The 144,179-nt window shown below is 43.5% G+C and overlaps 7 protein-coding genes and 1 pseudogene across 11 annotated transcripts in view; 3 read left to right on the forward strand and 5 right to left on the reverse strand.

The window, feature by feature from the left end:
• piezo1 (piezo type mechanosensitive ion channel component 1 (Er blood group)) overlaps positions 1-11,598 on the reverse strand; it is a 57,760-nt gene extending 46,162 nt beyond the window's left edge. Inside the window, exon 1 of the mRNA XM_084470526.1 lies at positions 10,997-11,598. Coding sequence (XP_084326652.1) covers positions 10,997-11,060 — 64 coding nt within the window. The 5' untranslated portion in view covers positions 11,061-11,598. The remainder of the gene's footprint in view (positions 1-10,996) is intronic.
• Positions 11,599-17,119: 5,521 nt separating this feature from the next.
• cdt1 (chromatin licensing and DNA replication factor 1) lies at positions 17,120-23,054 on the forward strand (the record flags this gene model as incomplete). Its single annotated transcript, XM_084470680.1, has 10 exons — positions 17,120-17,584; positions 17,732-17,863; positions 17,967-18,358; positions 18,485-18,676; positions 18,763-18,908; positions 19,382-19,482; positions 19,740-19,928; positions 20,157-20,336; positions 20,723-20,924; positions 22,208-23,054. The coding sequence occupies 10 exons, from the start codon at positions 17,120-17,122 to the stop codon at positions 22,369-22,371; spliced, it is 2,163 nt and encodes a 720-aa protein (XP_084326806.1). The 3' UTR covers positions 22,372-23,054.
• Positions 23,055-25,195: 2,141 nt separating this feature from the next.
• Positions 25,196-31,456, reverse strand: aprt (adenine phosphoribosyltransferase). Its single transcript, XM_084470592.1, has 6 exons — positions 31,318-31,456; positions 31,057-31,160; positions 27,439-27,572; positions 27,116-27,194; positions 26,797-26,946; positions 25,196-26,380 (listed from the first exon to the last, which is right to left on the reverse strand). The coding sequence occupies exons 1-5, from the start codon at positions 31,407-31,409 to the stop codon at positions 26,807-26,809; spliced, it is 549 nt and encodes a 182-aa protein (XP_084326718.1). The 5' UTR covers positions 31,410-31,456; the 3' UTR covers positions 25,196-26,380; positions 26,797-26,806.
• A 7,348-nt stretch (positions 31,457-38,804) lies between these two features.
• On the reverse strand, positions 38,805-53,764 carry cdh31 (cadherin 31). Of its 2 annotated transcripts, XM_084470668.1 has the most exons (19): positions 53,682-53,764; positions 51,220-51,534; positions 50,565-50,676; positions 46,374-46,456; positions 46,059-46,295; positions 45,820-45,945; positions 45,519-45,674; positions 45,285-45,435; positions 44,607-44,773; positions 44,362-44,496; positions 43,487-43,672; positions 43,112-43,356; positions 42,817-42,959; positions 42,622-42,713; positions 42,324-42,456; positions 41,885-42,103; positions 40,758-40,888; positions 40,465-40,611; positions 38,805-39,536 (listed from the first exon to the last, which is right to left on the reverse strand). In XM_084470668.1, exons 2-19 carry the CDS (start codon positions 51,265-51,267, stop codon positions 39,324-39,326), a joined length of 2,724 nt encoding a protein of 907 aa, XP_084326794.1. In that variant the 5' UTR covers positions 51,268-51,534; positions 53,682-53,764; the 3' UTR covers positions 38,805-39,323. The 2 variants fall into 2 exon arrangements, with proteins under 2 accessions (XP_084326794.1, XP_084326793.1); XM_084470667.1 differs by lacking the exon at positions 53,682-53,764 and having other exon boundaries at positions 51,220-51,714.
• A 9,367-nt stretch (positions 53,765-63,131) lies between these two features.
• On the forward strand, positions 63,132-67,216 carry LOC311350611 (annotated as a pseudogene). The gene is made up of 3 exons: positions 63,132-64,096; positions 66,894-66,938; positions 67,190-67,216. The product of its transcript is annotated as an uncharacterized misc_RNA (transcript).
• A 7,028-nt stretch (positions 67,217-74,244) lies between these two features.
• Positions 74,245-98,395, reverse strand: LOC311350612 (cadherin-1-like). Its single transcript, XM_084470681.1, has 13 exons — positions 98,159-98,395; positions 97,536-97,647; positions 86,034-86,116; positions 85,725-85,955; positions 83,400-83,525; positions 83,098-83,253; positions 82,864-83,014; positions 82,203-82,369; positions 81,977-82,092; positions 79,156-79,259; positions 75,131-75,264; positions 74,796-74,874; positions 74,245-74,624 (listed from the first exon to the last, which is right to left on the reverse strand). Exons 1-13 carry the CDS (start codon positions 98,204-98,206, stop codon positions 74,485-74,487), a joined length of 1,647 nt encoding a protein of 548 aa, XP_084326807.1. The 5' UTR covers positions 98,207-98,395; the 3' UTR covers positions 74,245-74,484.
• A 10,002-nt stretch (positions 98,396-108,397) lies between these two features.
• LOC311350023 (galectin-related protein B-like) lies at positions 108,398-114,003 on the reverse strand. Its single transcript, XM_084470058.1, has 5 exons — positions 113,972-114,003; positions 113,453-113,518; positions 113,275-113,363; positions 111,214-111,406; positions 108,398-110,197 (listed from the first exon to the last, which is right to left on the reverse strand). The coding sequence occupies exons 1-5, from the start codon at positions 113,981-113,983 to the stop codon at positions 110,054-110,056; spliced, it is 504 nt and encodes a 167-aa protein (XP_084326184.1). The 5' UTR covers positions 113,984-114,003; the 3' UTR covers positions 108,398-110,053.
• A 2,052-nt stretch (positions 114,004-116,055) lies between these two features.
• Positions 116,056-144,179, forward strand: part of abch1 (ATP-binding cassette, sub-family H, member 1) — a 30,879-nt gene continuing 2,755 nt past the window's right edge. The window contains exons 1-20 of one of the 3 annotated variants that reach the window (XR_014636646.1): positions 116,056-116,213; positions 118,408-118,553; positions 118,688-118,847; positions 119,505-119,659; positions 122,551-122,658; positions 123,650-123,743; positions 126,388-126,462; positions 126,869-127,052; positions 129,241-129,337; positions 130,838-131,006; positions 132,323-132,423; positions 133,111-133,181; positions 133,960-134,009; positions 135,161-135,217; positions 135,462-135,532; positions 136,276-136,364; positions 140,137-140,240; positions 140,955-141,114; positions 141,883-141,987; positions 143,198-143,370. Coding sequence is in view for 2 of the 3 variants with exons in the window: in XM_084470040.1 (XP_084326166.1) it covers positions 116,145-116,213; positions 118,408-118,553; positions 118,688-118,847; positions 119,505-119,659; positions 122,551-122,658; positions 123,650-123,743; positions 126,388-126,462; positions 126,869-127,052; positions 129,241-129,337; positions 130,838-131,006; positions 132,323-132,423; positions 133,111-133,181; positions 133,960-134,009; positions 135,161-135,217; positions 135,462-135,532; positions 136,276-136,364; positions 140,137-140,240; positions 140,955-141,114; positions 141,883-141,987; positions 143,198-143,304 (2,172 nt within the window). In the remaining variant the exon portion in view is untranslated. Of the gene's footprint in view, positions 116,214-116,602; positions 116,738-118,407; positions 118,554-118,687; positions 118,848-119,504; positions 119,660-122,550; positions 122,659-123,649; positions 123,744-126,387; positions 126,463-126,868; positions 127,053-129,240; positions 129,338-130,837; positions 131,007-132,322; positions 132,424-133,110; positions 133,182-133,959; positions 134,010-135,160; positions 135,218-135,461; positions 135,533-136,275; positions 136,365-140,136; positions 140,241-140,954; positions 141,115-141,882; positions 141,988-143,197 lie in introns of those variants that run through there. The other 2 variants (XM_084470040.1, XM_084470041.1) reach the window with 2 other exon arrangements.

Here is a 144,179-nt window from a genome sequence, read left to right on the forward strand (position 1 = left end):
GAACTACCCACAGTGCGCCGTCATACGCTGCATTCTGGGATCTGAGTTCAATAGAAATTGTATCTAGAAGGCTGAGCATGAGGGCAAATTAAGTACAATAAATGCATTTCAGAAAATGTAGTTATCAGGGAGAATTATACCTTTTAAAGGGGCTGTCTGTAAGATATAAAGTGATGGACAACAGAATTATGTGGGTAACTTAATGAGCTATCAAGGTGTGCTGGTTATGAATTACCATACCTTCAAATCGCCAATCCAGGTGACAATGCCTATTGACTGGGTTGGGAAAGTACAGACCACACAAAACATTGAGGGGGAGAGAGTCTTCCAATGACTGAGTTATTAGCTGTCTTTGAGATTTTAAGCTTTTAGATCCAGTTGTCCAGCACTTAATGAGCAATTTTAGAGTGTAATATTTGGAAAAGGCAAAGCCATCTGCCAGCTATTAGTGAGCATGCGCTGTGAGAATCCGTTTTCCAAGTTAATTGTCCCTGCCTGTGTATGAGCCAATTGGATTTGTATTTCTATCTATCTCTCAATACATAATCAGGTATCGGAAATCTCTCATTTACTTCCACTTAAACACAATTTTAAATTAGAGATAATGAAAGTCAGCTAGTTGTCATTTATGCTAATAAATCTGATCTACAACTTCATAAGCCACTCCACTCCAAATTGGATGATGAATAAATGAATAACCACAATTGAGACAGAGCTCAAAATACTTGAGGTCAGAGCTGTCTGCAGAGTCTGTGACATTGCTTTAACATTTAATTACTGATCATAGTGACACCAACTATACAATGATTTGTTATTCCCTTGGTTTATTACGATAGCAAATACATAAAAAAAAATAATGTTCAATTGCCTGACTGAAACAATCTCTCGTTACTGGCCACAAATCATTTTCTAAATCTGGTGAGCGTTCTGGGGGGCATTACACATCGAGATCCTGGGTTGAATGAGGTAATGGACAAAGCTTCACCCATTCCTACAAAGCTCTTTACTTCTAGCTATAATAACCTATAGATCTGCTTGAACAGTTACCAAATGGTCTCAGGCCCAACATCTATCGTCATACTATTAGTGTCCGAGGAGCATAGTCCTCTCTCGGATGAAAACATCAAAATCAACACACAAATAATTTTGTGTCACCCAAACCAAAAATGTGGTCACACCCCTTTCCCCCACTTTGTCACAGTATTGGCACGTCCTCTGTCCCACTCCATCCATCTCTGCATTTGTATATATCTCTGATTTATTTGAAAAGATTAACTTACTTGCAATAACTTGTAATATGGCTTTTTCCTTTTTTACTGCCAGGGCCTTTTCTTTCCTCACTACCAACACTGCTCTCCTCCTCCTATGGTATAAACCTTGACCACTAATAACAACAGGCTGGTAAACAGGTATTATCCCTGATCATCATTTCCTTTTCGGGCTCTCAGTCATCAGAATAGTGTGCGTGTGTATTCTGTATGCATGCTCTTGTCTTGAATAGCACTAGTGCTGCTGTGCAATTTCATTGACACTTTGCATAGTGTAAAAATCTCCTTTTAAGCCCTGTGTTTTAAATTAACTTAATTGGGTCGTATTTCCAATTAGAGCCACTCTATAACTTCCAGCTGTGCTCAATCCTCTCACCCTACCACCTCAAATCGAATCTTCTGACTATATTATATCCTTATATATATCTTTATATATATATAAGGATATATATATATATATATATATATATATATATATATATATCCTTTCCACTCCACAAGGCTGTCCCACTCGGCGCTCCATGGCTCGTCTGGTGTGTTAGCTGCTTCATAGAGACGCTCTGCCCTAACCAAGCCAAACCAAAATCATGATTAACGCGCTCCCATAATTATATATATATATATATATATATATATATATATATATATATATATATAATTATGGGAGCGCGTTAATCATGATTTTCACACAGTGAAGCAGTTGTGTTTACGCAATGTATCTCTCATGTTGACTGCTCAGTGAATGACTGGAATTAGCAGCTGACACAAGACCTGGGACCACAAAAACTGAAACTAACCACGTCCCTTAAACCCAGTCTCACACCAGATTGTAGTAAAACTGTGCACGGACATATTTGGTAGTGATACATCCTATAACCTATTCGTCAAAGCAAAACACCAAGCTCATTAATTTAACGAGCCAGGGTTATTTTAAATAATTCATTAAGTTATCATGTGTGAGAGGTCATTCCTCCTCCTGAGTGTGTATTGACCATTTCTGGTGATTGAAATCCTCGTTGCAAGCTTCCTATTTATGTCTAGTGTACTGGCTGGAACAAGTATGTAGCAGACCACCAGGAAGCCGCTAAGGCAGCTCATAGGACCTGGGTTATAGCTGGTAGACCCAGACAGGGGCCAGACTTAGAGCACAAGAAACTCACTAATGCTAGATATAAATATGCAGTGCGCTTTATTGGGAAGCATGAGCAAGCCGTAAGAGCTCATTCTATGGCTGAAAACTTGCTTGGTAACAATGTCACTGAGTTTTGGAAAGAGGTAAAAGCTACAAATAGGGCCAAAACAGTACTGCCATGCCACATTGAAGGTGTATCCGGTACAGACAATATAGCAGAGCGGTGGAGGCAGCACTATGCAGCTGTTTAATTGTATCAAAAGTGAGCCCTATTGTGTGGGCAAGTTAAATGAGGAAGTGATTCATTTTACTCCCAACGAGGTTTATCATGCTATAGAGCAACTAGCTGATAACAAAGCTAGTGGCAAGGATAACATCACTGCCGAGCATCTTCAGTTAGCCAGCCCCAGAGTAGCAGCACTGCTGTCCATCTGCCTCACAGGGCTGATGACACATGGTATACTGCCAGACACCAGGCTGACAGTCACATTAGTGCCAGTCATTAAGGACAAGGCAGGTAAAATAGGGAGTTTGGACAACTATAGACCCATCGCCTTAGCCAGCATTCTTTCAAAGGTGCTAGAAAAGATGCTACTAGATAGACTGAGTGAGTTCATTTACACCACAGAAAATCAATTTGGCTTTAAGTCTAAGCACAGTACAGATCTATGTATCTATGCCTTGAAAGAAACGGTTGAATCCTACAGAAGGCAGGGCTCTACAATGTTTCTAGGGTTTATTGATGCATCCAAGGCATTTGACAGAGTAAATCACCATAAGCTTTTTACTAAACTCATGCTTAGGGGTGTGCCTGGATGCATCATACGAATCCTGGTTTACTGGTGTGCCAACCAAGGTATGCAGGTGAAATGGGGAAACAGCCTATCCTCACCCTTCAGTGTAGGCAATGGGGTACGGCAGGGGGGGCGTCTGCCTCCGGCCCTGTTCAACCTATACATGGACAACCTGTCAAAGCAGTTGGGGAAGTGTAAGACAGGTTGTCTGATAGGGGACACTCTGTTAAACCATCTGATGTACGCAGACGATTTGGCTATTATGTCCCCCAGCACTGTTGGGTTCCAGCAGCTGTTGGATATATGCTCAGAGTACGGGGTTGAGTTTGACGTACAGTACAATGCAAAAAAGAGTGTTGTATTGATATGTAGGACCAAGGAAGATCAGAAGCTGCACTTTCCAATGTTTTACCTGTCAGGGCAATCCCTCTGTGTATCTAACTGTACGAAATATCTTGGGCACATCATCACTGACAAGATGGAAGATGATGCTGACATGTACAGGCAGAGACGAATGTTGTATGTCCAAGCAAACATGTTAGTCAGGAAATTCCACTACTGTTCTGATGATGTGAAAGTAAACTTGTTTTGTTCTTACTGCACCCCTATGTTTGCAGCCCCATTATGGATCAGCTACAAAAAGGAGACCCTGCGCAAACTTCAGGTAGCATACAATGACTGTCTGAGGATACTACTGAAAAAGCCCAGGAGTAGCAGTGCTAGTAAGCTCTTTTGTGACTCAGGGCTAAGCACTTTACAGGCTCTCTTGAGGAACCTGATTAAGTTTATGTCTCGACTTGATGAGTCACAAAACTGTATTATAATGATCACAATCACAAGCCCCAGGTGCAGCTCGGTCAGATATCATATCTGTGGAAACATTGGTATGGGTGCCTTTTAAGACTCATGAATAAGTATGTTTGTATGTGTTTATGTATCTGTTGTTGTCTATTGGGTCTAGAGCCTGTAATAAAGTTTATATATACCCCTACTGTCCACAAGCACCCCCCCCCCCTCTCCCCATATGGATATGGAGAATTGTTGCCATGTCCCAGTGGTGGTGGTGTCATATATATGAAAGAGGGCATTCAAATATACTACAATGATCAATTAGCAGGCCGAAGCCCTAAAGGAAGTGATGCAATAGGTAACTTCTGAGTCAAGGACAAGTATAGATACTTGTCCTAGTATACTATAGACCTGGGGTCTCTTTTTTATCAATGGGGGTCTCAAAGGACTCATACGATTATCAACTTGGGGGCTCCAGCCCTACAAGAAATTACTCAGCAAGTGCTCCATCTGATCTCGTTGCACCTCACCGCCTCGCTTGCAAGATTTTGGCCTGAAGTTCTTCCCAGACCTACACCCTAGCCATCCAACATGCATATCTGAGAATCAGGCCTCTCTTTAATAATGACCAAAAGTTATGAGAGAAATGCACATTAACTTTTTGTTATCTCATAAGGGGCGTGGTGCTGGCTCCTTTTGACCTTTTGACTCCAGACTTCAAAACTTGTCCACAGGCCAGCTGTGTCTACACACCTTAAGGCACACATTTACACCTCTATCCCACCAAAAATGGGGACTAGAAACTAACCGTCTTATGCACATTTTCCTTACTGTTGGAGGTAAATAAATTGCCGACCCAAAGTGAGTTGACAGCTGTCTACTGAAAACATCTTTCTCCCGCCAGAGCAGCCCCTCCGCCACCCATCCGTATACAGCATTCCCGCAATGAAAGAATAAATATCGTAAACACGTCGAGAGAAAAAAACATTTATTTTGACAGATGTGCCCGAAGTTACTACTTTACAACCTCGTTGATGACCCACATTTAGAAAAACATGTACTTTTAATTCAACCTTGGGTGAAATAGAAGCGTAGTGTTTGTGTGCTTCCACCTTTAAATGAATGCATGCCATGCATGGCTAGCCATGATATTAGCAGTTAAACTGATCAAATTTTTACATTTTTACATAGCAGTAGGAAAATTGGCTAAAGAGGAACTGGTCTTTTTTTTAAAAGCAGCTTTCACAATCACTAGTTCTGAATAATTCTGCTGCCATGAGACCGGATGCACTTTCTCAGCATATCACCATGGGGATTCCCACACTGACATGGACCATCCCTACAACACTCCACTTCTCCCCCTAGTTTCACCATGTAAACCCTTCTTTAAATATTTGATGTTTTAAAGCAGCTGAGTAGTTCTTAAATTGTATCTTCTTCAAGTTACCTTTGTTACTTGAGTTTTTAAAGGTGGATCATCAAAACTGTTGATGGTCCACCGTTGCAACGAGGACTTTGCAACACTTCATCAGGATTGTGCAGGATATGCTGTTTGCTTACAATCTATACTTTTATCTTGCTACCAGTAAAACTATTTGTATAACTGCTAGACCGAAACAAACATGGCCACCGACATCATCATTTTCAGAGTACTTCTGTTTCAAGCTATCCATACATTTTCAGGTAAGCAAAGTGAGCATCTCCGGATGAGCTGTGTGTAGAAGACCAAGCTACGATGATTCACACATTTTCGTATTTTGCAAGTCATTGCTTTAGTTACAGGTTAGAACCATTTCCTATGGGGTTGGGTGGGACTCTCGCGACACAATGGACAAACCAATATTCTTCAAAAACAACTCAAGGAGACCAGAAAGTGCTGCATCTCTTTCTTCAGTGAGCAAAGTGAAGAGAGGGAGGACAGTAGAGTAGGCTTTTCCTCCTGTGTTTTCTCATATTTGTTATTGTTTTTTTTATTACAGGTGAATCATTTCAAAAGTTCATTCAGGCTCTCCACAGATCAAAGTAAAAAAAACCTCTGTCATTCTTGGCCACTGTCAGTGAAGCAGTTCAAGTTGGCGTTAACTTGCGTGATTGGAAACCACTTCACCAATCAGATGACAGCATCTTTCCTTGCTATCACCCTGTGGGAGATATCAGCAATCAGATGTAATACCATCTCTGTTTTCTGCCTATTTGTTGGTTCCTTATGTTTAAGTCCTTGTTTCTGTTAGTTGTTTCCATGTATCTGCTCTGACCCAAGTAATGGGTCTGTTGCCAGCTGAATGTTGTATTCCCTCTGCAATTGTTTTCAAATCCTACTACTACTGACATCTACATCTAAGACTGTATTTACCCATTCATATATACTGTATACACATAATATATGCTGCAGCAGTTAGTGTAATCAGGCTTCTCTGAGCAGTAGCAGCTTAGCTAAACAATAGATAAAGGTTATCAGCCTTTCAACCATTACCAAACAAGATCAAACACACCCCTGCAAACCCCTGAGACACACACACACACACACAGACAGACATGTGTGATTCATTGCAGGTATACCGTTTTTGCCCATTGCTTGAACACTATAGACACATGCTTAGACCAAAGTAACACAAAAGTTGTTGTTACTATACCTTAAACACATGTAACCATACCTTAAACAAAAGCGCTGCTTTGCACTTTATTTGCTATTCTGCAACACACTTGCTCCTTTCTGTAACACACTTGCTCCTTTCTGTAACACACTTGCTCCTGCACACTACACACTATTTCATACATAAGACACAAAAATTCAATCTCAGCGTACCATTGGGAAAACACATCTATTCAAAATACAAAACACATTGGGTAATTGAAAATACTTAGATACACAACTGAAAACACTTACTTACAAAACTGAACAACAATCAGCCAGCTACAAAAAGGCCAAAGGGCAATTGTGCACGTCCCGGGGCAGCGCGGGGAAAATATCTCAGTAAGCCTTCGAGGGTAACTGCACCATCATGCAAAAATAGGTCCCTACAAAACCCAACATATCATCACATTTCTAGATGCACTTCATGATGCAGCTGAACAGGACAGATCAGAGCAGCCCAGGTTTGTTGTTGTCTGGGATAATCTTAGTGGTGTTGTTCTGGTCGAGGAACTGGTTCACCAACCATAATCAATTTGAAGTTGTATACTTGCCCCCTTACTCGCCATTTCTAAACCCTATAGAATATTTTTTTCGGCTTGGAGCTGGCGCGTATATGACCGCCAACCACATGCCCACACGCCTCTTCTGCAGGCAATGGAACAGGCCTGCGGAGACGTTGAGGTAAGGTCTATCCATGGATGGATTCGGCACACAAGGCGAGGATCCATTAGCCCTCCCACATACAATTGCCGTGTTTTGCTTACACTGAATTTACTGCACTGTAAAGTACAGTTCTGCAATGTACAGTATTGAATATTTGATTTTTTGGTTGTTGTGAAAACGTGCCTTCTGTGGAACTGAATAAAAACAGTGAACATGAAAGACTGCAGTGTTTTATATAAAGTAGACTAGTGTGTTGCTGTGATCTGAAAGTGTATTCATATGATGCAAGTGTGTATAATTTTGTCATCAGAGTGAGATTTTGACAAAGGATTGTTATGTTTCGATAGTAGAGTTTCAACTTGACATAGATGTGAATGGTATATTTCCCAGTGTTGTGTCTTATTTGCTTGTGTGTTGAGTTTTGACACAATGAGCCAAGTTTTGCAAAACGTGTTCAAGCAACGGGCAAAAACTGTAAAAGGATCTGCCCTTACTTCAAAGTATACATGAATATTCTATACACTTGGGTCGCTTTTTGAATTGTGTTTTATTCATCTGGATATATAAAACACATTTACGCAAGATAAATATCTATATTCAACAAACGTTTTAGAATTTAGAATGTATCTCGATAAAAGAAGCAATGTGTTCAAGCCGAGACCCCCCAACGTGTTCAGGCCGGGTGACTCATCGCTAAGCTCTCTGAAGAGTCAGAGTCCCAGAGGGATTAAGTCCTCATGTGTCATCAAAAGGGACAGAGAATGGGCTGAGAAGTAGACTGTGGTGTACGAGTTTTCTTTGCCTAAGATAATGCTGCAAATCATGTTTAATAATCATATGGCTTGTCGGTCAGAACACATCATGAGATTTATGGACTGCATCTTATATAGCGCATTTTGTAACCAGAGGTCACACAAAACGCTTTACAATATTAAATTACTTTACAATCACCCATTCATACGCACACCGACGGCGGCGTCAGCCATGCAAAGCGACAGCCAGCCAGTCGGGAGCAGTTAGGGTGAAGCGTCTCGCTCAGGGAAACCTCGACACTCTAGGAGGAGCCGGGGATCAAACCAGCAACCTTATGGTTACCAGCCAACCCGCTCTACCACCAGAGCTAATGCCGCCCACATTTGTATTATGTTTGTTGATACTCTGCCATTTTGAGATAGTAGCAGTATTATCATGAATAAATGTAAATACACCGTAACCTAGGCTAATTAAAATGTTGTTTTGCCATGTTTCAAACCCAACCATTTCTCCCCATAAATAATTTCACAAGTGATTGCAAAACAATTACCAAAAACCATTACTACCAAATACATTCATTCTCCAATGCTTCGGAATAGAGGCGAGCAATGTGAAGTGAAGTCACAATGTTCAAACCCTATTGCAAGGGCTAGGAATGGTTTGGTGTGGCAATGTTTCAAAACATTAGCATTTTACATATTTCCAAGGCCATAGAAATAAGCCGCTATTTAGATTGTGTGCACATTCTTTATCACTTAAAACAGCACAGTGCAGCAGATTGCAGCTGTTCACTTCTTTAGTCTGCTCTTACTAGATAGGTCTACTCTGTGGGTTCTACAATATGCTTGTAGAACCCACCGATTTACGGGCATTGCACAATGGACATACTACACGTCTTGCCCACTGTCTACTTAAATACAGAGAGACGTATGTTAAATTTACTTTGTACAATATGAGCCTATACTGTCTGCCACTGACACAGACACACACAGCAAACCACTTTATCTAAATATTAAATAGAGTAAAGTAGAGCGGGTTTGAATGCCTCCAAATTATTATCATATCATTGGAAAAGTAAAGCTGTAGCCAGTTAAGGTAAAGCAGTTAGAATCTTGGCAACCAACGTTGTTATTTTGGGATTACAGTGGAGCTATGGAAAAAAGTCAAACCGTGACTCTTTATTGTTCTGTAAAAACTATTCCGGACTAGTACAAATGAAATATTAACAAAGAGATCATACTATGTAATAGTTGTAAGACTTGACATTACCATAACCATTGTTGCTTTTGGACAAAGTCATGGTGACGACAACTGGTCCAACAACAATAACCCCAGAAATGTTCCATGTGTGTGTGTGTGTGTGTGTGTCATAGCAACTGGTGAATCTGTATTGACATGCTTTCCTGTTTTTGTCTAACCCCCCCACACGCACGTGTGTGTGTGTGTGTGTGTGTGTGTGTGTGTGTGTGTGTGTGTGTGTGTGTGTGTGTGTGTGTGTGTGTGTGTGTGCGCGCACACACACTATCACATACACACACACACACACACACACACACACAGCTGGAACAAATACATCTAGCTGTAAGCAGTTAAAAAAGGGTGTTGTTGACCTAATCAGTGGGTGGCACTGGAGATAATTCATGGCTAGTTGGATAGCCTACCGCCTCTCTTGTAAATCCTTGGTGTTCTGAGGGTTAAGACTTTTTAAACTAGGTTCAGGTTGAACTTTTTATGCCTGAGACCTGGAGGCCCAGTTAAAACAACCCCCTGGGCACATGACACCACGATGTTTGAAACATGTGACACTGGCAAAAGAAGAGGAGGAAAACGAAACCACATTCAACATAAGACCATATATCCAGCCAGCCTAGTTCCACATACTGCCATGACATAAACCCATACAGCAAATTGTAATTGTTTTGTTCTTTGTCATGGACTTTCCCTTAAATTAGGGCTTGTCGGAAATGTAGATGAACCCATAACGGTACATTTGTTTAACTATTAATGGCATGGTCTGCTCTCTTGAATTGGACTAGGCAGCAGATGCTGAAGAGAACATGACCAAAATGAATTGACAGTGTGGTCATATTTTGAATTGACAGTGTGGTCATATTTTGAATTGACAGTGTGGTCATATTTTGTGTTTGATCTCCGGTGTTCTGATCAGCTGAGATCAACCAGATTTCTCACAGAAATCGTTCACTAAAACCAGGGAGATGTCATCCATCCGGATCACTTCTCACATAAAGTAAAGAAATGTCTCACTGGCTTAGCAACATACCAGGATACCTCTCTCTCTCTCTCTCTCTCTCTCTCTCTCTCTCTCTCTCTCTCTCTCTTTCTTTCTCTCTCTCTCTCACTCTCTCTCTCTCTCTCTCTCTCTCTCTCTCTCTCTCTCTGTGTCTCTGTGTTTCTCTCTCTCTTCCTCTCTCTCTCTCTCTCTCTCTCTCTCTCTCTCTCTCTCTCTCTCTTCTCTCTGTGTCTCTGTGTTTCTCTCTCTCTTCCTCTCTCTCTCTCTCTCTCTCTCTCTCTCTCTCTCTCTCTCTCTCTCTCTCTCTCTCTGTCTCTCTCTCTCTCTCACACACACACATCACATATTTCGAGTATGAATAAGGCTGATTGCAATACATCTACTGAGACATGATAGAACAAAACCAAGAGGCAGAACACTGATGTATGACGCGCGCGCGCGCGTGTGTGTGTGTGTGTGTGTGTGTGTGTGTGTGTGTGTGTGTGTGTGTGTGTGTGTGTGTGTGTGTGTGTGTGTGTGTGTGTGTGAACACAGGCGTTTCTCATGACTGTGCCTGTACCTGTACGTGGGTTTGACACTTAAAGTGAACTAATTACCAGCTATTTGAATATTGAACGTTCTTGCCTGGTCTGAGTGTAACAATGTAGCTACATGATAAAACCAGGTCCATGTTTACAGTTCTACCTTGAATATGTGTGTCCACAGTCTTACCTGTCAGAAGCACTGCAGGTAGGATCATACAGTAGAAGAAGCCTATGACCAGCTGGAGCTCCATGTCGAGGAGCCACCGTGCTTCGGCACAGAGCCGTCACGAAGCCTCCAGAGGCGGACCAACAACTCGGTACACACTGCGGGCCAATCCTTCAATAATCCGTACAGTAATATGTAGTGTACTACATGTTTAAAAATTAAAAAACGATCGTCGGTTCAACTAGTTGATAAACAGTCCGGCTGAACGCAACACATTTACTCCACGGTGCGGTCATCGTAGATCGGAACTGCGTAAAAAGTTTGTGTAAAAAGTTTTAAGTGTTCAATTCACTTCTTTCTCTGGTGTAACTTGAGCTTGAACCATTCTTTGAAATAAAATTTAGCAGCTCAATTGATTTGTTTTAGATTGTAAACCAAGTTCGTTCGTGGGTCCGCCCCAGCCTGAGCCTGTGTGTGTGTTTGTGAGTGAGTGAGTGTGAAGTGTGTGTGTGTGTGTGTGTGTGTGTGTGTGTGTGTGTGTGTGTGTGTGTGTGTGTGTGTGTGTGTGTGTGTGTGTGTGTGTGTGTGTGTGTGTGTGTGTGTGTTCTCCTCAAGGCGTTCCTCCTCGGTGATGTTCCACAGTGGAAACTATGATTCAACAAGTCCTCTGTGTGTGCTGCTGCTGTGGACCTTCTCTCTGTGACACCCCGCTCTGCTGCTCCACTCTCTCTACTGACGCCACCTCCCTGCTGCTGCACAAACACTACAGAAACACTACAGAAACACTGTTTTTGTAGCAGACCCATGCCATTGTATGAACAGGGATTTTCTTCACATATTGACTCAAAGCATAGTAGGCAGCAAGTGTAAAACAGAATCCTAACATCTTAAAGTAGCGTGTGTGTGTTTGGATCTTAACGGTGTCAGGAGTGAGCTACATGTTGTAGGCGTGTGCCTGCTGGGTTCACCGGTGGGGTCGGAACCTGTCATGTTACTACACTGCTACACTCAGAACAGACAAGAGCGTTCAATGTTCAAATAGTTGTTAATTAGTACAATCACTTTTAAGCGTCAAATCCTAGTAGATACGGTCCATTTTTGTGAAGCGCTTGCGCACACACACACACACACACACACACACACACACACACACACACACACACACACACACACACACACACACACACACACACACACACACACTTAATTGAGTAAATGTAGCCTACTATTTAATATATGGAACCTGGACCTACTGAATGTAGGCTATAACATTTATTTCCGTATGTACTCGGCTGGAATAGGATGGCGGAAAGGTTTTGAAACACAGGCACACAAACACATGGTAAACAATATCTCAAAAACGTGGATTTTGGATTAATTTGCTTATATATCCTATATTATAAAGGGGTTTCCCCATGCGGGGCTCCGTGTAGCTGCTATAGAGTTATCCTGGGACTCTAGCCCACGTGGGAGTGGTCCATGGATAAGTAGGAGTGGTTCAGGATGTGGGCGTGGTCCATGGATAAGTAGGAGTGGTTCAGGATGTGGGCGTGGCCCATGGCTAAGTAGGAGTGGTTCAGGATGTGGGCGTGGTCCATGGCTAAGTAGGCGTGGTTAAGGACGTGGGCGTGGTTAATAAGTTATGAATCAGAAGGGCCTTGGAAACTTCAAGGCGATAGGATCGAGGTGCTTATGCATCTTTAATCCTATCACTCTCCTAACTCTTACAAAAGGTAAGAAGAGTAAGAAGCCTAATCAAGAAGTAATTTGTTCTGAAAGTGCTAATTTTTCCTGAAAGTGCTCAGAATGGATTAGAGTGGATCAGAATACCGCAAAATCCATGCTTTTATTTAGGTTTTCGCGAATGGTGAAATAAATAGATGTCTCTGTAACTGAATCAAACTAACTGAAAACTATTTTTCTGATTAAAACAAAAGAAAAAGAGGGTTGCCTATTGCAATCAATTTGCACATTCTTGTAACAGTCAGTAGGCTGCAATGGCATGCAGCAATGGCATTCCTACAGTACATGTAGTGTGTCCAGATCGGCCATGAGAAGGTTTTTTTTCTTTCTCTGTGTGTAAAGGCCAAGGGTAGTATTCTATAGAGCACAACAGTGACTGCCCCCTTTTTTAACAGTTCTCGTTCCGGAAGTAACCCATTCATTTTCACCGTTCACTTTTCGTAAAATCTTTATATAGGCCTAAAGAGTTTTAAGACTGGAACCAAGGCAATCCTTCGTCAAGATAGTCGTGACCATAAAACGTTTGATTCGGGTCAAAAAATAATAACAGAAGAAAAGGCAATGGTACAAGACTGTGTACATTATTTTTATGAATGAGTGAAGGAACGACTCATCCCATCCCATAAACCATTGCGAACCTTTTCACAATGGGTCCAACCCAATAGTTTTATTGTGTGTGTGTGTGTGTGTGTGTGTGTGTGTGTGTGTGTGTGTGTGTGTGTGTGTGTGTGTGTGTGTGTGTGTGTATTTGTGTGTGTGTATGTAGGCTATAGTGTTTAATATAGTGTATAGTTGTCATCGACATGGTACGTTCCTTTGTTCCTGACTGCAATCACTGCGTAATAACGTTACTCTTTTTTAATAATGTGAATTCAGTCTTGTATTCCAGTTATCTATTCATTCAACATTGTGTATTCCTAGCTTTTATACTACCAAACGAACTAAAAAGCACTGCTAGTGCTATATCATATATTTACATTTTTCATTTTTTATCATATATATTATATATATTTTTTTTTTATCATATTATATATATATATTATATATATATGTTGTATTTTTCAACATACAACAACTCTCTTACTTTCCATTAATTTCCAAGGGAAATTTCATAGAATTTCACATTTATATTTTTATGGTATAATTATATAACTAGCTCAAATTAAAAGTCAGAATGGTTGAAGGGTTAGCCAACTTTTTAGTACTGTTGTAGTGCTGCTCCAGCTTCTACATTCAGAATCGTAACAATTTTAAAACATTCCCATAGCAGAAGTTACGAATTGAACATTATTCCATCAAGACCAAGGCATAGCCTCTCCAGGGGCTCTGAATCCACCAACAACAGTAATGTGCAGCAAATAAGATGTTTGATGTATTACCATTGAACGCTACTTGTGGGCAGTCTATTCTGTTTATGATCTCCAGTGTAAAAGCGTTCCACTGACAACAATGAAATCCTAATCATCTCCAGTTTCAAAAGGTTAGGCACGAATTAATGTGCATTTATCAATCCACCTTGAGAGAATGAGTAAATACAAGATATACTCCATTTACTCTATGGTAGGTGGTATGGGTGACACATGGGTAATAGAGCTAATATCTAGAAGACTGAGTGGTAACATCACTATAATAAATGACCTGCTTATTTAAGGAAACATGACTAGAATAACACAACCCTAGTCTAGTGTGGCTAGTGGTGGCTAGTGGTGTAATTGCACGTAAGCATGTTTTTTATTTCTTAACCTATGATCCAGAATAAATACTTCATCTATACCATAATATCCATGTGCATGTTCACTAAGCATAGCAAAGTAGCAATGTAATTGTAAGGTAGAATGGATATAAGGCAGTAATAATAGTTACTGCCTATTAATATACAATTAACATAATAAAGATAATGGCGCCCTTATATATCGACATGGCCTAACCATAAGTACAATCTGAATTCAGGCATGTATGAGTGCTATGACTGGTCTGACTTGTTTACTGGATCTGCACACTTATATGTAAGTAAATCCAGACTTATGCAATAAAGACCTATTCTATCACATTGTATTGGAATGACAGAGAAGGTACAAATGGTTGATGCAAGTGAGAAGGATCAATCTGACCACAACAAAAGATGATTATAACAAATCACCTGAGGTAATCACATGAGGATCTTTTAATCTGTTAATTATCCCCAGAGTCAACACGAAACATGGGGAAGCAGGATTTAGTTACTATGCATCAAATAGCTGGAATAAACTCCCTGAGGATTTTAGACTTGCCCCAACTCTGACAGCTTTTAAAACAAGACTGAAGACTTTTATGTTTGCTTTAGCTTTCTGCTAAATCTTAAATCTACAATGCTTCTATTTTTTATTTTATTAGTAACTTTCCCTTTATTTTCTCACTTTCTAAAATGCATTTTTTTAACTCTGCCTTTCTAAAATGTTTTTTTTTTAAACTTTGCCTTTATTTTCTATCTGTTTTACTTTTTACATATCTATTATTGTATGGCAATGTTTATATGTGAAGCCTTGTGTATGAAAAGTGCTATATAAATAAAGTTGCCTTGCCTTGCCTAAAGCCATGTGTTAACTGGGTCACCTCCATGCCATCCAACATGTTGTCATATGTACACTCACAAGTCAGTCCCTCAAAGGTTAGTCAGGGCATCTACTTTCAATGTTTTAAAAAGATATATTGTGTTACAAATTATTAAGGGGTATAGAAATACAACTTCAGCAGAATTATTTTTTATGTCACTTACAACCCACAATGCATTTTCACAATATAATAATCCCAATTGTCTTAACCAAAACTTTTAAGCATTTCACTCACTTGCTGACTTACTGGCCATAGAATTTCTAACAAATCACACAAAAATCACAAAAAGGTGTTAAATCTTGCCGATATACAATACTTGTATTTATATATTTGTACAATACAAACCAACCTCCTAGGTTTTTTTTATCTTTCACTCATCAGATCCCCTATCTATAGGTGATGATGGCCCTGCCAGGCAGTTTCCCCAATCAATCATGTCATGTCATGTCAGGGTTCCTTCACTAAATAACATACAGATCTTGCATGTTTGAATTAATCTGCATATTCTGCAGTGAATATCTTAACTTGTTTATTATTCATTATGTTAAATACATTATGTTTAATACAGTTCATACTATTTTATATCAACATTTTTACATAAAATGTAAACCATAGAACCTCACCTCTATTTGCATTCTGTTTCGTAGCCACTTGTTCATCAAGCTGCCTGCTCAGCTTATGTCAACAATCTGCCCGACCACAGCTCAGAGGCCACCAAACACTTTTAAGTGATCTGTCCTAATTCCTCCAGTCACACGAGAGTCTGGAAACCGAGGCTGGCTTAAACATTAAAATTAGACTAATAGATCAAGAACATTATTGTGATAGAAACCGCATACTCTTTTCAGTACTTATTGATGTCGTCATTGTCATCACCTTTTTATGCTTTGTTATAGGTAATCGAAACTAACAGATAAGTTGATTCATATGTTAACAAAAAGGTTGATATGATTTGTGAATAATATAGATAGGGCTACTGATTTCACACACACACACACACACACACACACACACACACACACACACACACACACACACACACACACACACACACACACACACACAAAGACCAAACATTTTGGTTTGTCTCCAATGTCTCCTAAGGGATTTCCACCACCCATACTATCCATATGAGTGTTTGAGACATTATTCCCCTGACTCCCACGGTTAATCTCCTGTATTTCTTTCCACTAGTTCAGTTATGCAGTATTTGAAAACCTTCTTATACAGTATTTGAAAATGTTGTATGATTTCCCACAGGCCTTGAAATCAATCAAGCAATATTTTTTATATTTATTTTTGAATTACCCTATGTTTGTAAGATGTTATTAAGGTATCGATCCTTTACTAAAATAACTTTTCCTAAAAATAATTAATGAGATCAAATAAATAATTTCATTATGAATTGGTCACCTACAAGTGAAGGGATGCATTTTTATACATTTTTATATATTTTATATTTTTTTTCTTAAACTTTGCTGCCAAATTCCCAAAACGGGCCTGCGTACATTTACTATGTTAAAGGGATTACTAATAAATAAACACAAATGTATACTAGGGTTAAAGGGATTACTAATAAATAAACAAACTGAAGCCGTACTTTTGTTGTAGTCTTCTACGTCACTCGTCTCTAGCCAATCAGGGACAGAGTTATACAACTTTTTCGCGGGAAATCTATCTCCATTTCCGGTGCTGCTGTTTCGCTGCGATCTATATAAACAACGCTGCGGACAACAACGACTCTAGCGAACGTCTACCGCCGGGATTTTTTTTTTATTATCACAATCACATTAACTGGACTTCGGTATCATGGCGCAGCCTCGCGTTACGGAGTTCTTCCCGCAGAAGAAGAAGAGCAGCGCCCAAGAAGCGACGCGCCGCAAGGGACCGAGAACCGGCAGCGTGTCGGGGGACAATGGCCTGTCCGGGAAAGGGTTTCTGCCGTCCACGGGCTGCTCGACGCCGCTTTCTTCGAGTTGTTCAAAGTCCATACACCGGGACTTTGTCAGGAATATCGCGGCTGCCACAGAGGTGGTTGGAGAAGAGACCGATCGCTGGTCCGATCCCAATGGCCAGAGGAAGGCCCCTCCGAGTCCCGTCACCCCCAAGCGGGGCTCGGCGGACGCGGACCTGGGCTCCGTCACGTCGGCTGCACGGGACCACAGCACCGCGAAGAAGAGGCGACAGCTGGACGCGAGCAAAGGCGCACAAGAAGACCGCAAGACGGAGAGGAAAACAGCCAGAAAAAGATTGGTACTCCCAAAAAATGAAGAGGTACGGGCTTCTGGAACATTTACTGCTTTAATTACGTTCTCACATTGATATTCTTATGTTACAGTACGTATACAATAGTAATTAAACCTTTTTATGATGCCATTTTTTTGCATTGATTGGACACTCTGATATATCCGTTCTCTGTAGGCTACAGAAAAATGCCGTGCAGACTACCCGGCTCCAGCGGCAGCGCTGGTTCGTGGATCCGAAGGAGTGGAGCTGAATGTCCCCGCAGCGAGGATCTCCACCAGACAACATGCAGGCCTTCTCGACAGAAAGGTAAGCTTTGGGCCAAATCCCTTTCAAAGTGATTTAAGTTGAATATGTGTCATAAACAACCAAAAAAGCCGGCATGTTACATACTTCCTTTTTGCTATCACAGGCCATGTCCAAAGAAGATCTGGTGGCTCTCAAATCACGCCTGGAGACTATCAGGCCACGGCCTGACAATCGGCCCAGCATCTCCTCCATGAAGACGACCCCAGCAGAGGGCGAAGAGACGTCTTCTAAAACGGCACCAGTTTGCGTTGACATTGCTGCTTTGAAGAAGAGGGTGGCTCGAGCCAAAGAACTATCCGCTAAGTCAACGAATACTGGTGCTGTTTTAGAAGAGGCGTCCTCTAAAACAGCACCAGTTTGCATTGACATTGCTGCTTTGAAGAAGAGGGTGGCTCGAGCCAAAGAACTATCCGCAAAGTCAACGAATACTTCCAAAAATACAACGCAGGAAAAGGAGGGGATGACGGACACTGAGAACACGGAAGCACAGGATAGGTCAGTGAAGGGTAATGTTAGGTTGATCGTTGGATGGAATGTCATGGTAGATTGGATGGAAATGAAAAAAAACAACACATCAGTGTTGGACATTTGTGTGTTTATGCTTTTTGCCTGTTTCTACAGCGATATGCCAGCCTACCAGCGCTACCACACACTGGCCCAGGACGAGGCCCCTGGTCTCACACTACCGTACCAGTACAAGCTCCTGGCTGAGATGTTTAGAAGTGCAGACACCATTGTTGGAATGCTCTACAACCGCAGTGAGACGGTGACTTTCGCCAAGGTCCAGCAAGGGGTTCGGGATATGATGCATAAGTAAGTGTTCTTTGGTGTGACCCCTCGTGGTGGTGTTGTTGTTGGTATATCTGATTATGGACCTTTCCTCTTTCTCCGCTCTACAGGCGTTTTGAGCAGAGTCACCTGGGACAGATGAAAACTGTTTTTCCTGGCGCCTATGAGTTCAGGCAGGAAAGAAACATCCCAACTTTCAATTCCAATATCAAGAAGGGAAGCTATCAGCTGACCCTGGTGCCGGTCATGAATACAGGTGAGAAGGAGACCGATGGGCCCTTATACATTCTAATCCTCTCCATTGAACATTTGCTGCAATGGGACTCAAGCAAACAATGTTATAATGGGCTTTGTTTGACCATAGTTATATTTTATGGAAGTGTTGGAAGTCATTCAATACAATGGTTTGCAAACATCCTTGTGAGTAGTAACGGCTGGGGATGCACTTTGCACTGCTGCATTCTTTTTGGATACTCGGCGCATTCTTTGTTCTACATTGATAGCGTGACATCATTAAAGCTGAGAAACATTAGTGTACATGTTCATAGTTCCCAGATGTCTTCAGGGTACACTGATGTGTCAAGCCCACACCATTGGCCTTCATTTATAAGGATGCATACTAATGCCTTTTACCAATCCTTGTATAACTCAGTTTTTAGTTTCTGTGGATGTGAACTAGCCACAGAGCGTCGCAGTGCAAAGTGTCTTCATTGTGGCGTCTTCTCTCAGGCCAGAAAGAGGCCCGACCGCTTCTCACCGCGTCTCGTCTCCTGGAGAGAAGACGCATCTTCCACCAGAATCTGGTCGGCCATGTCAGACAGCATCACACGGTACGTACTACACCTAGATTTTCCCCGTAGCTAAAATAATACACATTTTGGCAATGTTGGTTGTTTTGTTGAATGTTTCAGCACTTAAGATGCAACGTTTTCAGCTTTGATGGCGACAAAGTCTTCACAATATGAACAAATGTACTCGGTCGTTACAGGTCGCGTCAATATATTGTTTGTGAAATGGGCTGTATCTGTTTAACCCATTCATGAGATTCAAACTCTTGGCTGATTTATCTCTGCTGTAATATGTTCAGACCTTCCTGTCTTCACTGGTTCCGGCCCTATTGGTCCCAGAAGACAAACTCACCCGCTGGCACCCTGGCTTCCAAGTGGACACGGTGCCCGCCATCGTGCCAGACGAGCTCCCCGCTCCCCCTCATGTGGAGAAACTCACCTCTGCTCAGGAGGTTCTGGACCGGGCGCGCTCACTACTGACCCCCAAGGTACACCACTGCTATGTTAGACGTCATGTGGCAGTTCTGCAGTGAGACCTGTTGCTTAATGGTCCGTTGCTCCCCACTGTATCTGCGTTCAGTTAAGGATTTAGTGCCGTACAAAAATATTCAGGATTACATTTGTCCTATTTGTGTATTCTAGGTAATGTCTAGCAAGGCTTGTGGACTGCTATGAGATGTGGCCTGCCACTATAATATGTAATAATTGGATTCCAGATGGCGAGCGCGTTGACCTGTGCGGCCTTAAAGACGGCCGCAGCAGCCTCCACTGTCGGTGATGAGCCGCAGCCCGTCTCCTCACAGACCACGGGGACCAACGACCCTGCAGTTCCCGCTCCGACTGCTCCAGCGACCTCCAGGGACCTCAAAGGAGTGTCCCGGGCCCTTCTAGATCGGGTAGGTGCCATGTAGCAGGACCACAGTTGGTTTCACATCCCTATTATCATGTTGACGCCTGGTTCTGGGTTCAGGTCGGTGAAGGACTTCTGCATTTACATTCAGAGCATTTAGCAGACGCTTTTATCCAAAGCGACTTACAAGAAGTACATTTGGTGAAACAATGTATCGCTGTCGGTACAGTCATTTTGACTTCTGCACCAAAAGCAGAAGTTTGCGTCACACCCACCGGTAACCAAACTAAACAAGAGTGTATTCGATGTTGACACATTTTGACGTACGGTAGCTCACCTTCAAAACACTAAAAAAAAATAGTGGAAAGGTTTTTAAAGTCTTTCCACTTGAGTCTGTCTGCTTTCTTTTAAAAGAGGTGTCTTGTGTTTCAGATCCGTGCGAAGGAGGCCCAGAAGCTGGAGGCGGCCATGACGAGGAACCCGGCCCAGGAGACGCGGCTCCTCATGATGACGCGGCTCGCGGAGCTGGCCCGCATCCTGAGGACGGTGTTCGTCGCCGAGAGGAAGCCGGCCCTGATCATGGAGATGGCCTGTAACCGCATGGTGGCCAGCTACAGGTCGGCCCTCTCTGCAGGTGTGTACACGTGGGGTTTTATAGGACACCTGGGAGATGCAGTTCAAGTAAACAAAACTACTGGGATTTATGTATTGTATTTTCAATGGTATTTCAGGTGATCGTTATTTTAGATGTAGATTCTGCTTTGTGGTATGAATTAGCTCACAGCTGGGTGTTGCTGTGCTTTGGCAGTCGACACCACAAGTAGCGGTTGGTTAAATGTTTAATTTTGACTGTTTTTATGTTGTGAAACCATGACGCTCTGCACTAATGATAGAGATATTAATTGAAGAATTAGACTATGCATTTAATGTGACTAATCAACCAAAGCTGTGGTCAAGGCCACCTTTGTCGAGGCGAAGGCCTGTCGAGTCAGAGTCCAAAGAGGCTAGGGTCCAGGCAGCGGCGTAGCCAGAAATGTCCACATGGGCGGGCACAGGAAAAAACAGGCGGGCAAAGCCAATTTGATTGAACATAAGATAGGCCTAGATTAGATGCACCATACAAACACTAATCAAAGGCATGTTATATTTATGACATAAAGGTGGAATTTATTAAAGGCATTTGATCACAGCTGACAAATTACGCTGAAACATTTTAAACTTGCGCAAAACTGCATGAACCCATGCATGACAGAGAGAGAGATTGATGGTTGATGTATTCTGGATGCCTCCCCATGGTTTTAAGGGGAAGTTAATGGATCACAGCACTGTCCTCGGCAATGATTGTTTTACTCAAATACCACTAGCGACGCTGATTTTAGCATGCTTTTTCCTACTTGTGCGTTAGACTTAGGCATGGGCAATAAAACAATAAATTATCGTATTGTGATATACTTTTGATCAATATCAATATAAAACATGTTCTATATATCGATAAGAGACTGGACCACCGAATCTAGCAGCTGGGTTTGTTACACAAACACGGTTCAATACTTATTTACAATATTTGAGTGTTTTTCATTGTTGTATCGACATTGGAGTATTTATCAATGAAGACAGTGGAAGGTCTTAAGTGTTAGGAAGAGTTTAAATCCAGCATGGTAATTCCTAGTCTTTTTAGGTCATTAAAATTATCAATAGATATCGATCGATATGATCAAGTTTTATCGTGATGTCTTTCAGCCATATGCCCAGGCCTAGTTAGACTCATCCTTCACCCAAACCGGATATAGTATTTAGTATAAAATAACTGCTCTTATGTAAAATGTGTTCAGGGGGGAAAAAACATTTACAGTATTTGGGAAATGTGTCATTTAGCTTGGTCTTTTTGTTGCTCACACTTTTGTGGCCCTCTTCTAGGTGAGATGGAGAAACACCTCAAGCTGTTGGCAGAGTTGGTCCCTGATTGGCTGACAATCCATCCAGTCAGGAACGACTTCTACCTGAAGCTCTGCAAGAATATGGACCTCAACATCATTCAGGACAAACTAGCCCTTAGGCTTAAAGAGGAACAGAGGCTCTGAAGAAATGTTTGTTTGTGTGTGTACTTCAATATGCATCTTTTGGTCTTGAAGTTTTAATCAGTCATTAATGGTGTTTTCAAAAATGATTGGTAAGCAGGCTGAAAAAAAATGTTTAGTGACTAAGTGGTTTTAAGATGACAATCTCCATTTGTAACCTGGACCGTTTTACTCCCCTACCTCTCAATTTACCTGGAATCTGCATAGGAAATGAATAATCCATTTTCAGAGGTTGTATCCTTGACATCCAATGGTAGCTGTTGTCCAACAATAAAAGCACACCTCAACTGAACAACATGGTTGATGGTGGATTTTGAGGGGACAGTGTGTGTGAATAGGTGCGGCTTTCTGAGCTTTAACAAGTTTTAAGGTCTCATTGTTAGGGTAGCTTCTCTCGATGACATTTTCAAAATCCCTTTCTGTGTGGCCCTTGTATTATCCTTTTTTGCGGGGGCTAGCATTTTTTAGCATCAATAAATGCTACTGTGTTATCATGTCAGACTTTAATGTCATGAATGTACATATGTATATCAGAAAAAAATTGATTAGTTATTGGATGCTTATTCATGGATGACAAAGAATACATTAGCACATCACTCCTTTTGTTACTAAGTTATGGGTTGTTCAAGTAAGCTCTGCACTCCCATTTGAAGCTGTTTAGTTTGTAATTAACAGATCTATTGCATCCCTGATTCTCCTCATTTTAATGTGAATTAAATGTATTGATACCAGGATACTGTGAGCTTTTTTATTGTCAAATATTTGTTTATTTCAAATACGTTTATGATACATATACTTGTTATAAGACTCAAATGTTAAACAAATGTCATAACTAATCTAGTACCAGGTTTTTGGGAGGGATGAATGGCACTTTAGAACAACTATAAACTTTAAAAAAGGGGTAGTAAATTGTGGATTCTTAAGTAAGCATGGTTCATTTATGAATATGCATTAGTAAGCTATTCATAATCAGTTAAAAGGATTGAGATAGTTTTTTTAAGATTTATTTAAGTATCATTGGTTTATAAACGATTTGCAAAGCTTTAAAAGTGCTTTATAAACACAAAAAATGCTGCAGTCCGGAATGGGTCCGGAAGTTGGCATTATTCAGTCTTTGAATGAGCTTATCTAAAGTAGGACTATATGCCTTACTAAGCTTTTATAAAAGACATGTAGCGGCTGGATTGATCAATTCAGGTAGTAAGAAAGCATAAGTTGAGGGTTTTGTGCAGTTCCTTAATAAATTACATTTAAAGACTGTAAATGCCTTAAGTACTTTTTACTGCAGGTTATGCAGTTATAATTAATAAACTATCCAATAAACCATTTTCTTACTATCCCATCAATTGAGCATTACTTTCAGAATAATGTTTCTAAAGTTGCTAGAAGTAAAGATGAAACCCAGAGCATATTACCTTGAAGTCTGAAAAAAGGTTAAGAAAATGTAAATATAGCTTTTTAAAAGTAAACATACAAACTGCAGATGGATGCAACAGAGAAGTGCCTGCCTCAACCATATGATTGTTTCAGGCCTAGTAGGCCAAATCACCTTGTGTGATCAACTGTGAATCAGTGAGGTTTTTTTCAGTATGGGTTTTGGAGTTTTGCATGCTTGAGTTTATCAATCAATTATGTATTAAAAAACGACTTCAATTCAATTGAAAGTATCAAGCAGTTTTGTATGGGGTCAGAACAGTCTCATTAATAATGAATGCACAGAGAAGGATTCACAAATGTATTTTGTGGTTTATACATAAATTACTCTCTTCTCACAAATACATTTCAATTCACACACAAATGGATATCGGCATGTATAAATGTAAAATAAATCCATAAACAAAAATAGGTTTCCCAAACACATTTCTGATCCACACACAAATGTGTCTTGTTTTAAATAAATGTAATATAAATCCATAAATATATTAATTAATTTTTTTTTTGCAATTTTCATCAAAAATGTATTTGAATGTTGTTACATTTATATGCAAATATAAATTTATATACAAACTGACACGGCTGGATTCACAAATGCATTTTTTTCACCAAGGAACTCTCTGTAGCCAATCAGATGCCTCCTTCGTTTTCAGCCAATCACATGACTGCAATCCCACGAGGGGTACCTCGTAACGCGTACCTCGGTTACGCGTAGATTCGTACGCGTACATTCATGATGCGTTATTCATGCACGCACGCCTAGACATTTTTCACTTACACTTGAATCGGGATTGCCATTACCAGACGCCATGTTGAGGCTGAACTCTTACCAGTGAAGTCCGATAACTTTTTTTTATTTTACCGAAAAGCAACGCAAAATGCGCAGAGAAAATGCTGTGCTCTGGCCATGGTGAGGTACCCCTCGTTGGACTGCAGTCATGCGATTGGCTGAAAACGAGGCATCTGATTGGCTACAGAAAGTTCCCTGTTGAAAAAAATGCATTTGTGAATCCAGCCACGTCAGGGGAGTCTCAAAAATCCACATATAAATACAGACCAGTTCACACACAAATGCAAACAAGAATGAAAAGCGTCTTGTAAATTCAAGTTTAACAGTTTGTATATAAATGTAACAACATTCAAATACATTTTTGATGAAAATTGCAAATATTTTTTAAATTCATATATTTATGGATTTATATTACATTTGTTTAAAACAAGACACATTTGTGTGGATCAGAAATGTGTTTGTGAAACTTATTTTTGTTTATGGATTTATTTTACATTTATACATGCCGATATCCATTTGTGTGTGCATTGAAATATATTTGTGAGAAGAGAGTAATTTATGTATAAATCACAAAATACATTTGTGAATCCTTCTCTGTGCATTCATTATTAATGACTGTTCTGACCCCATAGTTTTGTACTTCATTATATATGTTTGTTAAATTACAGAATCACAATGGTGTCATAAGAAATTGTATCATTGAGGTTTATTGTCACTTTATTAAAGAGTTTGTGTGGCCGACTTGCTTAAATACATATTAAAGAAGGTATATTGATGTAATGCCACGGCCAGTGCATGTAGGCAACCCTGCTGCAGGCCTAACAATACTTACTGGGGAGGAGTGTTATGGATTGCCTCAGCTGAGAGAACTTTCCTGAGATCAATCAGAAGGATCCACAAAAGCTATAGGAACAGCTGAGGGAGTTTGTGTGCAAAAACTGAAGGCTACCGGCCCAAGCACTCATATTTCTCATATCATCCATCCGAGAAGTGACCATATGGCCTCCAGGAAAAGTGGAACTTCCCCTTTGTATCAACTTCCAAAGGAAGACGTACTAGCTCAAGTTATTGTGTTCAACTGTTTTGGTTAGTCAACTCAGATATTGTGTTTACATGCAGGTGTGGTCAAGCTGTTTTCCCCAAATCCAAAAAGAGTGAATGTAATGCACAGCCAATGAACACAGGCCCTTATTTTACTTTGTAAAACATTTGCATTAAACATCATAAAATGTAAATATTTGAAATGATTATTAACACACTTGACATATGTACAAGGACGGTTACAAAGAAGTTATTTCTTTAAAGTGTCCATTTGAATTCAGTGTTTTACAGATGATGAGGATAGGGTTTGTCTTTGAGGACCCAGCGACGTTTGTTGAGGAGTTTAAAGATGATGCTTTTATCCCAGTATGAGGGACCCTCAATGAAGGTTGTGGTTGCTCCCTCCATGTCTTCTGCTTCAGGCAAGGTGGCGGTCTGATGTCAACACACTGTCGGAACAGGAAATTCCTTGCAAGATTCTTGCGTACCGCAAGATTAGAAAACGTTTCTTTTTCATTTCTTAATTATTTGGGTCCTGTGACATAACAAAACCTCACTGTTCTGATTTGAATGTAGACAAAATGACTCTTCTTCTGTACTACGCGTCAAAGGTCCATGGTCAGCTCTTTACATGTTGTTGATGTACATGCTGCAGGGTGTAGCGATTCCCACAGTTCGGCTCTAGGTCTGGATGGTGTTCCTCCATGCATGTCGGGGAGACTGGAACCTGGCTATTTTGCTTACAACCTAATAAGGAAAATAAGTGATTTAGAACGAATACGGTTTTGAAATATAATAAATAACTTATTCAGCAACATGTATGCATTGGGCAACACACACACACACACACACACACACACTAAACTATCATTAGAAGGTTCAATATAAACAACACTGTACAAGATCAATACAGTTGCATGCAGACTCTTGAATCCAAGGCTCTATTATTTATTTTTATATTTGCGTACTTATACAAAGATTAAATTTCGTAATTCGTAGGACTTGAATGCACCCTTGCCAAAACCCATGGCTGACGTCATACTGTATGTGGATGGAAGAAAATGTAGCCAGAAAAATATACAGATAAATATTGTTCCTGAAAATCTTGATTATTTATTACATCTGATCACATTATGCTGACAGCAAAAAATACTTTCTCTTACTTAGAGAGGGTCAATACTCAATAAGCGGGAAAACGGTGTGTGGCTTCAGTTTGTCCGCACCGCTCAGGTCCTTGAGCGAGACCACAACCAAGCATCCAAGGACCTCGGCACGTAGCTTCTTCATCAGTTCACACGCAGCAAACAGGGTCCCTTGTAAAACAGAACACAAACGGCATACAACCTAAATATTTAGCAGTTCTGTTTCATATTTGGTGCATGTTCATTTAGCCATGTGGTAGCGATGGATTGTTAAACTCAACTTTTAAAAGAAAGAAATAAACAAACAACGTCAACATTTCATAAACACATCATCTCTCACCTCCAGTGGCCAAAAGATCATCAATAAGAATAATTTTCTGTCCAGGGGATACAGAATCTTCCTGAACTTCAGCCTCAGCCTATGTTGGGAACAAAACATTATATTACCAATAAAGTCACTCACATAGAGGGAGGGGGAACATATTGTACCAAATTGTTATTGTCTTGTCATTTAAATCAAGTATCCTTATGTATGTGTAGTACATAAATAGTAGGCTAAACACCACCATAATACTTACATAATGACTACATATATACCATCAACGTGAATAATGTGTTTGGTTGAATAATCATTAAGCTGAGAATATGGCAGTCCCATCTTACCGTGCCATACTCCAACGTGTACGCCACAGACACAGTAGGTCCTGGCAGCTTGCCTTTCTTCCTGATCATCACAAAGCCCACTCCTAACCTCTGAGCCAAAAGAGGACCGAAGAGGAACCCACGAGCATCAATACCTGTTGTACAAAGACCAGAAGGTTGGGCCAGTTAGAGAATTTCCATTTCCATTTCTATAGCCCTTAATCACCGGTACAGTTGCTAAGGGCTTGAAAGGCAATATATTTATGACAGCCATCAGACCCAAGCCCCCAAGAGGGCAAGAAAAAACAAATTAGCAAGGAAGAGATCTGGAAGAGGAACGGAGAGTGGGGGATCCCTAGACTGGGTAGCCCCGCCCGTTCTGCCGGCGATTTGAGTTGGCCCTGCAGAAGGGTCTGGAGAAGAGCAATACATTTCTTTCTAGTTTTGATGTTTTTGCGGGAACCAAACACCAAGCTGGCTTTTCCCCCTGGCGCGCTATTGGCTGGTTTAACAAAATGATGACAGGGAAGCGACGGCAAGCAGCCAATTGCGTACAGAGTCAATTTAACTCCGCCCGCTGATCACGCCTCTTGTGCTGAAGAAAATAACAGCAGCTTCCCCGGACCAACGTGCAATCTACGATTGAGCTTGGTCTGGCAATAGCCAGGCTAGGGGATCCCTCCTTCCAGGGATGTTCAAAACATTACAATTGGACATTTATTTTGGTTTTTCTTTTGTCCCTCCCCCCCCCCACCCCTCCAAGGTTAACACACATATGATCAGATAAGCATGCATACATACAATTCATTCTACAGTTATACTTTGAAATATTCGGCAACCCTCAGGTGCCGCCTATTTTAGTTCCATTCATGTCTGCATATACAAAGAAGATGACAAATACAAAAAATAGAAAAATAAATTCTTATTCTTATTCTTATTATTAATAATAATAATAATAATAATAATAATAATAATAATAAGTTGCCCTCGCACACTTTGTGCTTGGCACCTAAAAAGCTGCAAGCAGCATTTTACGGTGCCAAGCCTAAAGCAAACCAATAAACCATCAAGACCCTGACGCAGACCATGGAGACCCTGACGCAGACCATGGAGACCCTGACGCAGACCATGGAGACCCTGACGCAGACCATGGAGACCCTGACGCAGACCATGGAGACCCTGACGCAGACCATGGAGACCCTGACGCAGACCATGGAGACCCTGACGCAGACCATGGCTGATAGACCATTAAAACCCTGACGCAGACCATGGCTGATAGACCATTAAAACCCTGACACAGACCATGGCTGATAGACCATTAAAACCCTGACGCAGACCATGAAGACCCTGACGTAGACCATGGCTGATAGACCATTAAAACCCTGACGCAGACCATGAAGACCCTGACGTAGACCATGGCTGATAGACCATTAAAACCCTGATGCAGACCATGAAGACCCTGACAGACCATGAAGACCCTGACGCAGACCATAAAGAGTTGACAACGCTGGAATAGCCTCAGCTTGGATCTGGTGATGGGCGAACAAACTTTCATGACCGTACGTCAAAAAACCTGGGATCCTTAGGGAATTGAGTGTTTTTAACAAAGTTCAAAATAGTCGCAAATCTATCCAAATAAAGTCATAGGTTCTTGAGGCATATTTGTTCAGCATGAGGATATGCATATGTGAACAAAGTTTCATGACTGTAAGTCAAAGCAGTTACGAGATATGCTTGTTCAAAGTTTGCATTTTTGGACTGTTGCTATAGCGCAGTGAACCCCAATTAGCAGCCCGCGGGCCAGATCCGGCCCACAGGAGCCAAATGTCCGGCCCGCGCTGACCCAGTGGCATTCACATGTAAAAAAAAAAAAAAAAAAAAATTTTTTTTTTTTGTTTACAGACTGATGTTATTTGCTACACATTTTTAAAAAGTTTAAAACTAATGTCACATATTGTGGTATCACATTTTAAAGCTAACTAACTACAATCTTCCTGTGTCTCTTAGAGAGGGAGGGACATATAGAGAGGGGAAGAGAGTGGATGTGAACACACACTGATCTGGATGGATGGCACCAGGCCCAATGCCCTGTTGAAGACACACTGTGCTGATGCTATTTAAGTTTTTATGTTTGGGGCTGCTGCACTGTGTGCGTGTTTGTTTGCTGGACTTTTTGTTTGCTGATGTTCCAGCGGCATTTAAATAAATTAATGGTAGGTTTTGGACAAATTTTGTTTCAAGAGAGCATTATTGTGTGACTCCTAACACAGGGTATTTTCAACTACTACTAATAATTATAGTAATGATAATTAAAGCAAAATGTGCACATAAAAATGGCAAATTAAAAAAATGAAACGATATCTCAGCCCTTGGCGTGGCATGCTTGACCAAATTTGGCCCTCTGGCAAAACTAATTGGGGAACCCTGATATATACTAACTACTATTATAGAAAGAGCAATGAAGAACTGCATACAATGGCCAAGTGGAACGTTAAATGCGAAACATTCAGAATTCAGTCACATCACTCACCGTTTTTGAATGATGATTCCACTATGTGAAATGATTTGTCATTATGTGGAGAAATGGTTGTGTTTCAAACTGTTTTAATGATGTGATGTAGCAGATAAAGGTAGGCACTCTGGAAGCTACGGTGTAGATGTTACAGCGCTGCAGTTCTGAGTCATCTTAAGAAAAGGTCAGAGGTGTGTCAAAAGAAGGATGCATTAAGTGGAAAACACATTTAAAAAAACTCATGATATGTAAACTGAATGTATTTTATATCATAGTGTTTCTAAAGTGAACAATGACCCGTGAGAGCTTAAAGGTCCCATGACATGCCACCAGGTGTGAATGTCATAAGAGACAGATTTTCAAACGGCTAACCACACTCACACCTTGTGGCATGTCAGCTTTAATAACCCTATTGCACTAAATATTGATTTAATCGTTAGTAATGAGGTACAAGTAGTAGTACTAGTTTTGTGGGATTTTCTGGTTTCGGACAATTTGTAGATATTTAAACATCCACCGGGTCGAATTTACCCGGGAACCTTTTTATTGTACATGACAAACGAACATAACAGGGGGGTTATGGTGCCTTCTATTTGTCCACCCGACTCGATCTGCGAGTCGGATTTCCGAGTTACGAACCGGAAGTTGCAAATAGAACACCCCCGAGGTCGGAAAAACGACTCGTCAACTCGTCTGTACTCAGAGGACCCCGAGTTCAGTAACAAAGATGGCTACTCCGAGCATCACATGTAGTAAACATTGTGGTTTTCTACTATTTTAAGCACTTGTGTTTTTGTTGTAACCAAATGAAGAAGTCGTACACATAGCACTGTATACTGTTACCTATAGGCATGTCGTTACAGTCTTATTATGTGTTAAATACCGCCTATTTTGTAGCTTGTGCCGCTGAAATTGGCTAGAGACGCTCCATGTTGCTATGACAACAATGCCGATTCTTGAGCAGAAAGCAGAGCTCCGACTCGTCTTGTTGTGTGCCAAATAGAACGAAAAACACGGGGTCACTCGTTTTACGAGACGGATGTGACGTCACACCCGAGCTGCAAGTCGCGATTACGACAAATAGAAGGCACCATTAAGGGAGGTGTGGCGACAGGACGGCTACTTACCAACGATCAGATCGACCACCGGGTGGCACTCTACGACGTGTTGTTCAAACAGATCGACCACTGCTGTCAGGGCTGCTGGACTTTTCATTATAGGGCAAATATCTCTGCAAATGAAACACATCATGTTTCAAACACACGATGTTAGGCTCACACATAACGTAAGCCTACATTGATTAATCAGTGGTGGTCTACCTTACGTTATATAACACTTATTATTTATTTAATCGTTATTACACTAGATGGCAACTCAAATGTACGCACCTGAAGAGAATCCCTTCACTTGGGAAGTCAGGGAACGGTCGGATACATCTGCTGATTAGATCCAACTTAGATTCCTCTTTGCTTTCTGCCATTATCACACTGAGTCACGTCCAGATCTGAGCAGAACGCGTGTCGTGACGCGTGTCGTGACGCATGCATCCGGTCTCCATCCGGTCTTGATCGATTGTTTTCTAGTGTGCGACTGCGCGAGTTTGGCTCCTGAAGTGAAAATCACCTTCATATTCTGCACAGAGGTTTTGATTAAGATAATGTCGTAACCATCCAAGGTTCACTTACCACGAGCTGTTATATTGTGGTGGTATATGCCCATGTAGAAGCAATAGGTTAATGCAAAGTTTTGAGAAAAAACTGTTATATTCGCGATGCCATTGAGAAATACTACACTTCCCACAATCCTAAAGTGTAACACGACGTCTTTGATTGATGGAGCTCGCTGTTACCATGGAAACGTTTACTGCCGGCGTGAAAGTCAAGTCATCGATGACTGCTTCACTGACCTCTACGTTGACCTCTTCTTCTTCGTTTACCACAGAGCGTCCGTGATTTACCTGATTTAACATGATGTGTTTTTTTTTTTTTTAGATATGAGGACAAGAATGTTCGCAGGGGTGAAAACCAGGTCAGGAACGATGCACAGTAGGCTACCATGTCGACGACAACACTTCGATACACTATAATATAGTGTATCAAAGTGTTGTCGATACACTATATGAAAGAAACACAACATGAAACACTGCATACACAAGCTACAATTTATTACAAACCTATTATTAACAACAAAAACACTATTATAATGACAAAGACTCAAAGATTCAAGAATCAGGTTGGAAGCCGTCGGGAAATGTATCATTCACAATGGTTATGGGATGAGTAGTTCCTTCACTTGTTCACATAATTAACATAATTATGATACATAATAATACATAAAACATAATTATGATAAAGCTGTGCATGGTATTGCACAAGAGTGAGGGGAGAAAACATGGAATTCTGACATATCCCTTACAGAGGAATCAGCCAAGGACACAACGTTTATCACAACCGTCGGGCAGTTCCTCATAGGCAAACATTTCTGCATAGAGATCGTCCATAAACCCCTTAGCAGCCTACTTGGAGCCCAAGCACTGGGTCTTCTGCTACTGAGAATCCAGTGCTTCAGGATGAGGTGGATGCACTACACAGACTCCATCGTGCATGTGCCATGAGAATCAATCTGGAGTCACACTCACCTGTGAAAACGTGCATGTCCACAGGATGGACATGCAGGATCAAGTGCTGATGGTGAGCACCAACAGTTACGTGAACTATGTCATAGAATCAGAACCAGAGTTACTTTTATTACATCTTATTGTACAGGATCTCCCATCTACGGGAGTAGAAAGCCTACCTGTCAGTCCCACATACATTGAAAACCGGAAGGAGAAGCCCAAAGCCCAAAACAGTGTCAGCTTAAGTGGCATGACGCTGTGCACAGAAGGATGGCCAGTGAAACAGCCTGTGCGGAAAGAATACTGGCCAGAGCAACTACACTCACTGTGAAAGATGGCTTACTGCTGAAAGACATGTGGCTTGTAATACCTTCAGTGATGAGCTAGCCATACAACACAAAGGACACCCAGGTGTGGTGAGGTGGAGATAACGTGCGTCATCAGTCCTTGTGGTGGCCTGGACTCAGCCAGCAAGTGAAAGATCGAGGGCTCAACTGCACGACATGTACAGTAGGTGTAGCCGGCCTTATCTTGACTCGGCTAATTCTGAGTTGTGTTAGTCTAGGGTGACCAGACGTCCCGGTTTTGCCTTGACAGTCCGGATTTGGAGTTGCGTGTCCCGAGTCCCGACAAAAGCCTGTCGGGACGCTAAAATGTCCCGGTTTCCACTGTCCACTATGAAATGTCCCCTGTTGTCAGCGATTACATAGCTAACGTGGTCTTATCATAGCCCGATCATTAACTAAAAACCCCATAGAAAGATTAAAGCATCCAGCATATGATCTCAACAATGTGTGATGGCATACGCAACAGGGATGGTCGCACAGTGGAATGCTGTGCGATTTACTTTCTGCACAGTGGAATGCAAACGCATATCAGAAGCAGGGAGACTTCGTACAAAAATATATGTATAATTTCACAGTTTGCCACAAAATACTTGGACTGACGAGAGGAACCGCATGACCGTTCCCACCTTAAAGGCGTTGCTTGTTACACGGGCCAATTTTGAAGACACCTGTCCACAATTCCACAGCAGCAGGCTGTCAGCAAACAAAATCATGTAGGCTAATTTGAAGAGCGTTTGTCTCTGTGTTGGTCATGTTTTCAGAGCTCTATGAGGTTGTCTCACACACACACACACAACTATGCTTTGTTTAAAAACTTTCTGAAGCTTCAGGCTAATTCATAAAAATATAGTCACACAAAACAAAGTATTTTCATATTTTCTCTTAAATGTGTAAATAGGCCTACCAAAAACATACATGTTTTTGGTAGGCCTATTAGGCTTTGTGAGCAGTAGTCCAATAGGACAGTGATCATGATTTGCCTCAGTATCAGAATAACATCCATAGGACGATTTGTCACGACTCAGGACAGGAATCAAGTGCAGATCGGAATAACTCTTGCAGTGATTTTATTCAAAGAACAGTCCAGTGGCCAAAACAGAGTCCAGGTACAGGCAGGGTTCGTAGACGGGCAGGCAGACAGTTACAGGCAGATGATCCAAAAGACGACAGGCCAAAGACAAGGGTGCTTTCAGACATATAGTTTGATTGCTTTGGTCCGCACCAGGCCAAAAAATGATACAATGTAGCAAACAGACGTTGGTTCGGTTCGGTTTCACATATGCATATATGGGGGGCTGATTCTCGCCTATTACATTGTATGTGTCGGTAACTTTCAGCAAACTATCCAGTTTGAAAATGAGTCTCGGCTGCGACTCGAAAACAACGTCATGATGCATTGGAGAGTCACCGACGGCGCATTGCTCGCCACTTCAAACAGAAGAGACGTGCCTGCAGCTGACAGCAGACAGATAACCTTTCTCCCTTAGCTGCTTGCTGAATAGCGCATAAACGTCGCTGTTTTTATGGGTCGTGGCAAGTTGTTCCTGTATGTGCTGATCCGACCAAATATTTCTGAGGCATTTTACCTCCTCACTAGTCCACGTTTCTCCGCGGTTTGGTTTTTTCATCTCAAGCCGCCGATGAATAAACAAATGGGTAAGCGTGAGATCAAATGGGTAAGCGTGAGAACAGGAAATAAAAAATGAATAATTTGACCCATAATTCCGTGCTCCCAACACCCACAATGCATCGTTTTTTTTCAGTTGCTTTCACACCAGAGGAACCGCACCACATTTAGGGAGATGGAGCGGATCAAGACCACCTCTTCGGGGAGGTCTCGGACGGCTGATTTGGTGCGCACCAAAGTGCACCGGTTGCATTCACACCAACGCAAACGTACCGAACCAAGGGACCAAACTCATTTAGTGCGCACTAAATTCTGTATGTGTGAAAGCGCCCTAGTCAAAAACAGGCAGGGTTCAGAACCGGGAAAAAACTTTAAACTATTAAATCTCTTAACAAAGAGCAAGCTATTTGCAGTCAGGTAAAGTACACCCTGTGACGATCTGACAAAGTTAACTGAAAAAGGCAGGGTTTAAATACTCAAACTAATCCGAAATAAGAAACAGGTGAACAGAGAAAATGGCGGGAAAAGAATAAAAGCAGGAAGTAGCCCAAAAAAGGACATGGGCCTGACCCCAGGCACATGACTAAAACCACATGGCTAAAACAAACAAAGTCCAGGGGCCTCATTTATAAAACTCTGCGTAAAACCCACCCTAAAACATTGCGTATGCCCAAACCTCAGAATGTGCGTACGCACAAAAATATTCCGATTTATAAAACCGTGCGGCGCACACCTGTACGCACTCTTCTCATTATAAATACCAACTTGATGATTAAAAAAATATCACAGAGCATAGAGCAGGATTGTTAACGTTTACAATGTCTCATGACAATTTACATTCTGGTGCTCATATGTGATCCGCGCAAAAGACGGGCCGACGACCAATCTACATGACAACTGTTGCGTGTGCACCATGCAGAAGTTAATAGAAATGATGATAAACAAAATATCACAGAGCATAGAGCAGGATTGTGAACGTTTACAATGTCTCATGTCAATTTACAATCTGCAAAATGTGTCTGTGTTGGCCGACTTACTTTTTTTAGTTAGGATATTGATGCTGCGCTATTTGCAACAGAATTTGTTTAATATATAAAACCATTTAATTTAACACACACGCACTAAAACAGATATTTTCGTTTAAAAAAAATATTGGTGGCTCTCCATCGTGATGTCGGTCAGCCATCACGCATCGGTACAACCCTAATCATAGCACAACGGTTATGGAAATTAGAACGACAGTAGGCCTACATTGAATTAAATTGCAATGAAGTTACAAACAATCCACAACATTGAAGAGAATAGGCTCCGAAACAGATGAAATAAATAAAAACGAGGTAATATTACACCAGCCCGCCATTACATTTTTCATCTCGCGCACCCCCTGGTGGCAGCTCGCGTACCACACTTTGGGAATCCCTGGCTTAGACTCCCCTTTGGTATAAAATGCTCGCCTGAAATCTACCAGCGCATCATGTACCAGATGCTCGAGGGCATTGCAAGAGCTGTAAGCGTGATGGACGACATCCTTATAGCTGCCCCCACGGTACAGAAACATGATGCGATTCTGCGCAGAGTGGTCGAGAATGCTACAAGCTACAACCTGAAGCTTAACTTCAACAAATGGCACATACGCCAGCCTACTGTGCCGTATGTGGGACACCTGATAACAGCTGATGGTCTGAAGCCTGACCCAGCAAAAGTGGAAGCTGTTCAGGGCATTTCGCCACCGTTGGATAAAGAAGGTATCCACCGCTTCTTGGGCTTCATTACTTACCTGTCGAAGTTCATCCCTAACCTCAGTGAAGTGGATGCGCCGCTGCGCCAGCTCATAAAGAGAGATGTAGAGTTTTCATGGCAGCCAGCTCAGCAACAGGCGTTCGACAAACTAAAAGAGCTGTGCACACATCCCCCAGTGCTAAAGTATTTTGATTTTGATTGATGATCGCTTTCTCCTCAAGGTCACTCACTGACGCAGAAAAAGAGACACTCTCCGTTGTCCATGCCTGCACCAAGTTCCACAATTACATATTTGGAACACATGTCACAGTGTACAACGATCACAAACCTCTCGAAGACATACAAGAAATCCCTGTTGTCTACACCCAATGCGGCTTCAGAGAATGTGTCTTCACTTGCAGTGGTATGATCTCACTGTTGAGTATAGAAGAGGCAAAGACATGGAGCTCCCGGACACACTGTCCAGAGCACAGCTATCCGAGAACACACCAGAGATGGATGGCTTAGAGTGCATCTCCATGCTGAACTTACCTGATATAGTCAGAAGTATACAGAACTACAAGTACGCACAAAAGAAAAGCTCAGCTGTCTCCAACAGGTTATTCAGTATGGCTAGCCAGAGCACAGACGTGAGGTGCCCGTTCAGATTCAGCCATATTGGGACTCAAGAAGCCAGCTCGCGTTGTCCGATGGACTCTTCTTCAAAGGACTGCGAATAGTAGTGCTCCCCACCATGCATGAGCACATGCTGAGGCTCATACACCAATCACACCTGGGGATAGTGAAAAGCAAACAGTGGACTCGTGAGGCCCTCTACTGGCCAGGTATGAGTGCACAAATTGAAGAAGTAGAAACACGGCACACTCAAAATGGTGAAGCGGAGCGTGCCGTGCAAACTGTGACGAGGCTCTGGCACAAGGCACCAGACAAACATCTTGCACTACTGGATTACAGGACTACTGCCCTTGAGTCAGTAGGCCTTTCACCAGCTGAACTGCTCATGGGAGGGAGGCCACACAACAAGCTGCCTACGGCACGTGAGCTCCTTGCACCAACGGCCAACGGCCCATGACCCACTGAGAGTCAAGCGTCTGCTAGATCAGATGAATTTCGTTCCGCCTAGCTCCACTCATCCATCTGCGATCGCTCCCGTTGGGAGGTATTTGGGGACTACCAGAAAATGGTAAAGCCAATCAGGACCACCGGGCGGGATTTTTATAGATGTGACGTTGCGGAGAAGCGACTGTTTTGATTCAGACAACAATGGTGGCTCGCATCGAGGAAGCAAGCGTCAACATTGATGCTGCTATTTCATCCGTGTTGTCCAATCTAGCGACAATTTTTTCTTTAAAAGAACACCAGAGAATGGCTCTGAAGGCTTTTGTTGGTTCCCTGCGTCGCTCTCATCAGCGTTACGGGTTGGTTTTGATGTGAGTGGTTAGCGTAGTGGTTAGAGTAGTAGCATAGTCAATAAAGATGACGGACAAGTGGTTTATCCAATCATATGCAAGGATTTTTGATAAGGCCCAGCCTTCTAAAGCACCTCTTCAATGGAGCGATCCCAGATGGATGAGTGGAGCTAGGCGGAACGAAATTAATCTGGCAAGAGTCAGGTTAAGATCTCTAGGCTCTGTAATTTACATCACACGGTTTTTCATATCACTGCTATGCCGACGACACTCAGCTATTCCTCTTTCCCCTCCTCTGACAAAGCCCTGATTGCAATTTTTGGAAGGCGCACGTCAGGCCCTTGCGGTGGACGCAAGGAGGGTCCGCAAGGACGTAAGGGGTCCGTAACCCACTTGCGTTGCGTTAACGTCGGACCATAAAGAGCCCTTTACATTGCGTATCTGACATCCGACGGAGAACTGCAAATGCTCGAGGGGTCTCCGTAGTTACAGAGTCGGATTACGGATACGTAGTATGATTTGGGCTTTACACTTACAGGAATTGGATAGGAACAGACCTTTCAACACAGGCAGAATAAAATAAAAAACCTCCATGTAGCAGCGGTTTAAATGGTTGAATTTCTTTTAAAAGCAGTTGGAGACACTTGGGACAGCTGAGCTGCATCATCATGAGTTCTCATCACAGCCAGCAGACTTTGTAGCAAATCACGTTTGTTGTGCCCTTAAAATTGACATGTTGGATGATGGTAATCGCTAAAATATGTTAGGATACCCTGATTATCAGTCACCATCACGATTCAGCCGCCAAGCTTCTCATCAAGCAGCTGCAGCAAACGTGGGTACAATAGAGATCAAGATAACATCTAAAGATTTTGAAGGAAGTGACTGGTGAGCAGCACGAATGCCTATTGGAACCCAGCCTCTGTGTGCAACCATCACTACAGGAGTCAATTTCTGACACTGCATTAACTTATTAAATATCCTTCAACAATTCCACACTCCTTACTCAAAAATGCTCAAACTGCCCAAAGCTCTCTATAACATGATTGTACATAGCAAGAATACAAACACATCCATCCTTAACCTATACTCGAGTACACACAGAAGGATTTACGCAAAGACATTCTCTGAATAGCATAATATTTTTTATTTTGGCTCGATTGCACCATCAGATGCAAACCTTGCAAGTAAATTGATGCAAAACATTCCCAATAATGTCCCCTTTACTTTAGTCATCCCATCTACCTAGTTGAAAAACATCCTAGGGAAACGAGGAATATATAAAACTCAAAATTCTATTTGCAATTAAAAAAAAGCTTTAAAAAAACAGTTCTTACAGAACATCATTAATGTCATTATTTAAAAAAGGAATAAAGTACAAGCTTCGATATAAAATGTTAAAGCCAACTTAACAGAAAAAAACATTTATCAACTTACAAATAGAAATCAGTGCCAGCAAATAAGAATTGAAAAGAAAAACACAGGATAGATCAACAGTGTATCAAAAGGTGCAGAATTATCTAGTTCATAGCTCAGATAAAATTATGTGCACCATTCTTTGTGATGGGTTCCCCTTCCATATACTTAAACAATCTGATTTTTTTTTTGTGTTTGCTTTGTCCAACAAGACCAGCCAAGCATGCCGTTGAGGAATTTACAGCATATCATCCTCTCCTCCTCCGTACATGTCTGCTAGCTTCTTAAAGCGAGGACCCCATTCTCCGAGGCAGTCATAGTCCTGGTCCCCACTGCTGGAGGAGTTGAGGGACGACAGGGAGCCGGCATCAGAGCCTTTACCCTCGTCATCGAAGACAAGGAGGGAGTCGTAGGGGGGCGCCAGCGGGTCGTTGTCTGCTGTCGTCAGGTTCTGAAGAGGGCATACAATACAGTCAATACAGGCCATTGCATCATTACATTCAAACAGAGAGATCACCATTTGCTTGGTAAATAGTACAGTAGCATAGAGTGGAGTGAAACCTTTTTTCCCCATTCACCATGAGCGAGCGCCACATGTGTGTGTGTGAATACACATAAAGACTAGATGTTTCGGGTTCTCTGACGTCTCTTGTATTTCCACGAGACTCGTAGTGGGGGTTATCTCGGCCATGTTTGAGAAGGCAGCGGGCAACAATCCCTTTCTCCTCCATTTCGCGGTTTAGTCTGTACTTCAGATTGACGTGGAAGAACCAGAGACGTCGGAGAACCCGACTCAGTCGTTTGAGATTCATTATATCATCCGGAGGCGCACACAGCTTTTGGCCGTGATAATATATATTATATAGATCAGCGGTTCTCAAACTATGGTATGCGTACCACTGGTGGTACGTGATGCGCTATTAAGTGGTACGCAAAAGAGTTTCCAAATCATTCATTACTACATACATACATACTACATACATGTTTCCCATACATAGACCAATGTGTGGCGCAGCGCCACAGATTCAACAACGAGCGCCACAAATTGATTCCGCTTTTTTTTTTAAATTTATTTTAAAGTGATTTTGAAGTATAAATATCTCACGCTCTCACGCACACGCAACAAATGTCACGCCAAAAAAAGAAAAATACCCGCGCTGCTCAGGGCCACAGTGCCACCCTCCACCTTGACCCTCCTCTAAAAACCGGCACGTTTGTGGAAAGTTCATTGTGGGACTGGCTCGTAGTGGCTCTAACTCTGCACCAAGGCTGAATTTCTTGAACATCTTCAAATACTGTATTAGGGGCCCACTAACACCTATATAAAAGCATCCATAAAGTAGCTTGCCGTGGGAACTTTAATATCACGATTAACTCACATCATCAATAAATTTGCCAATGTCGTCAGGATTGGAAGGCCGAGGTCGATACTGGGTTACAGGAAGGAAGCATGGCATGACATCATTCCGGAAGACCTCAGGGCGGTTGTCCAGACCACGATGGAGCACACTCAGATCATAATAATCCTGAAAGAAAAAAATAGAAGTCAAACCACAGAAGGTAGACTTAATAAATGCAACAGAAGTAAAAAAAACAGCCATCCTAAACAAGTTATTACATCATCACATTGAAACAAATTCCTTGATCAATTGAGCCAATATCGGGACGGTACCTGGTCGTCCTCTCCGCCCCCTTCTTCATCATAGTAGTAAATGTTGTCCCGGATGTCCTCATTTGGTAGTAAAGGCTCCTTTTGCTCTCCACCTCTGCGTCTGATGAACATCAGCAGCAGCAATACCAGCACTGCAGAGATAAAACATGTTATTAGATCAGATGGGCGAGTTGATGAATTTACCTTTCAATCATTAATAGCATCCCAGTGCCATCATCCTTAACCAGCAAAGGATTTGTCTTGACATATAGTCAAACAGTAACTATATATAACTGTAGCCCTGTCCACAGTATTACATCATTGTAACAATTCAGATCAACATTTAACAAATCTTGGTGCCAGAGCTGAAAAGGTAATAGCCATGAGAAACAGCAAGTTATATTGTGGTACAAAAGACACGAGTGCCTTCCTGTTGATTTGGTTAATACTTATGACTACAATGTCGCATTCTTTAAAGGTCCCATGACATGCCACCAGGTGTGGTGTGATTAGCCGATACAAGCCATTTGAAAATCTGTCTGTTATGATATCACAGATGGGCGTGTCCACCTAGATGTGTGCTGGATAGACCAGCCTACCCAGTGGACTGTAGCAAACATTGCTCATCTATCCGTCAGACATCTAGGTGGACACGCCCACCTGTGATGTCATAACGGACAGATTTTCAAAACGGCTTGTAATGGCTAATCACACCACACCTGGTGGCATGTCATGGGACCTTTAAAAAGGCAGCAAAGCAAAGAAACAAGACAATCCCACCACATGCAGGCCCTTCCTCACACTTGAAGCTTCCAGAAAGTTACTGTTTTAAGAAAAGGTGAGGGCCGTCCTCATAGTGATTCAGTTTACCAAACAGAAGTACCCCGATGTCTTAATGTTTGTTAATATGATTGGAGTCCAAATAGACAAAAAAGTTGCATGGCATAATAGGAAAAGCGTATTTAGCTTTTGGCCGATTTAAGGGGATGTCGGCAGAAGCTAAAATAAGTGCATACTTCATATATCAAAGCTTCAAATGTTGTCTTCTTCGCACAAAATAACTCAAAAGAAGAGTTAAAGAAAAGCCAATTGAAATCAGGAGTGAAGGTACGTTCTGTGACAATGTATTATTTTATAAACAAACTTACATAGCAGCAGCAGAACAGCTCCCAATATTCCTAGGATGACCGGCAGACCAATGCCTGCCGCTCCAATTCTTTTGCAGGCCACTTCACTTCCTGTACATTCGCAAACTGTGGCCATGACGATGCTGTCTTGCTCCTGACCATGGTTGTCTGCCACTCTCAGGACTACACTGTAGTCTCCCATGGGAAGGGGCATGATTAATGTCAGGATTATCCCAATTTCTAGATTAAAGAAAGAGGGAAGGATGAGAAAAATAAGTCTAGACACCATCATCTTAATGATTTTTAGCTGTGGGGATCTTTGGGTGTGTCCCAAAAATATAATTGATTATGTTCAAATGTCAATTTATTTCAATAAGAGCTACTTCACATATCCATTCATCATGGTAGGTTAACAGATTATTCTACTATTTATGTCCCTGTAAGAAGTAGAAGTACAAACTTGTGTCAGTCATTCTAGCAGTCCAGTTATTCTTGGACATGCCCTGTAGTGAGACAGTGTAGGGTGCCGCAAAGTCTGGCCCATCTGCGTCCGTCACAGAGAGCAGCTGAGGGGCAGATTCCTTATGGCAAACCTGCAGAAAGAGAAAACATGTGCTTAATAAAACACACACACACACACACACACACACACACACACACACACACACACACACACACACACACACACACACACACACACACACACACACACACACACACACACACACACACACACACACACACACACACACACACACCTTAATGTTGCGTTCATTGATTGAAGGCTTGTTGTCATTAACATCTTCTAGTTCAAGTTCCAGGGTTCCTGTACCAGTGGCTGGGGAGGCATCTTAAAAAAAAAAAAAAAAAAAAAGGGAGATCAATAAAACCCTAAAATTGTACTTTGCTTCAATATTTCATAAACATAATAAATCTTCAATGTTCCTACATACCATCGTCATATGCCATTATCAGAGCAGTGTATTTGTTGTCTTTAACGTATTGGCTCTCTCGGTCCATGTCATTCTTCACTTTAATCAAACCCGTGTCCGGGTTCACACTGAGCCACCGTGCTGGGTCTTTCATAATTTTGTACCTGGATATAGAGAGTGAAAAGTGACATGCAAATGCTTCATGATTTTATATCTGGATATACAGTGATTAAATATTTAGTTTCAATAAAAAAAAAATAGTGGTAGTTTCAGAGATGGAAGGTAATCGTTAACTAAACTAACGATTTGAACTTACGAGACTTTCTGGTTGCGTGCAGTGTCGGGGTCGGTTGCGGTGTACTGCACAATGTCACTTCCAACTGCCAGGTCTTCCTTCTTCTTCACAACCTTAATGGTTGGACTAAACACAGGAGCCTCATTCACATCATCTACAGTAACCACCACCGTGGCAGTGGCTGTCGGAAGGCGACCGACAAAGGGAATATCATTTTCGACGGCCACAAGCAGGGTGTAGGTATTGGTCATCTCATAGTCCAGACCCTTAAGAGAGGACTCAATTAGTTGATTAAAATGTAGAGATTTAAATCAAATATTGGTACATTTTAACGTATTTTAGTAGTATGGTGTACAGACCCTTTTTCTTAAGCCACTATTCAAGATTCAACCCTACCTTCACAGTTGTAATGATTCCTTCTTGCTTGCCAGGTCCAGTTTCCACAGCGAATTGTCCATTGCTATCCCCAGCAACAATTTTAAACTTTGCATTCCAGGCTGGAGATTGAGCGTAGTCCCCATCCGTTACAGCCATCTTCACAACCAGTGCTCCCACTTTGTTTTCTGGGACACTGGCCTTATACTGTGCATTTTTGACCAGAAAGAACAATAAAAGGAAAATAAAATGAAACCATGTAAACCATTACATAATGATACAATTCAATGTTGCCCAATATGTGGATTGGAACTCAATGGATAGCCTTTTGCTTGAATTGTCCAGTTTGCATAATCATCTCAGGGGTTCATTCGGGTTTGGGTCTGTCATTTTGGACCCATGAAGATCTGTACTGGGGATTTGTGTGGACTGCTAAAACCTGAGCAGGGATCAACTATTAACCACACTTTAACGCCATTGTTACAGCGTTTAGGTTTTCAGTTAACCACTATAGATGGACCAATCGTTCCACTGCAACACTCCCTCATTTCTGAACATTCAGGGCGTTTTCTCTGATCCCCCTCCACTAAACTTTTTGTGGGGAAAACCCTGAATACTAGACAATCACATTACAAAGTCAATAAGCCTATTAGCCATGTGCTGTAGTTGGAGGGCACTGGGCAATGAAATTTACCATAGCCCTTAGAATCTGACCAAATTGTTTTCTCAAGCAAGACTTAAGCCTCAAAGCAGTTAAGCCTTGAGCAAGTCTCACAAGAGGGGAGTTGAAGTCAAGTCTCCAAGTGGTTTGATACTGACATGTCATAAGCCGAAAATCAATGAAAGAAATGGGTTTGGTTCTATGGAGAATGAAAGGTCTTCACACGTGTACTTGCCTGAGACGTGACAAAGACTGGGGCGTTGTCGTTACTATCAGTGACTGTGAGGATAACCTTCACTCTTTCACTCAAACCGTATTCTTGTCCTTCCATGTCTTGAGCTTCCACTTCCAGAGTGTACTCCGAGTATATCTGCAGATGAAATGATGAAATTAACAGATTCCATTTTCAATTAAACAAGTGTATATAGAAACCTTTCTGCTTAAAACAACTGGCGTGGATAAATGAATACAAATCTGTACCTCTCTGTCAAGCCCTTGGCTGTTGACTCTGATGTCTCCACTAACAGGGTTTATGGCAAACATATCCGGAAATGGAAACTTTGGCTCCTGGTTCGAAATTTTAAAGCGGATACCAGCAGAACCTTGTTCATCCAAATCTGTGGCTTTGATTGTAATCACTACAAAACCTGCAAGGGAAAGACGGGGGAAAGCAGAAAGAATGGATTTACAAAAATATGAAGCTTTCTAGTTGTAGCCTGTGGTCACATCTAGAAAACAATGTTGATGTAGAGTAGGGTTGCAACGATAAGTCGATTCGATAAGTCGGGGTAAAATTCCCTTACCCCCAGACAATTGATAAATGATTTTAACAATTGATTTATTAGGTGCCAAGCACAAAGTGCAAGGCAACCTATTGAAATTGTTAGTTTTATTATTATTATTATACCGACGCGTTTGACTTACACAGCCTACACCGTTGCAGCCCTTATGTAGAGATGGGCAAAAAATATATAAGCTTTCCATCATAAGCTGCAGTGTCGATTTAAAATTCAAGTGCCTTCAATACTTTCTGTTCCATGTTTATTCAAATAGAGTCGTTGCATTTTGAAAGCAGTTAATTAAGTCATCGCCCGGTTAATCTCAAATTGCAAGTCAACACGTTTAATAGAAACCCTGATTTCCTCTGTGTGGCAGTACCTTTTTCTGAATCCTCTGCAACTTGTCCGACAAAGGGGTCTTCGGTGAAAATTGGTCTGTTGTCATTAACATCCAAGACATTTACAATGATGGTCATGGGTGCCTCAGCCGCATCCTTTTCTCTGCCCAACACATTGGCATGAGCGTCGAACTGCATAGATAAAAAAATATTATTTTACATGCAAGGGTTGTGCATATTGACATTTTGAATTTGGCCAGCAGGTTTCCACCTACCGTGTACATCGCCTGCTTCTCCCTGTCTAGGGGCTCAGTCACAAAAACCTCGCCGGTGAATTTGTTGATATTGAAGGGGCCCACGACAGGCAAATCAGATCCTACAGCCGTTATCTTGTACTCCATTTTTGACTCTTTATCTTGATCAGAACGGATCTAAAGGAAGATAATACATAAAAAACATTGTTCCTTTGGCAAGACTGAATAGTAATGAAGTACCTTTTGCTGGGGATTTCGATAATGTTAAGTTAAGAATCTTCACCATGTAGTTAAAGTTAAAAATAACCCAACATCATCTTACCTGAGCCACTTCAGCTGGGAAGGGCCCTCTTCCGTTCTCCTGAATGTTAATAGGAGGGATAACCCAAGCCCTCTTCTGTCTCTTAGAACTCTTACGAAAGCGTAAAACTGGCAGGTCTGGAATAACCTAAAGGAGTTCAAGGATTAATGTTGACGCTGAAATAGGAGGGATGGAATTGCAAAAATAATGATATACATCTCAGAAAAAAACTTTTGATATGACTGGGATCACCAATATACCTCTGTCTTATTGGAAGGGTCCACATTTGCACTCTTTTGCAGATCATTTCCTGGATTCTGATGTGCCTGAATTTTCATGGGGGTATTTCCATGGTTATGATTGCCGTTAGCAGGGTGATGACGGCCATTTCCATGGAGTTGCACCCTGATTATTGTACTCAATTTGTGCCCCTTGGAATTCAGCGAAGAGATGAGGAAGGCCCTTCGTCTTCCATGCAAGGTAGTTTCTCTTGTCACCTTCACAAAATACCACAATTAGACACATTACAGCCAAAACTAGGACAGAGAAGCTGTATTTATACATCTCACACTTACCATTAATGTTCCATCCGGCGCCACGTGGAAATGGCTGTCGCTGCTGCCGAATTGGAATCTTTTGCGGCAGTCATCAAAACCAACTGAAATGTCAGCACAATAGAAGTTAACTTTCATACACTGCATAAGAATAAACCCCGAGTCAACACACAAGAAATAGGAGTAATGAGGACAAATTAGCGCTGGACCACCCACTGGTCTCTTTTTAGTGCTACTCTCCACCACCAATGGGCATGTAAGGCATATTCTTTAGATTAGATGTGATAGGTAGGCCAAAAGTGAACTTCTAGTAATAGTTTGCGCTGCTCAAGTGAACAGCTATCTAATTGGCCGACGCAGTGAGAGACAAGGGATGCTGAATGTGAAGCTGCTCCACCTGCAACAGGCATCACTGTACCGTCAGACAGACACATCCGCTCCTCTCACTTCCTTCCCCCTTGCATCGGTTATTTGTTTACAAGAGACAACACACACACGCACGAAAAGTCCAGTGCGTGCGCTATGTGAAAAGCAACTTCAACGCAATGACAAAGAATCTAATTACGAGAAACGTAAATTCAAGATGGGTGAGTGTTGAGTGTTTGTGGCATATTTTATTAATAATTAATGTTTCTTAGCGTTCTAGCCAAAAATTGCATACGAATTGAGTACGAGTCCGCCAAACAGTTTGAAAACGTTCCAGTTCGAACACAGGAAGTGTTCCAGAATCCCTTGTGAGCCTGCGTCCAGCACTAAGTGAATGGGAGGCCAGGGCTGCACTTGATGCAGGACAAGAAAATATAAAGTTTTCTTTATGTAGCACCACTTCTGGCCTGTATCCGAATACAGATAATATTTGAAGTTAAAGTGAATAACATTTCTGGCTACTCTCCCCATGTCTTGTAGGCTGAAGTCACCAGACCAATAGTCTGAACCGCTGGGTACATTCATAAATCAACAGGCACAGACCAGAGGGCTTCTGGACGCAATTGGATGGACCTACAACCAATCAGAGCAAGGGAAATGTGTGACACATCAGTGGCAGCCATCTTGGTAGTTTATGAGAATGCCTCAACAGTGCTCCTCTGTACAGTCGTGGTATCACACCAGACCCATAGTACTAACCCATGAACCCATTAACGGTTTTAATTGGGATGCAGGATGCAGGAAATCTGTCTGAACGGTGGCCAAGGCACATCCCAGAAACAATAAAACATGAGCTGGCAGATCCGGCTGGTTCCCAGGCTACATGTCTGGGCTAGCCCCACACTAACATCTGCAATAATATATTAAAAGAAACAATGCAGGAAATGGATTCCTTTGTAGTTTTGAGGCCTAAGCGTATGTTCTTACTTTTGCGGAAGCTTCTGACCAGTCCCACTTATGTCCTATTGACCGGGTGGGCAGCCAGCGCAGCAAACAGGTACAACATGTTTGTTGAAAGGGAGATGTTATCGTGTGCATTTTTATAAATTACGACCACTGCATAATTTTCAGAGAACGAAAGTTGTTCCGGAGTTATGCATTGACTCCAACCACGATACAGCATTTTATAGTTGAGATATTAGTAGCAACGATATATGAGCTGCATTTGGTGTGGCATTGGTCCATAACATATGGAAGAACTTTTTAATCCTTAGCAATTAACAGGAAGACGACATTCAAATTATTCAAGACGAAACCTCATTAGTCAGTGAAATATTCAATATGTTTCTCAAAGTACTTACACAACATCCTATAAATTAGATAGTCATTAAATCATTTTTAGTTATCGAACAGGTTAACATCCTCAAAAACTAAAATGGTCTCCAAGACTGATGTATTAAAGAATGTAAACCCACTTATAACCGCATCCAAAAACTGCCACCTGCCGCTGCTACACTATGATTAAACAATGAAACTACATTATAATTTATCCCTATAAATAGGATTTTTGGTGAAAGGACAGAGCATAAGCTAATCTTTACCAGGCTATATTAGGTGTAGAGTTTTTCCAAGGGTGAGAATGTTATCGGAAAATACTGCACATCTTAAAATAGTCATAAATACATAGTCATTTAATTCCTCCACACCAGCTTTTACACTGTGATGAGATGCTTGGCCAGGACAAAGCCTGAATGACTGATTCAACTAATACACATGGTTATATCTTTATATTTAGGAAATTCTTTATTTTCTCTAAATGCTCTTTATGAACAAACCAGAAAACCTAATATCCTTATATTTTAATGTACCAGCAAATTACCATTATATACAAAATCAACCAAAAATGTACTTCTACATTGAAGGAATAATATATATATTTTTTAGCTTCCTTCAGTACCCTCTGTACCTTATCAAAGCAAATACCATTTTAATTAGTTCTGGATCTCACTGTCACTTAGCTGTTGACTAAGAAAGAAGAAACCTGGAATTAACAAAATGTTCTGTTGTTGAATATGCTGTTGTCCCAGACGAACCGGCAAGCTTCGTTCGCTCTGGCCTCACTCACTTTTTGACCGATTTCCGACAGACCGTGGCTGAGACGGGACAATCACAACCGTTCATCCGATAGGCGGCAGGTTTAACTTTATGCCGGTAAAGAGGAGGGTCGGTAAACCGCCAAGACGGCTGCTGTTGATGACGCACGTCCCGTCGCTCTGACGGTCGTAGGTCTATCGTGACCAGAGGCATTTTTGTGTGTGCCCAATTTAATGAATTAGTCTGGTGCTGTCAGGCTACGTCCTACTACGGCTACTGAAAATGTGCACATGATCATCATAAGGGGCAGAGCATTTCAATGAGCTGGAAAAAAAATAAAATAAGGAGTGAAGCAAATGTTTTTTTTGGTTACCTAACTAGAGGAGAACCATTGGTTTTACAGTTTTGATTTAATCCTGTACTGAAATCAGACTAAAATTGGATTTTTGAAAAATGTAGCCTTGCCATTATAGCCATTGAAGCCTCCTTTCTGTTGGTCAGTATTCAGTTAAAGGCTTTGACTAGATGACCAACAGTGGTTTGTTTGGGAGGTCTTTGGCGTCTGTTTCTGTGTGAGAGGAGTGACAGGTCCAACAGGTTTCTACAGATCTTCATAATGGGTCAACAACTTAAGTGAAAAAGTTAACAATTTGTTTTGCTTTCTAGTTCCTCCCTAGAGATAATTTAACAGCAAAGACTCAATTGGCTTATTATACTACTTGGCCTCAAAATAAACCACAAATGTGTCAAGCAACACAGGAATTCACATTCAAACTATTTTTCAAATTAGGGTGGTTTTCAGGGTTTGTACTAGACTTAAAGAAAATAACACTTGCAGAGTGTACAAAGAAGCTGATGACAAAATGTACACATAAGAAACAGCAGATGCAAATCAATAATATTGCAAGCAACCATTAGTTATTCATGTTTCTGGAGGAACATCAATACTAATACATAATGAATTTAAAATGCCATTAGTGACCATGCATTATACCATTCGAGTGTTTGAGGAAACCGGTGCGGTGGTGGCGACCCGAGTGGGTTCCAGTTACATTAAGATAAACATGTAACGGATGCACTGCGATGTTGACGTGCTTTAAGGAAACACCCATGTGCTACTTATGACTTTGAAGTCCTGCCCTGGTCTACTGTTACTTGATTTTAATTATAACGTTACGCTAATTTATTATCTTTTGCATTGTATTTGAGAATTCACCAAATATTGAGTGTAATTGTGTTCACAATAAGAGTTTAAAGCATGAGTATACTGGTCTATATAATATATAGGTATATTTTGGTATCTGATCGAAAGAAAATCAGGAGGTATTGCCCATCCCTAGTATGAGAGCATCAAACCAAGCCTGGAGGTTGGTGGGTGTTGACAACAAGTCACTTCCAGGTCATTAAAAATACACGATTCCCCAATAATCAACTTAATGTTTGTACAAACAATTTGCACTTTGTAATTTGTCATAACGTACAATTTGTATACTGTACAAAATAAATACTGTGACAAAGGCAACTTCAATACTTACTCACTCTCATCGTAACATTTAAATTCTCAGAGTTGTTGAGCAATAAAACTGGCAATACACTACTCCCCTGTCTGTAGCCAAGTGCACTGAACGGACACCACATTTAGTTGTATGGAATTATTTCCATCTAAATTGACCTGGGCCTATATATTAAGTAGGCCGAGGCCCAGCTATGTTTACCCTCAAGAATCATGACGGCATATAGAAAACCAGTTACCTTTTCCAAGGACATGTCCGCTATGAAGATGTCTTCTGTCTACTTGGAAAAGGTTTGAATCCTTCTTGAACCCAGGCACACATTTTTGCTGTTCATGAATTCCTGCCCAAGCCTGTAGGAGAAAAGGGGCAGAAAGGTGGAGAAAGGCACACACGTCCAGAGGAATAAGTTATAGTGGAACATTACTTTGATGGTTTGAGGAGAGACCATTGAAGCCCAGGATGGCCCAGGAGGCTCACAGTATTTCAACATGTATGCAATGTAGGCTCATAGGCCTGTACTGACGTGTTAAGGTTCAGTTAAGGTTCAATGTTTTCACATATTCCCCTGAAATGTCGAGTAAGCTGTCTTACAAAACTAGTTATACTAGCAAACATGACTAATTAAACTAGTATACTAGAATACACGACTACATTCGTTTGTAACGCAGATTCGCACAAAAAAAAACTAAACAAAAAGGTCTGAGCAGAGAGCAAGTAGGAATAGGATACAAGTAACATTTAATATAGGCCGAGGCTATATTATTTTAATGTTTATGAATTTAAAACTTAACAACTGGACAGCGTCAAATGTAAAAGTAGCCTACGAAGTAGGGCGTAGGCCGCACAGAGGAATGGCGTCGTGGAGCTCACACAAAAGTCAAAGGAAATCTCACCTGGGCGAAGACGAGAAGTCCAACTCCCAGCCACAAAACCAGACCCATTGGTCTCAAAATATCCTGTGTTCCGAATTCTACTGAACTCAATGCAACTAAAGCGATCTGTCGAGGAGGGTGCTCTTAGTTAGTTTAGCTTCCTTGTGTTCGTAGCAGACAAAAGTAGTTTCGGCGACCGAGGCAGCAGGAGAAGTTGTTGGGCAGGTATGTTCGGGACGTGACGTCACGTCCACAGGTGCGCTGATGACGCCCCTTCTCGTCCACACTCCAAATATGGGCAGCAGCAGGCTGACCGTCACACGAAACCAGAGCAGGCTGCAGTGCGAACGCGGAAAGAAATACAAGTCTTTTTGCAAAACCCTAGCGGGTATTTCGAATCCAGTGTGCATGTGCTATCTGGTCAACTAGAATAGAGTCGGTGTCTATGGTTAATAATAAGTCCACTATAAGCACACTGCCTCGACGTTGGCTGGGTTGTGCAACTTCCCCATCGAGAGCTCCTTTCTGGAAGTGCGTGAATCAATAGTCTCTCGGTCTCACCCACACACGCACACGCACACGCGCGCGCGCGCACACACACACACACACACACACACACACACACACACACACACACACACACACACACACACACACACACACACACACACACACACACACACACACACACACAATCCGTTGTGAGTCTGTTTGCTGTTAAATTTTAACTTGTAACTCGCTGTTAACTGGTGGCTTTACGGATAGGCTACATTTTTATATTTAGCACAATCCCAAAGGTAACTCAAAGACGTGTTAACTTCTGGTAAACATGGAAGGACGGTTTCTCTTTTGGTTATTCATTTTGATCTCATCAAAATGAATAAATCTCTTCTGCGTTACTCATTGATCACATGTCACACCAGTCGAGTCATATCCTGCATTATCACTGCCTGGTTCATCGTCAATAAAACAACCACCTTTCGTCTCGCATAGTCCTACCCCGTTTTTAAAGAAGCTTTAAACATATAGTGAAATAGGTAGGCCTATATAGTAAAAATATTAAAATTACTACTACTTTTAATATTTTTATTAGGCTATGCTAGACTGGTTAAATTAAGGTGTTAGGAATTGTTGTATTAAGACCATCGTGGATAGAAAAGAGACTCGGTGCATTACCATTAAGCGTTTACAGAAAAGAACTAAATTGTACTTATGAAATGAGCTATGACCAGTGTTAGGGTAGTTACTCAAAAAAGGTAATTAGTTACTTATTACTAGTACTAGAAGTACACTTCTTTTGTTACTTCTGTGAATTGTAATTTGATTACTTTACTAGTTACTGCATTTGAAAAGTAAACTAACCTAACTTCACTACTTATTACTTTACTTTCCCGTTTCTTAATTTACTGTGTAGATACATGGACAAACATAATAGCCCTATCAGCACTTAGTGTTTATTGTATAAATGTATACAAAATGGCATCTAAAACCATATGAAAGAACAATATCCCTGTCTGCACAAAGAAATATGCCTCACTGTAAAATCCACAAAACAAAACACAGGCTTTTGGAAACATCAGAACAAAACCAGCTTGTTATTAGATTCATGGCAAACAAAAAAGTAAGTGGTCAAAGAAAAATACAAAAATATAGGTCACTTTATCCCATACAATTAAAAACAGAAATGCACTTAAGCCGCGGTGACACATGCTGTTACTTTATGTGATGGTCCAAATGCTGAACCTGATCTATTTCGCAAGCTATGAAATCGTAAGTGTGTCTTCCTCTCTCCCTCTTGCAGGCAGGAACAGCCTTCTAAAACTAATGCTGTCTATCCAGTGCACCGTCATTCCTAAGTAACTTTTGTTGTTGGCGAACAAAATGTCCGCGGTGATGGACACATGATCCAGGGACTCGAAAGTTATTTTGATCTTCGATTCCATGTCTGAATAACACTTGTCCAGCCAGGTAATGGGAAAATGTTTTCCTGTTGGATGTTGGCTTGCGCGTCGCATGTAGGCCTATTTTATCTAGTATTTTTCTAAATCTGGGTTGCGACAGTTGAAAGACACCTGTCGCCTGGGCATAGAGGGCATTTCACTCGAATAGTTTTGTCTGTTCGAGTTATCAACTGAAAGTAGTGAGAATATTGCCACTGGCCGAAACCCCCTGTCCCCGTCTCCGTCTCTATCTCAATTTCCCTCTCTCCTTCGCACCAGCAGCTATACGTCACTCAAATCGATCGCAACGTACCGAGGCAAACAGCACACACACACACACACAGGCAGCACACACACACACAGGCAGCACACACACACACACACACACACACACACACACACACACACACACAGGCAGCACACACACAAGCAGGACGCATTCAGGCACCACTTAAACAGATTAGAAGTTTACACACAGGCAAACACGGCTTGGGTAACGTAGGAACGCGCGGTCCTTTTAGTCTAGTAAAGTAGAATAGTTACCGATATTTATTATCGTTGCTGTAATCGTTACTTTGAAACTCGTTACCCCCAACACTGGCTATGACATTGGCGACCGATTTCAGATAGTAATATGACATAAATAGCCTACTATCAAAAAACATGCAATAATCTTGGACAATGTCAATGAATGACAATGAAACAATTGTCCCGACTTACTACCTAAAATCGCAGAGAGCATAAATAAGCTAAATATTGTTCAAATGAACGAAGTAATCTCTGTGCTCTTACAAAACAAATCGTATATATATATATATATATATATATATATATGTGTGTGTGTGTGTGTGTGTGTGTGTTTCAACTTGTCTTTCCGCAGTTTCCGCCCTGTGCAGAGAAACAAGTCGAATCCAAACTGGTTTGGGGGCCTCGCTGTGGATCTGTGTCGAGGGGGCTTCCCCTGAGAAACATCAGACGACCCGACACAATCGACCTCATTATGACGTCACAGCACTGGCTGGAGACCAAACAGGGCAACCGTTATCTTTAATACGTCATCTTGCTGTGTTGCCCGGCGCTAAATTGAAGTAGCCTACGGTCGGTGGTCGGTGTGTCTAAGGTTGGTCATGTTGTCCATGTAATATAAATAGAGGAACTAGGAGGAACAAGTGATTAATGGTGTGACTCTCTTTGAGAATGTGCCTAGAGAGGTATAGCATGCCTTTGACCAGATACAATCCCACAGATCATATCAAGAGGATGCAGTGACGTTAATGCTTAGCAAGCGTTCAGATATACGAGATGTAGGTTACTCTATCCTGCCGTTGGCTGTTTATATGAAGCCATTTGCCGTCTTAACAATTACCATATAGCTCTGTAGAAGTGGAAGGATTGTTCAACTACGTTAGTCCTACAGCAAAGTCTCAAACCATCCAGTTTGATTTGGTGAGCGAAGTCCAGCGGCGTGACTTTGACAGCATAGTTGTTCTTCTTAGACGGTCCCGAACCAGGGTGTCATACGATGTCCTTTGTGTAAGTGTTTATTTTATGATTTGTAAGATGAGTCAGATTCTGAGAGCAGCTCTTGTGTCATTACAATTGCATTGCATGTCTTAAAAATGAAGACGCATGTAATTGTAATTTTTAAGTAAAGATTCTGGGGAGAAAAAAGAAGTATAGAAAATAAAGTACAAGCTTTTATGTGATTGTGTTTAAAAAATCAGACACCTTCTTCAATACCATACAGGGCAGTTGCTAGGAATTCTGGGCCCCCTGAAAGAATATCGGTGTGGGCCCCTCTCCCCCATTCATTGCCACCTTAAATGTTCTTGTTTTTCAGTGTTCTTGACGGTGCCTGGTGTAATACACCCAATTTGTTTCCTTTTTTACATTTAACAACTTAACAAGTCAGAGTATTATTATGTAAATTATGTATTATTAATTGTCTTATTCTCATTTCCCTGATTTGCACACGTTATTACACCTCTGATTGCAAATACATTTTCAATTAACCACTCAACAAATAGGTGTGGGTATTTTATTGTATTTAACAATCAAGCACTGATATGCAAAAAACAAAGTGTCCTGGCTCAAGATAGTCCACAGGTAAATATGTAGCATTTAACTTAAATGTGCAAGTGAAACAAAGAGCACATGGAATATGTTGAAAAAAAAATCTATTTTTGTTTGAAAAAAATAAAAATTAAAAAAAGAAAAAGAAAAACCAACCTCCCCCCCCCCCCCCCCCCCCTCCTCGTCCCACTGATGTTTAAGAAACCTAGAATCGCGCCTGGTGCACACATAGGGCCCTAGGGGTGCTTGAGCCCCTGCCCTTTTTGCCTCGTATTAAAAAGTGCCCTCTGAGTGTTCTTCAACAATCGCGCCCGCAAAAGTGCTCGTCCGCGATCGAACGCCCCCCCCCCCCCTCAACAATCGCACCCGCAATAGCGCTCGTCCGCGATCCAACCCCCCGTCAACAATATCGCTCGTCCGCGATCCAACACCCCCCCCCCCCGCGTCAACAATTCGGCACCTGCCCCTCAAAACTCCTGTGCACGTCCCTGGGAAGAACGAACCGCGGTGTGGACCAAACCATTTTTTAAGAAGAGGCCAAGGGGATTATTGAAATTATTAAAATTAGAATATTGTATGATTTGTGGCTTTGTTTTAATTCAGATTCATTCATATCAATATATATTAGTTCAGTGTATGCATAATCATTTTGTCATAGAGGCTACTGGGGGCTGTGTGTGGGCCCTAGCGGGCTGTGGGCCCTTATAATTGTCATAACCTTTCCCCCCTATACGACGGCGCTGATACCATATCTAAAAACAGAACTCTGGAATGATGGTGTTGAGTTGAGTTGGAGCCAAAACCTAACCTCTGCGCCCTAACCACATTAAGCCTGAAAAATAAACACTTCATAACTAGTAGGATAGAATATGGAAACCAAAAATTGTTTCAGTTTCTGTTTCAGTGTTACATTTCTGTTTCAGTGTTGTAGCAGGCTGGTGGGTATGGGGTTTCCAGGTTGAATAGACTACCACACAAAACAGAGCAGTTCACAGTCAATGATGATTTATTCAGGGGGTATTTACATCCACCAGCCTCGTTAAGGGAGGAAGTCCATAAGGCATCCGTAAGGCTTGGGGGTGGAGCCAGCGGGCTTCACTATACCTCCCTTCAGTTACCATTCCCCTCACCCCTCCCTGCCGTCTGCCACACACCCTCCCCCTCAGCTCCAACCGGGACGAGGGGCAGTCCGGCTCCCTAGAGCCTCCCTCCTGGAGAGGGCATCGTCGTTGACCTGTTGACAACAGAGGAAACAAAGGGCTGTAGGGATAAGAACCTGCGGGTGACCCGTGTGTTACCGTCTTCATTCTGCCATATCCAAACCAGTGGTGCATGATCTGTTAAAAAGGTGAAGTGCCGTCCAACTAAGTAGCACTTCAGGGTTTCCAGGGTTTCTCCCACTTGATGGCGAGACATTCCTTCTCCACAGTGGAATATTTTCCGGCTAATATATATGACCGGGTGTTCCTGAACTCCTTGTAGTTGCGACAAGACGGCCCCCGCCCCTGTTTCCGACGCATCTGTCTGCACCACCATTGGTTTGGCAAAGTCTGGGGTTACCAGCACGGATCCAGAACACTGTGCTCCCTTTAGGTCCTGGAAGGCTCAGGTCACTCACAGACGGTCCCTGGTCAGATCAGTCAAGGCGCTAAGGAATATACCTCCGGTAGTAGTTTGTTAGCCCCACATAGCTTTTTCTTGGTGAGGGGACGTGGCCAGTCCTGTATTGCCTCAATCGCCTCTCACACATCCCCTCCCGATGGTGTAGCCCAGGTACTCTGGCTGAGTCAATACTTCTTTGGGTCCCCACGATGGGCTTCCCATCTACCACGGTCCCCTGCTGGAGAGCACTAGACAGGTGAGATCCTCTAGTTGGGAGTAACTAGTAACTAGTTTAGTTAGTTGCCCGAATTGGCCCAATAGTGAAGCAGGCTCTGGCGCCGCCTCACGGCCCATCGGGAATAGGTCGCCCATACTCGCCTCGTCTGCCTCCTGTCTGTTGACCCCTGTGGATCAACCTTGTGTAAGCCACACATCCGGGCCTCCCTCCTATCGGCCCTCATCCCTTGGTTCCCTCGGTTTCCACAGTCTCCAGCCATACTGGCCCACAGTTTGGGACGACTCCCACTGGTCACGCGTATTGCCCCTTTGTGGTCTGTAGATTAAGGAGGATAGTGAGGTAGTTATTGGTATCAAAATGTATGCATGTTCTTGCCACAGTGTCCGTCAAGTTCGGGGACTGGGCGAAGTCAGGTCGGATCAGGGTCCCCATACTCCCGGAGTACAAAAAAGCTGTCGTGTCTCTTCCGTTGGCCCTTACCGTGGTGACCGGGGAAGGACCACTCTCCTCAGCCCAGCCGTCAGCAACCTGCAGGGACGCCAGTTGTTACCTCACTGGCTGAGGCTAACTGAAGGAAATGGGGCGCACTATTGACGTCGGCAGTCAAAGGATTGGCAAACATGGCAAAGCCTGAGTGCTGTGTTCTAAAGTCAGAGAAGCACAGATCAAATTAATTTATTGACCAGTTTACTTTGGTAGCGAACCGAGCACAATAGAAAGCACCGGGAACTGAGGCTGAGATGCTCTAACAGAGAGGAAAGTGGGCAAGATTGTCCTGTTCCAGTACGGACTTCCGTAGGTGCAGTTGACGCTGGAAAGCGGTGATCATCTATCATCGTCTGACATCTACGTGATGACTTGTTTGCGTCCCTGCAGCTTCTGATTAAATTTGGCGAGAAGCTAAATCACACAGCCAGTTTGGATCCGACAGTTCAGGAAAGGGTTTTCCTTTACTTTGCATGAAAAGAGCAATTTCTTCCCTAAGTTCAGAAACTTGTTTGAGGACCGGGGTCCTACTCAGCCACCTTACTTTGTATGATACGGTGATATAGGCCACAAACCTGAATGAAGTTGACTGTTTTGATGACCGTGGTCATTATATCATCCAGTTCCAGTCAGAACCTTTTCACACAGAGCTGGAAAAAAACACTTAAGGTGTGTTCCAGATGCCTCGGACACCAGCCTTCCAAGTTTCACATGTGATGAAATTTCCTGTCTCATAGCACTTATAGCTTTCCCGTTCATCTTTGTGATGGTGTCATGTCATTGGCTAGTCATTGTTATTGTTAGCTACATTAGCCTCTTTAGCAAACCAGCTCGAAAACGAACAACACAACTTTACATGTATTGCACGCACAGCAAGACTGTGCAATGCATACTTTGGTGACCGGAATAAAGTAGCAATGTAATCAAGTGTGTAAGAGCATTTAAAATCAACATTAAAATTACCAACGTGGTACAAATACAAAGAAAATAAATCTCTTCACGGGCACAGCCATTTTTGTTGAGAGTGTCATCACTGAGCTCGGTATACTCTCAGAATTCCGAGAGGGCACGACCAAAAGGGGGCGTGCCTCAGAGAAATGCCGCAAGAAAGCTGGGAGATTTCCCCACTTTGACCTCGGAAGGCTGGTGTCCGAGGCATCTGGAACACACCATTATGTTGATGTTGAAATGAACTGCCCCCAGTCTTTCTTAAACGTGAAGTCAGCATTTTATTTTATTATGGTGTATATTGTGTGCTTACTAACCAGCAATAAATTAATTAATTAATTTCGATTCAAATAATATGTTTCTGGAATTGGTGTCTATTATTATAAATTGTATTTTCTTCTCTTCTTTGTGTTGAGTCGGTAAACTTCATCGGTGGCCTGTTTTTTTTTAAATATTGCCGCCGTAAAGGATTATGGGATACCAATATCTCCTTTCCTTTCGTAAAGGTTGGTCAGGAGTAACCTACGCTAAAGGAAGGGTAAAGGATGCATCCGGGTACTTCCGGGTCATCTCCTTAGGAAAAGAAATTTCCTATGCAAAAAAGACCACCAGATCCACCGGCTGGATCCTTCACAGCCCAACGTATCCCAGGATTCATTACAGCCGTTTCTCAATACCAAGTACGCGGACTACGTTCTCGCGGACTTGGAAGTGCGTACTTGGCAAGTCCGGACTTTCAAGTACAGACTTCCGAGTACGCACCTGCACACTGGAACAGCAGCGGACTCGATGATGCATTCTGGGATATTTAATGCCGCTTTTCCACCGCCAGTACCAACTCGACTCGACTCGACTCGCCTCGACTCAACTCGGTTTGGTTGCGTTTCCATCTAAAAAAGTACCTCTTCAATGTGGGCGGGTCGTAGAAAAGAACCTCTCCACCATGGGCGGGTCATCATTAGGTTTTAATCACGGGATACGCGATTCCCGGGAAATCTGAATCTGATCAAGACTATTTCCTGATTCCCGGGAAAGGTTATGATGGGAAATAAAATAAAATAAAAAGCGCAATGACTGCGCGTCTATTGTTGTCATACGGTAACGTTGATAGAGGCGAAACTCGAGCCCTAGGAAAGGAACGACACTGAAACGAAACAGCGAAACGCTGATCCTCCGGAGCCGGTCCGTGGACTCCAGCCACGCCGGACACACACATCCACGCCCGACACACATAACGACGCGCAGCCTAACTCTAGCCCCGGGAAAGGAGCGACACACACGGCGAAACGCTGATCAGTGTCCCCCTCGGGAGCGGGTTCGTGGACTCCAACCACGCCGGACACAACTTAACTTTGAGTGATTATTCCCATTTACAGCCGCTGGCCAATCAGTTACCAGCAGCCTGTTTACGTCACACAAAAGTACCTACTCCTCTCGCTTGGAACCTCGACGGAGGTAGTACTAAAAAAAGTACCCGGTACTAGGTACCAGGTACTTTTTTTGCCAATGGAAACGCAAAAAAGGCGTGGCGAGTCGAGTCGAGTCGAGCTGGTACTGGCGGTGGAAAAGTGGCATATCAGTCCCAAGTCCACACGAGTCACCTCCGATGCGTCCTCGGTAGAACGGCCTCATCGAGAACGCATCGAGAACACACACGGGTTTTACGTCAGTACTCGAGTTCTCGCGTACTTGTAATTGGAACAGTGCTTGGGCTACCACTGATGATGTTTACCGAGAACGCAAGTACACGAGTACACACGAGAACGCGAATTTAGAAACGGCTTACGTGTTGGATTTTTTTTCAGAAATGGCGCGGAGAGAGTGGAAGCGGCAGCTGCAGCGAATACATATTTAATGACAAAACTATGTAAAACTTTTTTTATATATTAAAGTAAGTTTGGGACAATTTTAAATATGTAACTTTATTGTCAAAGTTCAATGACATTAACGCTAGCCATATAACGTTAAACTAATAAACGTTAAGCCAACGTCCTCTCTTCCTCTTCACCCGCCGGCTCCGGCGGTGAATCTTCTCCCACTCCTCCAATAAAAGATGAAACATAAAAAATAGAATGATGATTTCTGGCTCCATATTTCTCCTCCTCTGTCCGGTTTGAACCGCAGCTGTCAGGGTTGCTAGGCGACAGGGGCAGCGTGTGGTCACGCAAGGTAAAGGGCGTAAGGGTCACGCAACCTGGAAATGCTCCGTAGGTTAGACCGTCTCATTTAACAGCGCTTGTTCGGCCTTCGGTGTGGCCTTCGCGGTCTACGAAGGCCACACCTTTGTAGACCGCGTCCTTCGACGGATGCAGCCCCTGAATTGAGACACAGCCAATGTCTTTGTGTTTGTGTTGTGTAGTCATCAGTTGTTCTGTTCAGTGTTATTTTATGTAAATGATGATGTTCTTTCAATCAAAACGTACATCTTCAAGTGACCCCAGGATGATTTTTATTCTTCCTCTTTGGGAGGGACTATGAAGTGTTTTTGTGGGGCATTTTGTACATTGTAGCTTACCATATAGCCAATCGATTTTTCTTTACCCACACATGAAATTTCTCTCAATCTTCTCATCTGGAAGTGGGTAAGACGAACAAAAGCCGATTTCCGCAAATGTCACAGTTTTCCTTTAATGTATTATCAAAACCACCCAATCGAATACATTCAATCATTTATATAAATTATCCATTTTACATGTGTCTCAATGCTGGATATTCTTTTCTCTGGTACTTTCCAGAGAAAGCAGAAGTTGATGAGTCAGAAGCAGAAGTCACCAGTTCTTCACCAAGGAAAGGACCTCTGCTTTTTTGACTATAAGACACACCCCATAGGCTCCCAACCTCTTGTAGTTATTACAGTTCCTCTTTACATTTATGATTTAATAAAATTATTAGTATTTTTCAAATATAAGCATTTCCTATCCTCTCATTATGCTATTGTGAACAGGCTGGCTAGGGACTGACTATAAGTCAGGTGCATGACATCGCCACCTTGAAAATGACACACGTAATGAAGTATGTAATATATCTAACAAATAAGGACCAGAGGGGAACTCTGCCAGGTGAGCTTGCAAAGAGGAATGGAGACATGGTCACACGGTTCAAAATCAAATGTATTGGTATTAAATGCTGCATTTACTGTAAATTTGAAATAGTGGGTTGAGTTCATGGGTTCATAAAAAGTCATTAGTTCATTTGGTGGGTCGATAAACTGGAAGTCAACCTGAGGCCTTCAGTGACTGTGCCTGAGGGTGAGACACACACACACACACACACACACACACACACGTACACACGTACTACAACAATAACAATGAATGGAAGGGGGTTGAGAAGCCAAGCTGAAGCCCCACAACTAGTACCGACTTCATGGACTCACTTGCTCTTTGGTGTAAACACTTGGGCCCCGTCCACACGGGCGAAAACGATCAGTTTTCCTTTGATGCATTTCAAAACGTGAGTTTCAAAACGCAGCAAGCTGTAGAAACGCTGTAGTACATATTCAAGGCCACTGTGTGGCACTGGTTCTCCACAAAAAAGAGTGGAGCGCGTCAAGCCTGCGCACATCAAGCCCATGCGCGCTGTGTATAAACATACAGTCGAGGAGGAGAAAGCAGTTGTTAAACCTTTTAGATTGACCAGAAATACTTTTTAATGGACAGTTAGTAATTCAATTTACCAAGGGGCTGTATTTAAAGTTACAAAAAGAATACAAATCAAATAAAAATAAATTCAACGCAACTCTAACATCGCCCAGCTGGTGGCGGGGGGCGATGACTTCATTGTTTGTGTTTCAGGCATTCACACGAATACGAAACTAACAGGAAAATGCATAGGTCCGTTTTTATCTTATCCACCCTGGGACCTGGTTTCAGAAAAGTGTGTTTTCGGGCACAGAAAACACCGGATCCGTCTGGACGGTCGGCCCAAACGCACAAGACTTATGCGTTTTCAAAAGATCGGCTCCATGTGGATGGGGCATCAGGATACCATACCGCTGTTACTGTGGTCATACTCATTCCTTGTCCTTTCCAGTCCAGCTGCCATCTTTTCTTACCCTGGAAATCCAGAGTTCTCGCTAGAGCACAATTTGAATTTGCTCAGCAAGTCACTCTGGGAACAAGCAATATAATCCCTCCCCGATGCTCCTCTCCCAGCACATTAACCAATCACATCGGTGTATCTGATATAGGCGGGCTAAAAGTGTTGCTGTTTTACCGATCGGATACAGCAAGTCTTATCTATTGGTTAGCTCCGCTGGTCTGGATACGTCACTGTGGAGGGGGGCGGCGTCTGGCCTGTAGGGGGAGTATGGAGCACCAGGTCTGCTGGGGCGATTGGGTCTGATTGCCGACAGGTGTCCGCAATCAGACCCAATCAGGAAGTGTGTATTTATGTGTCTGCTCTGCCTTTCAGTAGGGAGAGCCGAGAGCGACAGACGCTCAGACTGGACAGATCGACGGGCCGAACGGCAGAGAGCCTGGCCACCGTAGTTGCGGACCGGATTGTTCATTTCATTTTGTCTTATGTTTCATTTGTTGTTCGCTTGGTGCGAAATAAAGCGAACCGGCTGAGAGAACGCCAAACCTGTCTCCGCCCACTCCTTGAACCTTGCTACAGTGGAGCCCAATGTGGGGCGGAGTGCGACGATGGAACAGTCACCATTGGCAGCGCTACTCGGGCATCTCGCGCAGATGTCCGAACGGCAGGCGCAGGCGCAACAGGCACAGAACGACGTGCTCCTGGAGCTGGGCCACTCGTTGACCGCCGATCGGGCGGTCCTCCAGGAGCTCCTCGCCTCCGGCGACCGCGGTCGGGAACCCAGAGCGGCGGGGGCGGTGGGCCACATACACGTTCCCAAGATGGGGGAGACGGACGACGCGGAGGCCTTCCTGGAGACGTTCCGGGGGGTGGCCGAGGTCTCCGGGTGGCCACGCCAGGAGTGGGCTCACCGCCTCCTGCCGCTCCTGACGGGCGAGGCCCAGCTCGCGGCCCACAGTCTGCCGGCAGGGGCCCAGCGGGACTACGAGGCGGTCGCCAAGGCCATCCGGGACCGGCTAGGCCTGAACCCGGAGGAACATCGCCGCCGGTTCCGGGCCCTCACCTTTTCGGAAGGCGATCGTCCCTTCACCTACGCCCAGCAGCTGCGGGACCAGGCGAGGAGGTGGCTGGCCCCGGAGAGGAACAGCCCCGAGGAAATCGTGGAGCAGGTGGCCCTCGAGAGGTTCGTCGAGGGGCTCCCAGCCAGAACATCCACCTGGGTCCGGTACCACCGGCCCGAGAGCCTCTCGGCGGCCGTCAAGATCGCGGAGGGCCACCTGATTCCCCCCTCGATGGACAGACGACCACCAGCACCAACCCCGAGCCCGCGGACCGGTGCGGCGGCCCTGCGGGGGTACAAACCCACCCCGCTACCAAGAGCGAGGTGGGGGGGGGGCCCACTCCAGAGCAGGCACATGAATCACCTTCCCCCCCCATCCCGCAGGCGGGCCCTCAGACGGCAAGGGAGGGGTGTTGGCGGTGCGGACAGCCGGGACAGGAGGTGGGCCAGGTTGTCCGCGTCACCGGTGCCCCGATCCCTCCCTACGGTCCCGGCGAGGCGTACCGTATCCCGGTGAGGATACAACGGGGTACGTACCAGGCGCTGTTGGATTCCGGTTGTATGCAGACCATGATCCATCAGCGCCTGGTGCGGTCCGAGGCATTGGTCGAGGCGTCGAGCGTTTCGGTGAGGTGCATACACGGGGATGTTCACACGTATCCCTTGGTCCCTATCGAAATTCGTTATGGGGGGAAAACGCATAGGGTCAAGGCGGCGGTTAGTCCGAGCCTCACGTACCCCCTGATTCTAGGGATAGATTGGGCTGGGTTTCCAGGGGCAGTTAGCGAGAGTGCGGGGGTACGGACACGACAGATAGGGACATGTAAGTCATGTGCTGTGTTCTGCGCCGATGCGAGGGTGTCCGACGCTGCTCAGGGATCGGGGGAGGAGGCGGGAGGTTCTCAGCCCGAGGGCCGAGCGTCGACATTCCCACCGGTGGACGATTTCCCCCTTGAGCAGTCTCGTGACGCTACTCTACGCTCCGCCTTCGACCAAGTGATTTCCATTGATGGTCTTCGGGTACAGCCAGACGCAGTGCTGACTTACCCACACTTTGTGGTGATTAGGGACAGGCTTTATCGGGTGAGTCGTGACACCCAGAGTGAGGAGGTTGTTACCCAATTGCTGGTACCCAGGAGCCGCCGGGAAATGATTTTCCAGGCGGCGCATTACAACCCAATGGCGGGCCATTTGGGGTACGACAAAACACTAAACCGGATAATGGCTCGGTTCTATTGGCCGGGAATTCGGGCGGAAGTGCGCCGCTGGTGCGCCTCCTGCCCCGAGTGCCAGTTGGTGAATCCCCCGGCCATCCCCAGGGCTCCCTTGCGGCCCCTTCCCCTGGTGGAGGTCCCATTCGATCGCGTGGGCATGGACATTATCGGGCCATTAGAACGTTCCGCACAAGGGTATCGATTTGTGTTAGTCCTGATCGACTACGCAACCCGATACCCGGAAGCAATTCCGTTGCGCAATATCTCCGTGAGGAGTGTTGCGCAGGCGTTGTTTCACGTCATATCGCGGGTGGGAATCCCAAAGGAGATTCTCACTGACCAGGGCACCAATTTCATGTCACGCACGATCAAGGAACTTTACGGGTTGTTGAAGGTCAAGGCCATCCGCACGAGCGTCTATCACCCAGCCACAGACGGCTTGTGTGAGAGGTTTAACCGGACGTTAAAGTCCATGATCCGGAAGTTTGTACAGGAGGATGCTCGAAATTGGCATCAATGGCTAGACCCTCTGTTGTTTGCGGTGCGGGAAGTGCCTCAGGCTTCCACAGGGTTTTCCCCGTTTGAGTTGCTCTATGGGCGCAGGCCCAGGGGCGTCCTGGACCTCATTAAAGAAAACTGGGAGGAGGGGTCCAGCGACAGCAAAAACGAAATTCAGTACGTCATGGACTTGCGTGCAAAGCTCCACTCACTCGGGGTAATGTCACGTGAGCATTTGCGCCAAGCCCAGGAGAATCAGAAACGCCTGTACGACAGAGGGACTAGATTACGCGATCTCACACCGGGGGACAAGGTCCTTGTTCTGTTGCCCACCTCTAGCACCAAATTACTCGCGAAGTGGCAAGGTCCCTTTGTGGTCACACGGCGAGTCGGGGACGTGGATTACGAGGTAGTGCGGTCGGACAGGGGCGACGCCCGACAGATCTACCACATCAACCTCCTGAAAAGGTGGAATGATGTGGTCCCGGTCGCGTTCGCCACGACGCTACCGGAGGGAGAGGAGCTTGGACCGGAAGTCCCTGCCCCGGGGCCCATCCCTCCGGTCGGTCGAGGAGAGGATCTGTCGGAGAGTCAGGCGGCGGACGTGGTCTCTCTACAGCTCCAGTTCGCCGACGTCTTTTCGCCCCTGCCCGGTCGCACCCCGTTAATAACTCACGACATCGAGACGCAACCGGGGTTAACGGTGCACACACCCCTACAGGCTGCCCGTACACAAGCAAGACGTGATACGGCGTGAATTGGCAGCAATGCTAGAGTTGGGCGTCGTCGAGGAGTCCCACAGCGACTGGTGCAGCCCCGTCGTGCTTGTGGGGAAGCCGGACGGGTCTGTCCGGTTCTGTGTGGATTACCGTAGGGTGAACGCGGTGTCTAAGTTCGATGCCTACCCGATGCCTCGGATCGACGAGCTTGTGGACCGGCTTGGCATGGCCACCTACTACACTCTGGACTGCACGAAGGGCTACTGGCAAATTCCGTTGTCTCCAGCAGCCCGAGAGAAAACGGCGTTCTCCACTCCGCTCGGTCTGTACCAATTCAAGGTACTTCCGTTCGGGTTGTTCGGGGCCCCAGCCACGTTCCAGCGGCTGATGGACCGGGTGTTGCGACCTCATGCTGCATATGCTGCTGCCTACCTCGACGACATAGTCATCTATGGAGACGACTGGGGGCAGCATATGCAGCGGGTGGCGGCCGTCCTTCAGTTGCTGAGACGGGCGGGGCTCACGGCCAACCCGAAGAAGTGCGTGATCGGGCGGAGGGAGATCCAGTATCTGGGGTTCCACCTGGGGCGGGGGAAGGTCTGGCCGCAGGTCGGTAAGACCGCGGCGGTCGCTGCCGCCCCCCGCCCCAGGACCAAGAAGGAGGTGAGGCGGTTCCTGGGGCTGGCGGGGTATTATCGGCAGTTTGTCCCAAACTTCTCCGACCTGGCCAGCCCCTTGACCGACCTCACCCGGAAGATGGCCCCAGATACGGTCCAGTGGTCGGAGCCATGTCAGGTGTCGTTTGAGGCTATTAAAACAGCCCTCTGCGGGGAAGCTGTCCTGTGTGCTCCTAATTTTGCTCTCCCTTTCTCCGTGCAGGCAGACGCGTCGGATAGGGGGTTGGGCGCGGTCCTGACCCAGCAGGTGGGGGGGGGGCGACCGACCGGTGCTGTACCTGAGCCGCAAACTATCGGACCGGGAGGGTCGGTACAGCACCGTCGAGAAGGAGTGTCTCGCCATCCGATGGGCGGTCGGCGCCCTCCGCTACTACCTGCTGGGTCGCCAGTTTACCCTCTACTCTGACCACGCCCCCCTCCAGTGGCTCCACCGGATGAAGGATGCCAACGCGAGGATCACCTCGCGTTGCAGCCCTTTCATTTCCGGGTGGCCCACAGGCCGGGGGCGCAGATGGTCGTGGCTGATTTCCTCTCCCGTTCCGGGGGGGGGGAGTAGGCTACGGCCGGATGGGTCCCCGGCCTGTGTCGGGCGGTGGGGGTATGTGGAGGGGGGCGGCGTCTGGCCTGTAGGGGGAGTATGGAGCACCAGGTCTGCTGGGGCGATTGGGTCTGATTGCCGACAGGTGTCCGCAATCAGACCCAATCAGGAAGTGTGTATTTATGTGTCTGCTCTGCCTTTCAGTAGGGAGAGCCGAGAGCGACAGACACTCAGACTGGACAGATCGACGGGCCGAACGGCAGAGAGCCTGGCCACCGTAGTTGCGGACCGGATTGTTCATTTCATTTTGTCTTATGTTTCATTTGTTGTTCGCTTGGTGCGAAATAAAGCGAACCGGCTGAGAGAACGCCAAACCTGTCTCCGCCCACTCCTTGAACCTTGCTACAGTCACCCCTTGTATTCTTCTGATTGGTCGTAGTGTTATCCAATTGCGTGCAGTGATATTTTCAAATGCATGCTTGGGGCCGCCCCTCGAGTTGGGCCATTTTCATGACTCGTTGCCAGACCCTACAGCTTTCTAGATGTGGGTCTGGATTTCCAGGCTAATCTTTTCTAGGCCCAACCCTCAGATCAAAGTCTGCTTTATCCAATAAGACATTCTGATGTTATGTTGATATGAGCAATATTCAGGTCGATTATGAGAATATCATGTCTGTATCCGGCCAAGGACACCAAAATGTGTCCGGAGTCTAATTAGATCTATGCCGATACAGTCCCATTTCAAAGCTGGATGTAACGATATGACACTACAAGCTCTGGTGGTTAAACACTTGAGTGTTCACTGGAAGGGCCTGTCCCCTTTCCAACTCAGGCCTAAACACGCACAGCTCTTTGCCACACTAGATTGTATCTGGAAGAGGGTGATGCAAAATAATTTGGCTACACAAAAGAAAGGGTTTGTTGTTGCGGTTCTATGTGATGGTTTATTGATGTTGACTGCTAGCTGCCAGGACTCAGATAAATCGATTCAGTCAGCATACCTGTAGAATCGTGGGAAAATAAACCAGTGCAAATATGAAGCCAGACCCTATTTAATCTATTTCTTTTTGCATTACCAAAGGCACTACAAAACTGAGTTGAAATGCTCCTTTAAAAATAATACATTTTTAATGTGTTTGTGCAGACATAACAAAGCTTTCCAGCCTATAGCCAGAGAGTAACATTCAATAAAATGCAGAACACAGCAATGTGCTGTTCCTGTAGGCCAAACCACAAAGGGTACACTTCTCATGAACCACTATTTTTGCATTGTATGTAGGATTCTTTTATAGTCATGATTATAATACATTTAGCATACTTATTTGTCAGCTTGACTGGAAGAATATGCTGCCAGATTCACATTTGAATAGCTGTATTTGTATCAGGCTATAAATGGGCCAATGCTTTTAGCTGCCTTTTACACACTAAAAGGCAGCTACTAATGGTCGCCTGAAAGCTTTACGTTCACTAAGTGCCCACAAAGACAAGCCTACTTAGATGCACATTGAGCATCCTAACATTGGCAGCTCTTTTGAAAATAGTAATATTTACTTATTTATCAACTTTGGCATGTGGACCATTTGTATTAACGTGTATATATCTATAACATGTACCATATATACAACATTATATATTATATATAATTGTTATAGATCAGCTTCATATGCATGCTTCTTCTAGTCATTACAATACAAATTGCATAACTGACTGATCACAGGTATATATGCTTAATGTAAAGGCACTGTAAGTGAAGTCGTCATTCTGGCTACCTTCCTGCCCATTTTGGATCACTCCCCTCCCTCTGTCATGTCCTGCATGATAGGAGACATGACTCATCTCCTGTCTCTTTCCTGGCAGCTTTGTTTTCTTCCTTAAGTCTTTTTTTTTTTTTTGATTGCAGTGTTTGGTTGTGAAAGCGGTTCCTGGGAGCACAGGGATCAGTAGCCTCGCCGGTTCCACCAATTTCAGTCAACCCTGAAATCCTGCTGCAATGCCTCTGAATGTGCAGAGAGGCAGTGGCGTAACATCATGGTTGACGGCCCCGGTGCAAATATTTTTGCACCGTTGATGGGGGGTGATGCCGTGGTGGAGTTGCGATCGGATGGGATTGTTGACGGGGGGGGGGGGGGGGGCGATCAGATTTTTATAAAGACAATATTGATATGTGGAAGAAATATAAGGACGGCATTTTGGGGGCCCCAAAAGGCTTCCTCCATGGGCCCCTAACGGCGTCTGGGTCCCGGACAGCTGCTGTCGATATTTGCACTGCAGAGAGGCCTGCCTCCTTGAGGAGTATTCTCTCCTGATTGTATACAGAAGGAACGGGATACCAGAAACTCTGTTTTCAGTTAACCGCAGAGCGAGTGAGTGACAGGGAGACCTATCTTACTGCTCAAACTCATATATCAGGGATGGATGTTGGAAAATATACACTTATTTTAACAAATAAATATCCTTTAAGTGAAGACTTAAGTGGAAAACCAAGCAGATCTGTTTACAATTTTTGAAAAATGATTGCCGTATTTCAGATTTTGAGGTAGTGTTTATAATAAAACTTTATTTTTGTACTTTATTTAATCTATAGTTATGCTTCATCCTTAGCAAGTGCAACTATATGGGGTCAGAACAGTCTCATTAATAATGAATGCACAGAGAAGGATTCACAAATGTATTTTGTGATTTATATATAAATTACTCTCTTCTCACAAATACATTTCAATTCACACACAAATGGATATCGGCATGTATAAATGTAAAATAAATCCATAAACAAAAATAAGTTTCCCAAACACATTTCTGATCCACACACAAATGTGTCTTGTTTTAAATAAATGTAATATAAATCTATAAATATATGAATTATTTTTTTTTTTGCAATTTTCATCAAAAATGTATTTGAAATGTTGTTACATTTATATGCAAATATAAATTATATGCAAATATAAATATAAATACATACAAACTGTTAAACTTGAATTTACAAGACGCTTTTCATTTGTGAACTTGTTTGCATTTGTGTGTGAACTGCATTTTTTTCACCAAGGAACTCTCTGTAGCCAATCAGATGCCTCCTTGCCTGCCAATCACATGACTGCAATCCCACGAGGGGTACCTCGTAACGCGTACCTCGGTTACGCGTAGATTCGTACGCGTACATTCATGATGCGTTATTCATGCACGCAGCACGCCTAGACATTTTTCACTTACACTTGAATCGGGATTGCCATTACCAGACGCCATGTTGAGGCTGAACTCTTACCAGTGAAGTCCGATAACTTTTTTTTATTTTACCGAAAAGCAACGCAAAATGCGCAGAGAAAATGCTGTGCTCTGGCCATGGTGAGGTACCCCTCGTTGGACTGCAGTCATGCGATTGGCTGAAAACGAGGCATCTGATTGGCTTGTGAATCCAGCCACGTCAGGGGAGTCTCAAAAATCCACATATAAATACAGACCAGTTCACACACAAATGCAAACAAGTTCACAAATGAAAAGCGTCTTGTAAATTCAAGTTTAACAGTTTGTATATAAATGTAACAACATTCAAATACATTTTTGATGAAAATTGCAAATATTTTTTTAATTCATATATTTATGGATTTATATTACATTTGTTTAAAACAAGACACATTTGTGTGTGGATCAGAAATGTGTTTGTGAAACTTATTTTTGTTTATGGATTTATTTTACATTTATACATGCCGATATCCATTTGTGTGTGCATTGAAATATATTTGTGAGAAGAGAGTAATTTATGTATAAATCACAAAATACATTTGTGAATCCTTCTCTGTGCATTCATTATTAATGAGACTGTTCTGACCCCATAGTTTTGTACTTCATTATATATGTTTGTTAAATTACAGAATGACAATGGTGTCATAAGAAATTGGATCATTGAGGTTTATTGTCACTTTATTAAAGAGTTTGTGTGGCCGACTTGCTTAAATACATATTAAAGAAGGTATATTGATGTAATGCCACGGCCAGAGCTCGCGATCTCGTCGATTATTGTAGTACGAGAACCCTGTCTACTGGGCAGAGACTTCCTTAGAAAAGGGCAAGCACGTTTGGAGCTGCTGAAAGGAACCATAGTGCTTAAGGACGGCCAAGTCACTTACCCTCATATCAAGGAACAACATAAACCACAGAGAGACACTGGGACCCAGTCGGCATGTTTCTAGAGTGTCCAGTGAAGGAAGTCTGGATTCAGAAGCCCAAGCTCTTACAGCCATTCATATTTTCTTGAAAAACAGAGAGACCTTAAGCCAGAGCAGTATCGAAAACACCTATACACAAAGACAGTATTAAAAAAAGGTAACACAAAGTTGGCATGGGTCGTAACCATTGGGATAAGCCCCCCTGTCCGGATAGCACAGGCCAGCTGGCTGCAGCACAGGAAGGACATGCAAGAATGATGTGGCTCAGATTCCTCTGAGCCAGTAAGTCCTTCCGTCAAGTTATTTTTCATGTGTCCAAAAGTTTGTAAAATAAAGAGCAAGTGATGAGTTTGATCTCTTACCAAAGGCAGCCTTCAGAACATGTAATGAGAATATGTTGTGTGCATGTAGGCAACCCTGCTGCAGGCCTAACAATACTTACTGGGGAGGAGTGTTATGGATTGCCTCAGCTGAGAGAACTTTCCTGAGATCAATCAGAAGGATCCACAAAAGCTATAGGAACAGCTGAGGGAGTTTGTGTGCAAAAACTGAAGGCTACCGGCCCAAGCACTCATATTTCTCATATCATCCATCCCATAGTTGAGAAGTGACCATATGGCCTCCAGGAAAAGTGGAACTTCCCCTTTGTATCAACTTCCAAAGGAAGACGTACTAGCTCAAGTTATTGTGTTCAACTGTTTTGGTTAGTCAACTCAGATATTGTGTTTACATGCAGGTGTGGTCAAGCTGTTTTCCCCAAATCCAAAAAGAGTGAATGTAATGCACAGCCAATGAACACAGGCCCCTTATTTTACTTTGTAAAACATTTGCATTAAACATCATAAAATGTCAATATTTGAAATGATTATTAACATACTTGACATATGTACAAGGACGGTTACACAGAAGTTATTTCTTTAAAGTGTCCATTTGAATTCAGTGTTTTACAGATGATGAGGATAGGGTTTGTCTTTGAGGACCCAGCGACGTTTGTTGAGGAGTTTAAAGATGATGCTTTTATCCCAGTATGAGGGACCCTCAATGAAGGTTGTGGTTGCTCCCTCCATGTCTTCTGCTTCAGGCAAGGTGGCGGTCTAATGCCAACACACTGTCGGAACAGGAAATTCCTTGCAAGATTCTTGCGTACCGCAAGATTAGAAAACGTATCTTTTTCATTTCTTAATTATTTGGGTCCTGTGACATAACAAAACCTCACTGTTCTGATTTGAATGTAGACAAAATGACTCTTCTTCTGTACTACGCGTCAAAGGTCCATGGTCAGCTCTTTACATGTTGTTGATGTACATGCTGCAGGGTGTAGCGATTCCCACAGTTCGGCTCTAGGTCTGGATGGTGTTCCTCCATGCATGTCGGGGAGACTGGAACCTGGCTATTTTGCTTACAACCTAATAAGGAAAATAAGTGATTTAGAACGAATACGGTTTTGCAATATAACAAATAACTTATTCAGCAACATGTATGCATTGGGCAAGTGTTGATCTAGGAAGCAAAACACACACACACACACTGTGGTGACTCGCTATCGCTGGAACGTGGTTCAGGTTTCAAGCAATGCACAACTGGGCAGGGTTTAGGCCGTACACGGCATTTATTGCAATGAATCGCAAGTACAACACAATGCAGCACTTCTAGGGTCTCCGTGAGCCTCTAGTCCCTCTGGCCTCCTGATGTCTGTTCCTGGGCCCCCTTTTAAGATGGGCCCCAGGTACTTGTCTCTCCCTCACCAGGTGTCTCCAATCGCGCTGATTGGAGCGAGAGACGCTCTGCTCTCTGCTGCCGACCAGTGGGTGGCGGCGGTATACGCCGTCCACCACTACACCTTGGACCCGCCTGGGCCGAGGTGTAAGTGGCGGGATGCCACACTCCTCCCCCGCTTGTTCAAGCCTCTGGTCGATCTGGAATCCCCCCAGGCAGGCCTCCCGGCGAGACAGGGCGTCGGCGTTGGCGTGTTCCCTCCCCGGTCGGTGGTCCACCTTAAAACGGTAGTCCTGGAGGGCCAGGAACCAGCGAGTCACCCGGGCGTTGGTGTCCTTGGCGCCGGCCATCCATTTTAGGGGGGCGTGGTCGGTGACGAGGGTAAACTCCCTCCCTAGGAGATAGTACCTTAGCTTGTCGATACTCCACTTGATGGCCAAGGCCTCCTTCTCTACCGTTGAGTAGTTTCACTCGTTCGGTAGCAGCTTTCTGCTGATGTACATGATGGGGTGTTCCTCTCCGGCCCGGACCTGGGACAGGACTCCCCCCAGCCCCACCTCCGAGGCGTCCGTGTGCACTATGAGCGGGAGTGTAAAGTCAGGGATCCCTGATCTGTCAATATCTCTTTTGCTATCCCAACCCGGCTAAAGAGGAGCATCAGTTCCCGGGCGACCGCCTTTGCGGTGGCTGCACGTAGGGGTAGAGCCTCGGGATATCTGGTGGCGTAATCCACCAGAACCAGGATGTATCGGTGTCCCCGGCTGGTCTTGGGGAGGGGGCCCGCAATGTCCATGGCTAGTCGGTCGAAGGGAACTTCTATGATTGGCATCGGGATAAGAGGGTTCCTGACTGTGGCCCTAGGTGCTACTCTTTGGCACTCTGGACACCCCTGACAGTGACGCTCTACATCCCGTTTTATCCCCGGCCAATAACACCTTGGACCCGCCTGGGCCGAGGTGTAAGTGGCGGGATGCCACAACACACACACACACACACACACACACACACACACACACACACACACACACACACACACACACACACACACACACACACACACACACACTAAACTATCATTAGAAGGTTCAATATAAACAACACTGTACAAGATCAATACAGTTGCATGCAGACTCTTGAATCCAAGGCTCTATTATTTATTTTTCTATTTGCGTACTTATACAAAGATTAAATTTCGTAATTCGTAGGACTTGAATGCACCCTTGCCAAAACCCATGGCTGATGTCATACTGTATGTGGATGGAAGAAAATGTAGCCAGAAAAATATACAGATAAATATTGTTCCTGAAAATCTTGATTATTTATTACATCTGATCACATTATGCTGACAGCAAAAAATACTTTCTCTTACTTAGAGAGGGTCAATACTCAATAAGCGGGAAAACGGTGTGTGGCTTCAGTTTGTCTGCACCGCTCAGGTCCTTAAGCGAGACCACAACCAAGCATCCAAGGACCTCGGCACGTAGCTTCTTCATCAGTTCACATGCAGCAAACAGGGTCCCTTGTAAAACAGAACACAAACGGCATACAACCTAAATATTTAAAGCAGTTCTGTTTCATATTTGGTGCATGTTCATTTAGCCATGTGGTAGCGATGGATTGTTAAACTCAACTTTTAAAAGAAAGAAATAAACAAACAACGTCAACATTTCATAAACACATCATCTCTCACCTCCAGTGGCCAAAAGATCATCAATAAGAATCATTTTCTGTCCAGGGGATACAGAATCTTCCTGAACTTCAGCCTCAGCCTATGTTGGGAACAAAACATTATATTACCAATAAAGTCACTCACATAGAGGGAGGGGGAACATATTGTACCAAATTGTTATTGTCTTGTCATTTAAATCAAGTATCCTTATGTATGTGTAGTACATAAATAGTAGGCTAAAAACCATAGTGTTCACCAACATAATACTTACATAATGACTACATATATACCATCAACGTGAATAATGTGTTTGGTTGAATAATCATTAAGCTGAGAATATGGCAGTCCCATCTTACCGTGCCATACTCCAACGTGTACGCCACAGACACAGTAGGTCCTGGCAGCTTGCCTTTCTTCCTGATCATCACAAAGCCCACTCCTAACCTCTGAGCCAAAAGAGGACCGAAGAGGAACCCACGAGCATCAATACCTGTTGTACAAAGACCGGAAGGTTGGGCCAGTTAGAGAATTTACATTTCAATTTCTATAGCCCTTAATCACCGGTACAGTTGCTAAGGGCTTGAAAGGCAATATATTTATGACAGCCATCAGACCCAAGCCCCCAAGAGGGCAAGAAAAAACAAATTAGCAAGGAAGAGATCTGGAGGAGGAACGCAGAGTGGGGGATCCCTAGACTGGGTAGCCCCGCCCGTTCTGCCGGCGATTTGAGTTCGCCCTGCAGAAGGGTCTGGAGAAGAGCAATACATTTCTTTCTAGTTTCGATATGTTTTTGCGGGAGCCAAACACCAAGCTGGCTTTTCCCCCTGGTGCGCTATTGGCTGGTTTAACACAATGATGACAGGGAAGCGACGGCAAGCAGCCAATTGCGTACAGAGTTAATTTAACTCCGCCCGCTGATCACGCCTCTTGTGCTGAAGAAAATAACAGAAGCTTCCCCGGACCAACGTGCAATCTACGATTGAGCTTGGTCTGGCAATAGCCAGGCTAGGGGATCCCTCCTTCCAGGGATGTTCAAAACATTACAATCAGACATTTATTTTGGTTTTTCTTTTGTCCCTTCCCCCCCCCCCCCCCACCCCTCCAAGGTTAACACACATATGATCAGATAAGCATGCATACATACAATTCATTCTACAGTTATACTTTGAAATATTCGGCAACCCTCAGGTGCCCCCTATTTTAGTTCCATTCATGTCTGCATATACAAAGAAGATGACAAATACAAAAAATAGAAAAATAAATTATTATTATTATTATTATTATTAATAATAATAATAATAATAAGTTGCCTTCGCACACTTTGTGCTTGGCACCTAAAAAGCTGCAAGCAGCATTTTACGGTGCCAAGCCTAAAGCAAACCAATAAACCATCAAGACCCTGACAGGCCATTAAAACCCTGACGCAGACCATGGAGACCCTGACGCAGACCATGGAGACCCTGACAGACCATGAAGACCCTGACGCAGACCATGGCTGATAGACCATTAAAACCCTGATGCAGACCATGGCTGATAGACCATTAAAACCCTGACGCAGACCATGGAGACCCTGACGTAGACCATGGCTGATAGACCATTAAAACCCTGACACAGACCATGGAGACCCTGACGCAGACCATGGCTGATAGACCATTAAAACCCTGACACAGACCATGGCTGATAGACCATGGAGACCCTGACGCAGACCATGGCTGATAGACCATTAAAACCCTGACGCAGACCATGGCTGATAGACCATTAAAACCCTGACGCAGACCATGGAGACCCTGACGCAGACCATGGCTGATAGACCATTAAGACCCTGACCCAGACCATGGCTGATAGACCATTAAAACCCTGATGCAGACCATGGAGACCCTGACAGACCATGAAGACCCTGACGCAGACCATAAAGAGTTGACAACGCTGGAATAGCCTCAGCTTGGATCTGGTGATGGGCGAACAAACTTTCATGACCGTACGTCAAAAAACCTAGGATCCTTAGGGAATTGAGTGTTTTTAACAAAGAACATATTTGTTCAGCATGAGGATATGCATATGTGAACAAAGTTTCATGACTGTAAGTCAAAGCGGTTACGAGATATGCTTGTTCAAAGTTTGCATTCTTGGACTGTTGCTATAGCGCCACCTTTGGGCCAATCAGTGTAATATTTGCTCTCTGTTAATCTTGAGTCAGCCTCTACAGCTGTAGTAAGTTTCATAAAAAGCGTGCGAGTTTAGGTGTAAGTCAAACGTGGCAGAATAATAATAATAATAAAAAAACGATTACAATAGTACCTTGTACTTTGTGTTTGGCACCTAATAATAATAATAATAATAATAATAATAATAATTTAATAAAAAAAGAAAATACTAATATAATAGAAATATAATAGAAAAAATATATAATAAAAAAATTAAAAAATAAAGGGAGCATGATTGAACATTCTAGATTGTTAATACGTGAATATCTATTCATCCATCATATATTATAAATACATACATGCATCATATAGCGTTTAATCCATTTTGCATTTAAATATTTGTTGCTTAAAATATTTGTTAATTTTTTGGGTGTCTCAGTTAAATAAAAGCTACCTACTTCGGAACCCATCTGTCCGAGCAGGCGAGGCAGAGCCTGTCGAAGAAAATAATATAGTAATAATCTAGGCCCTTATTAGTTACGCATTTAGCTGACACCTCTTTCAGGAGCAACCTGCATTGCAGTGCGCGCAAATACCCCTCAGTATACGAACCCCCAACTTAGACATTGTTAGTGCCCTGTTCCAACCCCTGAACCTCAGGTGACTCCACAAAAAGATAAAGTCTCTACCTAGTTAATGAAGGGGGATCATGTTATGTAGAATTTTTTTCGAGACCCACGCACTGAATATCAGTTTTTTTCTAATTTTAGAGAAGACATCACCTCCCTGATCCATTGTATAAATGAAGGGGGATTACTTGACTTCCAGTTACAGAGAATGAGACCGGAGAGAAGCAAATGCAATAGCATTTTTCTGGTGGGCAGACAAATTCTCCTCTGGCTTTGTCACACCGAAAATAGCAGCGACAGGGTTGCGGTCAAATGTTCTGCTACATATATGTGAAAGAGATTCAAAAATTGATTTCCAGAAATGATTCAGTCTCTGACACGTCCAAAACATGTGGCCTAAAGTGGCTAAAATATAAAAAATATATATATAAAAATATAAAGTGGCTAAAATATATCCTACAAATATATCCTAATCTAGCATTTGGGGGGGGCGCGCGCACGATCGCGGTCTGACGTAATTGTTGAGGGGGGGGGGGGGGGGGAAGAGTATGATCGATAATAGAAAATGCGCGGATCTTTTTTTTTCGTTTGGTCGTGCCGCCCCCCCCTGTAATGCCGCCCTGGGCGGCTGCCCGTATCGCCCGTAGCTAAAACCGCCACTGAGTGGGACTCTATGGCCTCTTTATGGCCTCCTTCCATCCTCCCTCCCCTGGATACATGTGGGAGAATATTAATCAGCACATCCAAGGACATGCAGTAAAAACCCTTTAACCATGAACACACTAAGCATTAACAAAGTTCATATCTCATTGCACCATTTGACCCTGAACAAAGCAAGGCAAGCAACGATCAATCCAATGGTTTTGGGTTCCTCTGTAGGCACAGTGGTCACATTCAAACTAACACTATATATACTAACTACTATTATAGAAAGAGCAACGAAGAACTGCATACAATGGGCAAGTGGAACGTTAAATGCGAAACATTCAGAATTCAGTCACATCACTCACCGTTTTTGAATGATGATTCCACTATGTGAAATGATTTGTCATTATGTGGAGAAATGGTTGTGTTTCAAACTGTTTTAATGATGTGATGTAGCAGATAAAGGTAGGCACTCTGGAAGCTACGGTGTAGATGTTACAGCGCTGCAGTTCTGAGTCATCTTAAGAAAAGGTCAGAGGTGTGTCAAAAGAAGGATGCATTAAGTGGAAAACACATTAAAAAAAACTCATGATATGTAAACTGAATGTATTTTATATCATAGTGTTTCTAAAGTGAACAATGACCCGTGAGAGCTTAAAGGTCCCATGACATGCCACCAGGTGTGAATGTCATAAGAGACAGATTTTCAAACGGCTAACCACACTCACACCGTGTGGCATGTCATGGGAGCTTTAATAACCCTATTGCACTAAATATTGATTTAATCGTTAGTAATGAGGTACAAGTAGTAGTACTAGTTTTGTGGGATTTTCTGGTTTCGGACAATTTGTAGATATTTAAACATCCACCGGGTCGAATTTACCCGGGAACCTTTTTATTGTACATGACAAACGAACATAACAGGGGGGTTAAGGGAGGTGTGGCGACAGGACGGCTACTTACCAACTATCAGATCGACCACCGGGTGGCACTCTAGGACGTGTTGTTCAAACAGATCGACCACTGCTGTCAGGGCTGCTGGACTTTTCATTATAGGGCAAATATCTCTGCAAATGAAACACATCATGTTTCAAACACACGATGTTAGGCTTGATGGGCAAAAATAACCTAAACGGACATTACATTATGAATATAGTCAACTCTGGGCCCAAATCTAATAAACACAACACACCACACATTCAAGAGGGTCAAGATGACCCTCGAGCCCCCTCCCTATCAGTCTGCGGAGAACACTGCCACAGCTAGATGGCGAGGACACACATATCACACAGAAAGACAACACAACCCGGAGGCTCAGGGACAAGAGAACCCTCGATAACCCACACAAAGTCTAACACACACACCTGGCTAGGAAAGATACTATAAGTTTCTCAAAGTTTGTCAATTTTAAGGGCACAACAAACGTGATTTGCTACAAAGTCTGCTGGCTGTGATGAGAACTCATGATGATGCAGCTCAGCTGTCCCAAGTGTCTCCAACTGCTTTTAAAAGAAATTCAACCATTTAAACCGCTGCTACATGGAGGTTTTTTATTTTATTCTGCCTGTGTTGAAAGGTCTGTTCCTATCCAATTCCTGTTAAGTGCAAAGCCCAAAGCATACTACGTATCCGTAATCCGACTCTGTAACTACGGAGACCCCTCGAGCATTTGCAGTTCTCCGTCGGATGTCAGATACGCAATGTAAAGGGCTCTTTATGGTCCGACGTTAACGCAACGCAAGTGGGTTACGGACCATCGAGAGTATTGTATCACTATGCTCGATCATTATAGGTCCTAGGCCTCGAGGGTATTATTTCACCATGCAGCGAGCCAGTATTTGTGCGTCACGCGTTTAGGGTCAATCGGGTTTTTACAGGTTAACTCTATGTTGCACTCAGCCTTATCCCCGCGGGATGCCCCCCGTAGGAAACCGTCCCTAGTCTCATCTCCTAATGTGGTTCCTATATAACTATGCAGGATTCGGATTTTATCAACGGGTTCTGCCTACCTTTTGTTTGGGCGCCTGAGGTGAGACTGCCGGAATCGGTGGTGCTCCGGGGTCCCGGGGCGTGCCCCTCTCCGTCCTCAGTCGTTTTCCCAGTAGTCGTCCAATCAGAAAGAGGATCACGTCAGGGTCACCAATTTGTTGGGAAAAACAGTCTGCCTAGTTACTTGACCAGATAAAATGAGACGGAGAGGTAATAAAGTCTATCAGCACGAGGGCCTCGGATTTATTGAGTAAAGTGGAAAAGGTAATACTGATTCATAAAGCGTGAGAGGTCGAATATTCTACGTCCCCTAACAGCGCTGAGGTCGTCCGGAGGTCGTCCGGGAGCTCTTCCGAGGTTCTGCCTCGGAAGAGCTCCCGTGATTTGGTGCATGAGAAACTTATAGTATCTTTCATGGCCAGGTGTGTGTGCTAGACTTTGTGTGTGTTATCGAGGGTTCTCTTGTCCCTGAGCCTCCGAGTTGTTTTGTCTTTCTGTGTGATATGTGTGGCCTCGCCATCTAGCTGAGGCAGCCTAATATCTCGCTTGGCCGGGTGTATGGGGAACCACGTGGGAGAAACGCTACTCATGCTTCGGACATGAGTATGCCATACACACCCCTCCTAGGGGGTGGCATCCACCCCGGCCTTACATTGCATGCATCCCTTTGCACAATGACACGGAAGGCAAGGTAAAAACAGAACATGTGATTAAGCAAGAAATTGAGATTATGGAATTAAACCAAAACAATTAAGGAAATCAAAATACAAATCAGAATACGAGGCTATATATCATCACGTATCCTCCTTTCAGCACCTTCAGCTATAGAAAAATAAGATAAAAAGCAAGCGGGAACATCTTTCATTAGCCCCTGCCAGGGATGCACATGGGAGTATGGGCGGTAGCACCCCCATACTAATTAAAAAGACCCGTTTATTCAATGGCCCTGGCAGGGCGCTATCCTGGTGAGCATGAGCAATACAGCGGGGAGTATTATTGCAAAAGATGGCATTCTCCCTTAACCGGATTATAGGCTATACAGCAATTGAAGCAAATACATCCAGGGGTGCCCTCAAGCCCTAAGGGAACGGGCCGCAGCCCCTGGTCCCGGAACACAGATCCCTGGTCCGAGCGGCGTGGCTGCATCAGGTGGGAGGAGGGGGCGGTGCTTTAGCTGGGAAGGGCCCTCTTCCGTTCTCCTGAATGTTAATAGGAGGGATAACCCAAGCCCTCTTCTGTCTCTTAGAACTCTTACGAAAGCGCAAAACTGGCAGGTCTGGAATAACCTAAAGGAGTTCAAGGATTAATGTTGACGCCATGAAGATCTGTACTGGGGATTTGTGTGGACTGCTAAAACCTGAGCAGGGATCAACTATTAACCACACTTTAACGCCATTGTTACAGCGTTTAGGTTTTCAGTTAACCACTATAGATGGACCAATCGTTCCACTGCAACACTCCGGGCGTTTTCTCTGATCCCCTCCACTAAACTTTTTGTGGGGAAAACCCTGAATACTAGACAATCACATTACAAAGTCAATAAGCCTATTAGCCATGTGCTGTAGTTGGAGGGCACTGGGCAATGAAATTTACCATAGCCCTTAGAATCTGACCAAATTGTTTTCTCAAGCAAGACTTAAGCCTCAAAGCAGTTAAGCCTTGAGCAAGTCTCACAAGAGGGGAGTTGAAGTCAAGTCTCCAAGTGGTTTGATACTGACATGTCATAAGCTGAAAATCAATGAAAGAAATGGGTTTGGTTCTATGGAGAATGAAAGGTCTTCACACGTGTACTTGCCTGAGACGTGACAACGACTGGGGCGTTGTCGTTACTATCAGTGACTGTGAGGTCAAACCGTATTCTTGTCCTTCCATGTCTTGAGCTTCCACTTCCAGAGTGTACTCCGAGTATATCTGCAGATGAAATGATGAAATTAACAGATTCCATTTTCAATTAAACAAGTGTATATAGAAACCTTTCTGCTTAAAACAACTGGCGTGGATAAATGAATACAAATCTGTACCTCTCTGTCAAGCCCTTGGCCGTTGACTCTGATGTCTCCACTAACAGGGTTTATGGCAAACATATCCGGAATGGGAAACTTTGGCTCCTGGTTCAAAATTTTAAAGCGGATACCAGCAGAACCTTGTTCATCCAAATCTGTGGCTTTGATTGTAATCACTACAAAGCCTGCAAGGGAAAGACGAGGGAAAGCAGAAAGAATGGATTTACAAAAATATGAAGCTTTCTAGTTGTAGCCTGTGGTCACATCTAGAAAACAATGTTGATGTAGAGTAGGGTTGCAACGATAAGTCGATTCGATAAGTCGGGGTAAAATTCCCTTACCCCCAGACAATTGATAAATGATTTTAACAATTGATTTATTAGGTGCCAAGCACCAAGTGCAAGGCAACCTATTGAAATTGTTAGTTTTATTATTATTATTATACCGACGCGTTTGACTTACACAGCCTACACCGTTGCAGCCCTTATGTAGAGAAGCTTTCCATCATAAGCTGCAGTGTTGATTTAAAATTCAAGTGCCTTCAATACTTTCTGTTCCATGTTTATTCAAATAGAGTCGTTGCATTTTGAAAGCAGTTAATTAAGTCATCGCCCGGTTAATCTCAAATTGCAAGTCAACACGTTTAATAGAAACCCTGATTTCCTCTGTGTGGCAGTACCATTTTCTGAAGCCTCTGCAACTTGTCCGACAAAGGGGTCTTCGGTGAAAATTGGTCTGTTGTCATTAAGATCCAAGACATTTACAATGATGGTCATGGGTGCCTCAGCCGCATCCTTTTCTCTGCCAAACACATTGGCATGAGCGTCGAACTGCATAGATAAAAAAATATTATTTTACATGCAAGGGTTGTGCATATTGACATTGTGAATTTGGCCAGCAGGTTTCCACCTACCGTGTACATTGCCTGCTTCTCCCTGTCTAGGGGCTCAGTCACAAAAACCTCACCGCTGAATTTGTTGATATAGAAGGGGCCCTCGACAGGCAAATCAGATCCTACAGCCGTTATCTTGTACTCCATTCTTGACTCTTTATCTTGATCAGAACGGATCTAAAGGAAGATAAAACATAAAAAAACATTGTTCCTTTGGCAAGACTGAATAGTAATGAAGTACCTTTTGCTGGGGATTTCGATAATGTTAAGTTAAGAATCTTCACCATGTAGTTCAAGTTAAAAATAACCCAACATCATCTTACCTGAGCCACTTCAGCTGGGAAGGGCCCTCTTCCGTTCTCCTGGATGTTAATAGGAGGGATAACCCAAGCCCTCTTCTGTCTCTTAGAACTCTTACGAAAGCGCAAAACTGGCAGGTCTGGAATAACCTAAAGGAGTTCAAGGATTAATGTTGACGCCATGAAGATCTGTACTGGGGATTTGTGTGGACTGCTAAAACCTGAGCAGGGATCAACTATTAACCACACTTTAACGCCATTGTTACAGCGTTTAGGTTTTCAGTTAACCACTATAGATGGACCAATCGTTCCACTGCAACACTCCCTCATTTCTGAACATTCAGGGCGTTTTCTCTGATCCCCCTCCACTAAACTTTTTGTGGGGAAAACCCTGAATACTAGACAATCACATTACAAAGTCAATAAGCCTATTAGCCATGTGCTGTAGTTGGAGGGCACTGGGCAATGAAATTTACCATAGCCCTTAGAATCTGACCAAATTGTTTTCTCAAGCAAGACTTAAGCCTCAAAGCAGTTAAGCCTTGAGCAAGTCTCACAAGAGGGGAGTTGAAGTCAAGTCTCCAAGTGGTTTGATACTGACATGTCATAAGCCGAAAATCAATGAAAGAAATGGGTTTGGTTCTATGGAGAATGAAAGGTCTTCACACGTGTACTTGCCTGAGACGTGACAAAGACTGGGGCGTTGTCGTTACTATCAGTGACTGTGAGGATAACCTTCACTCTTTCACTCAAACCGTATTCTTGTCCTTCCATGTCTTGAGCTTCCACTTCCAGAGTGTACTCCGAGTATATCTGCAGATGAAATGATGAAATTAACAGATTCCATTTTCAATTAAACAAGTGTATATAGAAACCTTTCTGCTTTAAACAACTGGCGTGGATAAATGAATACAAATCTGTACCTCTCTGTCAAGCCCTTGGCCGTTGACTCTGATGTCTCCACTAAAAGGGTTTATGGCAAACATATCCGGAATGGGAAACTTTGGCTCCTGGTTCAAAATTTTAAAGCGGATACCAGCAGAACCTTGTTCATCCAAATCTGTGGCTTTGATTGTAATCACTACAAAGCCTGCAAGGGAAAGACGGGGGAAAGCAGAAAGAATGGATTTACAAAAATATGAAGCTTTCTAGTTGTAGCCTGTGGTCACATCTAGAAAACAATGTTGATGTAGAGTAGGGTTGCAACGATAAGTCGATTCGATAAGTCGGGGTAAAATTCCCTTACCCCCAGACAATTGATAAATGATTTTAACAATTGATTTATTAGGTGCCAAGCACAAAGTGCAAGGCAACCTATTGAAATTGTTAGTTTTATTATTATTATTATACCGACGCGTTTGACTTACACAGCCTACACCGTTGCAGCCCTTATGTAGAGAAGCTTTCCATCATAAGCTGCAGTGTTGATTTAAAATTCAAGTGCCTTCAATACTTTCTGTTCCATGTTTATTCAAATAGAGTCGTTGCATTTTGAAAGCAGTTAATTAAGTCATCGCCCGGTTAATCTCAAATTGCAAGTCAACACGTTTAATAGAAACCCTGATTTCCTCTGTGTGGCAGTACCATTTTCTGAAGCCTCTGCAACTTGTCCGACAAAGGGGTCTTCGGTGAAAATTGGTCTGTTGTCATTAACATCCAAGACATTTACAATGATGGTCATGGGTGCCTCAGCCGCATCCTTTTCTCTGCCAAACACATTGGCATGAGCGTCGAACTGCATAGATAAAAAAATATTATTTTACATGCAAGGGTTGTGCATATTGACATTGTGAATTTGGCCAGCAGGTTTCCACCTACCGTGTACATTGCCTGCTTCTCCCTGTCTATGGGCTCAGTCACAAAAACCTCGCCGCTGACTTTGTTGATAACGAAGGGGCCCTCGACAGGCAAATCAGATCCTACAGCCGTTATCTTGTACTCCATTCTTGACTCTTTATCTTGATCAGAACGGATCTAAAGGAAGATAATACATAAAAAACATTGTTCCTTTGGCAAGACTGAATAGTAATGAAGTACCTTTTGCTGGGGATTTCGATAATGTTAAGTTAAGAATCTTCACCATGTAGTTCAAGTTAAAAATAACCCAACATCATCTTACCTGAGCCACTTCAAATGGGAAGGGCCCTCTTCCGTTCTCCTGGATGTTAATAGGAGGGATAACCCAAGCCCTCTTCTGTCTCTTAGAACTCTTACGAAAGCGTAAAACTGGAATAACCTAAAGGAGTTCAAGGATTAATGTTGACGCTGAAATAGGAGGGATGGAATTGCAAAAATAATGATATACATCTCAGAAAAAAACTTTTGATATGACTGGGATCACCAATATACCTCCGTCTTATTGGAAGGGTCCACATTTGCACTCTTTTGCAGATCATTTCCTGGATTCTGATGTGCCTGAATGGGGGTATTTCCATGGTTATGATTGCCGTTAGAAGGGTGATGACGGCCATTTCCATGGAGTTGCACCCTGATTATTGTACTCAATTTGTGCCCCTTAGAATTCAGCGAAGAGATGAGGAAGGCCCTTCGTCTTCCATGCAAGGTAGTTTCTCTTGTCACCTTCACAAAATACCACAATTAGACACATTACAGCCAAAACTAGGACAGAGAAGCTGTATTTATACATCTCACACTTACCGTTAATGTTCCATCCGGCGCCACGTGGAAATGGCTGTCGCTGCTGCCGAATTGGAATCTTTTGCGGCAGTCATCAAAACCAACTGAAATGTCAGCACAATAGAAGTTAACTTTCATACACTGCATAAGAATAAACCCTGAGTCAACACACAAGAAATAAGAGTAATGAGGACAAATTAGCGCTGGACCACCCACTGGTCTCTTTTTAGTGCTACTCTCCACCACCAATGGGCATGTAAGGCATATTCTTTAGATTAGATGTGATAGGTAGGCCAAAAGTGAACTTCTAGTAACAGTTTGCGCTGCTCAAGTGAACAGCTATCTAATTGGCCGACGCAGTGAGAGACAAGGGATGCTGAATGTGAAGCTGCTCCACCTGCAACAGGCATCACTGTACCGTCAGACACATCGGCTCCTCTCACTTCCTTCCCCCTTGCATCGGTTATTTGTTTACAAGAGACAACACACACACGCACGAAAAGTCCAGTGCGTGCGCTATGTGAAAAGCAACTTCAACGCAATGACAAAGAATCTAATTACGAGAAATGTAAATTCAAGATGGGTGAGTGTTGAGTGTTTGTGGCATATTTCATTAATAATTAATGTTTCTTAGCGTTCTAGCCAAAAATTGCATACGAATTGAGTACGAGTCCGCCAAACAGTTTGAAAACGTTCCAGTTCGAACACAGGAAGTGTTCCAGAATCCCTTGTGAGCCTGCGTCCAGCACTAAGTGAATGGGAGGCCAGGGCTGCACTTGATGCAGGACAAGAAAATATAAAATTTTCTTTATGTAGCACCACTTCTGGCCTGTATCCGAATACAGATAATATTTGAAGTTAAAGTGAATAACATTTCTGGCTACTCTCCCCATGTCTTGTAGGCTGAAGTCACCAGACCAATAGTCTGAACCGCTGGGTACATTCATAAATCAACAGGCACAGACCAGAGGGCTTCTGGACGCAATTGGATGGACCTACAACCAATCAGAGCAAGGGAAATGTGTGACACATCAGTGGCAGCCATCTTGGTAGTTTATGAGAATGCCTCAACAGTGCTCCTCTGTACAGTCGTGGTATCACACCAGACCCATAGTACTAACCCATGAACCCATAAACGGTTTTAATTGGGATGCAGGATGCAGGAAATCTGTCTGAACGGATGGATTCCTTTGTAGTTTTGAGGCCTAAGCGTATGTTCTTACGTTTGCGGAAGCTTCTGACCAGTCCCACTTATGTCCTATTGACCGGGTGGGCAGCCAGCACAGCAAACAGGTACAACATGTTTGTTGAAAGGGAGATGTTATCGTGTGCATTTTTATAAATTACGACCATTGCATAATTTTCAGAGAACGAAAGTTGTTCCGGAGTTATGCATTGACTCCAACCACGATACAGCATTTTATAGTTGAGATATTAGTAGCAACGATATATGAGCTGCATTTGGTGCTTTGGTGCATTTGATGCACAGGATTCTCCAATTTACAACAATGCAAACTCAATGTACCACACACAATCAAATTAACAACACACTTTAAATGAGGTTAACCCGTTGCAGGCCTGTTATTTGAAGCTTGTGTGCGGTGGGGCCTAAAAACTGTACTGGCCGCTTCACTCAGCGTTGAGCTCGAAATAAAAGCACGTCCATGTGTAGGTCAGTACTCACGAAATCCAGGGTGTAATTAGTAGGGGCAGAAAGGGATTGGGGGATGATATTCTCACGAAGATAATGGCAATGGCGATGGCAATCCAAACACACACGCGGGCAATGGCGGTGGCGAAGTCACAAGGAAGAAAACACAGAAACAGCAGGGCCATCTGCTGGAAACCCCTCTCTCTCCAACGTCCAGCTCCTTTAAGCATATTATCCGATGAGCCACAATATCAAACACTATTTCATATCGAACTAGCATTAGCTTTGCGTTAACTTAAGTCACAATACAAAACTACGATATGCGGGCACATTAGCACAGAATGCTACCGCTAACTAGCACGTCGCTAACCGCGTTACACATCCAGTACTCTATAACCAGTTACTATAACAGTTAGATATAGCACAATGGAGGCATACACATCGTATTCACCTTTTGCAGGTCACAAAGAAGTTTAAATCAGGACCACGAGTAGTCGACCTCACGATAAAACTTAACTGCTTCCCACACTACGATGCCTCCTCTTAGCTCTCAGGTCAGGTTTCTTTCTCTACATGTGCTCACTGCTCCCCACACTAACCTGCTGCACTAGTCCCGCCCGTTACACGGTGAGGCTTTATTCGGATTGGCTTGTGAGGTCTTAATACAACCAAAGACAAAAAACAGAAATTAAATGATTTACGTGTGACAGGTAACAGGTTAAGTTAAACATAAACAAGGCTTCTTCCTCTTTTATATCCTGAATTCACAAATATTTTACAGACTTGATAAACTTAGAGACCTTTATATTAATTTATCTTTTAACTGTAAATAGTTTTATTAAACGTATTATATTTATGCTTTTAACCCGCACACATTTTAACCCATTTTATTATTATGAACTCTATTTATTTATGAACATTTAACACAGCATTTTATTATACTGTTAATTATTTTTTATGCTCTGTAACTTATGGTTTTTGTACAGGGCTACACCCTCCCTCTTCTGAACGTGTAGATGTCCTCATCACACCTTTTGTCTTTCTTTAACTTGGAAGATTTTTGTACAGAGCTACACCCTCCCTCTTCTGAACGTGTAATGTCCTCATCACACCTTTTGTCTCTCTTCAACTTGGAAGGGTGTTTTTTGTTCTCCTCCTCCATGTACCTTTTGGATGTTTTGGACTTTTTCCTTGATTCGTTGTCTTGGTTTGGAGGGTTTAACTTGAGTTGGATGACCATGCCATGGTGCATGATAGTAACTGGTTCACAAGATGGATGACCAGGTTTCTCATAAGTGAATCTCATAGATGGCTTTGGTTTTCTCAGGGATTTCCGGATTGTAGAAGACCTTTCACTTTCACTTCTAGCGCTTTTAGCAGCTTTATCACGTCTGGCTCTGTTTAACAGAGGTGAGCTTGCTCCCTCTTCTGAATCTTGCAAATCTTCCGCAGATTCAGTATATGTCTCTTGGACATAAGAGTGTGACAGAGGAGGTGCAGCACCTTCAGGCGGTTCCTCATACTCTGTTTCTGTAAGTTGTTGATTTTCTGCAGCTTCACAGTTTTCCTCTTCAAAGTTTTCACTTTCTTCAGAACTCTGACTCTGTTCATCCTCCACAGGTTGATTTATCATGTCTAATTGTTTCCTGACCTCATCCACATCAAAATCTGGAGGATTGTGGACAGTTTCAAACTCTGAGCATGATGACTGTCACTTTCTTCAGACTTGGTTGATAGATGTTTCCGGGTAAGTTGAGCTCTTGTTACAGGTCTCCGAGCAGAGTTTGTATTATCTGATTGGTTAGACAACCTAACCATGTACCCGATGGGCAACAGGTGGTCTCGATGGAGAGTTTTTACCACACCTGTACCATGCTCTGGTTTGACCTTGTAAACAGGCAGATTAGGCAACTTCTCCACAACAACATATGGTGTTGATTTCCATCGATCTTGGAGTTTATGCTTGCCTTTTAGACCCAAATTCTGAATGAGAATTCTGTCACCTTTCTCCAAAGGTGAATCTCTCACACGGTGGTCATAGCGAGCTTTGTTTTTCGGATGACTCTTTGTAGCAGCGTCAGATGCCAGTTGGTAGGCTTTTTGTAACTCTTTCCTCATCCTGGCGACATACTGTTGGTAGGAGGTTTCACTTTCACCATTTGGCGAGATCCCAAAACAGATGTCAATGGGTAACCTTGCCTCCCTTCCAAACATGAGATGATAAGGGGAGTATCCTGTGGATGGAATCATTCTTGGTGCAATTGTATGCATGTACCAGGTGGGTGATATGTTGACTCCAACTTTGTTTCTTTACAGTGTCCAGGGTACCAAGCATTGCTAAAAGTGTTCTATTGAACCTTTCTGGTTGTGCGTCCCCTTGTGGGTGATAGGGGGATGTTCTTGACTTCCGAACCCCAAGCATGGACGAGAGTTCTTTGATCAGGCGACTTTCAAAATCTCGTCCTTGATCCGAGTTATCCGTGCAGGTAGGCCGTAGTGCACAAAATACTCCTCCCACAATACTCTTGCAACGGTGATAGCCTTTTGATCTTTTGTAGCAAATGCTTGTGCGTAACGTGTATAATGGTCTGTCACTACTAACACATTAGCAACACCTCTAGAGTCAGGCTCTATCTGCAAAAAGTCAATACAGACTAAATCTAAAGGGCCATTACTTGTTATTTGATTCAAAGGCGAGGCATGCTGAGGGAGTGTCTTCCTGGAGATACATCTACCACAGGTTTGAATGTACTGCTCGACCTCAGCTGTCATTCGCGGCCAATAAAATCTGTCTTTGATCAGTTCGGTAGTGCGTTCCATTCCCATGTGTCCGCACTCATCATGTAGAGACCTTAACACCATTGGGCGGTATCTGGCTGGTAAGACAAGTTGTTTGATCCGTTTTCCGCATGTTTTTTCTTTTACTCTGTAGAGTAATCCATCCTTTAATTCCAACTTTCGGCTTTCGCGTAAGAGCAACACAGTCTCAGGTGAATAATTTTTTGAGCGTGTCAGCCCTTTATTCTTTTCCAGTGCCTTCTTTAATGGCCCAATTGTTGGGTCCATGTCTTGTGATGCCTGGATATCTTTCAGACTTAGCTGATCCAGCACGTTCATGCTAAGGTTCACTGGGAACACATGCTTCTGGTACAGCTGCAGCAGGAGCTCCCAACTGGTCCACCAATCTGTCGGGCACATCAGCCTCTCCACTAATGCAGGCTCGCTTGCAGAGGGCTTTGATGCCAGCAGGTGGGACACTAGTCCACTCTTTAGCCTCCTCTGGAGAGTATTGTCGAGACAACAAGTCAGCATCGATATTTTGCCTCCCAGGTCGATATTGGATGGTGAACTCGTAGGTGGCAAGGGCAGCGAGCCAACGATGTCCGACTGCACTGAGTTTGGCAGAGGTCAACACATGTTAATGGGTTGTTGTCAGTTCTTACAGTAAACTTAGCTCCATACAAGTAATCGTGAAACTTGTCCACGACAGCCCATTTTAATGCCAGAAATTCCAATTGATGGACTGGATAGTTGTGCTCTGAGTCTTTAAGCTTCCGACTGGCGAAAGCTACTGGTCTGAGGCCCTCAGGATATTCCTGGTTCAGGACAGCGCCTAGGCCATTCATACTGGCGTCCACATGTAAGATGTACGTCTTAGTGGGGTCAGCGAATGCTAACACTAGGGCATTGATCAAACAGTCACGGATACGCTCAAAAGCGGCCTGGCAGGCCTGAGTCCACCGTTCTCCGAAAAGCTCTGATGGCTTGAAATAGACTTTGCTTGGGTCGACACTCTTTTTGAAATTGGGGTCTTTCCAAGTGGGGGCATAACCCTTGGTGAGCTCAGAAAGAGGACGGACAATGGCAGAGTAATTTGCAATGAACCTTCGATAGTAACTGCAAAATCCGAGGAAGGACTTCAGAGGTTTCAGGTGAGTGGGCTCTTTCCAATGCTTGACTACTTCCACTTTGTCTGGATCAGTAGCTATTCCATTAGCAGAAACGATGTGACCCACATACTTAACCTCAGGGTGGCAGAATTGACATTTGTCAATAGAAACCTTCAATCCGACCTCCTCTAGTCGATCCAGTACCTTGAAAAGATGTTGCTCATGCTCTTCAAGTGTCTTGCCGAAAATGATGATATCATCCAAGTACACGAGAGCTTCCAGAAGATGCATATCGCCAACAGCTTTTTCCATTAAGCGCTGAAACGTTGCCGGCGCTCCTGTGATTCCTTGTGGCATGCGCTCAAATTGATAGAAACCAAGAGGGCAAATGAACGCTGTCTTCTCTTTGTCCTCCGGAGCCATCTCTATCTGGAAATAGCCACTGCGCAGATCTAGGACTGAGAACCATTGGCTGCCGGATAGAGAATCCAAGGCGTCGTCAATGCGTGGCATTGTGTACTGGTCTGGTGTGGTGCGGTTGTTGAGTGTTCTGTAGTCGATACAGATTCTTATACTCCCGTTCTTTTTGCGAACTACAACGATCGGTGAGGCGTATGGGCTACGGGACTCTGTGATAATTCCAGCTGCCAGCAGTTGTTGTATGTGCCGCCGCACATCGTCTATGTCTGCAGGGGCTAGTCTCCTTGACCTTTCCCTGAAGGGTCTGGGGTCATGCAGGCGTATGTGGTGTTCAACACCCTTTGCACGACCAACCTCCCACTCATGCAGTGAGAAAACATTCCGCCTCTCAGCTAACTTCTGCTGAAGCTGACTCTTCCACTCTTTGGGAATGGGAGAGTCTCCGAAATTAAAGAGACTTGGGTCTATGGTTTCAGCTGTGAGGTCGGAAGGCCTGACTGGGGTAACTGTGTCCACAGCATACATCTCAGCAACAACGGTCCCAACTGGGATTGAAGTTGTCTTTTTGGACTCATTCTGAATGAGGACAGTGAAACTGTTGTTGTCTATGTCGGCGTCTGAGAGCACACCAGGCTGTACCAGCAAACCGGTGGGGAGCAACTGGTCAGTGGGTGCACCAATCAGTACAAGATCTTTGGACGGGGCACTCTGTCTTTCCACTTTGCACGTTGCATAGTACTTTGCACCTGGAGCAATGGAGAGTGAACCGGGTCCTTTCCACTTTATCTGTCCCAAGACTTCATTTTTTGTTGACTGCTCTTGTGCTTTAACAGGGGCATAAACAGACTGAATTCTCATTGAGTACACAGTGTTCTCGTCACCTTTTGTCTTCGCCAGTTCCCATAGGCGGCGGAACAGAGATGTGTTGGTTCCAACCAGCACAGGGGTTTGTTGTTGGTTTCTTGGCACAGGACAAATCAAGGCGAGCACTTCTACTCGTCCCGTCACACCAGTGATCTCTTCTGCAAACTCCATCTCAACAACAACATATCCTTTGTAAGGATACTCAGCGTCAGCAAGGCCCCAGAGTCCAAGGCCAGAGAGGGGTTTTATCGGGACATCAAGTAAGTGTTTGTTATACCAGCTTTCAAAGATGATAGTCACATTAGACCCACTGTCGATGAGAGCATCGCAGACTACATCATTAACTTTGATGGTGTGAATAAATGATGGACCTACAAGACCTTCAGGTAAGTCAGTGTTGTTCTCTGGGACTTCAACCTTATTGGTTCTAGCTACACAGTGTTCTTCAGCTGCAGGCTGCGGGTTCTCTTTGTGGGAAAGAGGGGAAACACGCGCCAAGCGTATGAGCTTTCTAATGACTTTCTGAAGATTCTCAGGGGCAATACATCTGGTGGCTATGTGGCCATTTTCCCCACACCGATAACAGAAAAACTCATCATTGTCTTGTCGGGGAGAGGAGACTCTGGAATGAGCGGGCTTGTAACCCGTAGCTGCTTTGTATCGGTGTTGATGTGTATTTCACTGCCATTACACTCATTTTACTTTCTAGTGCTTTCACTTGTTTCCTTAGTGATTGCAGTTCACTCTGTGACTCATTTCTCTGTTTTTGTTTCTCTGTAAGACCGTTAAAGGACTCATCAGATGGTGGCTGAGGTTGTGGGTTGCTTCTCTGCTCTAACTGCGCTCTCAATTCTTGAATCCGAGCTTGCAGTTCACTCCTAGAGACTGATCAGGTTCTTTCTCCTTTTCAGCTTGGACGGTGCGTACACGCTGAGGACGCAGGTGTGACACTTGGCTTTGTCTGGCTGACTGGCGACCTTCCTCTTCCATCACTTCTCTTAACAGGTTCAAGAATGTAGGGGGATTACTACTCCGCTCCCTAATTTTCAACTGTAGCAACATGAGTTCAGAGGTGGACCCTCTAAGAAGCTGCTCTAAACGAGTGCTGTTGGCAGCGCTAACAGGTAAGCCACCTCCTTGTACTACTTTGACAAGAGATCTCTCTACTCTTCGTAGGAACTCAGACAGACGCTCACCAGGCTGTTGGTGGAGGGCTCTGAATGACAGATATAGTTCTTCTGAGGACTCTACTGTACCAAAAATGCTCTCTATAGCCTCTATGTACTCACGTGGGCTAGCATCAGGTTGAGTCAGGCGCACAGCTTGAATGATCTCAAAGGCGGGCCCTTTGAGACTTTCCAGTATCCGACGTCGTTTCTCTTTGTCTGAGCACTCACCTTCCTCTACTAAGAGTGTTGCTTGCTCCAACCAGTTGTCTAAGGTCTCTTCTCCAGTGGGAGTGGGACTGATCCCGGAGAATGTCCGCAGACGTCTGTATGGGTGACTGTCAGGTTGTTTGTTTGTTCTGCTCATAACATCACCGACTGCACGGATGATGTCTTCAGGGTTGCTGTTACTTTCTTTGGTGGGGGAACGTAGACCTTGGATGTCCTTCAAGGTTCTCCCTTCACTCTGCAAAAAGTTAAGTAGCTTCTCTTCAAAGTTATCAAGCTGAGGCTACTTCCTCCACTTATAGGCATTATCTCAGGTGGGATTTTAGAGGGGTCGATCTCTTCACGACACTCACATAACACCATCAGCGATTGCTGTTGATGGTGAAACATTTTGCCCCTAACTCTAACTCTTCCAAGCCTTGATGGTCCCTGCTGTTTCTTCAATGTCTTCTCTTGAAAAACCTTCAGGCACTCCATGTAACAGGAAGGCATGCTTTAAATCTACTGATTCTCCTTTGCACCAGTTAATTAGCTCACGTTGTGATGGACTGTTTGCTAGGACTGCCATTGTTGTACTTTACTTTAATTAGGGTCCGGGCAGCTAAGCTGCCGGGAACCTATTGTATTCCTAGGAATTCTTTCTTCTTTCTTCTTCCAAGGAAGTCATACTTCCCATGGGTGAAAACTCACCAAACTTTGCACAAAGGTCCAGTCCCATGCCAGATTCACTCAACTCCAAGGACATGTGCCCCCCCCTCCTAGGGGGGGCACAATAAGCGTTTAAATTTAAAAACTTAAAAAATTCCTACCAAACCAACGGTAGATGCTACAGTGTTGAAACTTCACCACAATGTAGCCTCAATACTGCTGAAACTTTAGTCCACTTAAACTCATTACAAATTATGAAGTCCATCACTCTGTTTTTTTCAATAACTGTAAAACTTTTAAAATGTATCTCCTCCCACAATTTTTGCTCAATTGTCACCAAACTTGGTACAGAGCATCTCCAGACCGTCCTCAACAAAACTTTTTTCTCGGATTTTTGATTAAGCAAAAATTGATCCTACAATGCATGAAAACGTATGACTGTAAACAGTACTGTAAACGTATACCATCAAATTCTTGATAAATACATTTTCAATCTTCCTGAAAAAAATTGAGAATATTCTGGAGTCATGGTTGATGAAGTTTGGCAAATATCAGAATTTTATCTCAAAAACTGAATTTTTGAGAACATTTTGAATTCTGCTCTCATGGGAACAACTGCAGCCAATGTGAGAGTGGAATTTTTAAACATCATATTTTCTCTTATGAAGCAAAACACTTATCATTAAAAACAAATCACCAACATTTCCATGCTGTCAAGATGCAATTTATGTATTATCAGATTTTTGTTTAGATGACTGAATTTCTGAAATTTTGACTGCACGACAGTGAATGGCTTACTCAATTTGTGAAGCCACTGTTGAAATGCCACTTGCCAATTAGCCAATTAGCTCAGTGCGATAGACAATGGTCTTTGGTTCCAGAGGTTGTGGGTTCAATCCTCAACTGGTGCAATTTGAACATTATAAGGTCAACTGTCCTGTCTTCCTATTCTCCTGTTTGTTGCTCAGAATTTGCCAAAATTAGCCCGGACCCGACCCATTGCTGCGCAGCAGCTATAATTACTTCTAGTTACTGTTAGCACGTTACTTTAAATAAATGCTCTTAAAGTTGTGGGGTCATGTTACTTTTGCTTGTCTCATTTATTTTAGTTTAATAAATCCCAGCGGGGCCTCCATTTTATGTAACCCTTGTCCCATGTAGTCAAATAATAAATCTAGAGTGGTTAATACAATAAGACTGGGCCTGGGCTCGTTGTAGGAGACTACAACTTTGATTCATATGTTACTGTTAGATAATTTTAATAAATGACCACCACAACTGTATTTTACATGTAACAGTATTCATTCACATATTTATTCACGTATTTATTCACAAAATGAAATACTAGTTGAATGTATTTTAGGAAAAGAAACAAATAAAATCAGATGCACGGGATTCTCCAATTTACAACAATGCAAACTCAATGTACCACACACAATCAAATTAACAACACACTTTAAATGAGGTTAACCCGTTGCAGGCCTGTTATTTGAAGCTTGTGTGCGGTGGGGCCTAAAAACTGTACTGGCCGCTTCACTCAGTGTTGAGCTCGAAATAAAAGCACGTGCATGTGTAGGTCAGTACTCACGAAATCCAGGGTGTAATTAGTAGGGGCAGAAAGGGATTGGGGGGTGATATTCTCACGAAGATAATGGCAATGGCGGTGGCAATCCAAACACACATGCGGGCAATGGCGGTGGCGAAGTCACAAGGAAGAAAACACAGAAACAGCAGGGCCATCTGCTGGACACCCCTCTCTCTCCAACGTCCAGCTCCTTTAAGCATATTATCCGATGAGCCACAATATCAAACACTATTTCATATCGAACTAGCATTAGCTTTGCGTTAACTTAAGTCACAATACAGAACTACGATATGCGGGCACATTAGCACAGAATGCTACCGCTAACTAGCACGTCGCTAACCGCGTTACACATCCAGTACTCTTCGTTACTATAACAGTTAGATATAGCACAATGGAGGCATACACATCGTATTCACCTTTTGCAGGTCACAAAGAAGTTTAAATCAGGACCACGAGTAGTCGACCTCACGATAAAACTTAACTGCTTCCCACACTACGATGCCTCCTCTTAGCTCTCAGGTCAGGTTTCTTTCTCTACATGTGCTCACTACTCCCCACACTAACCTGCTGCACTAGTCCCGCCCGTTACACGGTGAGGCTTTATTCGGATTGGCTTGTGAGGTCTTAATACAACCAAAGACAAAAAACAGAAATTAAATGATTTACGTGTGACAGGTAACAGGTTAAGTTAAACATAAACACGGCTTCTTCCTCTCTTTTATATCCTGAATTCACAAATATTTTACAGACTTGATAAACTTAAAGACCTTTATTAATTTATCTTTTAACTGTAAATAGTTTTATTAAACGTATTATATTTATGCTTTTAACCCACACACATTTTAACCCATTTTATTATTATGAACTCTATTTATTTATGAACATTTAACACAGCATTTTATTATACTGTTAATTATTTTTTATGCTCTGTAACTTATGGTTTTTGTACAGGGCTACAGTTGTATGGAATTATTTCCATCTAAATTGACCTGGGCCTATATATTAAGTAGGCCGAGGCCCAGCTATGTTTACCCTCAAGAATCATGACGGCATATAGAAAACCATTGTTACCTTTTCCAAGGACATGTCCGCTATGAAGATGTCTTCTGTCTACTTGGAAAAGGTTTGAATCCTTCTTGAACCCAGGCACACATTTTTGCTGTTCATGAATTCCTGCCCAAGCCTGTAGGAGAAAAGGGGCAGAAAGGTGGAGAAAGGCACACACGTCCAGAGGAATAAGTTATAGTGGAACATTACTTTGATGGTTTGAGGAGAGACCATTGAAGCCCAGGATGGCCCAGGAGGCTCACAGTATTTCAACATGTATGCAATGTAGGCTCATAGGCCTGTACTGACGTGTTAAGGTTCAATGTTTTCACATATTCCCCTGAAATGTCGAGTAAGCTGTCTTACAAAACTAGTTATACTAGCAAACATGACTAGTTAAACTAGTATACTAGAATACACGACTACATTCGTTTGTAACGCAGATTCGCACAAAAAAAAACTAAACAAAAAGGTCTGAGCAGAGAGCAAGTAGGAATAGGATACAAGTAACATTTAATATAGGCCGAGGCTATATTATTTTAATGTTTATGAATTTAAAACTTAACAACTGGACAGCGTCAAATGTAAAAGTACGAAGTAGGGCGTAGGCGTCGTGGAGCTCACACAAAAGTCAAAGGAAATCTCACCTGGGCGAAGACGAGAAGTCCAACTCCCAGCCACAAAACCAGACCCATTGGTCTTAAAATATCCTGTGTTCCGAATTCTACTGAACTCAATGCAACTAAAGCGATCTGTCGAGGAGGGTGCTCTTAGTTAGTTTAGCTTCCTTGTGTTCGTAGCAGACAAAAGTAGTTTCGCCGACCGAGGCAGCAGGAGAAGTTGTTGGGAAGGTATGTTCGGGACGTGACGTCACGTCCACAGGTGCGCTGATGACGCCCCTTCTCGTCCACACTCCAAATATGGCAGCAGCAGGCGAACGCGGAAAGAAATACAAGTCTTTTTGCAAAACCCTAGCGGGTATTTCGAATCCAGTGTGCATGTGCTATCTGGTCGGAAGGACGGTTTCTCTTTTGGTTATTCATTTTGATCTTATCAAAATTCATTTTGATCTTATCAAAATGAATAAATCTCTTCTGCGTTACTCATTGATCACATGTCACACCAGTCAAGTCATATCCTGCATTATCACTGCCTGGTTCATCGTCAATAAAAACAACCACCTTTCGTCTCGCATAGTCCTACCCCGTTTTTAAAAAAGCTTTAAACATATAGTGAAATAGGTAGGCCTATATAGTAAAAATATTAAAATTACTACTACTTTTAATATTTTTATTAGGCTATGCTAGACTGGTTAAATTAAGGTGTTAGGAATTGTTGTATTAAGACCATCGTGGATAGAAAAGAGACTCGGTGCATTACCATTAAGCGTTTACAGAAAATAACTAAATTGTAGGCCTACTTATGAAATGAGCTATGACCAGTGTTAGGGTAGTTACTCAAAAAAGGTAATTAGTTACTTATTACTAGTACTAGAAGTACACTTGTTACTTCTGTCAATTGTAATGACATTACTTTACTAGTTAGGCCTACTGCATTTGAAAAGTAAACTAACCTAACTTCACTACTTATTACTTTACTTTCCCGTTTCTTAATTTACTGTGTAGATAGCCTACATGGACAAACATAATAGCCCTATCAGCACTTAGTGTTTATTGTATAAATGTATACAAAATGGCATCTAAAACCATATGAAAGAACAATATCCCTGTCTGCACAAAGAAATATGCCTCACTGTAAAATCCACAAAACAAAACACAGGCTTTTGGAAACATCAGAACAAAACCAGCTTGTTATTAGATTCATGGCAAACAAAAAAGTAAGTGGTCAATGAAAAATACAAAAACATAGGTCACTTTATCCCATACAATTAAAAACAGAAATGCACTTAAGCCGCGGTGACACATGCTGTTACTTTATGTGATGGTCCAAATGCTGAACCTGATCTATTTCGCAAGCTATGAAATCGTAAGTGTGTCTTCCTCTCTCCCTCTTGCAGGCAAGAACAGCCTTCTAAAACGAATACTGTCTATCCAGTGCACCGTCATTCCTAAGTAACTTTTGTTGTTGGCGGACAAAATGTCCGCGGTGATGGACACATGATCCAGGGACTCGAAAGTTATTTTGATCTTCGATTCCATGTCTGAATAACACTTGTCCAGCCAGGTAATGGGAAAATGTTTTCCTGTTGGATGTTGGCTTGCGCGTCGCATGTAGGCCTATTTTATCTAGTATTTTTCTAAATCTGGGTTGCGACAGTTGAAAGACACCTGTCGCCTGGGCATAGAGGGCATTTCACTCGAATATTTTTGTCTGTTCGAGTTATCAACTGAAAGTAGTGAGAATATTGCCACTGGCCGAAACCCCCTGTCCCCGTCTCCGTCTCTATCTCCATTTCCCTCTCTCCTTCGCACCAGCAGCTATACGTCACTCAAATCGATCCACTCCGCTCGGTCTGTACCAATTCAAGGTACTTCCGTTCGGGTTGTTCGGGGCCCCAGCCACGTTCCAGCGGCTGATGGACCGGGTGTTGCGACCTCATGCTGCATATGCTGCTGCCTACCTCGACGACATAGTCATCTATGGAGACGACTGGGGGCAGCATATGCAGCGGGTGGCGGCCGTCCTTCAGTCGCTGAGACGGGCGGGGCTCACGGCCAACCCGAAGAAGTGCGTGATCGGGCGGAGGGAGATCCAGTATCTGGGGTTCCACCTGGGGCGGGGAAGGTCCAGCGGCAGGTCGATAAGACCGCGGCGGTCGCTGCCGCCCCAGGACCAAGAAGGAGGTGAGGCGGTTCCTGGGGCTGGCGGGGTACTATCGGCAGTTTGTCCCAAACTTCTCCGACCTGGCCAGCCCCTTGACCGACCTCACCCGGAAGATGGCCCCAGATACGGTCCAGTGGTCGGAGCCATGTCAGGTGTCGTTTGAGGCTATTAAAACAGCCCTCTGCGGGGAAGCTGTCCTGAGTGCTCCTAATTTTGCTCTCCCTTTCTCCGTGCAGGCAGACGCGTCGGATAGGGGGTTGGGCGCGGTCCTGACCCAGCAGGTGGGGGGGGGCGACCGACCGGTGCTGTACCTGAGCCGCAAACTATCGGACCGGGAGGGTCGGTACAGCACCGTCGAGAAGGAGTGTCTCGCCATCCGATGGGCGGTCGGCGCCCTCCGCTACTACCTGCTGGGTCGCCAGTTTACCCTCTACTCCGACCACGCCCCCCTCCAGTGGCTCCACCGGATGAAGGATGCCAACGCGAGGATCACCTCGCGTTGCAGCCCTTTCATTTCCGGGTGGCCCACAGGCCGGGGGCGCAGATGGTCGTGGCTGATTTCCTCTCCCGTTCCGGGGGGGGGAGTAGGCTACGGCCGGATGGGTCCCCGGCCTGTGTCGGGCGGTGGGGGTATGTGGAGGGGGGCGGCGTCTGGCCTGTAGGGGGAGTATGGAGCACCAGGTCTGCTGGGGCGATTGGGTCTGATTGCCGACAGGTGTCCGCAATCAGACCCAATCAGGAAGTGTGTATTTATGTGTCTGCTCTGCCTTTCAGTAGGGAGAGCCGAGAGCGACAGACACTCAGACTGGACAGATCGACGGGCCGAACGGCAGAGAGCCTGGCCACCGTAGTTGCGGACCGGATTGTTCATTTCATTTTGTCTTATGTTTCATTTGTTGTTCGCTTGGTGCGAAATAAAGCGAACCGGCTGAGAGAACGCCAAACCTGTCTCCGCCCACTCCTTGAACCTTGCTACAGTCACCCCTTGTATTCTTCTGATTGGTCGTAGTGTTATCCAATTGCGTGCAGTGATATTTTCAAATGCATGCTTGGGGCCGCCCCTCGAGTTGGGCCATTTTCATGACTCGTTGCCAGACCCTACAGCTTTCTAGATGTGGGTCTGGATTTCCAGGCTAATCTTTTCTAGGCCCAACCCTCAGATCAAAGTCTGCTTTATCCAATAAGACATTCTGATGTTATGTTGATATGAGCAATATTCAGGTCGATTATGAGAATATCATGTCTGTATCCGGCCAAGGACACCAAAATGTGTCCGGAGTCTAATTAGATCTATGCCGATACAGTCCCATTTCAAAGCTGGATGTAACGATATGACACTACAAGCTCTGGTGGTTAAACACTTGAGTGTTCACTGGAAGGGCCTGTCCCCTTTCCAACTCAGGCCTAAACACGCACAGCTTTTTGCCACACTAGATTGTATCTGGAAGAGGGTGATGCAAAATAATTTGGCTACACAAAAGAAAGGGTTTGTTGTTGCGGTTCTATGTGATGGTTTATTGATGTTGACTGCTAGCTGCCAGGACTCAGATACTTGTCAAATTGATTCATAGTCACAGCATACCTGTAGAATCGTGGGAAAATAAACCAGTGCAAATATGAAGCCAGACCCTATTTAATCTATTTCTTTTTGCATTACCAAAGGCACTACAAAACTGAGTTGAAATGCTCCTTTAAAAATAATACATTTTTAATGTGTTTGTGCAGACATAACAAAGATTTCCAGCCTATAGCCAGAGAGTAACATTCAATAAAATGCAGAACACAGCAATGTGCTGTTCCTGTAGGCCAAACCACAAAGGGTACACTTCTCATGAACCACTATTTTTGCATTGTATGTAGGATTCTTTTATAGTCATGATTATAATACATTTAGCATACTTATTTGTCAGCTTGACTGGAAGAATATGCTGCCAGATTCACATTTGAATAGCTGTATTTGTATCAGGCTATAAATGGGCCAATGCTTTTAGCTGCCTTTTACACACTAAAAGGCAGCTACTAATGGTCGCCTGAAAGCTTTACGTTCACTAAGTGCCCACAAAGACAAGCCTACTTAGATGCACATTGAGCATCCTAACATTGGCAGCTCTTTTGAAAATAGTAATATTTACTTATTTATCAACTTTGGCATGTGGACCATTTGTATTAACGTGTATATATCTATAACATGTACCATATATACAACATTATATATTATATATAATTGTTATAGATCAGCTTCATATGCATGCTTCTTCTAGTCATTACAATACAAATTGCATAACTGACTGATCACAGGTATATATGCTTAATGTAAAGGCACTGTAAGTGAAGTCGTCATTCTGGCTACCTTCCTGCCCATTTTGGATCACTCCCCTCCCTCTGTCATGTCCTGCATGATAGGAGACATGACTCATCTCCTGTCTCTTTCCTGGCAGCTTTGTTTTCTTCCTTAAGTCTTTTTTTTTTTTTTGATTGCAGTGTTTGGTTGTGAAAGAGTTGGATCGAGGACGAGCGCTATTGCGGGCGCGATTGCTGAAGAACACTCAGAGGGCACTTTTTAATTCGAGGCAAAAAGGGCAGGGGCTCAAGCACCCCTAGGGCCTAGGGCTATGTGTGCACGTGCCTGGTTCTTCCCATGGTTCTTCCTCATCGGAAGTGAGTGAGCGATGAGACTTACAGTGAACAAACAAGCCAATTTAAACTTTAATTGAGATTAGATGAGGCTTGTTGTTGTTTTTGATATTTGTTTTACAACAACGTATTCCATGTGCTCTTTGTTTCACTTGCACATTTAAGTTAAATGCTACATATTTACCTGTGGACTATCTTGAGCCAGGACACTTTTTTGCATATCAGTGCTTGATTGTTAAATACAATAAAATACCCACACCTATTTGTTGAGTGGTTAATTGAAAATGTATTTGCAATCAGAGGTGTAATAACGTGTTGCAAATCAGGGAAATGAGAATAAGACAATTAATAATACATAATTTACATAATAATACTCTGACTTGTTAAGTCGTTAAATGTAAAAAAGGAAACAAATTGGGTGTATTACACCAGGCACCGTCAAGAACACTGAAAAACAAGAACATTTAAGGTGGCAATGAATGGGGGAGAGGGGCCCACACCGATATTCTTTCAGGGGGCACCAGAATTCCTAGCAACTGCCCTGTGCACGCCTAGACATTTTTCACTTACACTTGAATCGGGATTGCCATTACCAGACGCCATGTTGAGGCTGAACTGTTACCAGTGAAGTCCGATAACTTTTTTTTATTTTACCGAAAAGCAACGCAAAATGCGCAGAGAAAATGCTGTGCTCTGGCCATGGTGAGGTACCCCTCGTTGGACTGCAGTCATGCGATTGGCTGAAAACGAGGGAGGCATCTGATTGGCTACAGATAGTTCCTTGTTGAAAAAAATGCATTTGTGAATCCAACCGTGTCAGGGGAGTCTCAAAAATCCACATATAAATACAGACCAGTTCACACACAAATGCAAACAAGTTCACAAATGAAAAGCGTCTTGTAAATTCAAGATTAACAGTTTGTATATAAATGTAACAACATTCAAATACATTTTTGATGAAAATTGCAAATATTTTTTTAATTCATAAATTTATGGATTTATATTACATTTGTTTAAAACAAGACACATTTGTGTGTGGATCAGAAATGTGTTTGTGAAACTTATTTTTGTTTATGGATTTATTTTACATTTATACATGCCGATATCCATTTGTGTGTGCATTGAAATGTATTTGTGAGAAGAGAGTAATTTATGTATAAATCACAAAATACATTTGGGAATCCTTCTCTGTGCATTCATTATTAATGAGACTGTTCTGACCCCATACAACTAAGGACTTCCAATCAGCTTTTAATGTGGCTCAGCAAAACCTTCATGGATATTGACAAAACCAAAATGACCCGCTTTTCAAGAAGTAAGAAAACATCTGATACTAATGACTAATGATTGAGACAGTCGCAACCTACAAATACCTGGGCTCAAACATCACATTGAGTGCCTTACTAAAAATCAAAGGATGAAACTGGGTTTCTTGTATAGAAATAAATGTTGTTTTCTTTTGGTGCCAGGAAGAAAATAGTCCAAGTAGTTATTTTATCTGTTATTGACGATGGTGCTATTTTATATATGCATGCAAATTCATTGTCTCTGAATATGCTAGATCTGTGTACCATGCAGCATTACGATTTGTCTCTGACTCTTGCTGCGAACGCACCAAGTCGTATGAGAAAGTTGGTCTACATTTACATTTACATTTAGGGCATTTAGCAGACGCTTTTATCCAAATAGACAATAAGTACATTTGTCATAAGAAGTGAAACAATATATTGCAGTCGGTACAATAAAGATGTTCATAGAACCAAGTGCAAGTACTAACAATCCCCAGGCCAACCTATTCTCTGTATACAGCAGTGATAGCTAGCTGCTGCAGATGCTACACAATTAAGTCCTATGAATAAATACAACTCACATTAAATGTGTTCATTAAGTGCCAGGACGTACAACAGACAATAGTGGGCGGCCCGGGGGACATGTGGCTATGCAGAGTCTAGGACGGTTAACTCTGAACAGGTGAGTTTTGAGTCTTTTGCGGAAGCTGGTGAGCGACTCTGCGATCCTGACATCGGCAGGGTGCTCGTTCCACCACTGTGGTCCCAAAACGAGACCTTGATCGACCTTTGCTTGCTCTTAGCGATGGCGGTACCAGACGTCCAGCTGAGGTAGTTGAGCAGAGGGATGGAGCTGGGCTGTGTGGTTTGACCAAGGCTTGGAGGTAGGCAGGGGCAGTTCCATCGACCGCCTTGTATGCCAGTACCATCATCTTGAATCTGATGCGAGTTACTACAGGGAGCGGTGGAGGTCCCGTGGAGGTCCCGGAAGAGGGGGGTCACATGGGAGAATTTAGGTAGTAGGTTGAATACGAGGCGCGCTGCCACGTTCTGGATAATGGTGCCTTCTATTTGTCTCGTAATCGCGACTTGCAGCTCGGGTGTGACGTCACATCCGTCTCGTAAAACGAGTGACCCCGTGTTTTTCGTTCTATTTGGCACACAACAAGACGAGTCGGAGCTCTGCTTTCTGCTCAAGAATCGGCATTGTTGTCATAGCAACATGGAGCGTCTCTAGCCAATTTCAGCGGCACAAGCTACAAAATAGGCGGTATTTAATACATAATAACACTGTAACGACATGCCTATAGGTAACAGTATACAGTCCTATGTGTACGACTTCATTTGGTTACAACAAAAACACAAGTGCTTAAAATAGTAGAAAACCACAATGTTTACTTATGTGATGCTCGGAGTAGCCATCTTTGTTACTGAACTCGGGGTCCTCTGAGTTCAGACGAGTTGACGAGTCGTTTTTACGACCTCGGGGGCGTGCTATTTGCAACTTCCGGTTCGTAACTCGGAAATACGACTCGCAGATCGAGTCGGGTGGACAAATAGAAGGCACCATAAGCTGCAAAGGTTTAATCGCAGAGACAGGGAGGCAAGCAAGGAGCGAGTGATGGTCTGTCTTCCTTTTATACCCGTAGAATGTAACACTGGTATATGTTTCTTTATAAGGCTATTTTGCACAAACTGCCTCCTTATTTGTGTTCTCTACCGGCTCCTAGAACAAACAGCACTTGTATCACTCCGTCAAGCAGTTTTATTATGTAATGTTCCTCGGGCCCACGCTACGTTTGGTCAAAGTGCCTTTAAATCTTTTGCACCCTCATCGTGGTGTAAGCTACAGGATCACCTTAAACTGGAATCCCAAATCACCATGAACAATTACAAAAGCAGGATAAAGGACTATTTAACCACCAACTGTACATGTCTGGTTACTGGGCACTTACTTGCTGACAATGGAATTGATACTTTATTGTGATTTGTTTTATTGTGTTTTGTATTTTATTTTAAATGAGAAACATGTTTTCTAAATGTGAAACTTTTATGTTTTAATGCTGCCTTCTTGGCCAGGACTCCCTTGGAAAATAGATTTTCAATCTCAATGGGAATATTCCTGGTAAAATAAAAGTTCATAAAAATAATAAAAATAATAAATTGCAAAAGGAATGACAGGTTCTGGAGTTTCTAATGGTATAGATTGCTAGTGATACACCACCGGGTCAAGCGTTCTAGCTTTGGATGGCTGGTTTAATAAGAGATAGAGCGACTGCAAACTGTGTTATGGACACAATAATCGAAAAAATTTGAAAGAGAAATAGATTAGCCTACTACCTGGCTGTGCAGTACCAAAGTACTCCCGCTAGGGGTTCTCAATCAAACAACGTCATTTAACGACATTGTGAAGTAGCGTTGCCGGAGAAAATCGATGTGAGGCAGAAATTATGTTCAGGGACGGTGTAAAACCATGTTGCTAGGACATGTTGATGTTGTGGACCACTGTTTGTGTTTCCAAAGCATTCCAGAGCATTTAGATAGAGGCCTCTTCGTCACCCAAGAGGCAATTTAGGGGCGTTAAAGGCCTTTTTATGCTTCTGTGTGGTTGGGACCCAAACATAAACTAACAATTTTGCAATTTCAATTTATACTTCTGTGCAACGAGTAATACACTAATTGTACACTAGAGGGTGATTTATCAACCAATCGCACAGCCAATGGGCTGGTCAATGCCTGCTCCAGGGTTCCCTCTGGGACATCGGTGCATCTAGGTCTTGTCGGGGCACAAATGTCCCAGACCTTGTGGTCAATGGTGATCAATTCCAATCATCCATCTGGTGGCCATCATTCATTTTTTATTTCTAGATTGGCTGTAAAATTGCTGTAAATGGCTGAAAATAATCATGTTTCTGTACTTCTGAGTACAGGAATGAATAAATAAATGTTTTCAGCGTGCATCCGGGTCCCAAAAAGATGTGAAGCCAATATTTTTGCAACAGTGCTACATTTAGCATGAAACTTAAATCTGTCCCTTTTATTTCATTTCAGAAACAACAGCAGATCTTTTACTTGATCTTTTATTTTTACTTGATCTTTTACTATCTTTTTTCGCCACCTACAGAGTTTGTTATGTACGTTCATTCAAAAACGCCATGTTATTTCCAATAGACATTTGACCGAGGGAACCGGAAGCCCTGGAGGCGGGACTTATTCTTTAGAGGTCTATACCAGAGACACTATAGAAGGAGGAGACACATTACTGAAAAAATCACCCATTGAAATGCATGGGGAAACTTCGTAACGCCAAGATGGCAGTTGTTTGCACATGTCCCGCCTCTTCCGGTGCCGTTGCTCCTTCTAGTGTCTCTGCTACAGGGAGCACCATACAATACCCCACGGGGTACATCAGATATTGCTTAGCATAACTCAATGGCAGGCTTTCACACTTTCTGGATCTATTGCTTCAGTTTAGCGATCTCTCCTTTTGTACAGTCAACTTCATGTTGGTATTCTGCTAGTTTTACCATCAAGGCCAAATATGCCGGTCGGTGGTCTCCCCCTAGCGGACTGGGTCACACACGACACTTGAATGACAATTATATTTGAAAAATATCTAACAAATAGATGTCTCTTCTGGATTATTATGACACTGAACTAGATATCATTGAACATGATATACATATATATATACATGATATACATCCTATAGTAGCTAGACCTTACCTTTCTGCACTGTTGCATGAGCCTTTACCAATCGTGGTGGCCTCTGCTGCTTTACCGTTAAAATTAAACCGTACATTTGGGTCTTTTGGCATAGCTCAAGTTTCCAGTTCTGCTTACTGTTCAGACTCCTTCCAGTACTGACTAAATTAAACCAAGCTAAATAAATATGTACAGCCTCTACATTAGTAGTCTGTGCATATTGGATATAGGCTAGGTCATATATCAGAGAGGATGGAGAGGATGAATAATATAAAATCAAGTCAGTTATTAAAGAGTGGTAAATTTGTGGCATTTTATTTTGTTACGAGTTTCCAAAATTGATAAAAAGGTAGCTTCATTGTTGTCATTCATTGTGTTCATCATATATGTCTAAATGATAATACATAAAGGTTTAACTGAATGGATCAGAACCTTGTATCAGGAGACAATCAGAATTGGTATTTGAGGAAAATAACTAAAATTAGCCCTTAAATAACATAAAATGAACAATGTCAAAGTACAATCAATATTCATGAAATCAAAATATAACCTGAACATAATTTAATGTTAAAGGGTAGGCCTATACTTCTTATTTAGGACAATGTTTACCAACTTGACCATCGTCCTGAAAAGGCTATGGTTGCAGTATAGGTGAGGACCGCTAGCTTGGTTTGACATCTACATCTATGTTTAGAGTATGGATATTTCACCGCTTTATACAAACCAGTAAACAAAAATACCATATCATTCATATTTCACCAATATAGCAGAATAAATAAATTGTATCATACATGTATGATAAAATAAATATAAAATAACATTCCTCACTGTGAAAACCGTGCAGCATTTTTCCTTTATCAACCACTACACTACACACTACACACTACACACACTCATGGGCCCTAGTCCATATGAATTGTGACTGACAGTGACCCTGTTTTAAATAACTATTTCTAATACATGGGCAGTGATTATGGACAAAGTGCTGTTCTTACAAAACACTCCATTGACATGTCAACATCCAAAAATAATCATATTGAATCCTTTAAAAGTAACCAATACCATCAGACATACCAACGTTGTATACTCAATAATATATAATACTTCAAACGTATTGCTCAAATGAAATGCTGGCTTTCAACATGTGAAAAAAAGGTTTGAGTAAAAATGAACACACCAGACTTTAACTACTATCGTAATACTGAACTGTACATCTTCGATATTATGCTATTGATAATATAAAATGTACTGATTAACATCCGTTTCAACTGTAGACCTCGTCTTCAGACCAATTCATGCCTATCCCTAAAAGTCCTTGACAGCTCAATACTATGAATCTACTTCATTTGCAGTGATAGGAAATAAGGATTTTAGTAACTGCCAAGAAGTCTGCTTATACAAAATGGTGAGCTTTGATGAAGAAACTGTTTGCGCAGTTCCAGGTTTCTAGAAGAGTAAAGACTCCAGAGTTTTTTTACGACTCTTGCAAATCATGTTTCAGAATAAGTTTAACCCGTTCTCAAGAACACTGTTTTCACAAACTGTCAATTAAATGATTGAGCACCAGTCTCAATAATTGGCAGTACTAACACTAATGGATGTAAATTGATATTAAATGACAGATTAAATATAAAAAAATGAAAAACAATATATTACAAAAGACTATACTAAGTCCATTATAACACATTGACCTATTTATTATTGTTTGATGGACCTCAATAATACATAAAACAAATCCAATACTTCAGGACCGGGGAAGCTCATTCTGTAGGCGCCATTTTAATTGATTTTAAATTAGGAATTGATTTGATTCGAAAATTGGATTTGAATCGAATCGTTAGGTAACAAAAGATTCACACCCGAGAGCATAAACAATAGTTAACTAGTTAACGACATATGCGTATTTACATATAAACCATTACCTGTACTCATCCTAAACCAAGCCAATAACAATACTTTCCTCGCTCTCGGATTAAATAAAAATATAACACACACGCATGCATGGACGCACGCACACACACACACACACACACACACACACACACACACACACACACACACACACACACACACACACACACACACACACACACACACACACACACACACACACACACACACACACACACACTAGCCCAGCTTGGTGATCTGTAGAGCTCCACCTATCCGGACGGTGTCGATAGAGGACAAAGATGTAACTTTGTGATAAAAGTCAAACAGCTGATGTCCATCCACAAATATCCGGAACCGCTGATGTTCGCAGTGTATCTCGATCTGAAGTGAGAAGGCAGGAGACAAAAAACAAGACACCTCCCATGTTAGCCAAATTCAAAATCCAATCCTGTTCTATAATGTCTTACCTGGGACCCAACTCCAGATGTCCTTAAAGAGCCCATATTATGTTTCTTTAGGGTTAATAATTGTATTATTAGATTACTAGAATACTATTAGAATAGGTTTACATGCCTGTAAAAAAAATACCCCTTATTATTCTCACACTGTTCATTGCTGCAAAATAAATTTCAGCGTCTTTCAAAAACGTTCTGTTTTGTATCACGTCGCTTTAAGGCTCCGCCTCCCGAGTAGCCCAGTCTGCTGTGATTGGACAGCACACCCACTCTGTTGCGATTGGTCGAACGCTTTGTTTGCATGTCGGCAAATTCAGAGCCCCGAGAAGTTGTAAACATTGTGGGTAGCCGGGAAGCGGGACTTCTGCACTTCAGCACCGCCCACCGCAGTCTGACGTCACACTGTTAAGGAAGTGAAGTTTGAGCTCAAACAAGCTGTTTCACGCACTTATTGAGGGGCGTTCTCGGTGGGTGTGAATACTCCCCCTGGCTCGTACTTAGAATTTTGTAGCTTAGCAGACGTAAAGCATGTATACATACGTCATAAAACAGTACAAAGCAAAGAAAAAGTTGAATGTCACCCCTTTAATGCAACAGCATCCTATACTGCACATCCACCAGTCATCAACTAAATAAAACCTACAAACTCCTCTGCCCGTCTTCTCAGTCACTCACTCCATGCTGTGGTTCACTCATTTGTATGCAATGGGCAGCAGCTCGTTTGCATTAAAGCTACAGACACCAGACACCAGAAACAGCACATTCTGAAACGGACTGAAACAAAGGGAATAGCGGTAGATCTTTTTTCCCTAAAAGCTATTTCCAGCAAATTGCTTCAAAAACATGTTTTCTGGAACTCATATACTATGTTTACTTGTTGGGAAAAACACCATAATATGTCTGAAAGGACCCAAATCTTAAATAACACCAGGTTACATTTACCCTGAAGGGCTGGTTGGGGATAAAGGGGAAGTAGTCCGTGGACGCTTCCTCCTGCGTCCAACTCCCAGAGACGCGAGCGCTGCGCAGAAACTGGCGGTCAGAGAAGCGAGCGGTGAGTTTCAGCGCCGTGTTGTACTGAGACTCCTCCTCTTCCTGCTTCAGACCACATTCACACGCCAGGCTGATGTCAAAGCTGGAGGAGAAGCACAGTTTGACCGTTAGCATTTGATGTAAAGTCAGCACGGACAACATGTTTAAAATGTTCAATGTATATTTGATTACCTAAAAAAATAGAAAGTTGTTACTACAGATGCCCTTTACCTAGTCTAACAAATCAGACTTTGGATAAACATCAAGAGTCTGATGGTAGACAAGCTTACATCTGGGTGAACGTGTGTGTTTCATTTTAGAGTTTAATCTTCTTTCACTTCAAATTTTTGAAGTCGGTTGCACCAGCAGAACGTAAAGCCGATCATAAGTTTGGGTGTAAAGTTCCCCTTAACCCTACGCTCGACGTAGCTTGTTTCAAATTAAAGGTGTTCTAAATTTTGGTTGCACCACCATAACTTAAGTTTTAACGTTACTAGTAGTGTGTAAATTGTACCAGTGTTGCATTTAATGACGTTTAGATAATTTCAAGCCAATCATTGACAGCAAACAATGTAAACAGGAAGTAGCTTATCCGAGTGAAGACGCGTTAGCACCCAAATGAGAGGGCAAACAAAACAGTTCAACAGTCATTTATTTTCTAAAATTGACTTGGGCGGTATAGGCGTGAGGTTAAGCTATTTGATGGCAGATTTTTATAATAAATTGCAGCTCATTGCTGCTTTGTATGCTATTCGTTGTGTGAGTGTCGTGAGTTTTTGTCTGAGTTAACCTCTACCTGGCTATGCATTGTATGGAATAGCTCTAGAATATTGGTTTGTATGTGGGCCGAAATCGTGCATATAGATCTACATCATCATACTGATGAAATGGACCGATGCGGTCACGGACAATCCGTTCCCAACTCCTCTTCCCATTGCTCAAAACGAATAGCCATCTTTGGTATTTAAATCTTTTAACTTATTTACCGGTCTTTATCGTTAGAATGGAACTTACACCAGCTAGAGGGGAGGTGTAAAATATAAGTTATAACTTAGTGTTACGTTGAAACTATCTGCTTGGTGCAACTGCTATTTTGTAGTGTAGTGTTTTTGAGTGTAAAGTCGAACGTTTGGGCAATTTATGTTCACCGTAGCCTAAGTGGGACCTTACGTTCTGCTGGTGCAACCAGCTGCCGGTACTTAGCCACTTTATAATTAACAATTTACACTTTTCACTTTATAATTTATATTGTTTATACCATCTGTTTAAACAACCCACCCCCTGTACTTTGAGTTTTCCTTGCTGCCATCATGGCGCAGATACAAGCTGCCACTTTGCCGAACGAACCGGTTAAGAAAATAATTGATGCTTGCTGCCATCAGTCTGGTCAATGACCACATGTAACTGTGATCTGTTTTCTGTTATTTGTTGTCTTATACATTATGTGTTTGCTGTTTTGCCCCTCGGGGATAATAAAGATACCTTGTACCTTGTTTTATTTGCCCTGTTTGTTGTTAGCATTTAGTTTAGCATTTAGCGTCTATTTTTGTTTGCATTGGTACTTTGTATTGCATTATATTTTTTATCCTGTGTTTCTTATCATTCTTATCCTCAGAATGAAGATAGTCATGAGGGTAAGTGTAGGTGGGAGTGTCTATATCAGCCTTCAAATATGTAAAACAAAAAACAACAACAACTTCTTGAAAATTTGCTCTGCATTCAGAAATCAAAATGATCCCACAGCCACAATCATCACTCTGAATTCTATCTGTGCACCACTATTACCAAGTCTGTGAACATGCACAGTGGCCAGTAAACGCAGAATCCAAACTACCTAGCCATGGCAGTTGATAAGAGCGTACCTCGGTTGGACAAAACAAAGACACAGCTATGGGAGCTGCTAAACACTCACTTGGGATCTAATTAATGTGAATCGAATCGAATTTCGATCAGGTGGAAGACGTACGGTACCTGTCTGGCTCCAAGTCAACGATGCCCATGACGATTATCTTCTTCCCCGGGCGCAGACCCCCTCGGATTCGTCCTCTGAATGGCACCGTCTATGAAAGAAAAGAATACATCAGAATTCACAGCCAAGTGGGGTATCTTCACCAAAGATGAGCAGTCAGAAAAACGTGAATTCTCTTACCAGAAGACGTGACGGGTCTTCCTTGATGGGTGAGATGAGACCAGGGCTACCAAGCGAATCCACATTCTGCAATACAAGCGAGAAAAAAAGACCAGGCAAATGTCAGAGTGCAGGACATGATAACCCCTGTATGTGTGATGGTTCAAAGCTGACCCAGAACCTGACAGCGTGGCACGATAATGCCACGTCCTCAGGGAGTAACGGGAGGAGGGATGGGATTATCGGGGTAACTAATTGTCAGGTAATTAATATATCTAAATGATACAATTGCCCATGCACAGTCACCCAGTCCACATAAATATTGCATTTCCTTCTCCTAGATAAAACGAGACATGCCCTGCTTAACGTAAAGAGATATCCCACATCAGCTAAATCGATACTGCAAAACACGTTTTGTATTCTGATTCATGCATACACCACTTTGCTAAGACCAAGTTATAATAACGTAATTCAACACTTCATTTTAATTTTTTTAATCGGATTTAGTATTAGTATAGTATAGTATTTCCGAATACTCACTATTCCGCCCATCTCTGCTGCCTGCACCGCCATCTTGAACACTGAGCGCGGCTCTGACGCGCTGCCGCTGCGCGTCGCGGTGCCGCTGCTCCGTCCAGCTCTGACGCGCTGCCGCTGCCGCTGCGCGTCGCGGTGCCGCTGCTCCATCCAGCTCTGACGCGCTGCCGCTGCCGCTGCCGCTGCGCGTCGCGGTACCGCCGCTCCATTCGGCTCGGACGCGCTAACAGGTTTTTCACGGGCAGTGGAGTTGGGAAATGTAGTAGGCCTAGTTGTATATTGCTCATCATAATGGTTAGGCCTATTCATATTTCATTTTTACTACGATCATATAGGCTTTAGCCCGACAGCCAATGTGCCTAGTTCGGTGGCTTATCAATTCAATTGGCATCACCTCAGAAGATATTCTATAAACTGGTCCTTTGTGGATAAGGCATTCCAGATAGAGTTGTTCGGTTTTCATGCATATCTATGCTACTAAACCTTTCAGTATAATAACTTGGCCTAGCCTACTAGTTAATATTCATTAAACATTGTTGTTATTGTATCTTGACATCCAAATAACCACATCAATACAAACTAGAAAGCATACAATGCCTGAGGGAATTTGCACTGCCATTACGTGCTTATGTGTGCGCATATTCCTGTTTGTTTATGTATGTCTACGTATGTATACACATGTGTACAAATGTTTACATATGTGTACGTATGTGTATGTATATGTGAATGTTTGTAGACGTATGTATGGCTATGTATGAATACTATGTATTTGTACTTATTTATGTGTACGCATGTTTACGTATCTCTATGTATGAGAATGTATATGTTTGTTTAGCTATGTGTACAGATTTATACATATGTATATGTCCTTATATATATGTGTGTCTACATGTGTTTGTTTGCATATGTACTTGCATATGTGCATACACATGTAAACGTATTGTGTACTTATGATTACTTATACCAGTCTAGGTATGTAGTCTATATGAACCAGTGCTGCAAACAGTTCATGTCCAGCCAGTTAGCTTGTTGTTCAGTCTGTTGTTTACAGGTGTCCCTTTGGGTGAGTGCAATGTATGTGTATTGTAAAATCCAAAAGTTTGATATCTTGAAAAGTATAATTATGGCTTAGGTCTTTTATGTGAACAATCAGCTCATCATGCTGAACCTTTTGATCCATGGTTTCAATGCTTTTATTGGGACAGCCACACACACACACACACACACACACACACACACACACACACACACACACACACACACACACACACACACACACACACACACACACACACACACATGGGATTTCCGATAAAAGTTGAACTTTTCAAAGAAGCCTGTTTGTGTGTGTGTGTGTGTGTGTGTGTGTGTGTGTGTGTGTGTGTGTGTGTGTGTGTGTGTGTGTGTGTGTGTGTGTGTGTGTGTGTGTGTGTATGATACTTGCTCTTAACACTGATTCTCCACTGTACAGTGGAGAATACATACAGAACACGGTACAGAACACAATGAGGGAAAGGGAATGTGGTGGTGGGTCTTTTAGGTATATGGGCTCCAAAGGCTCCAGGCAAAATAGGCCTCTCACTTTGAGAGACAGGAGCGATAACTGATCACCATACACAGAGTGAACCAGACAGCTAGATGGTGCCATAACGACACGAAAGCAAAATGTTGACTTACAATGCAACTTGTCTGCAATGAGCCCTATTATCATGTATAGAAGGTCTATTAAGTAGGCAGACAGAGTCTAGGATGGGTATTTCAGCCATTTTGCACCGTGTTTCCTGAATTATAATAGTTCTTAAATAGTCCTATTGTGTATTTCTTCCTAAATTGACGCTTATTTTGTGTTGGAAGATGCTATTCCACTGTCGTAGACACTACGCCGCAAGTGTGTCTATAGCGCCCTCTGCAGGAGGTTTGCAGACGTGCCACAGGCTGCACAACGCCCAGCGCGCTTTACATCTAGGGCAGTGAAAATAGGGTACGATAAAGAATTATGACTAAACATTATCACTTAATGGGAGCCAGTTGCATAAAGGCATGTACAGTTCGCGATGTCTAAGACATTCGATTGGGCTGGGCTTCGAGATACCATGATACACTGAGCGGTGAAGGGACTCTCCATCAGACGGAGGGAGGCTCGACGAAGGGGCTGCCTCGACCCGTTCCTGAGACCATGGCCGCAGAGGCAGTCGGTCCTGTTGTGACGACAGGCGCTCCCGAAAGCACCCCGATGGAAGATCTGGTAAGGGAGCTGAATAGATCCGTTTGCTCAACACAGGCTACAGCCCGCCCTTCCTGGACGGGCCCGTGTGAAGGATGGAGGCAGTGGTGATGGTCTGTATGCTGAGCCGCCGCGGACACAGCATCCGCAGCATCAGCAACACCATCACATAGAGTACCACGCTACCATCACAACATCACATAGAGTAGGCTACCACGCTGCCGTTCACCTAAACCCGGTCGTCTTTATTAAAAGTCTTTAGGAATGATGGAAATAGTATTATGTAAATGCTCGTAACGGAGTAGCCTAATGTCGGCATCCGTCTGGTTTAATACCGCGGAGCCAGCCTTCGTCCACACACACGGTGGAGCTGGTGTAGAGCAGGAGGGGGAAGTGAAAGGGGAGTGGTGGGACTGAGCGGCTCCGCCGAGACGCTTTAAAAATAGTTTTACAGAAACATCAGTTTCTCTTTGGCATGAAAGGTCGGTAGTTTAACGACGCAAAGCTTCCTTCTCGCCAACTCGGTTGTCCTTTCCATGACACAGGTAAGATGACTTATCCACAACTGCTGATTGACTGAAAGAACGATGAATCTCAGCGGTGGAGAATGGTCGAATGAGTCCGTTCCGTTCAGTGAGGCTGTTCCTCGGGGTTGCATGGTGTTTGTTATTAACACCTGCTGCAAGAAGCGACCGTGTCTCAGAGACGGTGCTGAGGCTGTTGTAGGTCCATGAGGAGTCTCGTTGAGACTCTATATCGAGACTCTATATCGGCGTTGTTCCGCGACAGGTCCTGGACCAGGGTCCAGTCCGGAACTATGCCCATACATGGTCTCAACTACTATGACATTAACGCACGTTAAACAGTAGCCTATCAAATAGCCATACGCCGACTAGTTGGTTGGTGCTTGGACGGTCTTACAGAAAAGGACTGGACCCGGACCCAGTTCACTTCTCTCTTCACCGTTGTTTTCTTATAGAGAGCGGATGTAACATCAGACGAACTGATTCTGTCCTTTTAAGGCTACGGGTTGAAACGGCCGTGCGCGCTCTGAAAGCAGCGATATGCGCAGCCAGGATACACATGATGCTCAAAATAAGGTTTTATATTAAAACCTTATTTTGAAAAATCTTGTTATTATTAAAACTTTTAACAATAACAAGAGTAGGCTATAATAAAAAAAACATTGAAATGAGATTAATTGGATTATATTTATAGATCAGGACAACTATAACTACTCCGCACAAGAATTTTTACTGTATAATTTTAGATAATTTCAAGTCCCCCATCTTTACATTAAAATGACACGTCTGGAACTTGCTGTGTGTTGTGTGCTCTCCCATTCAGCTGAATTAAAAACAAAAGTTTCAAGTGTTTCAAGTGCTACTATCACAGGATTATTTCCACGACAGCTGTTAAAGAACCAAAGATACATTTCTACCAGTGGCGGCTGCTGGTCTTTCAAAGAGGGAAAGCTCATTTTCGGCCCACATCATATAAATTGTCAAATTATGTATATATATATATATATATATATATATATATATATATATGTAAATTATGCTCTCTGTTCCTTTTCAAGGAAATGCTCTATCATACCACTAGCTGTCTTTTCCACTGGGTTGACCTGTGCCCTCTCAATGGCCAGCAGAGCTAGGTTGCTTAAACGGCCTTGGCCCATTGTATTACGGGTGTAGGACTTGAGCCGCTTTAAACAGGAGAAGCTCCTTGCTACACCTGCAGATGTAGCTCTAATTGTTGCCACTAATGAAAACTTCTACTACTGTCTCACTTGTTGTGATGCAACAGGCCTCACTTGTAGAAGCAGTTGGTGTAACAGTACTAGTAAACTAGTAAACCCTAGTAAAAGATCAAAACATGTTAGCCTGGTTGTGTGGGTTCTTGCAAACAAATATATGAAACTGTATTTTAGGCTATACAAGTAGCCCACAATTAATCCAAATGTAATTAATCAAGGTGTTTACCAACTGCTGTTGCCAGCAGTTGTTCTTACACTGTAGATTGATTGTAGGTCACTCTCTATGCTACAGTGTGTTCAACTAGAAACTGTGCTGTACATCACAACTAATGTACAATTATGTTTTGAATAGCAATTTTAAAATGCATTTTAAAAGCAATTTTCCTTTTAAACTGCAGCTACAGTGACTGTACAGATCCTATATCATTTCTAAAGCTCCTCTGTGTCCTCTCTAAGGTGAACCAGGGCACCAAGACGATGGACGCGGAGGCCCCTGCAGAGCCTGAGCTACAGATGGCAATCCAGTGTCGGGACGTCTGCCGGTCCTACGGCAAACTGAAGGTCATCAGCAACATGGACCTGACTGTTCCACAGGGACAGATGTAAGTGGATGTGTGTGTGTGTTGGTGTGTGCGTGTGTGTGTGTGTGTGTGTGTGTGTGTGTTGGTGTGTGTCAATGCAAAAGTCCTTCTATCATGACTTTAGTAAGTGACAGAGCAGCCCTTGTGTTTTCTAGCTATGGCCTGTTGGGGCCCAGTGGATGTGGGAAGACCACGCTGTTGAAATGCATCGTGGGAACTCTCAAGATCTCCCGGGGCCACATCAGTGTTCTGGGAAAACCTCCTTCCTTTCCTGGTCATGAAGTTCCTGGGAGGATGGTTGGATACATGCCACAGGTAAACATCCTCTCAGTTAAACAGTGGTAGTATGTTCACCACAGGTAAACATCCTCTCAGTTAAACAGTGGTAGTATGTTTACCACAGGTAAACATCCTCTCAGTTAAACAGTGATAGTATGTTTACCACAGGTAAACATCCTCTCAGTTAAACAGTGGTAGTATGTTTACCACAGGTAAACATCCTCTCAGTTAAACAGTGGTAGTATGTTTACCACAGGTAAACATCCTCTCAGTTAAACAGTGATAGTATGTTCACCACAGGTAAACATCCTCTCAGTTAAACAGTGGTAGTATGTTTACCACAGGTAAACATCCTCTCAGTGGTAATATATTTACCTGCCTTGTTTTACATATTACTATTTATTGTAGTTTACTATTATACTATTTACATTAGCAATTAATTGATTAACAGTGTATATAAATTAAGAATGTCATTGTAATTTAATCCACCTATTTTTCTCTTAAAATACATTTCATGAGCAGGTAGGGGTTATGTATCTTGCCCATGGAATGCCTACAGGGAGCCTCGCACAGTGATGACAAATTTAGCTATCACAACTTCTACCGCATTACTGTTACATTACTGTTTATAATAGTCCCTTCAATTTAGGCAAAAATAACCATGAATAATTCAACTGCCTATCTTCCTCTCAGGATTTGGCGCTGTATAACGAGTTCACAATCAGTGACACGCTCACATTCTTTGGACGCATTCACGGACTGAGCTCCAAGGAGACTCAGGCCCGCATGGACTTCCTGGTGGACTTCCTGGACCTGCCTCAGAAGTGCAGGCTGGTCCGAAACCTCAGGTAGGAAGACATGAGGACACAGCAAAGAAATAACATAGCAGGAGTCTAAGAACACTTTGATATAATGATTTTATTATCTTTCTTAATCTCAATTATGCATATTAATGTATAGAATTTCTCGAAATTTAAATTTACTCAAGTGCTTTTGAAGTGTTGCTTTGTATTGTTTGATGTTGAATCCTAGCAACTCTTTTATATTTACAAATGCATACCTACAGGGCTGCGTGACACGGCCTATAAATAATATAGCAATACTTTTAGGCCATATCCCAATACTCAATATTTTGATCTTATCTTGATCTTGACACCAGTATGATTGTAGTAGCACCTGCACCATATGTCCTCATTTAAACATCCTTGTTTATATTCATCAGTGGTTTCTATTGGAACACTTTTACGCACAAAAGGGGGGAAATCCAACCAAGTTAAATTGAACAAAACCGTATTTATTAAAACCAGGCAATTGCACACAATAGGCTTTAAACCGTAAATGCATAATGCTGCCTACATTGTGTAGACTAGATCTATAGAGCTCAATCTAAAAAATAACCCTGAACAAAAACAGAGCTCAGCAACAAAAGTGCATCACGAAGAAACCCTGAGAAAGACATTTTAGAGCAACATCAATTAAAGTACACTTTTTGTGGGACCTATGAGATCGTAAAATATGAATGGGTTTCAATGGAGAGAAAGTAATTATTTTCTGGTCCCAGTCTTTATATGCCCCAGATTACACATATGTTGTTTGTGGATTTAAATGATCATTTTTCATATCAAGAGTTTGACCGTTTATTGTGCAATTGTTCAGTTAAAGGCTGTTACACAATGAGAAAGACTACATGTCTGTGACGTCACGCTCGACACGCTGCGACTGGCGTGGACAAGACCGACAATCTTCCCATCGGCATAACTGAAACTCTCCACATGCCCCGGATTATAATGGTTTTTACCTCTTTCGATGCTGTTATCCTCCCCTTGGAAAAAGAAGTGAAGTGAAGTGGAGCAGAGAGATCGCCATGTCTGTACCAGAGTTCCGAGTGCGGGTGGTGACGTATATCATTCGCGTCGAGAGCAGCGAAGAGCTGTAGTTCACAAAACGGCCTCACACAAAGCCTAACATTATCAAACTTCTTCACGATAAATTGTAGTTTTTCTTTTCATGAAAAATTATAATTTAAATCCACAAATAACATATGTGTTATCCTGGGCATATAAAGACTGGGACCACAAAATAATGACTTTCTCTCCATTGAAACCCATTCATATTTTACGATCACCGGAAGGGGCGGGACTTACGAGCTCTATAGGTCATTTAAAGAATGGTAAACTCAAAATAGAGTAGTGTGTGAACCAGGCCTGAGGTCTGTAGTCGATGTGACAAACCACTGAAGAAGAAGAAGTGTCACATCCCAGGTGTGTGTGTGTGTGTGTGTGCGTGTGTTTGTATGTGTGTCCAGAGGTTTGTGTCAAAAACACAGTCTATGAACGGCGTCTGGTTTGAGAGATACCTGGTTGTATGTACCCTGCTCCCCTGCTTTCCTCGTGAAAGAAAGAAGCTTGCCCTTGAGAGTGGTCTGAATGGTCAGGGGCGTGGGTACGGAAAGCCAAGCAGGTCAAAAAGATGCGCTTACGACCAACTGCAGCTTTGTGATACTTTCGTAGTACCGTCGTTGTGTATGAGGGTTATTATAATAAGCAATGTTGAATATGAAATGTACCACACACCGTAGCGTATAGGTGTCCGACAAGTTGAACCCTCTCTAGGACGCCACAGCCAACAGCTCCCACACACACCTCGGTCCTTCCACACACACCTCGGTCCTTCCACACACACCTCGGTCCTTCCACACACACCTCGGTCCTCCCACACACACCTCGGTCCTTCCACACACACCTCGGTCCTCCCACACACACCTCGGTCCTTCCACACACACCTCGGTCCTTCCACACACACCTCGGTCCTTCCACACACACCTCGGTCCTTCCACACACACCTTTGTCCTCCCACACACACCTCGGTCCTTCCACACACACCTCGGTCCTTCCACACACACCTCGGTCCTTCCACACACACCTTTGTCCTTCCACACACACCTCGGTCCTTCCACACACACCTCGGTCCTTCCACACACACCTCGCCGCCTGTGTCCCTTGCTTGTGACGTATAGTTTATTAGTAGAAGAGTATATTACAGGCACAGCACCAAAGACCGAACTGTGTTCAGAGGGGAACGTTCACATAGTGTTTTTGCGGAGACTGGCAAAAAACAGAGGATTGTACATTGGTTTCTCAAAAATATTTGAGAGCGTACAGTGTACGTACTCGCTCTCTGCTTCCATCAGTGTGTGTGTGTGATGGGTCCTTGGGAACGGAGGGAGCAGGGAACTGGGGAAGAGCCCAGAGCGCTAGGGAAGCCAAACGCCAAAGCGGGTCTCATGTCGGTTTCTTAAAGAATGTTGTGGCAATTTCTACGCGATATTTCAGCCCGACCTACAAACAGCCCTGCTATAGATTTGCTGACCCAACAGAAACACTTTGGCGACTGTTCAATACCAATGTTTTACAAACATTTGAAACTGGAGGTTAAATTCCAAAAAGTGGTCATCCAGCAAATTATTAAATTGTGTCCCCTTAGACAATTACTTAAAATGAATAATAACAATACAAATAATATATATTATAGATACATATATATATTCTAGGTCAGATCCGCTCTGATTGAGCTCTTGTTTTCTTGAGCTCAAGCTCTAGGTTTGTCTTTGACTAAGAAGGAATCCAAAGTTGCTTGTGTGTCCTGCTGTAATCTGTGTGTGTGTGTGTGTGTGTGTGTGTGTGTGTGTGTGTGTGTGTGTGTGTGTGTGTGTGTGTGTGTGTGTGTGTGTGTGTTTCAGTGGAGGCCAGAGGAGGAGGGTATCCCTGGGAGCTGCTCTGCTACAGAACCCACAGCTTCTCATTCTGGATGAGCCCACAGTGGGAGTGGACCCTGTGTTAAGAGCCAGGTATCAACACACACTCACGCACGCACGCACGCACACACACACACACACACGCACGCACGCACGCACGCACGCACGCACGCACGCACGCACGCACACACACTCACACGCACACACACCAAAAGGCATCCATAAATCACATATAGGGTCACATATAGAGTCTATGTGCAGTCTGCGCATAAAGAGCAGACCCAGGGGTACTACTGGCAGAGCGAAAGCGGATGGGTGCAAACAGGACTGCATCTCGCCGCCAAAGAGCGGAGAGCCTTCAATCTCATCATGGCCGAGTCTAGGCAAAGCCCCAAGTAGACCAGCCGACGGCTGGGGAGCGAAGAGATCTTTACACAGTTGATGGTGAGATCCAAGAAGGAGAGATGATTTATCACAGCTGGCTCTGAGTGGCTCAGGTTAAGCAGATTGTCGAGCGCCCCAGCACCACCTCCACACACCACGAGGAGGTGTGTGGCGCTAGAAAGTAACCAGATGGCAGGCATTGTTATTCATACGCCCATGAAAGCAAGCGGAGAAACCTCCTGTTAGTCTAGAGAATAGGGATGTGGACGTAAGCGTACTTCTCACAATGCCCCCCCCCCCTCACACAGTTCTCACATCCTATCAGTAACTCTTTCAACTCGTTCATTCGACAGGCTGCCTTGTTTTACATATTCCTATTTATTGTAGTTTACTATTATACTATTTACATTAGCAATGAATTCATTAACAGTGGCATTGCTCGGTAGGTCATACTTACCCTGTAATAATAGAATAGGTACCCAGTAGTTAAATAATAACTACCATGTAATTCTCTATAAACTCGGAATAGACAGTCTGTGCAGAGAGTTACAATCTCAGTACCGATCGGCTATCATCTGACGACGATATATTAACTTTGATATCTGTTTATAGAGATTTGCCGAAATGTCCTCTGGACCTACTAGCCGATGGTTTCCGAGATTGGGTGATAAGTAATGATGTGTATTACTTATGTTTGCAGGATCTGGCAGCATCTGGTGGAGATAGTAAAGACGGGAAAGGTGTCGGTCATCATCACAACACACTACATAGAGGAGGCCCGTCAAGCTAATGTGGTTAGTTAGTGGAAACTGCCATAGCACAACCCATACCACTGCCATACCCACTCTACTGCCAGACCCACTCTACTGCCATACCCACTCAGACCCACTCTACTGCCATACCCACTCTACTGCCAGACCCACTCTACTGCCAGACCCACTCTACTGCCAGACCCACTCTACTGCCAGACCCACTCAGACCCACTCTACTGCCATACCCACTCTACTGCCATACCCACTCAGACCCACTCTACTGCCATACCCACTCTACTGCCAGACCCACTCTACTGCCAGACCCACTCAGACCCACTCTACTGCCATACCCACTCTACTGCCAGACCCACTCTACTGCCAGACCCACTCTACTGCCAGACCCACTCTACTGCCAGACCCACTCTACTGCCAGACCCACTCAGACCCACTCTACTGCCATACCCACTCTACTGCCATACCCACTCTACTGCCAGACCCACTCTACTGCCAGACCCACTCAGACCCACTCTACTGCCAGACCCACTCTACTGCCAGACCCACTCTACTGCCATACCCACTCTACTGCCAGACCCACTCTACTGCCAGACCCACTCTACTGCCAGACCCACTCTACTGCCAGACCCACTCTACTGCCATACCCACTCTACTGCCATACCCACTCTACTGCCATACCCACTCTACTGCCAGACCCACTCTACTGCCAGACCCACTCTACTGCCAGACCCACTCAGACCCACTCTACTGCCAGACCCACTCAGACCCACTCTACTGCCATACCCACTCTACTGCCATACCCACTCTACTGCCATACCCACTCAGACCCACTCTACTGCCATACCCACTCTACTGCCATACCCACTCTACTGCCAGACCCACTCTACTGCCAGACCCACTCTACTGCCATACCCACTCTACTGCCAGACCCACTCAGACCCACTCTACTGCCAGACCCACTCAGACCCACTCTACTGCCAGACCCACTCTACTGCCAGACCCACTCTACTGCCAGACCCACTCAGACCCACTCTACTGCCATACCCACTCTACTGCCAGACCCACTCTACTGCCAGACCCACTCTACTGCCAGACCCACTCAGACCCACTCTACTGCCAGACCCACTCTACTGCCAGACCCACTCAGACCCACTCTACTGCCAGACCCACTCTACTGCCAGACCCACTCTACTGCCAGACCCACTCTACTGCCAGACCCACTCAGACCCACTCTACTGCCAGACCCACTCAGACCCACTCTACTGCCAGACCCACTCAGACCCACTCTACTGCCAGACCCACTCTAACGCCAGACCCACTCAGACCCACTCTACTGCCAGACCCACTCAGACCCACTCTACTGCCAGACCCACTCAGACCCACTCTACTGCCAGACCCACTCAGACCCACTCTACTGCCAGACCCACTCTACTGCCAGACCCACTCTACTGCCATACCCACTCTACTGCCAGACCCACTCTACTGCCAGACCCACTCTACTGCCAGACCCACTCTACTGCCAGACCCACTCTACTGCCAGACCCACTCTACTGCCAGACCCACTCTACTGCCATACCCACCCAGACCCACTCTACTGCCAGACCCACTCTAACGCCAGACCCATTCTGTTGGGCGATATCCATTTTCTTAAACTGTTAAAACCTCTCCCCAAAACACTTTTTGGAACAATTTTTGGATCTTCACAATGATAGGCTCTTGCCTCATGCTGAAGCTCATCCCACTGATAATCGAGCCCTAAATGACTGCAGGTGATAGTAAATACATTTAAAAAGTGCTTACAATCAGAGACTACTGACTACTACTTTTACTGAGACCTTCAGAGGCCGCCTAGAACCTGATGTTTTTTGTTAGACAAGATTTCAATCTAGCTTTAAGGCCACCACAACTTCACCACTATCCTCAAGCTCTGGGTAACTGGGGTTGAATACTTTGAAGGCAGAGCCACCTCTCAATGGAACTCACCTGGAAATCCAAGTGTAAAGAAATAAGAAAAAGGTTAATGAACACTAGGTCCTACCAGGTGTTTTTCATGGCATGTTGCCTTCTGAAAATCATGGCAATGCTCCTGTTTTACCTGAAGCTACACTGCGACTCTGGAGCATCACCTTCACCAGGACCTTGTCAGTAAGGAGGGTTTTTCCTCTGCTGAATTGTATCCCCTGAAAAGGTTGACAAACAATGACTTAGGGTCATCATTGGTCATTATTACAGGATGAACTTGCAGTTCTTCCAGAATGTTGTGATCTTTTGGTGGGATGCTGGTTGAGGAGGACTTCCGTTCTCAGGTCACCAACAAAGCTATCATGCTCAGTCATGCGTTCCTCAGTACACGCCCATGGCTGTTGTGTGGGCCATAGAATTCAAACAGCACATGCGCAAGTATTGTGAAAGCTTGGCAGCATTTATCCCTAGCAGGATAGATCACTGCGGGACAGAAAGACTACTATTTAAACTATTTAACTATTTAAACCTGATTTAAGATTTAAGCTTTATGAGAGCAGGAAAGAGCATGAATGCCCACCACTTGTTGTATTTGATGGGTTAGGTTTAGTGAAAAGTTTCCATTTGGTGTACTAGTGTCCTTGTCATTTTTAGCTTTTGACCTTTTTCTAAGATTACCTTGAAAGAATCATTCTTGTTGTCTCTGCAGGTTGGTCTTATGAGGAACGGCCGTTTGCTTGCAGAAGGAAATCCACAGGAAGTGATGCATCAGCTCAATGCATCCGTGAGTAAGGCGTCTTTGCTTGTATATTTTTAAATCTCTTCTCTTCAATACGAACATTATAATCTAGAAGAGGGCTGAATCATATTTTTCTTACAAGAATAGTGCTAGAACCAATCTCAACAAAGTGATACCTAGTGTATGTGATGTAATGAAAATGAAAAGATATTTTACTTTCCAAATATTAAAGCACCAATGGTTTCACAATTGTACTGTTTATATTATTATTGTATTGTATTGAGTCCTTTATTTTGCTTCTTTATTTTTAGTGTGGGTCAAAAGTTAGTTGTGACTGGGTATCTCTTCAAGCGCTCTTCAACACTGTAAGGTCATTACAATTTCTGTTTAAATTTATAATTATTTCCTAAACATAATACTTGTGTTTGGTCCCCATCTCACACATTTGCAGACGTTGGAGCACGCTTTCCTCCAGCTCTGTGAGACGTCAGACCTGCTGGACTCAAAGCAGTGCAGCAGGCAGCAGGGGGGAGAGGGGGGAAGCAGACATTCACTTGAGAGCGGCCGGGACGAAAGCCGACCCATTCTGAGCACCGGACCAGGAGGAGCACCAGAGGACCTACCCAAACACGCTGGTAACGCTTTAGGGCTGGGACGTTTGGCTTTACAGGCCATACGTTGGATTTAAAGACACAAAAAGTATATCTTTATCTACAAATATATATACAGTGTGTATATATATATATTTGTCAATAGTTGATTGAGCTGTGCTACCAAGTACAATCTTTTTATTCATAATCTTAATTGTTTTTTATTGATTTTGATATAGGCCTACCTTGTAATTTTAATCACAAATCAATTGTAAGATATATTGTCCTTTTCATCACATTTTGTTGAAATATGTATAATCATCCTAAAAGAAGGTTAGCCTTCAATTTAGTTAAAGTGACTTGAAAGGGGAAAATAATCTTTCTCTTGATCACATTGTTCAAGCAACAGTCAAACTATTGTGAAATAAACCACAACAGACTGCAATCCTTAAATAGTGAAATTGATAGAAATGTCGCTACATAGATATACCCAGCCTCTTTCTTATCTTGACTGCCTTATTTTTCTGATAATCAGTGTTTGTAGGTTTTATATTGTCAACATGGTTATCATAATATCAACAATATTATCAAATGTCAAACCAATGTTGAATGGTAGAGAGAAGGGTACAAGGTGACTGAGCCTTAAATACATACAATCCTCAGGCCTTAGCTGACTGTGAGTAAGTCAGTCTGTCTGTGTGGTCATTACCTGCTATCTAGTACGACAGATACTGATGATAAAAACAAATTGATTTTGACATTTTCAGTTTTGACGGAGAGCTGTCTCAGATTTTGGTAGTTTTGGTTTTACAAAATACAAGGCTTGTAGGAATTGAGTGCGAATTCAAACACTGAGATTTAATTCATACTATGTCCGAGGAGCTTGACCATCTCTGAGACGGGCACATCAAAAACACAGGCACACACACACACACACACACACACACGCACGCACGCACGCGCACACACACACACACACACACACACACACACACACACACACATATCCACACCATGGACTTAAGAAATAAACTATTGGCCAGACGGAGCTCCACACATCCACACACACCAGGACACGCTGAGCGTTCACAAGTTGGTTGGCAGACACCAACATAGGATTTCACTCCTGTTTTCTTTCAGCTTCTGTCTTATTTTAGTAACTGAGAAAATGGCATTGACTACTATGTTGTCGATCAAATAAGAAATATTACCATACATAAAAACCAAAGAAATATGCTTTGGGCACTTCACTGCCACTTTACAGTCATAACCGCTATCTTACTTGAAAGCTATGACCTACCGTTTTACAGACTAAATAACATATTTATACAAATCTATCAAGAAGCCTTACCACTTTACACATGGCAACTTAATGTTTTTAAGAAACTATGATAAAGACAAGGACATCATTTTGGAAATATTTTATCCCACAATACAGTCCAGTACAGGCAACCGAACCTCTGCTCCATCGTTGGAGAAGAGGGGTGAGTCAGTTGGTCTGCCACCTCACCGCTAGATGCCACTAAATTATACACAGTGGACCTTTAATACCATAAGAATCAGACATTCTTTCTCCTTACTGGCCCCTTTTGTTGTTAGGTGAACTGCAGCCTCCTCCAGCTCGGGCTTTCCGATTCGGGTTGAGACAACAACAAACTAATGTCAGTAAGGGTTAGGGTTAGGAATGAGACATTTTTGCCATTATCCGTTCTCAATGCTCACTTCCTTTTGGCCGGCGCAACTGCTCGGTGGAAATATAATATAAATCATCCCACAGGCTGAAACAGAGAGTTGGGAAGGTCTCATTTTGTAAGTGAAATTACGACATATATTTGCAATTTAGAGTTATTCATGTGATGTTAAACCCAGGCCCTTTACTGTGGGTGCTGTACAGGATGTCGGTGGTTAAGATGGAGGTGAGCCCTAAGGCACAGCTCTTCACATCCTCCTCTATGGTAACAAGCATAGGTTTGTAACCTCATTAACCTTCAGATGGCGATGGCTTCAGTGGCTTCACTCTGCAGGAACACTGACCTTTTGATGGCATAACTTTGCTATAGACTCACAGTTGGCAGCGTTCTTAAAGATTTCAGAAGTGCACCTAAAAATGTGGTTCAAGGTGTGTGTGTGTGTGTGTGTGTGTGTGTGTGTGTGTGTGTGTGTGTGTGTGTGTGTGTGTGTGTGTGTGTGTGTGTGTGTGTGTGTGTGTGTGTGTGTGTGTGTGTGTGTGTAGTGGACTGGAAGGTACGAGCCAGGCATGTGCTTCCCAAGTGGAGAAACATCTCAGCGCTGATGATAAAAACCCTGATACGGATGAAGAGGATGCCGGGGTAAGCTCATGCTGGAGAATCGTCGCAGTACATTTCAATGTCAAACCTTATTTGGTGTAGGCTTTGTCTGTCTCTGTGTGTCTCTGTGTGTCTCTGTGTGTCTCTGTGTCTCTGTCTATCTCTGTATGTCTCTGTGTCTCTGTCTCTGTCTATCTCTGTATGTCTCTGTCTATCTCTGTATGTCTCTGTGTCTCTGTCTCTGTCTATCTCTGTATGTCTCTGTGTGTCTCTGTATGTCTCTGTGTCTCTGTCTCTGTCTATCTCTGTATGTCTCTGTGTGTCTCTGTATGTCTCTGTGTCTCTGTCTCTGTCTATCTCTGTATGTCTCTGTGTCTCTGTCTCTGTCTATCTCTGTATGTCTCTGTGTGTCTCTGTATGTCTCTGTGTCTCTGTCTCTGTCTATCTCTGTATGTCTCTGTCTATCTCTGTATGTCTCTGTGTCTCTGTCTCTGTCTATCTCTGTATGTCTCTGTGTGTCTCTGTATGTCTCTGTGTCTCTGTCTCTGTCTATCTCTGTATGTCTCTGTGTGTCTCTGTATGTCTCTGTGTCTCTGTTTCTGTCTATCTCTGTATGTCTCTGTCTCTCTGTCTCTGTCTATCTCTGTATGTCTCTGTGTCTCTGTCTCTGTCTATCTCTGTATGTCTCTGTGTCTCTGTCTCTGTCTATCTCTGTATGTCTCTGTGTCTCTGTCTTTCTCCGTATGTCTCTGTCTGTCTCTGTCTGTCCTTTTTCTTTTCTTTTTTATGGTCAACCGTTCATCGGATCGACATCGCACTTGGTGGATGTATTGCTAAAGGTCCAGGGAAGAGCAGTGTGAAATAGTTTGTTTTTCTGTTCTCAAAAAAGTTTTTTACTATTTTAATCCAAAAATCTGGTAGGTTAGGTTTAATTAATAACTTCTGAGAAATCCCCTAGCCATCAGCTATTAGTGAGCAAAATGTGCTGTGAAGTATCTGTTCCAGTAGATACATGCCCCTGTATTAGAGGATTTGAGACCACTACCGGCGCATATCTGACCAATGCACACATCTCTTCCCTGAATGCTCAAGGAATTCATCTTGCCTGCAAATCTTCTCCAATGGTGGAGAAACATAGGGAGCAGAGAGAGGTTTTTTTTGGGTATTATGTTTTCAAACTCTTCTGCTTTATCGTTCTCTCTTTACAAGTACCAGTTAAAAACATACCCTCCTACACTTTCCATCGCAATTTATTGAAAAGTTGCAAGATGCAGCAATGAGAGCTGCTAAACACTCTGGATATAATCGATGTCAACTGGTGGCCAGCTGCCCAGTTTCAGAAGGCGTCTACACCGTGATGTTTACCAAAAGGCTCATTTACATCAGGACAGACAATGTAAACAATTGACCTGATATGTTATATATATATAACAAACAGGCCAAATATTCTTGCTCAACATCAGTGGAGGCAAACATCTATTGAACTACTATTCCATCGTAATTCAAATGGATTACAATCTGTATATATTTTTTCCCCTCCAGGTCGTTGTGCTTCCAGTTCTTGCTGCCCGTCATCCAGATCTCTCTCATGTGCGTGTGCATCGGAGGAGACCCCAAGGGTGTCCGGGTGGCCGTGGTGAACAACGAGACCTCCTCCTCTGGCTACGGCCAGCTGCTGCTGGGCTTTCTGGACAACTCCAGTATAGAGCAGGTAGTTGTTGACTGAATGCAAATAAATCTGTCCCATCGACATCATCTAAATCTTCTCGTGGGCTATGAGTCACAATTGACTCACAAAAGCACAATAAGGGGATATCTTTCTTCTCATCAAAATTAAAGTGTTTGGTTGACCCCATGTTAGTGCTATTATGCTCCAACCTGTAGCTCCACACATCTATTTGGGAATCCCTTGCTGAATCTTTTAAAAGAACCATTCAAAGTGCATTGGATTATCATTCAGTTAAAATGAAATTTAAGCGCAGTTGGGCCTGTTTATTGCATTGATGGTAATGTACTGTATATATTATGGTTATACACAAAAGGAATACTCCATGTTGTCATCTACAGTCTTATTCTACCTTTAGCCTTAAATAACTGACATTATTTAAGGAGACTCCTCTTACACACCTTTAACACGGCTTGAACATTGTGACGTCACGTCGCAATGTTTTACTCATACTTTGGAAGCATAGGAATATAGAAATGTCATTGGTAGTAATGGTGTTTGGTCATTGTTTAGTAATTAGTAAAGGAGTTATCTTGTAGTAATTGTCTTGTTATGATCGAACGGGGGTAACCCAAGACACAGACAACAGAGGTTGAATCAAACCAGAGGTTTATTGTAGGGAGGATAAGAGCAGTAGGGGATAAACAGGAGGTGGACTGGCACTCATGGGTGACAGGCAGGCAGTGCTTCTGGCAGGTAGAGGAGCACACAGGGTGGATGGCAGGTAGGTACGGGGTTGGTGATCCTGGGGCAAGGAGAACACAGAGATTAAGAACAGAAGGTAACATGGCACACAAAATGTATTTAGAAATTCACTAATGCCCAGACAGGTTATCTACCACTGTGGTTGAAACAACATTTACATTCAGATCTGGCGATGAGCGGGTGAAGAACCAGGGTTGAAGAAGGGCAGAGGTGATGACTGGAGGTGGGTGGCAGGTGTAGAGCCGGGGGAGGGGAACCCTCGCCCCGGAGGAGGAGACAGAGCAGAGCATCTGCTGGGTACGGCCACGGCCGTACCAGTGGTTGTTACACACAACACCAATGATGGCATCTAAATACATGTATGAGAAGATATATATTGATATTGAGATGCGATATGAGATATTATGGAGTTATTTTCAAAATGAACAGTAACAGCTATCTCTCTCATGACAGTTGTACGGCAGAATATACTTTACTGTAAGATAAGATCATATATAAAATACAAACGTGTGTGTGTGTGTGTGTGTGTGTGTTTTATTTGAGCTGATCAGTTTAAACAAGCCTTTAAAGCAGGTCCTCCTACCCTCTGACCCCAGGTACCCCTGAGCCACGCCCAGGCCTTCACAGGGATCTACAACGGAGAGTACTGGGGGGTCATCGGCTTCGGACAGAACTTCTCCAGCTACATGACCAGGAGGTGAGAGAAATGTTCTTCAGCACAGACGCTATGGAGCTACGTAATGATTCAAATAAAAGCCCGCTACGACCGCATTGTTTACGTAAATGCCCCCCTTATGCTTATTCAACTAGCTTGGGTACAGCCACATATTGGGAAATGTCCTGATAAATCGATGATGAATTAAAGATCATATAATTGATCATTATTCAAATTACATTGTATTCAAATTGTGTCATGGCTCTATAAATCCAAATGCATGGCCTTGCCTTTCCTCAACTAGTCTTGAATTGTTTTGCTTGGTGGACTTTTGTTGCAACCATTCCCCAACCCATCTATTATATGTATTGTATTTATTGTATGAATCATATCTATTCTATCTATTGTATTTATTGTATAAATTGTACACTGCTATCTATTGTATCTATTTTATCTGTTGTATGTATTCTATATATTGTATCTATCTATACAATTGTATCAGAACAGAGAACGCTGAACTTCTGTGAATTGCTATATACTACACAGCTCTGTCAGAAACCTATAAAAAGCTAATTAGAATACGTTTTCTGGGCATTCTCTACAATGCACTACCAGTAGACTGCAGTCATGGGGATGTTAGCCAATACCCTTTGGCTGGTACAGACACCGATACACCTGGAACCAGAGGTTCTCCTTGTAATGCTTGTCTCTTACCTTCTGATTGGCCAGGGCTCTCAACCCGCAGGTTTCTAAAGATGTGGTTGATGGAGGCTCAGTACACGTCTGGCTGGACCTGACAAGTGAGTTTGGATCTCTGAGTTGTCACGTCTCAAAATGTTTCCATTGGATTAAAATCTGTGTTTAGAAGTGTATCCTGCTAGCTCTAGAGCAGTAAACAGCCGGGGAACAACTCAGATGTGGTTGTAATGCACACTATATAATACAGATTCAACTTTTCATATAGTAAGCCTACATTGTTGGAAACGATCACAGACTTTTTTCCCACCTAAAGAGGCACCTGCATAAGGACTAGGCTTCACTCATTTACATGTTGGGGGTATTCCATTCATTCTGTGGTATTCACGGCCTCCCTCATATTTATTTGTGAAATTTGGATTGTTTCAATTATTTAATGAAGTCAGCCATCTTCTTCGCAGGGAAATGCCAGCAACAATCCTTCCTCCCGTGCATAATCCTGTTTTCAGTGGGAGTGTGCCCGTAGAGGAGGGGCTGGGGGGGGCTGAGCGAGAGCCCCTTGGTTGGGAAACAGGATTTTACCCAGTTTAAATAGTGAAAGAATAGAAGTGTGAGGGAAACACTGTCGGTCGCAGATGGCTCCGTTCTCTAGGGCAGGGAGACATGTTGTTAAATTAAAAATGACCTTCCCACTTGAAGTCTATGTGTGGTACACACTGCATTAGCTTGATGGCTGGCATGAGCCACTGGTCAAGTTAGTAAGTAGTAGTATCGATATGGAAATGTCATGTTCATAAACGAGGTCTCCTCCTGGTGTACTACATGTATGAGCTATGTAATGTTGAGCAGTCATGATCTCGGTGTTTCTATTTCAATCTTCAGATCGACAAATTGCTCTGATGCTCCAGAAGAAAGTGTACCAGGCCTTTCAGGTACTCAACCCTTACTTCTGGGTTTTTGTGAATGAACAAAATCATGAATGAGATGATGGAATAAAGTTGCAGTTATATATCTTGTATTAGCAAATGACCCTCCACATAGAAATTACTCTGAAACAATACAAACAAATTAGCATTGGTGTTGAAAACCTCTGTATTGAAGACCAGAATTGATATCTGCATTTTAACTACAATTTATATAAATAACATTTGAATTCATACCTTTCTTTAATGTGGCCACACACACACACACACACACACACACACACACACACACACACACACACACACACACACACACACACACACACACACACACACACACACACACACACACACACACACACACACACACACAGCTGTTTAGTGCTATTGACCTAATGACTGGATCAACATCAACCCACCGTTCCCACTGGAATCTGATCACTATGAGATAAAAAAAGAGATTGTTTGTGGCGGAGAGCTCTAGGAAGGAGGTGGACTTGTTATCCCCATGGTTACGACCCATGGCGACTTTGTGACACTTGTGCAAGAAGCTTAACCCTCTCACAGAGAAAATAAAGCGCTGCTCAGACTGTGCTTCGCCATCCACACACACACACAGTACGTACGCGTAACGTGTAACGCGACATATAGTGCGTTACACTATATGTCCCTAAGAAGCCTTTCCCCGAACAAGCTCCACACATCCGCACACCATCTGCTTTATATACAACGTGTGTCTGGGAAGCTGCACTGTCTCTTGTACGCCGCAGTCGAGCCCTAACAGAGCTCCACACGTCCACACACGCCGCCAGGGTACCTCGGACGTGGCGTGGGCGTGCCGGAAAAGGCCCTCAGACGTTGGGGAAAAGAACGCCACTTGCGTGGAACATTCTCAAACTATTTAATGGAGACTGGCCTATATTATGGGATTTAGCTTCTGTTTTCTCTGACTTACGGTAGCAATTGAATGACAGTGATTAAATGTAGTATTATACATTTTTATTTTTACTATTTTTAAGGTAATATAAGATATATTTTAATGCCATGTTTTAAAAAAGTTTTGGGTTCACTTGCTCTTTAATGGTCATAGTGACATTGAAACACTGTATACTGCTTATGCACCTGATGCATGGTAAAAGATGCGTTCCCTTTATCGACAGGAATTTGTCGATTATAAACTGGACAGCAAGGCCTACATGGTGGCTCTGCCTATTAAGGTAATATTGTCCATTTTTATTGACCTAAAGTATGAATTTTGTCTACTTCTCATTAAAACAACTGCATCGTCAGGATACACATTGCAAATGAATGCTCAATCCATCTTAAATTGAAGCACTAAAACGTTGAACGTTCTCTCTTTACAAGTTCTCTTTCTAATGCTCCTCTTTGCCCCACCGTCCTGATAGTACTGCATAGATAAACACAAAGAGGTCACCAATGTCCACTTTCTGTATCGATCAGATGGAAGACCCGATCTACGGAAGCCTCAACACTGACTTCACCACCTTCATCACCCCGGGAGCAGTGCTCAGGTCTGTACTGTGGATTCGTTCTCGTACTGTGGAAACCAGTCATGACACACGCCTCTATTCTAGTCGCTGTGGGGAGGCGTGCGGCCCCGCCACACAGGTCGGGGTAGTGTTTGGCCCAGGGTGGTCCTAGACAGCAGACGGCACACTGCTACTGGTCCTGACTATCTCCTGGAGAAAGGCTCTCTGTGTGTGTTGACATCAAACACGACTGGTGCATCGCTGCTGCCTCTGCATGTGGAGGGAGACATTACTTGTATGCCGTTGTCCTTTCTTTGCCTCTTTGCGGAGGGGGTCGCAAGCCAGTATTTTTACAGACTGACGACAAGCTCACACAACCTCTGCTCAAATGCGCCCATCTTGAATAAAATAACAACAGGAGCACAGGAAGTAGAAACAGCCTGCGGTGAGGTCACGTGAGACCCTCCGGGACCACTCTCCGTGCTGTCGGAGCGGTGTCTGGCCGCTCTCCGCGGGGAGCTCAGGAACGTCAGAGGTGCGAGGAGGCGCGACAGTCACGTCTCATCCAAACGAATGACACCTCGTCACACCCTCGAAACGCGCTTCACACGCGGATTGTCGCGCGTGAAGCGTGTGCGAGGGCGTGATGAGGTGTCATTTTTGGTGACTATAAAGTGGGTTAAACCGACCATAGAGGACTACTTTATGACGCTGTTACACGGTGTTACAAATATTGCTGGATAAGTGAGCAAATTTCTTCTCTGTTTTTGTCTGTTGGTGCTCAGCATCACCTTCTACCTGGCGGTGGGGCTCACGGCGCTCTCCTTCGTCCTGGAGAGGAAGGAGGGCCTGCTGGACAGGTGCTGTGTGGCAGGTAAGGGAACAGGGCACTTGGGATGGACAACGCCGCCCCCTGGGGGAGGAGTACGGGTCACGCGGTGGGACACTGACGCCTCGTTCACGCCTCTTGCACACTACCTCCGTCAACGGACGCATCTCGTTGACTTTGCACGGGGCGCCCTCGAAATGCATTGTGGGTTCATCCGTCGAGTCGGCTCCGTGGCCCTGCGTCAAAAGTTGAAAAATTTTCAACTTTTCGGGAAGCGACGGGTCCGTCGGCCAATCAGATTGCGGTTATGCAAATACACTAGTGTGGCGCTACTTGGACTCTGTCCAATGAAATGGTCTTTGTGATACAACCCGCTCAGAGAGTGTCTGGTTGCCCCTGTTGCAGGCCACAAAGACTACTCCCCCATACGTCAGACACACGCCCTCGCCCATCCGTCGACTGACGGAGGTAGGACGGACAATGCTGCCCCCTAGGGGAGAAGTAGACACCAATGTGTAACAAACAATGTATTTTGCTATTCATTCATTAACATATTTTGGACCCAATCCTGACTTGAACACATCAACAATATTACTATTTAATTTATGGACTGAATTGGGGGGGGGGGGGGGGGGGGGGCAAGAAATTCAAGGCTTTAGCCCTGACTTTAGCCCACTAATTTCATTAGAGTACTGCTCTATACCAGGCGTGTGCCATCCATATGGGCAGTTGGGGCGGCGAACTACCTACTTGCAAAAACATGCTCCCAAAATAACAGTTTGTAAATCATTGCTCCAAGTCTATTTTTAATAATGTGATTGTCATAGGCCTAATAACTATCGATAGTTTCTGTAGGCTTTCTGACTTTTTGGTCTGTTGACATCAAACTTTGGGTGATGGTGGTGGGCGGCGATTCTAGCTGAGTTTAACGTCTCATGCAATGTTGGGGCAGGGCAGCTCAGTGACCGCGTCCGTATGTTTATCACGTAACCCTGCAGGCTTCAATAAGGATTTCAATCCGTGCTAACAGTGGATCCCACGTCCCCCCCCTTGTCCGTTCCATCTGGGAGATTTGAGGTGAACTGTCCCCCGCGCCCCCCCCCCTTTTCCCCTTCTCACACAGCTTCTGTGTAGTGGTGGCTCGTTCGCTAACGAATCAGTTTGAACGAACGACTCTTTAAAACGAACGAACCGACCTGATTCGCCGCTCTCGTTCGTCGTCGTTCGTCTCGTTCGTTCTCCGAGACTCGACTCCCAGCTCCACTAGTCGCTGAGTCGCGAGTCGCCGTTCGTTCACTGACTGTGTTTAGCGGTGAAGACTCGAGGACTGAGACGTCACGAGAGTCAGCCGGGCAACAACATCCCGATTCCGAACATGAAGCACTCCTCAGCTAAACTGAGCTGACCGTTTGCACCATTGCACGATCGTGATTCGTTTGCGAATGAGAACGCGGGAGGAGCCGAGTCTGACCGACTTGGCATTTGCGAACGTGCATTCACGAACGTGCATTCGCGATTCGTTTGAAGAGAATTTGAACGAGGAGCCGAGTCTGACCAACTCAGTGACTGAGAATCATGATTCACCGCTACCGGAAATGCGAACGAACGAACGAACGAATGAACGACTCTTCTTGGCGAACTGACCGACGCGAACTGATTCATTCAAACGAATCATGAAATCCACCACTACTTCTGTGACGGCACCTTCTCAGCAAGCAGGGGCGCCTGCAGCCGGAGGGGGCGTCAACATGCCAATTCCCCACACAGTGATATGATAGATTACAGAAAAACCCTTCGCGGCGCGGATGATTTTTTTTTGCTCGTGTTTTCGTACCGCCCCCCCATGTGTCATGAAATGACCGTGCCTAAAACCGCCACTGATATTAGCGATAGTTTATTTCTCAAATTCAAACCACTATCTGCTTTGCTGTGTTGTAATACTGTATTTGTAGTACGATAATATCAAATTCAATGATCCCTGCTCACCCATTTTCGAACGGGATCGATAAGTCTATATTATTATTATTATGTACGGGAGGGATTTAGTACGAGTACCTCACCTTGAAAAATTGAGAAACCAAAATATGTAGTCCCTGGGTCTCGTTATCTACGTATGTTCTAACAGATCCTGGTTGATCCATCAGGTACGGTAGGGGGCGCCAGAACCTCTTCTGACCACTGCCCTGTTGACGCAAACTAACGCAGTACGTACTGCGTTAGTTTGCCAGTACCCTTCCAATATCTAGAAACAGTTTACTGAGTAATAATGACTTACTCACTTTTATTGAGGGAACTTTCATTACTCTCTTTCCTAGTTTCAGTTTAACGTCCCTAATCTGATTTCCAAATAAAGAAACATTTTATAAATAATTGTAATTTACTATTGTCTTATAACACAATTATTAAATAATATTAAACAGTTCACATAGGAAACCAAATGTCCCCCTTATTTACCTGTAAACTACTTAAACCTCATGTTTCTGGATGAGGAACACACACAGTAGCGGATAATCATCCACTCTGTTGAATCACTTCAACAGTCACACGTTCACCTTCAGTTCAACAGCTCATCAGACGTACAGACCGTGGTCCCTGGTCCGTCAGTAGAAACACAAAGGAAACACCAGTCTGCTGAGACGAGCAGAGATGGATGAGATTAGTCACCAGGAGGGTGCAGTCTGTGTGGCGGGGAACCCTTGGTTCAATGTTCCTGAGCTTCCCCACCGCACGTTGTCCGCCCACCGCCTGCCCGACGTGACGACCTCCATGTCCAATCGATAGGAAACTAAATACACTTTGACAACACGGATACTATGCTACAATATGCTACAAATGTCACAATAAAGACTTTGTGTCAAGGTCATGTGTTACAACCGTAGCGTTGGTCCCACTGCTCTCCAATTTGGAGATATCAAGACAACTCAAAGATCACATCATTTAAAATGAAGGGTCTGGACCCTTCATTTTGAATGATGTGTGAAGGATGTGGGACTGATGGAGGCTGTTTTTTGTGAATGGTCAGGCTTGTGATTAGCACTATTGGTCAATTGATGTGAGGTTACTCCTACGATTGTGGATATCTTACATTAATAACGTACAGTTGTGAATAATGTGTGCATCTATAAAATGAATTTGTTTTCACATTGACTATGCACACTTAACAACAGTAAAACAAAGCTAATTGGAAAGGATCGATGGGGTGACCAGGGACTTTAATGTATACCAGCAGTATTTTGCTTGATGGAAGTTTGAATATTATGTAACTAGCATTGGGATATATCCTTGTTTAGTACATGCTACACGTGAACCTCCTAAGATGGCAATGCAATCTGATTGGTTCGCTAGGGATCTCGGGATATTGGGCAATATCCCGTGATTGAGATCTCAAACTCGGTTTTTCAAGGTAAAATTAGTTTATTATTTCTAAAACAGCAAGTAATGAGTCTGACGTAATGGGGAGCACACGTGACGGTCGTCTCGTCACGATAATATAAACAAATAAACCGCTAATAAAAACAAATAAATCCTGGCAAAAAGTGTCATCTTGTTTATGTTCACGAGTGTTCACGTGTAGTATATACTAAAACAAGTATTCACCTCTGGCGCCGTCAATAGTGGGTAATAGCCCCCACTATCCACAGAGCCTGAGGTGAATACTTATTAAATATCAGTGCCTCATGAGCCTTTCAGATTCCATGTAGAGAGAATAAGACCTATTACCCGCCTTGTCCGTCTGTTATGTAGGTTTCCTTCCATAACAGAAACATATTCTTTTCATTTTGTTGACTGTTTGTTTCCCCACCTGTTTCTCTGTCAGGTGTGAGCTCTTTAGAGACCATGCTGGCCCATCTGCTGTCTCAGCTGTTTGTGATCAGTGTCCAGATCCTTCTCATGCTGCTATTCGTCCTCCTGGTTTTCAAGGTAACACAGACACACGAGACACTTGCACCGCTCACAGTCCTGTTCATTATGAGTCATACTCGTCATATAACAAAACCAGAAGACGCCCCAGTGTGAGCACAGGGCTCTGGGTGTCCCTGGATCAGAGCCCCTCTGGCGTTGGGTGTGGTGATATCATACTACTTTCCCTTTGCTTTACACTGTTATATGACGTATGGACACATGTTTTACGTCTACTAAGCTAAAGAAATCTAAGTAAGTACGAGCTCTAAGTACGAGCCAGGGGGAGTATTCACGCCCACCAAGAACGCCCCTGAGTAAGTGCGTGAAACAGCTTGTTTGCGCTCAAACTTTACATCTGTAACAGTGTGACTTCAGACTTTGCGGTGGGCGGTGCTGAAGCGCAGAAGTCCCGCTTCCCGGCTACCCGCAATGTTTACAACTTCTCGGGGCTCTGAATTTCAACGCACATACAAATCGCAAGAGTGGGCGTGCTGACCAATCACAGCAGACTAGGCTACTCGGGAGGCGGAGCCCTTATGCGACATGATACAAAACAGAACGTTTTTGAAAGACACTGAAATTGGTTTTGCAGAAATGAACAGTGTGAGAATAATAAGGGGTGTTTTTTAACATACAGGCATGTAACCCTATTCTAGTCATGCTAAATGGTAATCATTAACCCTAACAAAGCCTCTTCAAGCGCTGTCTTGTGCCCCCGGTGCGTGGCTCCAGATCCCTAACGAGGGCTCTCTGGTGCTGGTGGTGGCCCTCATCGTGCTGCAGGGCGTAACGGGCATCGGCTTCGGCCTGGTCATCTCCGCCGCCATCGACGACGAGCAGAGTGCCAACCAGGCTGCCTTAGGCGTCTTCTACCCCAACCTGGTGATCAGTGGTACGCTACCCGCACGCTGTGGTACTCACGTTTCATTAAGCACGCTGAGGTCATGGAAGACTTTCTTTGAATTGCCCGGGTCCTGTTCATGTAGTATTTGGTCTGTGCATTCATGTTGCACTTCAAATAAAGAGTCTGGCCGTAACCGTCTAAAACAATGACGATAATTGTTCAAGAGATTTGCTCCATACTTTCCCCATGTCAACTGGACCATACCACATCAACTGGACCATACCACATCAACTGGACCATACCACATCAACTGGACCATACCACATCAACTGGAGCGCCAAACTGCCAGTTGTCCCTTGTGATCGTTCACGCTGTATTTTGATGTGGCTTTGCATTGTATGTCTCAGAGTTTACGCTTTTGTATGTAAACTCACAAATGTGTTTCTGCTGTTTGTTTTCTGCTTCTTGCTTTTCAACCAAACACAAGCAGTGTGTTGGTTCCTGGTGAAGTGTGTGTCTAATGGTTCCTCCCTGTGGTAGGGGTGATCTGGCCCGTGGAGTGTCTAATGGTTCCTCCCTGTGGTAGGGGTGATCTGGCCCGTGGAGTGTCTAATGGTTCCTCCCTGTGGTAGGGGTGATCTGGCCCGTGGAGTGTCTAATGGTTCCTCCCTGTGGTAGGGGTGATCTGGCCCGTGGAGTGTCTAATGGTTCCTCCCTGTGGTAGGGGTGATCTGGCCCGTGGAGTGTCTAATGGTTCCTCCCTGTGGTAGGGGTGATCTGGCCCGTGGAGTGTCTAATGGTTCCTCCCTGTGGTAGGGGTGATCTGGCCCGTGGAGTGTATCCCCTACCCTCTGCGCTACCTCAGCCTGGCGCTGCCTCAGACCTACGCCTCAGAAGCTCTGCGCTGCATCATGTATAGAGGTAACCATCACAACACACTCACAAACCTGGTATACACAACACATGCCTGTTGTACACAACACACAGCGTACGACTCACACCAGTACACAACCCATACAGACAGACACAGTTTACACACACACTTGCACGAATACACACAACATCGGCTTAAAACACACAAACAAGCACATACACACAAAGGTATATTATATTATACACCTTTATACGGTCATGGGCTCAAAGATGCACAACCCCAAAACAGACAGACAGACAGACAGACAGACAGACAGACAGACAGACAGACAGACAGACAGACAGACAGACAGACGTGAACTCCATCCTTAATGACTGAAAACCCAGGTAAGACATCTTTCTTCTTCTTCTTCTTTGGGACATTTGTGACGCAACCCAGAACTTTTGCTTTGTTTCAGTTGTAAATTCTATTCCAACAATATTTCATACATACAATTAGTTGTACAAGATTATCATGATAAATGTATACAGCTTGAATGGTTTTTCAAACGTGAATGCATTTACCACCAGAAATAAAACGAAAGTCACCCATCCGCTGCCCATTGGTCGTGGCGTCTGAGCGCGGCGTTCTGCCAGTCTCTGCTCCCTATCAAATCGTGCTGCCTAGTGGTTCTGCGCATGCCGACAATATTGACCCGTGGTGTAGTAGTGGTGTAAAAAACAAATACTGTACCCCTGAAATCTCCAATAAAGACAGTATCAAAATATGGTGGTGGTGTAAAATAAGGTGATTCTGTAGTATCAGCATCGTTTCTTTTATTTTTGTCATGATGGGATGTGAATACTGTGCATAATCAGACCAACGGAGCTTCCTGTTTGCCTTTATTGAATATTGAATGCAGTTGAAATGCGCACACATTGTCTTTATATGGTAAACAGTTGGTTTGTAGAGGTGATCCGTTATTTAGTAGACAGCTCTACGAAACCTGATAAGACAATTGATTATTTTCTAGCATTTAAACGTATGTGACAGACACAATTAGGACATCCTAAACATCCTTGTGTCATATATATTATAAAATATGTTGCATATGATTGGACTGTCAGTCAAAGATGGTTGCGGCCTGCCGCCTGACTAATTCCAATATGCAAAATCGTAATCAAGGACACCCCTAATTGTTTCGTATCAATCATGCCATAAAACCTTTTTTGGGACTCCAATAACACCCATTGTTGTTCATCTCCATTCTTGCAATAGGTTGGGGCCTGGGTCACATGATGGTGTGGCGTGGTTTTGCGGTCACGTTGGGATGGAACACCTGTTTCCTCCTCCTGGCCACCATCATCCTCAAGCTCAGGACGTGACCACCCGGCCGTCAGGGCCGCCTGGACGGAGGGCTTCGTGTCTGTTGAGGACATGGAAGAGGAACGGTGGGACAGGGAGCGGGGGGGCTATAGAGTTGCCCAATGTCCACAATTTTCCGAAACAAGCTTGCACCCACACACAATTGCACAAGCATGCACACATATTTCCTCTTTTTATTCAACATATTGTTTCATGTGAGTGAATTCACAATTTCATTGTATTATAGTTCAGAAGTTACATTGCATACTTCACAGAATATGAATTGAGCAATTGACGTGGACAGAATGTCACTTGGATGTTTGGCAGTATTTAAACCTCGGACTCCCAGAATGCACTGCGCCTAAACTCAGGGCAAGGTACTCTAATGGTGCATTTCCACCGGCTGGTACGCTTCGGACCCAGCGCGCCTCAGCCCAGTAGTGAGGGTGCGGTATAGCCCAGCTCAGTTACGGCTCACTTTTCCACCGCCGCCACTACCCTTATGGTAGGGCGGGGTTTAGGCTGAACGGCGAAAGCCACGGCAGCTACGTAAGCATCGTGATCTCATAGCAGCCCGACACAGTGTAGCCTGCTAATAAATCCAAGGAAAAAGAAGAACGCGCACAATGAACAAAGAGCAACAATGTAGGACGTCCAAGAAGGACGGCAAACTTTCGTGCAACATTTTCTTCAATAAACGGCTTTCGCCGTTGTCCAGAAATACCTCGCTACTGTGTTTGTTTGTTATCCCCCTGTCGCACGGAAGGGACGATTCTGTCGACCAATCAACGTACGGTGTGTGTAGCTCAAATTTGGCACCCTTTCAGGCGTCTCAGCACCCTAACAGAGGAGTACTGCGAGACGAGTACGGCTCAATGCGGCTCGGTCCGGATCA

The sequence above is a fragment of the Micromesistius poutassou genome (genome assembly GCF_964030765.1).
Source record: "Micromesistius poutassou genome assembly, chromosome: 7".
Taxonomy (NCBI): Eukaryota; Metazoa; Chordata; class Actinopteri; order Gadiformes; family Gadidae; genus Micromesistius; species Micromesistius poutassou.

Coding starts and splice junctions, on each gene's coding strand:
- aprt (XM_084470592.1), bottom strand. CDS start 31,409: ATGGCAGAAAGCAAAGAGGAATCTAAGTTGGATCTAATCAGCAGATGT. Junction 27,573..31,056: donor GGTGGTCGATCTGATCGTTG/GTAAGTAGCCGT, acceptor TTTGTACAACAG/GTATTGATGCTCGTGGGTTC. Junction 26,947..27,115: donor TGATCTTTTGGCCACTGGAG/GTGAGAGATGAT, acceptor CTGTTTTACAAG/GGACCCTGTTTGCTGCGTGT.
- cdh31 (XM_084470668.1), bottom strand. CDS start 51,267: ATGGGTCTGGTTTTGTGGCTGGGAGTTGGACTTCTCGTCTTCGCCCAG. Junction 42,104..42,323: donor TGCTAGAATGACTGACACAA/GTTTGTACTTCT, acceptor TCTTTAATCTAG/AAATTGGGATAATCCTGACA. Junction 40,889..41,884: donor AGCTGTTCTGCTGCTGCTAT/GTAAGTTTGTTT, acceptor TTATCTCTGCAG/TGCTGGTATTGCTGCTGCTG.
- LOC311350612 (XM_084470681.1), bottom strand. CDS start 98,206: ATGGGTCTGGTTTTGTGGCTGGGAGTTGGACTTCTCGTCTTCGCCCAG. Junction 86,117..97,535: donor CGGACATGTCCTTGGAAAAG/GTAACAATGGTT, acceptor CTGACATTTCAG/TTGGTTTTGATGACTGCCGC. Junction 83,254..83,399: donor TCCCAGCTGAAGTGGCTCAG/GTAAGATGATGT, acceptor ATCTTCCTTTAG/ATCCGTTCTGATCAAGATAA.
- LOC311350023 (XM_084470058.1), bottom strand. Junction 111,407..113,274: donor GTTGACTTGGAGCCAGACAG/GTACCGTACGTC, acceptor CTTCTCCTCCAG/CTTTGACATCAGCCTGGCGT. Junction 110,198..111,213: donor TCCCCAACCAGCCCTTCAGG/GTAAATGTAACC, acceptor TTCTCACTTCAG/ATCGAGATACACTGCGAACA.